Raw genomic sequence first — 144,179 nt, forward strand, 5'->3', positions numbered from 1 at the left:
AGTCCTAGGCCTCTACTCTTGCCCCACTCCATTTCTCTTCCTCCTTCCAGTGAGCTGGTGTTGGGGAAGGGCTTTGGTCCTGCTGGATCATCGCTTTGGTATATTTCCCTGTTCCATGGGGTCTGTTTTTTCTCCAGGTGTTTGCAGTCAGACTCAGCCTTCTTTCCGGTTGCTCTTGCAGGATTAGTTTTATTAACTATCTTTTCGTATTGTATGTGGTTTTTGGAGGAGGCCTCTGTCTCTCCTCTCATACTGCCATCTTTAATGAAAGATCTTGTTGAACACATATATGGTTATACTATATATGGGGCATTGCTTTTACACATTCAGAAGTTGTCAAAAATTCTCAAAGAAATGTGTCTTTCCCACTAAGCTGAAGTTTGAATTTTTTTTTGACTTTCTATAAGTGGATGAATAATTATATGAAAGGAAAATGTTTAAATATGTCATTCATTTAAAAATATCATTAATTATACTTAACATATTTATGAAAATCTGGAGAAAATACTTTTAATTCTTTCTTTTTCTGTTAATTAGGTGATATATTAATCCATACCTCTTCCTAAAGAGGGTAAAACAACATTGAAATACATACAAGGAAAAATGATGAAAGACTTTGCAGGGACCAAGGGCCAACTGCCCCTAACGGGCCACTTTGGATTAAAGAAACTGGAGAAATAGCAGGTGCTGGATGGAAGGACACTCTGACCCTCCTCTGTTGCCCCTGTGAAACCAGGAAATAAACCTTCCATGTGAAGTTTCCCTCCCTACTCAAGGAGGGTAGTAGACATCCTTATCACCATTGATGGGCATTTCATAGCCAAGAAGGTGGCATAAACAAATCTTGTTGCTTTTTCAGTAATTTTCTATCCCAGCCCAAACACTGTTGAGAATTCCTCACTAACTTCAACTCCCAAACATAAGGCTTTTTTTCCCCATCAATTCCACACAGATGTATTGTCTCTTTGCCTTAAATGTTTAAAAACTGCCACCCTTGAACATTTCTTTGTGTCTCAGTTTCATTACTGGGTTTCTATGTGCTCACAACTATACTTTGTTTATTTCTTCTGTTAATCTGTCACATGCCAATTTGATTCTTAGACCAACTGGAAGCACATTGAAGGGAACAGGAAAATTCTTCTTCAAACCTCCTGCAACCTTCCACTTCATAGTCAGCTCTCTTCAAATTCGACTTTCTTCTTATGAGAAAGCAACCTCCCCCTTCTACCTTTATTGCTAGCCTTTTAAAAAAATAGCAGTTTCAGTTTCACAGCAAAACTGAGTGGGACATATAGAAGATACCCTCTTTTGACAGTTTTTTCCCTTTTATTTGTCTGCAAGATATATTGTACTGTGATACCTTGCATGCAGTTACATTCCCCATAGTTAAATTGTCTTTCCTGAAGTGTCAAAAATCTAGAACAACAAATTTAAAAGCACCAAACCAATAAACAGTGTGTTAGAGAAACTTACTTACTGTGCATGTAAGAATAGTTACCAATTTGGAACTTTAAAATTTAAAACTTATCAGAAGCTCAGGAGCATGAAGAAGCTCAGGGTGGTCTACAAAATGAAATGAACAAGTTGTTTAATCTTTCCAATGATTGGTTACTAAAATGGGGGTTTCCAGAAAGCAGGAGACTGGTTGAAAATGATTATCTCATACCATTTCTAGGAAGATGACTTAAGTGTCTTTTATAACTACCAGCAGGTTTTACAACAAATAACCTAAATTAAATTTTACATGTGTTCATAAAATAAGCTAGATTTAGTTTTGCTTATGTGGTTTAAATAGTTTTATCTTCTCAGGGATTCTCAAGTCCCATCTTCATTTTGTGTTTAATTTTAACAGAAAGGAAATGTTTTGTCAGGAGGTTTCTGAGCATCCCTCAACTCTAAAAAGATATGCAATCAGCTGTAAGTCTATGAAAGAATGGCATGAAAATGTAGCTTAAAAAACCCCCTTTTGTGTTTACATATATAAAAATACTATTCATTATATTATGCATTATATTTCACTCATTCTCTTTACAAAGAAAGATGCTTGGGAGTAGTGATTTCAAAGTTAGTATCAAAAATAACAATTTTTTGGCCCACAATTTTGGTTGGTCTGCTTGACTTTTGGACACTATTAATAGTATATTTGGGCTGCTAGAAAGTTTTGATGACATTTTGGGTGTGCACAGAACATCTGAAAGGACTAGGCACTCGGTGGGTTGTATCCTTGCCTCCGTTTTATGCTTTGCCTTGTTTTTCCTTCTCATGTTTTTCTTAATTTATGCTATTTCCCTGTCTTATGCCTCACACTGAACACCTTTAATCTTTTTTCCTTAATTTTTGAAAGCATTGATATGCATATTTATGTATGTGTCCATTCACACTTATGTTTATTTTATATTTTAATAATAATGGTGGAAGAAAGAGAGAGATTAGGGAAGAAATGTCTCTTGTCCTTTCATTCCCAAATGCAATTTTGCAAACAAATCCAGGAATTTCCCAGGCTGTGTAAATCACATATTAAAGAAGGGGACATTTCTGCATGAGAACACATGAAGCTCTAGGGAGTCATAGCATAAGAGCAACTAGGAAGTCCTTGGAAGGTAATGTAAGTATATCTGCAGGAGAGATTACAGAGGTAAAGAAATCATGAAATCAAAGAAAATGAAATACATAGTTTTAACTTCTCATTTTCAAAGTACTCCATTACCTATGAGAACTCTTAGTCTTCTTGAAGAAAGGGAGGTGAGACAATAGAGCTTTGGAATTTATAACTCTATTTAAACTTGGCAGCAGCCAGCTAAGGTCGGAGCCCAGGTCTCCTCTTCTTGGTCTTATGCTGCTTCCAGGAATACACTTTGTTAAAAATGACCTTAGCACAGACAGCCTTGGAAATCTAAGGGAATTGAAAAAAGTCGTATATTTGAATCCTCTTCTGCTTATTTCGAAGAATTTCTACTTTGACAATAACTTTAACATGCATATTTGTTTTAAAAATTAAAGATTGTGAGTACATACCATCAAATAGACACAACTCCAGGAAAACAATTCCTTATGTTTCTAGCTCAGTTTTAGGTCTATGGCTCAGCATATAGACCAAGATTAAGATTTTTTCCCTCTAAGTAAAAAAATTTTAAAGTCTTAGATCTACTAGTAGAAGTTTCACATCTTCTGCAATGCAGAACCATGGCAATTAGAGTCTCTCTTATTTTTTTTGGATTAGGGGCCTTCTGGGTTGTAATACCAACAAACTGGAATGGTGCTTCTCCCATGCAGGCAAAAGCCCAGTCTCCTGCTTTTACCTCTAAAGGAAAAAAGATTCATAGAGGTCATGTTCCACAAATTCCTATATTGGGTTTCCATGGCTGCTGTAAGATATTTTCACACATTTGGCGGCTTAACACAATAAAAATATATTCTCTCCTAATTTTTGGAGTCCAAAGTCCAACCTCAATATAACTGGACCCAAATCAAAGTGTTGGCAGAGCCATACTTAGTCCAGAGGCTCCATTTTCTGCTTCTGGTTCTTGTGGCTGGAGTTTCTTGAGGTGTCATTGCTCCAGTATCTGCTTCTGTGGCCCTATTTTCTCCTCTCTGTGTCTGTAATCAAATATCCCTCTGCCTCCCTCATAAAGATCCTAGTGATTGTATTTGGGGGCAACCAGATAAACTTCTATCCCAAGTTCCTAATTTAATAACCCTTACCTTATATAAGGTAACATGTACAGTCTCCAGAAATTAGAGTCTTGATATCTTTATGGGCCATATTCAGTCTACTTTATTTTGTTTATCCAGTTTAGTTTTTTTTTTAACCCTTAATTGCATGGGAAATTCATCATACATTACAAGCACAATTATTCATTGATGAATATTTCCACTTGCCTTTTGGGAGCATTGGAGGGTCAAACATGTGGCTATTGTCTCAAATTAACGTTATTTAATAAGTAAACCTATCTTTTATTCAATTTACAGATTTTCTATCATGAAAATTTATGTTTTTGGCTTTGTGGATAAAAATTCGAATGAAATATAATTATTGCCTTCTAAGAAATTACTGTACAATGCATTTCCAAGGATATTCCAAAAAATATCTAGATTGATAAAGGTATGCTTCTTCATGTAATTATCAGGAAAAAAAGGAAAAGGATTCAAAGACCAAAAGAGAATCAAAGCATTTTTCAAACTCCCTCTTTCATGTCTTCTGCATGATACCCATTTATCCTAAGTACAAACAATAAAGAAGATACACAGATCAACCTCTTTCAAAAAGGAGAAAGGATTTGATTAAAAATTTATAGTGTTCTTATTTAAAAAATATCCTTACTTACACATATAATAAAATAGTCACAATGAAAGCAGAGATACCAATAAAACATGTGAGGTGACACACACTGGTATATGTATAATAACCGATCAGTCAACCAGCATAGAACTAATTTTTCAGTTATCCATGAGAATGAAACCAATTCATCAGCATAAACACGTCTCACAGGGAACAATGCATGTGCCTCAGCTGGGTTTTTCACTGGGCTAAAATGGCAAATGGTAAGGAGAGGCTGACATACTGATATCTTAAATCATGACATGTTTATTAATCTTTTCACAGAAAGGGACTAGAGAAACCCAAATCGATGGATGAGAAAAATTTCACCAAATTGAAGGAGTTTGTACTTTTAGGGTTCACAGCTGTCTTGCAGCTACAGAAAGTGCTCTTTGTCATCGTCTTCATCATCTATGTCATCAGTGTCTTAGGGAATGTGACCCTGATTTCTCTGTTCTGTGTTGATTCTTGGCTCCACATACCCATGTATTTCTTTCTCAGAAGTCTGTCATTACTGAATCTCTCATATTCTTCTGTCTATTCCCCCCAAATCCTAGTGACCTGCATCTCTGATAACGAAAGCATTTCCTTTGCTGGCTGCCTTGCTCAGTTCCTCTTCGCTGCAGGACTGGCCTATAGTGAGTGTGACCTGTTGGCCGCCATGGCTTATGACCGCTATGTGGCCATCTCCAGCCCCCTGCTCTACTCCCGTGGGAACAGTGTCATTGATGATTTCTTCTGTGATCTGCCCCCACTTGTGAAGTTGGCCTGTGATGTGAAGGAGAGCCTCCAGGCTGTGCTCTATTTCATACTTGCCTCCAACGTCATTGCTCCCTCTGTGCTCATCGTCGCCTCCTACCTCTTCATCATCGCTGCCATCCTGAGGATCTGCTCTGCTCAAGGCCGCCTGAAGGCCTTCTCCACCTGTGCCTCTCACCTGATGGCTGTCACCTTGTACTATGGCTCCATCCTGTACATTTACTCCCGGCCAAATACCAGCTACGCCCTGGAAAGGGATAAGGTGGTGTCGGTGTTCTATACTGTGGTGGTACCCATGTTGAATCCCTTGATCTATAGCTTAGGAAATAAAGATGTTAAAGATGCCGTGAGGAAAATGGTAGGTAGATTGTTTTCTTAAATGAAAACACCTAATAAACATGGTTGGGAGTTTCTGCTTTTGTTTTTCATTATCTCCATGTCATTAGTCTTAGCCTCAGTGCTTGGAAATAAACAACAAACAAATGAAATATCATTGCATATGTGCAAAAACCTGCCTGCATTTTTCTTTTTCAGTCAGCTCTAATGTACTTGAATGAGTTTTTTGAATAAATGATACTTGGCCGTTTGGAATAATTGCCACACTTTTGTTAGCTTTGAAATTGTGTGTATGAATGTGTTGGGACACTGAGAAGGTTGAAAGAGATCAGCTTTTTAAAAAAAATTCAACTTCATAGTTTATAAGTTGCCTGTACATAAATGTTTTAATCCACAAATGGGAAATACAGTCATTGTCAGATTTAGTAGATGATTTGACTTGCCTCAAATCATGTGGTTCAAAGATGAGAAACCAGGAATGCAAGCCCAGCACTTCTGACCCCAAGGTTCTTACCCCGTTTGTAGGCAAGAAAGTGATTCAGGAGATCCCAAGTAAAATGTCTATTGTAAGAAGCCCTTAGATGTTTCTAGTTAGAGTTTCTAAAATAGGAATTGAATTTGGTCATTCTTTTACAATAGACCCTAAACTTTCTGTGGTTCTCAGTGTTACCTGTAAAACACTGTTAAAGTAATTGCCTTTAGGTTATTCTTTTAATGTGCTTTTTATTACAAGCCTTTCAGGAAACGGGTGCCTGGTGAATATGCCAAGAATTGTAAAATACTTTAATGTATTTCATCTCTGAAACTATGACTACTTCTTTTATGAAATCGGCTATGGATCGATAAATATGCCCCAACCACAAATTACTAATGTCCAACAAGAAATAAGTACATTTTATTTATTTATTTATTTTTCTTTTCTTTTTTTTTTTTTGTAGATAATTATTTTTTATTGAAGGGTAGTTGACACACAGTATTACATTACATTAATTTCAGGTGTACAACATAGTGATTCAACATTTATATACATGACAATTCTAGGTACCAGCTATCACCATACCAAGCTGTTACAATATCTTGACTATATTCCTTATGCTATACATTACATCCCGGTTACTTATTTATTTTACCATTGGAAGTGTGTACTTTTTTTTTTTTTTTTTGTGAGGGCATCTCTCATATTTGTTGATCAAATGGTTGTTAACAACAATAAAATTCTGTATAGGGGAGTCAATGCTCAATAAAGTACATTTTAAACCAGAGAGAGTGAATGACTTGCTGATAAAGACAAATCAATGAACCCAGGGTTCACTGAGACAATGACACATCTATACATGTCAAATAAATTTTTCTTTTCTTATTTTCATTTTTTGCCCACCGTGATATAAAGATTTCCTTGGCAATAGAAACAAGAAAGAACATATATCTTTACTTACAGTCTCTGTGAGCTTTTAATAAAGGACTGTTTTCCCCAACAACTAAGGAATCAAGGACAAAGCACAGCAGCTATAGGAGGCAGAAATGGGGAAGAAGATAGAAATGGACAAACAAGTGAGAGAGAGACAGAGTTCAAAGAGCTTTACATTCAAGAGAATATTCAGAGTGAAAAATCTCAGTGAAGCTATGATTGATAACAACTAAGGTTTTATGAATGTTTGATAACAACTAAGATTTTATGAATGTTTGTATGTCTGCTTGTGTAGTTCTATGTATGAACAAGAGAAAAGTAGGAGAGCATTTCATTATGATGCATAACACTTCTCATTTAGTCTTCTTACCTATAAAACATGAGGTTGTACCAACATAAAAAGCCCTACTGTTGATAATCAAGTAGACACATTTGCTAGGGCTGCCATAACAAAATATCAGACTGGGTGGCTGAACAACACACCTTTATTTTTCTCATAGTTCTGGAGACTAAAAGGCCAAGATTAAGGTGCCATCAGGGTTGATTTATTCTGAGACCTCTTTCCTTTGCCTACAGATGGCCATCCTCTTCTTGCTTTCTCCGCACATGGCATCTCCTCTGTGCACAAACTTAGCTGGCATCTCCTTGTGGGCCCAGATTTCCATTTCTTCCAAGGCAGAATGGATTAGGGCTGCCCTTAATCATCATCTCATTTTAACTTAATCACTCCTATAAAAGCCCTATCTTCAAAGATTGTCACATTCTGAGTACTGTGAATTTGACTTCAACATGCAAATTATGGGTGGGTTCAGTTCAAACCATAATACCAAGGATTGATAGGAGTTTCCTGATGAATGAGACAAGGAAGAGTAGCCTGGGCAGAGAAAGGAGCATATGGCAAGGATACACTCTATGGACACATGATGACATTCTGAAAAGTGTATTTAATACCTATTGGAAAGTTTTCTATTATCTGACATAATGATTGTATTATGACATAGATACATTAACACAGTGTAGTCTTAATAACATACTCCTCGTGTCATCATATCCTAATTAATATATGATCCCCATACTCCAACAACTCTAATTGGTTCTTTGGAGACTGAGATCCATATTTCTGGGCTGCTCTGTGGAGGCAGTCCCAAAGCTGTCTTGAAGAAATACATAGCAGGTCCTACAAGCATGAAAAAACATCAGAAGAGAAGAAAAGAGTGTCAATTCCAATATTTCCTGATCAAGGGTGAGCAACCAGAATCAGGGGCATGTAAGAGGGCTTCTCTGTGACCTCAACTGCTGTTAGAATGAGAATGTGGAGTCTGGCTGGGCTCCCACAGGATCACTGTTATGCCAAACACACACTTCCAAAGAGGGATCCTAGTCATGATACATGTGACCTCCTAGAATTTGAAACTCAGTCTGGTAGTAATGAGGGGGCATCATATGTTCACTTACACAGCGGAGAAATCAAGAGGCCAAAACATTGTGACCTGGACATGCTTTCTGACTCTAGTGGCTGTGGTCCTCCCTGCTGTCCAAACTGTACGTGTGTGATGTTTTCACTTATTTCTACTCATTTTCAGGTGCTAGAGGAACAGATTCTCCCACAGAATTTTCAGTGAATTCTTAATTCACTGGAGGAGCTGGGGCAGAACGACCACACAGGAACATGCACCTTAGAAACCCCCCTCCATGAGAGGCTTCAGAACGATTGGCTCTGCCTTTTTCTGGGTCTTTTATCCTCACATTCATTTTATTGCAATTTATTCCAAATTCAAGATGGATTTGAGACATTAGTTATGATTCTATCTCTTTTATTTACTCTTCCTTCTTAGAGACACAGCACACTGAGCCAGAAAAGTTCTTTTGAGTGTAGATGTATCCTGAATAGTTTATGCTAGGTTAGAGGTAGACAATACTTTGGGTAAAGCCATTTCAAGATATAATTATTTGTCTATTCTAGAAATATTTATTAAGTGCTAATTAGTTGCTAAGAAGTATTCTGTATGCTGGGATACAGCAGTAAACAAGAGAGAGAAATCTTGCTTACCCATGTTGTTGCATTCCGGTGTGGAAAAATGGACACTTGACACAATAAAGAAAACCTAGAAGATGACATTAAGACTTGGGGAAAATAGAGCAGGGTCTGAGCAGAGTAAGAAGGATGGGTATTGTTGGTGGGAAGAGGGCATGGAATTTAAAGTGAAGTGATGAGAATGGGCCATAGTCAGAACTTAAAGTTAGTTAAAGGAGATGACGGTGCAAACCTTGCAAATGTCTGGGGCATAGTGTTTCAGGCCGAGGAATAGATAGTTCAAAATTAATGCAAGGAAAGGCTGGTGTTTTTGAGAAGCAGTGTGAGTGTCAGTAAGCCTGGAGCAGAATGAAGGAGGGTGAGTCTTAGGACATAAGGATGTGTAGATAATGGATGTTGTGCTTATGAAGGACCACTGGGCCATTGTATGGAATGTGATTTTAATTTAGAATAAATTGGCAGTGTATTTAGCTACATGAGTGTTATGAGATGTTTATTTTTTAAAGTGTTATACCAACTGATATACTGAAAATAGGTTATAGAGGTCCAGTGTGTAGACCAGTCAGAATGATACTGCAATAATCTTGGCAATGATGGTGGTGTCTTGGACTGGGTGACAGCAACGGGAGCAGTAAGAAGCGCTCTGATTCGGGATATGTTCTCCAAGTAGGGACATCAGGATTTCTCAGAAGCATGAAGAGGAAGGATGAGAGCAATAGAGCAGGCTGATTTGTAACATGTGGCTTGAGGAACAGAAAGCATACATTATATTACCTGATAGGAGAAATGAGCAGAGAGATCAGTTTTGTGAGTGAAGGTTAGGAGTTAAACTTTAAACATGTCATGTTTGGAGTATTTATTCCTCAACTCATAATTATAGAATGTTAGCACTAAAAATCCATTTCAGCATCTTTTTGTGGTAGAAGTTTTAACCTCAGAATCATAACTGCAAGATCTATGGCTGGATTTCTGGGAATTTGTCAACCCTCTAAAATTGTTGTGTTCATATGTATGTGCAGTTTTAGAAATTGGGGAAATAAATTATTGCTTTCATCAGGTCTTCAAAGATGTGCATGATTCAAAAATGTAAGAGCCATGAATTATTCCTTTATAAAGAAATTAAGGAAAGAACATAAGCTCGCATGCTTGATTTATAGTCAAACAAGTACGTGTATGCAAATCTTAGCATAGAAAGAATGCTGCTATCTTTGGTAAAATCCATGTCTCATTTCAACTAAGATTATGATAATGTCCTGTGTCTACCCCATACAAAAATTATATATACATTCATATGGATTGTTCATTTGTTCTACACATTGTATTGTTGCAGGTAAGTTATCTGTTCTTACGAGAAATTCTATAAAATAGTTCAACATATTGAAAATATAGAAGGTGGGTACTAGAAATACATCAACCAAATTTTTCATGTAGGTGAGCTTATTTTCCATCTGTGCTCTTAAAATCACACAGGTGATATCTCAGTTAAAATTACACAAGTGATTAGTGTCAGGCTCTGTCTATTACTGGACTGATCAATGAATTTTGTACATCTAAGCCTGCCACTCTTTTGTCCAATTGCATGTGAGTAGATAAAAAATATTAAGCAGTAGGATTTTACAAACATTCTGAAGGATGACATCATTCTGGCTTAAGTTATTGAGGAATCAATCAGATGAGCAATTTAGTTTGGTGGAAATCCTAAATAGATGAAGAGCAGTGGTGAGAGAGAGGGTTATAAGCATAAATTCAAGCCAGCTTAGGGAACATTGGATGTAAACATTGGGTGTGCTTTGTGTGCGAATGAGGAGAGCTCCGTTATCTACTGATAGAGAAATGGCATGATCTTTAGGACCCCGAGCTGCATTTACCATAGTCATCATTAAGTTATGGCCTCTCTGAACATCATTAGCTACATGTGAAGGACTCAGACACCCATACCTTGCTTCCTAGCAAACAGAAGCACTAGATCTCCAGGTAGATATCTCGGGTTTGCATCCTACCTGCATTATTGACTCTGGCTTAGCTCAAAGATAAATGCTTTAAAATTTGCAATAAATCACAATTTCCTCTTGGTTTTAGCCTTCTCTCACTGCCCTTACAGTCAGGGGCATATCAACGGTGAACCTCCTGGTGCAGCAGCCCTGATTTCAAGCATTTACATTAAATGCCTCCTTTTAGCGTCTCTCTGGGAGCCTTGGCTTCAAGATATGAACTTTGAAGGAATTCTTGATGCCAAAGTTAAGTTCTTCTAATGCTCAACATCCACTATATCAAAAAATGCCTCAATTATGTTTATAAACTCCCATCAACTGGAGAAGTAGAAAACAATGCATTTTTAAAGTAGATATTTTTAAAGTTCTTTTCAATAGGTAAAGAAATTGAGGTTGTCAGAGGATTATAACATTGCTTAGCAAGATCAAGAGGGAAACAATTCAGCTATAAAGCACATCAATGGCTGAGTGGTGGAGACCATAGGCAGCTGATAAAGAAAATTCTGGATGAAATGCCAGCTCTGCTATTGGACCAGTTCTGTAATCTTGGAATTTTTTCATAAACTCTCTGAAGATTATCATAGTACCTACCTTGTGAAGCTGTGGAAAGTATTGAGTTAAGATTCAGACTTATAATGCTTATTAACTCATGAATAATATATATACATTTAATATATATTTTAGTATATATTTAATAAATGTATATTTCTATTTGTTCCAATAGAAGTAGGAAGAGTTTAGTGTATTGCTATTTGTATTATACTATTAGTGCAATGACTGACAAAAAAACTCTCAGTAATATATGAAGGATACCAAAATTTTTTGAGGGCTCACTGTATACCCAACATTAGGATGGTGTTTTCATGCATATCTTAACTCCACCAGAGAATCTCTCAGGGGGTGTCATCTTTCTAACCCAGTTGGTGAGAATTAGGGTCATACCCTGCATTAAGCAATTAATACATGAAATCCCTAATTTCAAAAACAGAGTCCAACTCCCAAGGTACAGACTGAATTTCCAAAATTCTAGATAGAAAGGAAAAAGCCCACAAGCCTCCTAGAAACTGCTGACACAATTGATACTTTTATTTCTTTCAATAGAAAAATCACTAACTGATTGTTGTTTTTCTCATTAATGTTAATCAGGCTCTCTCCTCTTCGGGTATGGAAGTGGGAAATCTCACTATCCTGACTGAATTCATCTTGGTGGGCTTCTCAGCAGATCCCCGGTGGCAACTGATTCTATTTGGAATATTTCTGATGCTCTACTTGATAACCTTGTTGGGGAACATGACCCTGGTTATCTTAATCCGTATTGATTTTCGCTTGCACACACCCATGTATTTTTTCATTGGCAATCTGTCTTTCTTGGATTTTTGGTATACTTCTGTGTATACTCCCAAAATCCTGGCCATTTGTGTCTCAGAAGATAAGCGCATCTCCTTGGCAGGATGTGGGGCCCAGTTTTTCTTTTCTTGTGTTGTAGCCTACACTGAGTGTTACCTCCTAGCTGCCATGGCGTATGACCGCCACGCGGCCATCTGTAACCCACTACTTTATTCAAGTGCTATGTCCAGTTCTCTCTGTACTGCACTCGTTGCTGGCTCCTACGTAGGAGGGTTCTTGAATGCCATAGCCCATACTGCCAACACTTTCCGCCTGAGTTTCTGTGGTAAAAATATCATTGACCACTTCTTATGTGATGTAGCACCACTGGTAAAAATGTCTTGTACAGATACCCACATGTACGAAAAAGTCCTCCTGGGCATGGTGGGCTTCACAGTTCTCTCCAGCATTCTTGCCATCCTGATTTCCTATGTGAACATCCTTTGTGCTATCCTGTGGATCCGCTCGGCCTCAGGAAGACGCAAGGCCTTCTCTACCTGTGCTTCTCACCTCATCTCTGTCATGCTCTTCTATGGAGCCTTGCTCTTCACGTACTCAAGGCCAAGTTCCAGTTACTCCCTAGGAAGAGACAAATTAGCTTCCCTATTCTATACTGTGGTCAACCCATTTCTCAACCCTCTCATCTATAGCCTGAGAAACAAAGATGTCAAAGAGGCCTTACGGAAAGCAACACGGACCATAAGGGCACAGAGATGAATGTGATCTTTTTGTGGAATGCTCTGATTGCATTTTGCAAATTATTGGCTTATACTCCTGTTTGTATACATTACAATATTTAAGTGAATACAACTTACACATAATTCAATGACACATTGAGGAAATCACAGTTCAATTTTTTATTATTATTTTGTGGTGATTATACTATTTTAAACCTATCATATTGGGTGATTTGATTTTCCACAAGATTGTGTTTTGCTCTTTTGCTCTACTAGATTTTCATAAAATGTTTCCTCTTTATTATTTGGGGAGGCCAGAAAAAAAAAAGAGGAAATCGATGGTTTTATGCACATCATTTGACCTTGAATGTTGCTGAGCTACTTTGGATTGTATAGGGAAAAGATCTGGAATGGTTCAGCTGCTGTAAATTTATTTGAATTTTACAAATATTTATATTTAGAAAGACATTCCCTCTATATTCCTTCATAATGCTATAATGTGTATATACAAAATACCTTTGTAAACCCTGTGCCATCGACATCAGTATATTAGACAAAATGTTTGTGTAGATTACACAAACCAATCAATACCTTTCAAATTCTTGGAGAATAATGTGTTCCCAGAATTGTGTATCACCTTGAAAGAATGATCTGTCCATAGAGAGTAAGCACTCTGCCATTGTCTCCCTCATTTCATGCCACCACATATTCCCATGCAGGAAAATATCAGCACCAAGGGGAACAAACTGAAACGAACATACCAACCAGCAAAACTCACTATGTTCTAGAGCCAATGAAGGTACTTCGTTTTTTATTTTTCTGGAAGATTGGAAGGATGAAGAAATGTAAAGCTCAATATTCAGTACATAGCAGATTTACTTGTTATTTTTTCCAAAACGGAATAAAGCAGCTTCACAAATTAAGGATTAATGGTTGCATTTTATAAAGGATTAGCTTGTGCCTCAGAAGTCAATTTTGTTATTAAAGATCATAGCTATTGTAATGACCACATTAAAATGCATTTAAATTAAAATTTTAAAACATATTCTTGTAGCCACATGGCCATTTGTATTAACTTTGACATTCTGATCTTCCTTTTCATCTGCATTCATTAAATAACACATCATACCCTCTCTCTTTTCATCACAATATTCTAATGTGCCTTATTCTTCCATTTACATAGAAGTTCTGTAAGGACTGGACAAGAAGGATTAGGCATGCAGTCTACATATGTCCAGAACCTATATTACATTTTCTTTTTATTCCCATAAAGACCATAAGGTACTGGGGAAAAACTGATTCAATCTTAGGGGAGAGATAATAAAGTAACATTTAATCCTGTGGATTCAGAGGTAATACATACTCTTCTATTTTTCCATTAAACTGCAATAGTCTTTTTTAAGAACTTAATTAATGTTAAATTAAATCTGTCTTTTATAGTATAAATTATAGTTCCATTGCTGTAGCCAAAGAAACAAAATCTTTTACATTGGATTTCTTTTAGTTACAAAAAAACAGGTGTTTTTAAATTTAGGTTTCCAAACTTTTCTTGCAGTAAGCCATTTTTCCTGCTCACTGATTGGAGAAATTTATGTCAATTTAGACTTCAGATTGTCTGGCCTGTGTCCATGTAAGACTTCCTGGGGGACAGTACTCAGGCTCTGCCTGGGCCATCGCCCCCACAGGAGATCTATAGGGCATTGTGATGTGACTGAGGGGGGACGCGGTGGTACTGGAGGCCATATGTAGAATTAATAATTCACTGGTCGTGCATGTATGTACACATCTTGGCACTGGTGGAGACAGGAGCTGAATGTTCTCTGATTTATGGCAACTCTGAGCATTTTCTGGGGACCCCTGCTGTGATAGATGGCTCTGTGTGTAAGGCAATCAGAGTGAAGAAAGCCCAAATCCCACTGGGGATAGGGGGTTTTTCCCCAAAGGAGTATACTGTGCACATTTCTCCCATCCCTGAATAATATTTTGGGGGTAGATATTCTACAGGACCTGTGGTTGCAGACCACTGCAGGTGAGTTCAGACTGAGTGTACCTGTGGTAAAGGCAGTTCTGAGGGGACATGCTAAGCACCCTCCTGTAGCTCTGCTTGTACTTTGGTGGGTGACAAATACTAAGCAGTATAAATTGCCTGGAGGACACAAGGAAACTGGAAAACTCTACAGGAGTTGGAGAAGGTGGAAATCATAAAGTCCACTCATAGTGCTTTTAATTCCCCAGTGTGGCCAGTAAAAAAACCAGATGGCTCCTGGCGTATGACTGTGGACTACAGGGAATTGAATAAAGTCACACCCCCTTTGCATGTTGCTTCCCCTCTATAGCAGCCTCAGTTATGAACTAGGGACGTATCATTATGTTGTGGATCTTAATGCTGTCCTTTCTATTGACATAGCAGAGGAAAGTCAGGAACAGATTTCCTTCACATGGGAAGGCTGGCAGTGGACATTTACTTTCCTGCTACTGGGATCCTCCACAGCCCCACCACTTGTCATGGACCTGTAACCCAGGACTTGGCCACATGGAAGAAACCACAAATGGTGTGGCTGTGTCACTACATTGATGATATTATGCTCACATCTGATTTTCTTGCAGATTTAGAAGGGGCAGTTCCTAGACTGCTGAAACATTTATAGGAGAAAGGATGGGCTGTGAACAGTAAAAGGACCTGGTTTGTCAGTAAAGTTCTTGGGGATTTTCTGCTTGGGTAAAACTAAAGTTATCTGAGAAGCAGTCATAGAAAGGATCCAGGCTTTCCCCACCCCCACCACTGCAGCAGTATCACAAGACATTTGCGTCTTTTGGGCTACTGGAGAGTGTTTATCCCACACTGGGCACAAATTCTGAAGCCCTTATACCAGTTGGTATGAAAGGGCATCAGGCATGACTGGAATGAAATCTGTGCAGCTGCTTTTACTGCTGCTGAACCAGCAGTCAAGGATGTATAGGACTTGAGTGTAATGGACTCATCAAGGCCCTGTGAGCTAGATGTTCATGTAACCAAAGATGATTATGGATGGGGCCATTGGCAGCAGCTTGAATGAGCACACCAACCTATTAGATTCTTGTCACAACTATGGAAATGAGCAGAGGTCTGTTATACCTTAATAGAGAAGCAACTGGCTGCTGTGTACCACGACTTGCTGGCTACAGAGGCCATTGCTGGAACAGCTCTGACCAAGGTAATAATCACCTATCCCATTGTGGGCTGGGTGTGAGACTGGAACCAAAGGCCACAGAGTGGTGTGGCACAGATGCTTACACTGGCCAAATGGGGTACGTATTTACAGCACCCTCTCTACTAGCCCCTTAAGTAGAGAACTCCAACCGTTATTGAGCCAGTGACATATACCAGTGGAAAACGGGAAGAACTTGCTTTTGAGCCATTCGTCGCTGAGAGTCCTTATCAGGAGGGAAAAGCCCTTATACCTGAAGATGCTTGGTATACAGACGGCTCCAGTCATGGGCAGCTTCCGAAGTGGAGGGCTGTGACATTCCATCCTAAGACCGAGACAATATGGATGGAGGACAGAGTGGGGAAGAGCAGTCCATGGGCTCAGTCACAGGCAGTATGGCTCGTGATCACCAGGAGCCTTCCCCCATAGTTGGGTGCACTGTCTATCAGGGCTTGACCCTGTGGCTACCAACATGGTACCATGCCAACTGGATGGTTGGTCACTGGCCCCTTTGGGGGCAAGAACTGTGACAAGACCTATGGGCTTCTGGTCAGACTAAGACTGTTACCGTATATTGTGTAATGCCATTTGCCTTTGGCATCCCCAGGAAATGATGGAGCAGACACATTGGCCCAGGTGCACTGGCTGGAAGGAAAGCCTGCTTCTGATGTAGCTCAATAGTTACATCAGCATTTGTTGCACACAAGACAAAAGACAATGTGGGCTGTAGCCCATCAGTGGGGCTTGCTGTTGACCTTTGAAGAAGTCAACAGAGACAGGAAGGAGTGCCCTGTGTGCTTTAAGAGGGTCATATACTGAGTCTCTCAGCAACATGGGGCAGTTGTATGGTGTCTGATACCACTTGTTAAGTGGCAGATAGACTATATTGGGCCTCTACCCATATCAGAAGGATATCCATATACCATGACTTGTGTGGACACAGCTACTGGCCTGTTGGTTGCTTTTTCTGCACGTCATGAAGATCAGCAAACCGCCAAGAGGGGCCTAGAGCATCTCTCTGCAGCCTATGGCCGGCTGCTGGTGATTGAGAGCAATCAAGGCACCCACTTTACTAGACATGTATTACAAGAATGGGTGCAGCCTTTAGGGATAAAGTGTTCATGTACCGTATAGCCCCACTGGGGAAACCACGATAGAGAGGTACAATGGGTTGTTGAGATCTGACCTGAAGTCTGACACCAGTAGTCGTTGGGGTTGGTCAGTCAGCTTATGGGTAGGGAGTTCAGGGCAATCATCGCACAGCAGCTGCAGCCAGGAGGCAGTCTAGGCCACAAGAACTGAAGAAGAAAAGAACCTTAAGGGCAATAAGATACATGTGTGATGACTGCTGTGGACTCCCTACCCATTCAGCTACTGGCCACCTGTGGAATGGGTGGATCATGAACTTAGTGTGCCTAGGACTTTGAACCTAGCTAGACCCTCTGGCTTGAGGATTATCATGATATTATTTCTGTTGTTATTGTATGTTATTTGTCTGGTTACAGTGCTCCAGTTTTCTCACACAGGGGACACAGTGGAAAATGGGGAGTGAGTATATTGTGAGGCATTATTTGTGGAAGGGTGGGCTGTGGGTAAAATGGCAATATTTCCAGAATCTCTCACACGGCCTTAGTCCATCTCCACATCCATAGGTGATTACAAGGGAGATTCTGAGCGAGGGCACACCTGCACTGCTGAGGTTTGGTGGGGTCTTCTTTGCAGCCGGGTCATGAGAAACAGGTGAGCAGAAGCAGACAACTGCTTGAAAGCAATAAATGGGTTTCTTCCACTTCATTTCTCCCTTTGAATGATTTTGTCTTCAAAGGTTATTTGCTCCAAGGTGGGAACATATTTTCCCTCCAGAGCTACACCTCTGCAATCTCATCTACCATCATTCCAACAAATTCTCTGTACTGTACAGACAGATCTGACAAGCTGGGGACAGTCCCTCCACCCTTCACTCCATTTCCCGTCTCTGTGCCTCTACACTTAGAGTTTCTTTTCCTTTCCTAGAATGGCCTCCCTCCCACATGATAACTATCCAGGCATCTTCAGGTGCATGTACATGTGTCTCCCTCCTGTGTTAACCCTCTCAGAGCAGACACAGCGCTTCCCTCATGGCCCCTAACAAGCTCTCCCTGCTGGTCTACCTCCCACCAGCAAGTACATAGGGAATCCTATCATAAACTACTACATTGTTTATGAAGTTATGGTTTCTCCCAATAAATCATACCCTTCTTGAGGTCCGTCCCATGCCTTAGTTATCTCTCTTGTCCAAGGTGCCTGGAAGAATATCTAGAACATAGTAAATGTTAGATCAGTGTGCAGGTTGGAGGACAGATGATGAGCTCTGAGGGATCTGATTTTGAATCTTGTCCCCACAGGTCTCACAATTTAAGACCTTGAACAATACAAGTCTCAGCTCATTTGTAAATCATTTATATGATTCAGTTCATCTGTAAAATGGGTATAATAATCCCATTCACAAGATTATTGCAAAGGTTAAATTGGAATGACTCTTTAAGGCACTCAGAGAGTTTGCACACACTAAGTGCTCAATAAATATTATCACAATAAAGGAGAAGCTTGAAGAATTGCTTTTAGGGACATTAGCCAATATATCTTTCTTATTTAAAAATTGGGAAATGTGCTAAAAATGATTAAAGGGAGATGGAATATATTTGTGACAAAATCTACCTTCATAGATGCTAAAGTCAAGAGGAATGTACAATTTAAAGAATTATAATCAAAGTAAAATAGATACACAAGGATTGTGTCTCTCTGAAGTACACTTGGTGTAGGGGAAGGACAATGAATTTCACAATCAGAATGCTTTGAGTTTAATTCCTGACTGCAACTGCATCTGACTTTACCGTGAGCAAATTAATTATGTGCTCTGGGTTTGTTTTCTTTTCTATAATTAGAACTGCAGTATATATCCCACAGAGCTGTTTGACAATTAAATAAAATTTCTTGGAAAGTTGTTTTGTAAGAAGTACTTTTTCAAAATATAGTAATTGTTTTCATTACTTTTGAAGTCCACCTCTTTTACATTGAACAAAATTCCCTAAATAAAGTTAGCACAATTTTTGGTTAATTGCCTTTTTAGACACTTTCAAAGCTCTGAACCCCTGTGGTGCCCAAGTCATCAAATACCCTGGGGAGCCTGAGCTGGTATAAGTTGTCTGGATCCAAGGGGTGGCCCTTTGCTTCGAGGGACTGTGAGTTTCAGGTCAGTGTCATCCTGGGAGAGGTGAGTAATGTTTCTTCTCATCATCAGGGTTGGTTTTAAGACAAAGAAACACAAGACTCTGCCAGAAGATGATTTGGGTGCTACTTAGAAGCATTTATGTGGCCCTTTGTACAAGGTACTTATCTGGTAACACCGCCTGAATTTCTCAGGATTATTCCACTGGTTTTAGTGATGGTGTTATAACCAAAATGAGAGGCCCCATGGAGCCCACAAGTAATTGTTAATTTAATACCCAAAACAGAAGGAGGTGGTATAATGCTTAAGCACAGGTTCACTCGAGTGTGATAGTAGTACATTCAAATTATATAACCAGTAGTTACTTGTTAAAACTCAGTTTGGTCAAAATTATTGCTTTGAATCTTTAAAAATACCTATGATGGATGTTGTGGGAATGTATAACATGATGCCTGTAAACTACTAAGCACAGTGTTTGACTCAGAATAAAGTATTTAAAAATTTCAGGCATTTAAAAAAATAATCAAATTTTGGCATAATTATGAAAATCAGAATAATCAGACCAGAAGACAGTGAATTCAAGATTGAGGTCAGGATTTTTCAACTTTTTCTGACATGAAGCCCCTTGTAGTACTGCCAGGCAACCACATCTGAGGAGGTCTCTCCCTGCACACCAGGAGAATCCTCATCCAGGATGGGGGAAGGCTCTTGACTCAGATTGGGAAAAAATTTGTGATCAGGTCAAAATGTGCCACCCAGAAAGGAATTCATTAAACCAAGAGAAGAAGGAAATGTCAGCAGCTGTGCATGCAGTGGAAAAGAAGGAGGAACAGAGGGAGAAAAGGGAAGATCATTGAACTCCTAGCAACACTGGGCAAATCCTTTGCCAACTCATATAGCCAGCGACACCTGCCATCCAGTGTCTGCTTAAAATGCAGGGTGTGGGCATTCCACCCCTTCCACCCCAGAATTTGGGGGAGTCTGTGCATTGGATGAATGAGTTTCTGTCCATATCCCTACTGATCTGAAATAAAATGGGGAGAGAGAAAAGGACTGTGTTAAGACTAGAAAGCTGAATTTAATAACACAGTCACCGAGACATTTACCACCTAAGGAGGAGGTTGGAGAGTTCTTGTCTTTATTATGAAAAAGAGTTCAAAGGGTAGTAGGCTTATGCAGCATGATAATTATTTGATAAATTCTACAAACTCAGATGGGAGTTTGTGCAACTGCAGAGACATGGCATGCTAAATGACTTAGGTTTGGGGGTTTATAGGTCCTTTGGTGTAGGGGTCAGCAAAAGGCATGAGGTAAAGAGGTGATTAACATTCCTTTGAAGTTTTGTCTTAAGAATAGGGTTATTTAGGTGACTGTGTTGATATGGATCTCTGCATTCTTTACCCTAGGTTCATTTACACTTTGGAGGTCTGTCTCTTTCCCTGTGTACAAAGTTACTTAATTGATTTAGGGGTTGGAAGAACAGGAAGAACAGCATGTAGACTAAGTTAAACAATAAGCTGGGCCTTTTTTTGCAGGGTAAGTGGATTTTATAATATCATAACCCTTGTTTCATATCCCTGCTCTCTGTCTCAGTAGTTCTTATTGATCCCTGTTATCAGCAATTTTGCCCAGCACAAAATTGTTCTCAATTTGTATTGTTGGGGAGGAAGCAATATTCACTGCAACTAAGATTCTTCTGCTGGTTTAAGAATCAAATTGATGTGAGATTAATTATAAAAGAAAAAAATCAAAGTTAATTATGTACATATGGGAAACTCGTAGACAATTTCCAAAGACAGGGAGAATGAGATATATATGCCTACGTATATATTCTAACTAAGGAGAAGGAGGAAAGGCCTATGACTTCAAAGGAAAATGGGTGTCATTCTCAGGACTATGAAAAGGATAAAGTTTTGGTAAACACATGATGGGTCAGACAAAAACAATGGGGCACAGGCTTTGTGGCACCCTCCCTGTCTATTGCCCCTGGGTTGCAGTATAACAGAGCCATCTATGGTGAGAGTTCACCTACTGGACTGGCTCCTCCTTCTAAATTCTTTCTATACCTCATTGTCTGGGGAGGTCAAAGCATCTTCCTGGGTCTTTTGGCCCTTGATGGTTTTCACCTCAAAATACTGCATGTCACACACGACATATTGGGACAGGCTGCTCTTGGCCCTGACAGTGGGAAGTGATTCACTGAAAATAAACAGCCCACAATATCTCATAGTAACCAACACACTGAGATGAGATAAACATTGAACGATCCACGTGTTCCAGCAAAAGCAGATGGGAAAGAGCACAGTGATAAAAACAAAATTCAACCAGTACAACTGAGTTCTACTTTGTTTGTTAAGCTTTTCCCAAACCGGCAGTAGCTAATGAGCAAGTAGCCAGCTACCCAGAGATGCTGTACAGAATGGAAGGTGTGTGTAGACAAGAGAGGAGGACAAGGAAGTTATAAACAAAAGAAAAGAAAGGATTGGCAGAAGCCAGGGCATCTTCCTTTAGGGGGAGGGACCAGCAGGATGTTTATCCTGCAGATTCCCTCACCAGTGCCTATCGGGGATTTTCCAACTGACTACCAAAGGTCACCTTCCTGGGACAGCTTGAAACTGTAACTCTGTTTGTAGTCTTGGTTGGTGGCGGGCACAGTGTCTCCATTTTAGGCTAGCTGTTTCTTTTTTTAACCAATTATCTTGTGAACTTTATATTCCCATCACGGTATTCCATCCTTTTGTATATGTTTTTTTCCTAAAACTTGTTTATATCAAATCTATCAAGTCTTTTTCTTTACTCTCCTGAGTATTTTCTTATTTGTATAGATATTGCTATGAGGTATGAACTTATACTGTCTGTAGGGTTTACCAATATGTGGAAGAACTGAAGGAGAAATACTTGATCATTTAAAAATATATTAAAATAGCTAGATTTCAGTATTGCAGCTACAGACATATAACAATTTAAGCTGAGAAGAAACACACTTAGTAAAAAAAACAAATGAACATTAAGAAGTACACAAAAAAGGAAGGAGATAGAAATTGTAAATGTATACTTCCTTTAGATGACCAACCATTCCTAAAAAACAAAATAAATAACCAACCTGAAATTTGTAAATAACTCAATATTGTTAAGGTCATTAACAAGGACACTATTAGACCTGGATTTCATACTTTGGTACCTTTGTAAGCTAAACCAAACCTAAGCCAGAGTGAATGAATCCCAGAAAATAAAAGCTAAGAATTACCAATCAAACAGTCAACTAAGCTTTCCCAAATAAGGCGACCATTTAAGCTATTGATACTCAGATAATTACTTTGCATTGCTCCCATGTCTGTATACACAATTCTGCTATAGATCCTGTCTGTTTACAAGTCCTAGCCACCTCATTTTGGTTCTGCCTGATTTGACTTGATGTTTGCTCAGATAAACTCTTGGAAATTTTCTTGTGCCTCAGTATCATTTAACAATGTATCATTAAGGTCTAAATGGATTGCTGCAAAATGAAAACTCTTTCTAAAATGAGCACTTAGATTGTTGGATCCTAGACTTCAACATTTACTAGTGGAACAATGTTATTTATTGAGCAAATGTTCTATTTCTTCAGCACAGTGATTCAAGCTGAACTCTCCTCTTCTCCCCTCCCAGGTGACATTCCTTAGAGACATGGAGAGGAGCAACCACACGGTGACAGAGTTCATCCTGCTGGGCTTCAGCACAGACCCTGTGACACAGCGGGTTCTCTTTGTGGTATTCCTGGCCGTGTACTCTGTGACTGTGGTGGGAAATATTACCCTCATGGTGCTGATCTGCAGTGACTCCGGGCTGCACACACCCATGTACTTTTTCATTGGGAATCTGTCTTTTCTGGATCTCTGGTATTCCTCTGTCTACACACCTAAGATCCTAGTGATCTGCATCTCTGAGGACAAAAGCATCTCCTTTGCTGGCTGTATAGCTCAGTTATTTTTCTCTGGTGGGCTGGCGTATACTGAGTGTTACCTGCTGGCTGCTATGGCTTATGACCGCTATGTGGCCATCTCTAAGCCACTGCTTTATGCTCAGGCTATGTCCATAAAGCTGTGTGCATTTTTGGTAGTGGCCTCATACTTTGGTGGCTTTATTAACTGTTCCATCATTGCTAAAAAAATTTTTGTCTTGAATTTCTGCAGAGACAATGTCATTGATGACTTTTTCTGTGATTTGTTTCCATTAGTGAAGTTGGCCTGTGGCAGGAAAGATGGCTTCCAGGCTTTGCTGTTCTTTTCCCTGTCCTCCAATGTCATTACCCCCTGTGTGCTCATACTTGCCTCCTACCTCTTCATCATCACCACCATCCTGAGGATCCGCTCCACCCAGGGCCGCCTCAAAGCCTTCTCCACTTGCTCCTCCCACCTGACCTCTGTCACCTTGTACTATGGCTCCATTCTCTACATTTACACTCATTCCCGGTCTAGCAATACTTTGGAGAGGGACAAAATAGTTTCCACATTTTACACTGTGGTGTTCCCCATGCTGAATCCCATGATCTACAGCCTGAGGAATAAGGATGTGAAGCATGCTCTGATTAAACTCTTCAAATAAATCACAATTCTCTCCTTCTAAGGACATGCAGACAATTTTGTTCAGGTTATTATATTTCAAGAAGAGCTGCCCTTGTGCTCCATCATGATCAAGAGTTCTCACAGTGCTTGTTAAAGAATTTGCACTCTTGATACAGTATAATCCAAGAGATCTAAGATGACAAAATTAGAGCAATTTAAAGATGTAATTTGAACATAAAACATAAAGATTTCTTCTGAATGTCATGTTACTATAGATTAAAGACAAACCTTGAACTTGAAATCTTGCCCCTTCCTTCATAAACCAGCAGAGCCTTTCCTTATCGTAAGATTATTGTTAGCTTTCCAATATATATAAGAATAGTATTTATGTAGTTATTTCCTAGAAAAGGGAACAAACATTATGAATTAACTTTTAATATTTTCCTATGACAATTAACTAGTTGAAAGCATCACTTTCCATTCCCTTAACAGAATCTCTTAAGAATTTTTGTATGTTTTTGAAGCATTAGCACAAAGACCCAGATGCACCGACAAAATAACTCAGTACAATTAGACTCAGTAAGCATGATGTCCAACTCTGTCTCTTACGTATGTTCTCAATTACGGAAAAATCGGAGAAGTTCTCATAGATACAATTTTGTGAATCAGTGTTAACTCCCATGTTCTTTCATTTTATAGGAGTGAACCTATGGGTTATTCTGTATCCCTGTTGTGAGATTCCGAGCATCAAAATTTCATTATTGTGATAAAAAGTAATTACTATGGTGAGATTGAACAATTTGAGAATTAAAAATCTATGAGTTCACATTACTTGAAAGAGAAAAATCTATACAGCAAATATATACAGGTACTGAAAGAATGGTAATGAGTTGCATTTAATTTTGATATCAAAATGTGAAGCAATGTTAACATTATTTATGTTGATAAAATATGAATATGTCCAAGTGTCTATCAGTATAAACATTAATCCTAGAAGAAAGAAAACGAAATGGAAGGAAATAGTCCCCCAAAATGTAGAAGCTCCAAATAAAGAATAAAAGAAAAACAAAACAAAACAAAACAAAAAAGCAAAGAACAAAATGTAGGCACTCCAGGCAGAGCAGGAAAGCATGAACCTGAAACCAAGTGCACACACAGTACCAGGGGTGACTTGGAAACCTAGCAGACACAGGAAACAGGCACAGCTGATTAATTCCAAGATGCTTGATGTATACAATGTCATAGAGCAGAAAGCCATTTATGCCAGGGCAGACTCTCATTTTCTATATCTCTGTATTTCCCACTAATATTATTTCTATAAAATATTTTTATTAAGTAATGTTAACAGATCTAATTGGTGTACCTTAGTGACAGAAAATAAATTATTTAATGTGGTTAGGGAAACTAGAAAATACATTATTTCAGAGGGATACATCTGTTACTAGAAATAAATTTGGTATAATGAACATATACTTTAAACATCCTACTATCATAAATTGTGATATTTAATTACCAAGGCTATGTTCAGCCTAGTCAATAACTCCTCTTTTGATCCTTTTAAGAGAAACAACCAAATCTCATTCACCAAATAATTATCAGTATCTACCAGGTAGTTCAACTTTCAATGTCCTAAGTGTAGAATCCTAATATATTTTGTGTATGGAAAAGCTTTCTCAACTCCAGAATCAAGTCTAAATAACATTAACTAATCTGGTAAGAAGATAAAGCAAAGCTAATAATAATCTTTGGAGAACATAACACAATAAATTATAATTAAACATGTTTTAGAAATGTTTTGAATGCCCAAGTATAAGTTTGGCAGAAAATTCTACTCGTTGGAAATAAATCATCTGCAGTTTATGGGGGGGAAGGATTCAAAAGAATCTTCCATATTAATTTGAAATTGCAGTTTAAACTCCTGAGGGAATCTTACTACTCATATCACACCTGACATTTAAAGTCTTAAAAGGAAGTTGTTTCTAAGTTCTTTCTTTTAGACAAATTAATTCTAATAAACACTTTTTAAAAGTACACGTGTTCATGGGTGTGATCTTCCATGCAATAAATCTCTTGGACTTACAATTTTAGTTTTTAAAAAATGGACTCCTGGTGGTCTTCCACAGCAGAGAAGGTGAGCAGTGGGCATTTCCGGGTAGCAGGCCTCATGATATTCCCTAAGTTTAATGGCTCTTGTATTCACACTCAGCTTTGTGTCTACTTAACAAAAAGCCTGGGCAGGGGCAAGGGGTAGTAAGAAAGTTCTGTATAGTGGAAACTTTCAATGCTAACTACTGCTGTAACTTCCCACTGGATAAACACTCTACCCACCTCCTTGCACAACTCTGGTCCGTTCAGTCTTTCACAGCACCACGGTTGAGTGAGTTACCTGGTAAACTGTCCAAATTGTTTATTGTTAGATCTGAGTCTCTGATCTAATGTCTATGTGATCGCAGTACATTGAAAGAGAAGGCTAAGGGAATTTTCAGAGCTATACTGCTAAATCCTCTGGGTTCCAAAATATTTCTTGATTTCATTTTGTAGCACTAACTATCTCTCTAGTGATTGGGATTAATCGCCCTGCCCAGTGGAATGACCACTCTCAGATCAATGTGTGGGAACTCCCAAACAGTGAGGGTGCATCCAGATTCCAACTGATCAGAGCATTCAGGGTGTTCCTTTGGAGAAGCATTCTACCCTGTGCACATAGACTTCCAAATATACTGAATGTAGATGATGGGTAGGAGGATTAAGTTCTCGTAGGTTATTTCATGTAATAATAAAAGAGGCTGTCAGAGTCCTCCAAGAAGCAGACACCTAGGTGAAGCAACGCATCCATCTAAGACTTTTAGGAATGTGCAGTTCTACGTGACTCTGACAAAGCTGGAGTCTCCCAGGTGAGATCCCCAGCAGGTGTCGTGCCCTCAGAGTGCTCCTGACATTGTCGTGTAGTATCTATGCTGACAGCCCCTTCCTGGGACAGATCCTTCAGCTACATTACCTTAGTCAGTTAGGAGGGAGGCACAAAAGAAAAACTTCTTGGCTCTTCTGTTTCTTAAAAATAATCAGCCTGATATAGCAGCATCAACTCGTGTTCCTTATAGTGGTGGTGATGAGGGCTACGAACAATGGATCTTTCAGTGCTTTGCCCTCTGGCTGCATTTCATGCTATGACATTACTGGTGACAATTAAAATTATCAGGATGCCACTACATGTGGCATGGCTTACCAGTGTCCCCTTTCCAAGCAAGGAATATAGCTGAACATTCTTTAAATATGTGAGCAAACTAATCCCAGAGGCCAAGTTTAAAGTTTTGATTCTAGGGCTCTTCCTAATATTAATCACTATATCAAGCAGAGTCCTGTTAGGAAACAGATGCCCACTCAAATAGGGCAACTTGTGGAGAACTTAATACCGGAATTTTTACAAAGCTGTGAATCAATAATGGAAAAGCCCCAAAGGATAGCCCAGTCCTTTGGCACAGCATCTTACTACATCTAGGCCTAAAGAGAGAAGGAAAAAGGGCCATTATCAGAGCCATTGTGTGGTGAGGGAAAGCAGAGAAAAGCTGTGGGATTGGTGCAGGAATTAAGGTGGATGGGCGGTGCAGACTTAAGATTGTGGAATAAATGTTTTGACCACTGTCTTGTCTCTGCTTTTGGTTCCTCTGCCAATTAGCTAAATTCATTGGTACAATTCATACAGATTGGTCTTCTGGAGCAGAGCACAGGGAGGCCAAGGATGGCAGTCAATCCTGAGGGATAAATGGAAGAATTCTTAGCACTCTACAGAAATATCAGTACCTATGTGTCTATCATATTCAAATCTACACATGTGGGCACATATCAATTATACATATATATTTGAATTTCGTGCAATCCAGAACAAATTATGAAGGAAAATTATGTTTGCATACATCTATCACAAGAGAGTCACTGTCTGTAAATACAACCTTTCTGAGTCTTATTAAATGAGATTGACCTGATTTTGTCAGTGCTTAGTTCTGTTTAATTACCTTGTTTTCCATGCCCCCAAACTACAAAACCAGGAGGAATTCCATAGGTTTAAACCCTTGGGAGTGTCAAACAACAAAAATTCAACTGAGCAATATAACAGAATAAATTGGCTGTATGAAATAATTCATGAATGGGACAGCATCCTATCTAACAAGTAGAAAGGACTTTCAATGGGATGTAGGAAAAAAAAGGATTTTAAAGGTGGAAAGAGGGTAGAAAAAAGGAAATGATGAGCAAAGAATACATCAGCCTTCCTAAGGGGGGGTGGCAGGAACTATCAGGCTGATAATCTTACTAGTGCTGACACGTCATCCCACGCTGACTGGTTAAAGGTTACCTTCCGGGGGCTGAAACAGCAATTAGGTGATGTATGAAGTCTGGTTTTGCTGATGTGGAGCCTTAATTTAAGTGACTCCATTTGAGGCCTATGTTTTTCTTTTCAATGGATTCTATTACCTTTTATAAAAGATTCTGAAATTCAGATTGGAACATTAGAATGTTGGAAGAAGGTCTTGCTACAGATTTTGGTATATTGGATAATACAGGTATTACTGGTGGCACAGAAATTTAGTTTTACTCCCACAATGACTCAACTGCAGTTCACATTCTGTTACATGACAGGCACTAAAAGCCTCATTTTCATGCCTGCCATGATCCAGGGAAGTTTCTGAAACTGCAGAGAGTAAACAGGTAGACAGTTTTTCCAATTTGTGGTGAGAAAGCACGATTTACATAGGATGAAAGAACATAACATGAAATCATACAATTGACACAAAAAGTGAAAGAAAAATAGCCATTGAAAATCATTTACTAATCGAATAAGCTTTTGTGACTATCTTGAGGGCCCTCGAAGGAGGCTGACTAATGAGCAAAGGCTGTACTCAGGGTGAAAATAAATCATGATAAGTTTAATTTTTAAAAAATTTCTTTTTGTCCCAACAAGAAGTAAGATACACTTATAAAGAATGTTAGAGGACAGATTATTAATGCTCTTGGGCTGCCACAGTCCCTGGTAAGACTGGCCAGAAGAGAATTTCTTTCTTATGGAAATGCTTTCACCTGTTACTTGTAGTCCTTGTTTAAGCCTCAAGGGAAACACAACAAAAATGTGTGCACTATTTTGTTTGTGTTGTGGATTTGAACATTTTCAGGATCCACACAGTACAGGTTCCCTAGGTTTCAGTAATCCAAAAAAGTTCATAATTATTTTAAAATTAATGGTGCATAAGACAGAGAAATAAAGAAAGTCAGTGGAAGATGGGCTAAGGTTGACAATTCAAACTCATTAGGAGAGCTCTGTGCCAAAGAAGAGCGTGCTTGACTAGCAGAGGGAAGCAGTCCTGGTAAAAAGGGGTCCTTGTGGCCACCAATTTTATCATCCTCACTCTTTACCATAATAATAATGACTCCACCAACCACCCTACAATAAAATGTCATTAATAACCAACATAATATTAAATGTTCAAAATGTAATATCTATTGGATGTCAACTATACTTCCAATCTCCTTAAAAATGCATTGTCTCCAGTAAATGTACCCGCAATCCTATAAGATTATTTCATTATTTCAGATGAGAAGCATATTACATATGAGGAAATTGATTCTCAGGAGGGTTAAATAAATTTTCCATGATGATCAAGTCAGGAAGGGTTGGAATCAGAATTCAGTTCAGGTCTCTCTGACCCCACATCTCATGCTCAATAGCCTATATTGCTTCCCACAAGTATTGTATAAGTACATGCAAAATGCCTTTGGATATACACACACTAGTTCATTTCATCTTCATGTGCTGTAAAGTAGGACTGCTGTCATTGTGGTAAGTGTGGCATTCCAGGAAAGCTCCTTGGAACTCTGACTTGCTAAATTTGGTCTCTACAGGAAGAGGCCCAGTAAGCTTCAGTTTTAGCCATATGTCAAGTGGTGCTTATGCTCTCAGAGTTAGAGGGTTCCCTGATGTACTGAACTTTTCCATGTGTCAAGCCCTCCTCGGATTAGTTTACAAACATTATATTCCTTATCATTAAAAACAGCTCTGTCTAGGAAGTAAGAGAGTCAAGGCTTAATATAACTAAGTCATTTGTGTAAGGTCTTCTGACAGCTGAGAGGCAGTGAGAGGGAACTTGAGTCCATATCATTAGCCTGAAGGCCCAGTGCTGTCTCTAGTTGGTCTAACTTCTAATCAGGGCTACCTTTGATTCTGAAGTTATGGGACTCAACAGCTCTCCCACACTAAGCAATTTGCTGCTCAAATGGAAATTACCTCCCTCATTAATATACTGTATTTTGAAATATAATTTCTGTATTTTAGTGGTCAGACTGTGTATTCTGTGACTATGCTTGCCCTTGTATTTTCTTGCACGTGCCTGCAAATAGCACAGAATGGTCAAAGATTTCTAGTTACATAGTAAGTAATGTGGGATAATGACCAATTCCTTTGAGGCTTCATTGCCATCATCAGAATAGACCAGACTGTGCATTTGATTGATATGCTCCCTGAGAATTAGGGCAGTTTGTCTATTCACCCACTCAGCAAATGTCACGTGTGCCTGCTCTGTGCCAGAGTCCGTTTTAAGCATGCGCATCGTGCAGTGTAAAAAACAAACAAAACACGTCCTTATTATAAGCATGTCCTAGTGAGTGGGACAGGCAGCAAATGAAATGATTAAGTAAATTACATGGCAACCCCTAAGGTAAGTGTCCTGGAGAAGAATAAAGCAGGGAAAGAGGACAGACAGTGCTGTGGTGGGGGGCAAAAGTTTGAGAAGAGTGATGGCGAAGAGCTCCTTGAGATGGTGATACATTGTTGATGAACTAAAGTTAGTAAAAGGATGTTTTAAGCAGAATGAAAATCAAGTGCAAATATTTCAAATGTGAATGCCCTTTGAGCTACAAATAAAAACGTGTGTGTACATATGAGTGTGTGGTGTTCATGTGGAGAAATGTAGGCATTTGTAGCTAAAAGTTTCCCTGAGGAAGAAGAAATGTCCCCTTGTGTTGCAAAGCTGCTCATTTCTACTTATGTTCCCCTCTCAGCAGATTATCAAGCACCCACACATGATGACAGGTGGATTAGAGAGTGAGGCTCAGGAGGTCAAGGGTTATTTGAAGATGTGACTACCAGCAAGAATACCTACATGAAGGGGGATTTATGTCATGGCAGAAGAAGATGCATGAGGAATTTGCTGGAGTAGAAAGATCACACAATTTGGAATCAGAGACACCAAGGTTAGACTCAGCCATGCCTGCTGATTCGCTTTATAATCTCCAGTAGTCCCACTGCACTATTACGAGGGTCCCTCTTTCCTCATGTTTGATCACAGAGGAACGGGGAGGAGCATGTTCAGGTCTCATTACTCAGACCTGCAGTGAACAATTCATTCGGGCAGAGCCAGTTGCCTCCCTTGGCACCATGCTTTTTCCCACAGTCCCTGACCTTTCAAGCATGTTAACATTGGTCCGGGTTAAACCATTGTTTCTGAGAATATTCTGAGCATGGCATAAAATTCTTCTGCACTCTCACCTACCATTATTTCAACAAACACTCTACACTACAGACAGATGGACAAGCTTGGAACAGTCCCTCTGCCCTTCATTCCATTTCCCGCTCTGTGCCCCCACACTGGTAGTTTCTTTCCTTTGCTAGAAAGGCCCTCCACCCATGTGGTAACTATCCAGGCATCTTCAAGCCCACATGCCTGTGTCTCCCTCCTGTAAAAACCCTCTCAGACCAGACACAACACTTCCCTCATGGCCCCTAACAAGCTCTCCCCGCCTGCCTGCCTCCCACCAGCAAGTACATAGGTAATCCAGTCATAACCTATCACAGTGTTTACAAAGATTTGTTTTCTCCCAATAAATCACACCCTTCTTGAGGTCAGTCCCCATGCCTTAGTTGTCTCTCTTGTCCAAGGTGCCTGGCAGAGTATATAGAACACAGTAAATGTTAGATTGATAAGCAGGTTGGGGAACAAGATGTTGAGCTCTGAGAGATCTGCTTTTGAGTCTTGGCCCTAGAAATCTCACCACTTATGACTTTGAGCAGTGTAAGTCTCAGCTCATCTGCAAGTCATTTCTATGCTTTAGCTCATCTATAAAATGGGTATAATGATCATATTCACAAGATTGTTGTGAAGGTTAAAATGTGATATCTCTTTAAAACAGCAGAGAGCCTGGCAAATACTGTGTGCTCAATAAATATTATTATCATAATAAAGGAGAAGCTTGAAAAATTATTTTAAGAGACATTAGGCAATATGATGTCTTTCTTGTCATTTAAAAATTAGCAAATGAGCTGGAAATCATTGAAGGGAAATTGAATATGTTTGTTACAAAAATCTGTCTGCAGGGTGTTGCTGCTGCTTGAGCAGGAGAGAGAGATGGGCCAGACTGCAGTTTATACAGGGGTGAAAACAGGGCCCAGCATGCTCCTGGCAATATTCCCATCAGAACCACCAGCCAGAGGAGGATTAAAGATGGTGGTGTGAGAGGTGAGACAAAGTCTTCCTCCTAAAACTGCATATGATATGAAAATATAATTAATACAACTAATCCTGAAAGAGCAACAGGAAAGGTGACTGCACCAAACTGCATACACCTGGAGGAAAGAATAAACATCACAGAAAAGGGTAACGTACCAAAGTCATAGCCCTGTGGGACCCAAGCCCTTCCCTCACCCAAGTTCACCAGTGGGAAGAAGAGAAACAGAGTGGGGAGGGAGTGGAAGCCTGGGGCTGCTGAATACCTAACTCTGGAGATTTGCTCTGGGAGCAGAAACCTACATTTCATGGTGCATTGATGGTACTCTCGTGATTAGGGGGTTGGAAAGCTAAGACAGGCAGAATACCTGGAGAGACTGAGATTCCAGCTGCTTATGGAAAGCAGAGATCCATATCTGGCTGCTCTGGGATAAAAAAAGGTGGGCAGTTTGAGAGACTTCCTAAAACCAAGGGGCTACTAAAGGAGCAAGAATTGCACAGAGCTTACTGCTCAGGAGAAAGGACAGGTAGACAAAATTGTCTGGGTGCACTGTGCCCAACAGATTGGGAACTTTCATGATGCTCAGGTGCTCCTGCTCCCCGGCTGGCTACACAGCCCCAAGGACCCACTCCATGATACTCAGACTACTGTGACTTTTTCCTGGCCAGCCCCAACTAGTTTGCAAACTGGCAAACCCTACCCTGGTATTAGGCCAGTCAGAGGGAAGCCCCGTCTACAGCAACTACAAATGCAAAGCATAGAGGCTTATACCTGTGTGCTTGGCTCACTGGTTTTGGCAGTGGAGACAGGCATAGCAGCTGGGAAGCAGAAAACAGCTCTTTCCTCCCCCTAGCCACAAATACCGCTCCCCTACTGACCCCCAACATTGCTTCAGGGGCTGAGTAGCTCGAGAGAGTAGAGCTTCTGGGCACTAGAGGGTGCCATATTCAAATATGAAATGCCAAAGGAACCTGGATCAAAGTAAAATTATGAATACAATACCTGAGAAAGATTCAAATCAAATCGGCCTCAAATCGAATATTCCTGAAAGGGATTTCAAAATAAAAATCATTAACCTACTCATGAAGGTACAGAAAAATATTAAAGAACTGAGAAATGATTTCCGGTTGGAGATCCAATCATTATGGAACACAGTATCAGAAATGAAACAAACAATGGAAGGTTTTAAAAGCAGATTAGATACAGTGGAGAAGATGATAAATGTAATAGAAATTAGAGAAAAGAAATATAAAGAAGCTGAGGCAAAGAGAGAAAAAAGCATCTCTAAGAATGAAAGAATATTGAGAGAACTGTGTAACCAATCCAAATGGAACAGTATTCTCATAATTGGGGTACCAGAAGAAGAAGAGAGATAAAAAGGGATAAACAGTGTCTTTGAGGAAGAAATTGCTGAAAACTTCCCCTATCTGGGGAAGGAGATAGTCTCTCAGGCCATGGAGATCCACAGATCTCCCAACACAAAGGACACAGGAAGACAACACCAAGACATATGATAATTAAAATGGCAAAGATCAAGGATAAGGACAGACTATTAAAAGCAGCCAGAGAGAGAAATAAGATCACCTACAAAGGAAAACGCATCAGGCTATCATCAGAATTCTCAGCAGAATCCTTACAGGCCAGAAGGGAGTGGCATGATGTATTTAATGCAATGAAGCAGAAGGGCCTCACACGAAGAATACTTTATTGGGCAAGATAATCATTTAAATTTGAAGGGGGGATTAAACAATTTCCAAATAAGCAAAAGCTGAGAGAATTTACCTCCCACAAACTGTCTCATCTCTACAGTGTATTATGGAGTGAACGCTATAGATGGAAGTGTTCTTAAGGTTTAATAGCTGTCACCAGAGGTAATAAAATTACAGTAAAGAAAGTAGAACAATTAATTACTAAGCAAGAACTTAGAACAGTTAATTACTATCCCCAAAGTCAATCAAGGGATAAACAAAGAGTACAGAATATGATACCTAATATATAAAGAATGGAGGAGGAAGAAAAAGGAAGAGAAGAAAAACCTTTAGATTGTGTTTGTAGTAGCATATTAAGTGAGTTAAGTTAGACTCTTAGATAGTAAGGAAGTTAACCTTGAAATTGTGGTAACCGTGAATCTATAGCCTGCAATGGCAATAAGTACATACTTATTGATAATCACCCTAAATGTAAATGGTCTGAATGCTCCAATGAAAAGACATAGAGTCACTGAATGGATTAAAAAACAAGACCCATCTATATGCTGCCTATAAGAGACTCATTTTAAACACAAAGACATACACAGACTAAAAGTGAAGGGATGGAAAAAGATATTTCATGCAACTAATAGGGAGAAAAAAGCAGGAGTTGCAGTACATGTATCAGACAAAATAGACTTCAAAACAAAGAAAGTCACAAGAGACAAAGGACATTACATAACGATAAAGGGGTCAATCCAAGAAGAGGATATAACCATTACAAATATCTATGTACCCAACACTGGAGCACCTACATATGTAAAAACATACTAACAGAATTAAAAGGGGAAATAGATTGCAATGCATTCATTCTATGAGACTTCAACACTCCACTCACTCCAAAGGACAGATCAATCAGACAGAAAATAAATAGACAGGGGCGTGGAATAACACATTAGAACAGATGGACCTAACAGAGACCTACTGAACTCTACACCCAAAAGCAGCAGAATACACATTCTTCTCAAGTGCACATGGAATATTTTCAAGAATACATTATATACTAGGTCAAAAATAGAGTGTCAGTAAATTCTAAACATTGACATTGTACCAACCAGTTTCTCAGACCACAAAGATATGAAACTAGAAATAAATTATGCAAAGAAAATGAAAAATCCCACAAACACATGGAGGCTTCACAGCATGCTCCTAAATAACCAATGGTTCAATGACTAAATAAAAACAGAGATCAAGCAATATATGGAGAATAATGCCAAGAATAATTCAACACTGCAAAATCTGTGGGATGCAGCGAAGGTTGTGCTAAGAGGAAAGTATATTGCAATACAGGGCTTACCTCAGGAAAGAAGAACAATCCTATATGAACAGTCTAAACTCAAAATTAATGAAACTAATAAATGAAGAACAAATGAGGCCCAAAGTCAGTAGAAAGAGGGACATAATAAAGATTAATACATAAATAAATAAAATTGAGAAGAATAAAACAATAGAAAGAATCAATGAAAGCAAGAGCTGGTTCTTCAAGAAAATAAACAAAATAGATAAACCCCTAGGCAGACTTACCAAGAAAAAAAAAGCAAGTCTACACACATAAACAGAATCAGAAATGAGAAAGGAAAAATCACTACAGACACCACAGGAATACAAAGAATTATTAGAGAATACTATGAAAAATTATATGCTAACAAACTGGATAACCTAGAAGAAATGGACAACTTTCTAGAAAAATACAACCTTCCAAGGCTGACCCAAGAAGAAACAGAAAATCTGAGTAGACCAATTACCAGCAACGAAATTGAATTGGTAATCAAAAAGCTACCTAAGAACAAAATCCCTGGACCAGATGGCTTCACGGCTGAGTTTTATCAAACACTTAGTGAAGACTTAGTACCCATCTTCCTTAAAGTTTTCCAAAGAGTAGAAGAAGAAGGAACACTTCCAAACTCATTCTAGTACCAAAAACAGGCAAAGACACCACAAAAAAAGAAAATTATAGACCAATATCCCCGATGAACATAGATGCAAAAATATTCAACAAAATATTAGCAAACCAAATTCAAAAATACATCAAAAAGATCATCCATAATGATCAAGTAGGATTTATTCCAGGGATGCAAGGATGGTACAACATTTGAAAATCTATCAACATCAACCACCACATCAACAAAAAGAAGGACAAAAACCACATAATGAACTCTATAGATGCTGAAAAAGCATTAAACAAAATTCAACATCCAATCATGATAAAAACTCTCAACAAAACGGGTATAGAGGGCAAGTGCCTCAACATAATAAAGACCATATATAACAAACCCATATCCTACATTATACTTAACAGTGAGAAGCGGAAAGTTTTTCCTTTAAGATCAGGAACAAGACAAGAATGCCCACTCTCCCCACTTCTATTCAACATAGTACTGGAGGTCCTAACAATCAGACAACACAAAGAAATAAATGGCATCCAGATAGGCAAGGCAGAAGTCAAATTGTCCCTGTTTGCAAATCACATGATATTGTACATAAAAATCCCTAAAAAACCCACTCCAAAGCTACTAGACCTAATATCTGAATTCAGCAAAGTTGCAGGATACAAAATCAATACACAGAAATCTCTGGCATTCCTATATACTAACAATGAACTAGTAGATAGAGAAATCAGGAAAACAATTCCTTTTGCAGTTGTGTGTCAAAAAGAATAAAATATCTAGGAATAAACCTAATCAAGGAAGTGAAAGACCTGTACTATGAAAATTACAGGATACTCATGAGAGAAGTTAAAGAAGCTACCAATAAATGGAAACACATCCTGTGCTCATGAATAGGAAGAATTAATATTGTCAAATGGCCATCCTGCCTACAGCAATCTACAGATTCAATGCAATTTCTATCAAAATACCAATAGCATTCTTCAATAAACTAGAGCAAATCATTCTAAAATTTATACGGAACTGCAAAAGATCCCGAATAGCCAAAGCAATCCTGAGAAGGAAGAATAAAGCCTGGGGCTTATGCTCCCTAATTTTAAGCTCTACTACAAAGCCACAGTAATCAAGACAATTTGGTACTGGCACAAGAACAGACCCATAGACCAATGGAACAGACTAGAGAGCCCTGGTATAAACCCAAATAATATATGATAAAGGAGCCATGTACATACAATGGGGAAATAGCCTTTTCAACAGCTGGTGTTGGCAAAACTGGACAGCTACATGCAAGAGAATGAAACTGGATTATTGTTCAACTCCATATACAAAATAAACTCAAAATGGATCAAAGACCTGAATGTAAGTCATGAAACCATAAAACTCTTAGAAGACAACATAGGCAAACATCTCCTAAATATAAGCATGAGCAACTTCTTCCTGAACGCATCTCATCGAGCAAGGGAAACAAAAGTAAAAATGAACACATGGGACTACATCAAACTAAAAAGTTTATGTATGGCAAAGGACACCATCAACAGAACAAAAAGGCATCCTACAGTATGGGAGAATATATTTGTAAATGACATATCTGACAAGGGGTTAATATCCAAAATATATAAAGAACTCCCATGCCTCAACACCCAAAAAGCAAATAACCCGATTAAAAAATGGGCAGAGTATATGAACAGACAATTCTCCAAAGAAGAAATTCAGATGGCCAAGACACATGAAAAGATGCTCCACATCACTAATCATCAGGGAAATGCAAATTAAAACCACAATGAGATATTATCTCACACCAGTTAGGATGGCCAGCATCGAAAAGACTAAGAGCAACAAATGCTGGTGAGGATGTGGAGAAAGGGCAACCCTCCTACACTGCTGGTGGGAATGTAAACTAGTTCAACCATTGTGGAAAGCAATATGGAGGTTCCTCAAAAACTAAAAATAGAAATACCATTTGACCCAGTAATCCCACTCCTTAGAATTTACCTAAAAAATACTTCACAGATTCGAAAAGACATATGCACACCTATGTTTATCACAGCACTATTTACAATAGCCAAGGTATGGAAGCAACCTAAGTGTCCATCTGTAGATGAATGGATAAGGAAGATGGTACATATACACAATGGAATACTATTAAGCCATAAGAAAGAAACAAATCCTACCATTTGCAATACATAGATGGAGCTAGAGGATATTATGCTCGGTGAAATAAACCAAGTGGAGAAAGACAAGTGCCAAATGATTTCCCTCATTTGTGGAGTATAACAATGAAGCAAAACTGAAGGAACAAAATAGCAGTGGACTCACAGACTCCAAGAGGGGACTGGTGGTTGCCAAGGGGGAGAGGTGTGGGAAGGCGGGTGGGGAGGGAGGGAGAAGGGGATTGAGGGGTATTATGTTTGGTACACATAGTGTGGGGTGTCACAGGGAAAGCAGTGTAGCACAGAGAAGGCAAATAGTGAATCTGTGGCAACTTACTAACCTGATGGACAGTGACTGCATTGGGGTGTGGGTTGGGACTTGATATAGGCGAATGTAGTAACCACATTGTTTTTTCATGTGGAAACTTCATAAGAGTGTGTGTCAATAATACCTTAATAAAAAAATTTTAAAAAATCTATCTGCATAGACACTCAGGACAAGGGGAGTCTATGTTTAAAGACTTAAGAGTCTAAGTTGAACAGATACAGAGGGTTATGTGTCTTTGAAGTATACTTCGTATAGGGGAAAGAGTATGAATTTCATAATCAGAATACTTTAATTCCTGATTTGCTTACTTTTGAGCTTACATTGGGCAAATTAATTATGTGCTCTGGGCTTATTTTCTTCTCTATAATAACTGCAGTATATACTCCAGAGTTGTTTGACAATTAAAATTCTTGGGAGGTTGTTTTGTAAGGAGTAGGTTCTCAGAGTAATTATTCTCCTGTTTTGCATTGAGCAAGATTCTTGTGAATAAAGTTAACACAATATTTGGTTAATTGCCTTTTTAGACATTTTCAAAGCTATGAACCCCCGTGGTGCACAGTGCAGGAAATGCCCTGGGGAGCCTGAGCTGGTATAAGTTGTCTGGATCCAAGGGGTAGCTCTTTGCTTTGAGGGACTGTGAGTTCATGTCAGTGTCCTGGCCCTGGGTGAGGTGAGTAATATTTCTTCTCTTTGTCAGAGACTCTGCCAGAAGATGATTTAGGTGCTACTTAGAAGCATTTATGTGGCCCCATATGTACAAAGTACTTACCTGTAAACCATATGAATTTCTCAGTATTATTAAATTGGTTTTAGTTAAAGTGTTATAACCAAAAAGAGAGGCCCCATGGGGTCCACAAGCATTGGTTAACTTAATACCAAATATGAAAGGAGGTGATATAATGTGTAAGTACAGGTTCACTGGAATATGATAATACCACATACAAATTTTATAATCAGTACTTACTTGTTAAACCTCAGTTTGGTCATCAGCAAAATTATTGCTTTTAATCTTTAAAAAATATCTATGAAGGATGTTGTGGGAATGCATAATGATGCCTATAAAATACTAAGCACACTGCTTGAGTCAAAGTAAAGTATTTACAATTTTCAGGCATTATTTTTATAAATAATCAAATTCTAGAATAATTATGAGAATCAGAGACTAATCAGACTGGAAGATATTGAATTCAAGATTACGGTCAGGATTTTCAACTTTTTCCCACATGAAGCCCCTTGCGGTGTGCTTAGGCAGCCATGTCTGGGGAGACCACTCCCTGCACGCTGTGTGAACCCTCAGCCAGGAAGGGGAGGGCTCTGGACTCAGACTGGGAAAGAACTCATGAACAGGTTGAACAAGTGTCAGCTGGAAAGGAATTTGTTAAAGCAAGAATAGAAAAGTAATGTCAGCAGCTGTGCAGGCAGCACAGAGCTAGGAAGAGCAGAGGGAGAAATGGGAAGTTCATGGAACTCCTAACAGCATAGGGCAAATCCTTTACCAACTCATAAAGCCAGGGACATCTGATGTCCAGTGTCCCCTTGACCTTCAGTTTGTGGGAATCACGTCCTTACCACCCCAGAATAGGGGAGAGCTGTGGTGCACTGGAGAGTGAGATTCTGTCCGCATCCTTACTGGGCTGAAGTAAAACAGGAAGAGAGGATAAAACTGTGGTGAGGCTAGAAAGCTGAATGGGACAGATAATTGACAGAGACACTTACAGGAGAGGCGTAGGTTGGCCAATTTGGTCTTTTCCATGAAAAAAAATCAGAGACAAAGTGTAATAGGCTTATGCAGCAAGATAATTACTTGTAAACTGTACAAACTCAAAGAGCTCAGAGACACATAATTTAGGTTTGGGGTTTTATAGGGTCTTTGGGGTAGGGGTTGACATAAGGCATGAGGTATACAGGTGATGAAACAATTCCTTTGAAGTTTTGTCCGAAGAATTGGGTTATTTAGGTGACTGTATTTATAAAGGTATCAGCATTCTTTAGCCATGTACATTCATTTACACTGTGCAGGTCTGTCTCTTGTTCTGTGTACCGATTTACTTAGGTGATTATGTGGTAAAAGAAGGGCATACAGACTACGTTAAAGAATAAACTGAGCTTTTTCTCACAGGGTAAGTAGATTTTAAAACAGCTTGACCCTTGCCCCATTTGCCTGTCTATCTCAGTAGTCTCATGAATCCATTATCACCAATTTTTCCCAGCACAAAATTGTTCTCAGTTTGTGTTGCTGGGGAGGAAGCAATGTCCAGAACCCCTAAATATTCTTCTGCTGGTTTAAGAATAAAATTGACATGAGACTGATTACAGGAGAAAAAAAATCAAAGTTCGTTATCTACATATGGGGAATCCATAGACAGATTCCAAAGACAGGGAGAATGAGATATATACGTCATCCTAAACTAAGTAAGGAGAAGGGGGAGGGTCCTGAGGTTCACAGGAAAATGGATGTAATTCTCAGGAGTATGAAAAGAATAAAAATGTTTGGTAAACAAAATACTTGATAGGCCACAGAAAAAGAAGGGGCACAGGGAGAAATTTTAACAAACAGGCTTTGTGTCATCCCTCCCTGTCAATCACCCCTGGGTTACATTATGATATAGCTATTTATGGTGATTGCTCTTCTGCCAGAATAGTTCCTCCATCTAAATTCTTTTCATACAATGTGGTCGAGGGAGATCCAAGCATCTTTCTGCGTCTCCTGGCCCTTGATGGTTTTCACCACCACAATCTGCACGTTACAACACAACATACTGGGACAGCCTGTTCTTGGCCCTGACAGTGTGATGTGATTCACTGAAAATAAACAGCCCACAATATCTCATAATAACCAACACACTAAGATGAGATAAACATTGAACTGATCCATGTTTTCCAGCAAAAGCACATGGGAAAGAGCACAGTGGTAAAAAGCAAAATTCAACCAGTACACCTGAGTTCTACTTGGCTTGGTTAGGCTTTTCATGAAAGGACAGTATCTAATGAGCAAGCAGGCATACCCAAAGATGCTGTACAGAATGGAAGGTGTGTGTAGACAAGAGAGTAGGACACAGAAGTTATGAATAAAAGAAGAGAAAGAATTATTGCAAGCCAGGACATCTTCCTTTAGTGGGGAGGAAACAGCAGAGAGATTTATCATGCACATTACCTCACTTGTGTCTATCAGGAAATTTCCAAATGAACTACCAACAGGTCTCATCACTGGGATAGGTTGAAACTGTAATTTAATGTCTATACTTTTGCTGGGGGGGTGGTGGGAAGGTGCACAATGCATCATTTCAGGATTGTTGTTTCTTTTCTCAATAGTAATCTTGTGAATTTTGTATTCCCATTATTGTATTCCATCCTTTGGAATATTTTTTTTCCCTAAAACTTGTCTGTATCAAGTTTTTTTCTTCAATCTCCTGAGTATTTTTTACATGTATCGATATTTTCATGAAATACGAATTTACAATGGCTTTAGGGTGTCTCAATATATGGAAAAACTGAAGGAAAAATATTTGATCTGTAAAATGTATATTAAAATACATAAATTTCAATATTCCAGAAAAGCAATGATACAAGCTGGGAAGAAATACATAAAAAATAAATGGATATTATGAAGTAGACAGGAAATAAGAAAATATTAATCATAAAAAAGTCAATCATTCCTAAAAGAAAAAATAACCAACCTGAAATTTGTAATTCAATATTGCTATAGCCATTTATAGGACACCATTAGACTGAGTTGGATTTCATACTTTGGCACCTATGTAAGCTAACCAAAACCTGAGCCAGGGTAAATGAATCCCAGAAAATGAAACCTAAGAACTACCAATCAAAACAGACAACTAGACATTTCCTAATAAGGCAACCATTTAAGCTATTAATAATCAAATTCTTACTTTGCTTTGCTCCATCTTCTGTATACAAACTTCTCCCCTTCCTCCTGTCTGTAGACAGCTCCTAGCCACCTTCAGTTTGATCCTGCATGATTTGAATTGGTGTTTGCTAAAAGAAAGTCTTGGAAACTTTCATGTGCCTAAGTATCTTAAGAGCATATAGTTGGAAAATCTAAATGGACTGCTGCAAAATGAAATCTGTTTCTAAAACAAGCAATTACATTGCTGGATTTGGGACGTTAAGATTTACTAGTGGTACAATGTTATTTATTGAGCAAAATTCCATTTCTTCAGCACAGTGATTCAGGCTGAACTCTCCATTTCTCTCCTCCCATGTGACATTCCTTAGAGCCATGGAGAGGAGCAACCACACGGTGACAGAGTTCATCCTGCTGGGCTTCAGCACAGACCCCGTGACGCAGCGCGTCCTCTTTGTGGTATTCCTGGGTGTGTACTCTGTGACCATGGTAGGAAATATCACCCTCATGGTGCTGATCTTCAATGACTCCCGGCTGCACACGCCCATGTATTTTTTTATTGGGAATCTGTCTTTTCTGGATCTCTGGTATTCTTCTGTCTACACGCCTAAGATCATAGTGACATGCATCTCTGAGGACAGAAGCATCTCCTTTGCTGGCTGTGTAGCTCAGTTCTTCTTCTCTGCTGGGCTGGCGTACAGTGAGTGTTACCTGCTGGCTGCCATGGCTTATGACCGCTATGTGGCCATCTCTAAGCCGCTGCTTTATTCACAGGCTATGACCATAAAGCTATGTACATTTTTGGTAGCAGCCTCATACCTTGGTGGCTTTATCAACAGTTGCATCATCACTAAAAGAACTTTTGACTTGAAATTCTGCAGTGACAATGTCATTGATGACTTTTTCTGTGATTCGTTTCCATTACTCAAGTTGGCCTGTGGCAGGAAAGATGGCTATCAGACTGTGCTGTACTTCCTCCTGGCCTCCAATGTCATTATCCCTTCTGTGCTCATACTCGCCTCCTACCTCTTCATCATCACCACCATCCTGAGGATCCGCTCCACCCAGGGCCGCCTCAAAGCCTTCTCTACATGCTCCTCCCACCTGGTCTCTGTCACCTTGTACTATGGCTCCATTCTCTACATTTATGGTCGTCCCCGATCTACCTATTCTTTTGATTGGGACAAAATAGCTTCCACATTTTACACTGTGGTGTTCCCCATGGTCAATCCCATGATCTACAGCCTGAGGAATAAGGATGTGAAGGATGCTCTGATAAAAATCTTCAAATAAATCAAGATTCTCTCCTTCTGAGGACATGGAAAGACAGTTTTGGTCAGGTTTACATTTCAAGAAGAGCTTCCTTTGTTTTCCATCATGATCAAGAATTCTTAGGATGGCAGTTAAAGAATTTGCAACCTTTGAGACAATACAATCCAAAAGACCTAAAATGACAATATGAGGACAATTTAGGAGATGAGAAATTTAAGCATAAAAACTAAAGATTCTACTGAACTGCATGTTACTCCACATTGAAAACAATCTTTAAAACTCAAATTGTAACTCTGGAGGAAAATGTGTTCCCATCCCAGGGCAAATAAACCTTTAAGCCAAAATCAGTCAAAGGGAAAAGTAAAGTAGGAGAGATCCGTTTATTACCTACAAGAAGTCGTCTACTCCTGTTCACCTGTGTCTCTCCAGACCCAGCTGTGAAGGCCCTCCAAAAACGTCTCTGGTCCCTGCATGCACTCACCTCTCCACTCCCTTATAGTCCCCTATTTATATGGAAATGCACTCCTTCTCTTCACACCTTGGACACACCTTTTGATATGGAGGTACACTAAGTCCAGGGAAGAGATTCTGGAAATATTGCAATTTTAGCCACACAAAACTTGTCCCTTTTTCATAAACTGACAGAACCATTCCTTTATCATGAGAATATATTTGGCTGTCAGATATAAGTAAGAATAGTATTTATATAGATATTTCCTAGAAATAGGACCAAATATTCTGAAGTAACTTTTAATATTTTCCTATGACTACTAACTAATTGAAAAGATCACTGTCCATCCCCCTAACAGAATCTCTTAAGAATATTTGTGTACTTCTTTTTTTACCCAGAAGCATTTGTACAAGGACCCAGAAGCATCTGAAATAACTCAGTGCAATTAGACTCAGGAAGCATGATCTGTCCAATCTCTTATCTCTTACACAGGTTCTCAATTAAGGAAAAATCAGAATCAGGAAAGTTCTTACAGATATGCTTTTGTGCATCACTGTTTAATTCCCAGGTTCCTCTTTTATTTTATAGGGGTGAACCTATGAGGATTTTCCACCCAAGTTGTGAGATTCTGAGCATCAAAACACCATTATGTGATATAAAGAAATCCCTATAGTGAACTGAAGCAATTTGAGAAATAAAAGTCTATGATTTCACATTACTTAAAAGACAAAAGTCTATATAGAGAATATATACAGGTAGTGATAAAAAAATAATGACTGAGATGCATTAATTTTGTTTTTTAAAAAGAAGGCAGTGATAATGTAATTTATGTTGATAAAACATGAGTATGTCCTTGTTTCTGTTGGTAAAAGCAGTAATTACAAAATATGAAAGAAAATAAAATGGAAGGACATTGTCCTAAAAAATGTAGGCACTGCAGGCAGAGCAGGAAGCCTCATCAGCACCAGCAGTGGTTCACGTGAGCCTGAAAAGTAAATCCAAGGTGCACACTGAGCACTAGGGGTGACAGAGATCGCTACTGACACAGGCACAACTGTTTAATTCCTATATGCTAGATGTAGATAACACTGTAGAACAGAAAGCCATTTATGCCAGCGCACTCTCATTTCCTGAAAGAAATTTCTGTATTTCCCCTAATAATATTATTCCTTTAAAATTTATTTTTAAAGTAATCTTAACAGATCTAATTGGTGTACCTTAGTGGCAGAAAATCAGTTATTTAATGTCAGTTAAGAAAGACTAGAAAATACATTATTTCGGAGGGAAACATCTGTTACTAAAAGTAAATTTGGTATAATGAACCTATCTTAAAACATCTTACTACCATAAATACTAATACAGAACTACCAAGGAGATGATGATCAGCCTACTGGTCAAGAACTCCTGTTTTGATCATTTTTACAGAATCAACCAAACTCTTCACCAAATAATTATCAACATATACCAGATACTGTAACTTTCATTGGCTTAAGTGTAGAGTTCTATTATTTTCTGTATGGAAAAGCTATCTCAACTACAGATTCAAGTCTAGTCTAGTCAGAAGATAAAGTACAGCTAAAAGTAATTTGAGGAAGACAGAACAATCAATAAGAACATAATAAAATATAACTAAACATATTTTAGAAAAGGCTTTACAATGTTGAAATGTAAGTTTGGCAGTAAGTTTTACTCACTGTTGGAAATATTTCACCTGCAGTTTATGGTTGGGAAGGATTCAAAAGAAACTTCCATGTTAATTTGAAATTACAGTTTAAAGTTCTGAGGGAATTTTATTACTTGTATCATAATTGAAATTTGAAGTCTTAAAATAAAGGTTTTCTAAGGTGACTTTTAGACAAATGAATTCTAATAAACACTTTTTAAAAATACACGTGTTCTTGAGTGTTCTTGTTCATACAACAAATATCTTGGACTTACCAGTTTAATTTTAAAAAATGAACTCCTGGTGGTATTGCACAGCAGAGATGATGTGTAGTGGGCATTTCTGGGTTAGTAGTGCTTGTGATATGCCCCTATATTATTTTATACTATATATAAATTATACTATAAGGTACTTATATTTACATTCAGATTTGTGTCTAATAAAAGAATGGGGTGGGGATAAGGAATAAGGATCTATATAGCTGAAACTTACAAAATTAACTACTACTATAACTTCCCATTGGATAATCACAAACAACTCTCTACCCCCTTCCTTAGAAGACTGTGGTCTATTCACTCTTTCTTAGCACCACAGTTGAGTAAGTTACCTGGTAAGCTGTCCATTTTCTTATTGTTAGATCTGAGCCTTTGATCATTTTGTGTTTATATGGTTGCAGTAATTTTTCTCTGAAAGAGAAGGCTAAGGGAATTTTAAAAGCTATACTACTAAATCTTCTGGGTTCCAAACATAATTTTGATCTCATTTTGCATCACTGACTAATATCTCGCTGGTGATTGGGGTTAATCACCATGCCCAGCAGAATGACCTCTCTCAGATCAAAGCATGAGGAGCCTCAAATGTCCAGAGTATATCCAGATTCCAAATGACCAGAGCATTCGGGGTGTTCCCTTGGGGAAGCATTCCACTCTTGTACACATAGACTTCCAAATGAGATTTTATGGGAATACAAGCTTATGGTTAGGTGGATCAGTTTACAGTAGACTATTTCATGTAATAATGAGAGGCTGTCAGAGTTCTCCAAGTAACAGACACCGAGGTGAAACAAAATCTGCAAGGGTTTTGTTGCGGGAAACAGCTGTGCTGGAGCAAGAGAAAACAGAAAGGGAGCCAGAATAAGTAGCAGTACCATCAAATCATGATACAAGAATGACCACAGTGAACAGTAGAGAGAAGGAAGGATGGGCAAAAGCATACTAGACCATTGTTCAGTCTTAGATTACTTCAACAAGGTCATCACTGGGAGATGCTGGAGCCAACATTAGCAGTCAGGGGAGGCTAGTGTCTAACAGAAATGGTCCTGCCTTGATGTTCCTGGTGTAATTACTCATGAGTTGGGAATGGGGAAATGTGTTTCAGATATCAGCACCTAAGTCCTTTGCACAAATACACTCTCTGTATTTAAAACACTGAAAGGCTCATTTAGCTGGCTGCCACAGGGCCCAAGACCACATCATCTCCTTGGTTCATAGAGATACAGCTTCTTGATAGCAGGAAGATGGGCCATATTGGCTTCTGTTTTAAACAATGCAGTATACTTACTGGAAACCTGAGCAATCATGATTGAGTATTCATATAGCTATTCCTTGATTTTATTAGGATAATTAACTTGTGAATGATGAGGCAAATAACAGAAGCAATCATTTATGTGGATTGGAGGAGACTGTTATGATCCCTTTGCCATCTAATGTATTTTTTCACAGAGGTAATGTTTGGGGGGATACCATGTTCATGAAAAGGATATTATGTAGATCTACATCCACAGACACTAGCAGAACCAAGTTGCTGTGAAAATGCTATGTAAACAAAATAAATCCCACAAAACATGATTATTGCTGAGAGGAAAGTCAGTACCTCTGCTATTCTGGATTAATCAGAAGTACTCTCATTTCTTCAGTATATAACCCTCTTGTTAACAGTCCTCCAAGAAAGTTATGGGTTATCAGAGGCATAGAGGCAGCCTCCGCTATTGACATGCGGCACACTGACAGTAGAAGTAGCCGACTTGGTCTTGGTGAGAAGAAAACCATGCTGCTGAGCCCAGTCCACCTGCTTTCGTTGTTTGTAGAAAGGCCCATTGAACATGAGCTGGGTTTGTAGGGAAAGAGCCTGACTAGTATTTAGAGTATGTCACTTCAACCACCTGGTTAGTGAGAGCCCCTTAGTATATGTATGTGTGGACACAATTGTGCGCATATGTGCGCACATAAGGAGGTTAGACATCTTCTAAACAAAGTCTCACATTTTGAAGACTGAATAAAATGTAAGCCTTTCAGCCTCATCCACACAGCCAGTGACTTCAAAGTGGATTATCTATCCCTGAATGGCCATAATGTCTTCATTTATTGTGATCCTGCTCAATTATACAGTTTTTGAGGGTATAAATTTGTTTTGGCTCCAATCTGATTCTCTTTACTTAATTTTCCAACATGAAAGTTACTATTCCTGGATGCTTTCTCCAAGTTGCTTACTTGTTCACTCCTGACCTCCATCTTGAAGACCCTCAATTCCTTTCCCCTCAGACAAAGGAATGAGTGCAAGGTGAGGAATTGGGGTCCCCACCCTTGCATCTTTCAAGTCTTTAATGAAAACACCAATCTCTGCATATCTCCCCAGGGCTGTGATATTGCATTTTCTTTACTATCTCAGTTATGTTTAGGGGTAGCAGTTTAGCTTCTACTTGACCTTCTAACAATAATAGTCTTCCTTCCGAGGGTCAGGAATGGAAAATTAAAATCAATATTCTGTATTTCTTAACCCATGTGATTTCTGTCTGGGTAAATAATGAGCGGCTACAAAGCCAGTCCTACTGAAACCCACCGTGGCTAAAAATATCTTTCACATCGTTTCCATTAGCCTCACTGGAAAGTATGTACCTCTGGTGTTTTCTATCTCTGCAGTTTAATGTTGGCTCAGAGCCAGTATCCAAGAATTCACAGAAGATCTGGGTACTTCCCTTTTCCCAGTGTAGTTTAACCTCACAAATGTTTGCAAGCCAACTACAATAAGGATTGAAGGATGATGTACCTTCATTGAACCCCTTGGCTAACTTTCAGGATTCTTCCTCAAAGAGAGACTTTGGTCTCAGTGGCTATGAACTAACTTAGGTCAGAAAGTTATAAAGAGGTTGAATTTACAACATCTTTAGCTAGTTCACGTCTAAGAAAGGTGTTACTTTGGTTGGTTTCCCAACTACTTCATTCATAAGAACCAGCTAATGAATGAGATATTACCACAAATGTCTGGACAACAAAACACCTGGTAATATCTATAGTGTGTGGTATTTTGGGTAATTACTTCCATGCTGTCTCTGATAACTAGGCACTGCCATCTGTCTTTCTGGCTCTCTTTCAGTAGGGTAGTCCTGGTTCAAGTTTCAGTAGAAGCCAACTCACCGCATGATATTTAATATATTATTTGCATGCATCTGTGCCTCAGAAAATTGATCGCTCAATGCCTTCTCCTCCACCGGTCCTTCATTCCATAATATCACTGTTGATTCTTAGGTAAGTTTTATGCTGCTGGATGAAATGAATTACCAGTGTCCCATTTCCCAGTACAGTGGGTTTATGTGTCCAATCTTCAAATATGTAAACAATCTAATCCCACTTAAATAGTATTTCTTTGAACTACTTCTAGAACCAGTATCAGTTATGAACCTGGCAGATACCAGATGGCCACTTAAACAACTTAATTTGGTGAGGGTCTAATAAAGATAGTATTATGAAGGAATGTGACTGTTATAGACAACTCTAAAGAAATAGTGTAATAACTCTAGAACTAATAACTTCTGAGAATTATTAACTTGTCTATTCCTGAAAATGCTAGAAGTGAAAGAGGTTATGAGCAATGGAGAGCGAGCTTTGAAGTGGGTCACTTGGCAGGAGCTAAGGTCTAGGTCCAGGGTTGTATATAAGAACTGTTATTTAATAACAATAATGCAGTATTGTTATTAATAATAATAACACAGTATTGTGTGCTTTAATATGCAGATATGTATATATGAAAGTGTATATATAATATACATAACATATGTGCACAAATGTTTAGCTTCTATACAACTCAAGAGAGAATGTGAATGTAAATTATGAATGACTACATTTTCACCAGGGAATTGTGGTTAAAAATCTTTTTCTCTCCATTATGAATTACTACCCAACTTTGTCAACATTCAGTTTTGTTTAATTGTCTTGTTAGTCCCTAGCCTATGAAATCCCAGGAGATTTCAAGAATCTACAAACCCTGGGGATCCAGAAACAGTTACAAAAGATCCTGGTAAAGGCAGATTTGAATTCTGTTGATGGTGTTGCTGAGAATTTTAGGTAAGATACCTAATTCATCTATGAGAGGTAGGGTGAAAATTTCACTTGTTCCCTATAACCAGTACAAAGGTCATTAGCACACTAAGGTATTATAAGTGCTAAAGAAAAGACCTCTTGAAATATCTTCACCATCTTCCTATCACAGTTTTTAAAACTTCTGAGAGTTCACAGGAAGAAGTAGCATTTCTCATTATTAGATGTAAAGAAGAGCGATTAATATTGCAGACGAGGATGTAGGAGGAGAAAAACTGCACAAAGAAACAAGCAACTCTCAGGAAGCACTTACGGAAGAAACAGCGTTGTGAATATCCAAAAAGCAACTGGGGCAGCAGCAGAAGGGATTACTGGAGGTTACTAGTCTGGAGGCCAAAACACATCCAAAAGAGTTTAACTTTCTTTCAGTCTGATATTCTTTAGGAAAGCACAAAGGCAGATGATATTTTTGAGAAGAATTCCAGATGAGAGAAGCTTATCTCTAAATATAAAACATTATTTTTTTTCTAATTTGGGATGGGAAATGAATTCTTTGACTTAAAAAACAAAAATGCCACCTTAGTTAGGAAGCATAACACGGTAACTGATTAGCAGGCCCAGCCAGGTTGCCATCGTCTTCTGGCTCTGATGAACAAAACCAGAACTCAGTTCTTCAGGCCAGTCTCTGCCCAAGGATATGTGTGCCCTGTCGTTTCGGTGTTGGTGTTAGTATTCAAAGTAGATCTGTTCATAGCTCATCTTCATAATGTATTCACAGTATGCAACATATCCTTACATTTGTAAACTTGAGTTTTCACCACATTGTAATGCAGGCAAGATTCCTGTGATAAAGAATAAGAATACAACGGATGTATATTTCAGTATTTCTCATATGTGATCTATGGACAGCTTACCTCATAAGCACTCAGAATGCTTTAATGAAAGCAGGTTCCTGGGCCCCACCCACAGCCTGCTAAATTAGGAATTTGGGTATGGGTGGGTGATTCTAAGGTGCATGAATTTGAGAACAAAGGGTTGAATATTTATGATGTGCCTGATGTTGCCTTTAGTCCTTACTTAACTATCTCCTTACAACAACCCTAAGGAAAGGTAAGTTATTCCTGTCTTACATATGAAGAAAATGAGGCTTTACAATGTTGACTAGTGATGGAGTACTTGAAACCTTGTTAATTACCTGAATGTCAAATGCCTTTTCTATGACATCCTAGGTGTCTGGTTTGAGCAGTCAGCTGTGATTTGAATGGCATACTTCCTATCCATCATGACGTATAAGTGCAGAAAATGTGTCGCCGATGTGAAAAACAACTTCTTACAGACCCCCTCCATCTGAGCAAAGATTTGATAAGGCTGTTTTGTAGGCCGATTTCTTTATTTCTTCCTATTACTGTCTGCAAAGGATACAAATGTTCAGCGATTACTGGTGTCAGGAAGTGCGTGTGGGATATCAAACGTGCTGGTGGCTTAAGGGTAAACTGACATCATTAGAAGCCACACAGGAAATCGGTTCTACTGGTTTGTTTCCCTCCCATTGCAGGTAGAAAATGCATTCATTTATTCATGAAAGATTTATTGTGTGTCTTTTATATGTCAGGTACTATTCTTGGCACTGGGCATATAATAATGAATGAAAGAGATAAAAAATTCCTGCTCCATGGAGTTTACATCCTAATGAGCTCCCGTCTCTACTTGATTCCAGTGACCTAGTAGAGCCACAAACATGCGGATCGGATGCTCTATCACCACAGGTGGTTTTATCACTCAGGGATATTGTCTGATTATTTTCTATTCCTTCACATAATTCCTACAAGAATCCATAGAATCCCAGTGTAAAATACAAAGCTGTAGAGTTTCTTAACAGAGTGATAATATCCTTTAAGGAACATTTTTAAATTGTGTGTTCAGATTTTTTGACTGCCACAAATATCAGAGACCCTATTTCCATTTAATATGTAGTAGACAGTGATGAAATGTTTTGCATCCAAGGGACAATCCCAGAGAAAGGATAATGTCCCACCCTCTACATCCAGTGTCTTGATAGACATGTGTGCATTGAAAAAACATCTTTATAATTATGTGAGTTTGAAACCTACTCCACTTTACAAGTAAACACAAGGTATATTTTGCAAGGTTTTACTTTACATGAGCTTGCCTAGGAATTCAAAATTGGGGGAAGATTGTCATTTGTTTTGTTTAGAGCTTTATCAAGAATTATTCAGCTTGTCGGAAAAGTCTTCTTACAATGTAAATACCACTCAGTATTTATTTCCAACGCACTGGTCATGATTTTACATATGTAAGTATCCATTTCACTAAGTGTTCCAGCATTGATATTTGGAAATTCACATTATTTTACAAATAAATCCTGTGACTATTACCATGTAATGATTATATTGTGAAGTACTTTTTCTTGTATCACATTTACACTGGAATTAGGATGTTTTTGCTTACATATACATACACAGTTTTGCAGGTAGGTTATATTAACTTTAAATATCATGTTAGGACTATAATAATATAAAGTAGAAGTTTTGAATGTGATAGCATGGAGAACTATTACTACATTTGATATCAAATTGGGATAAGTGTCATTTTAAGCATTGTACATGGCTAGTTATAAAAACTGAAAAGTAATGCTAAGTCCAAGGTTTTTAGACCCCAAAAGGCATGCAATGATATCATACATTCTTAAACATGGCATAGCAAGATAATTTATTTAGGCTCCACTGTGAAATTTCATCCTGATTCTCAATTTGGAATTTGAAAAGAGATGCAAAAGAGTTCATACTTCTGAGGGATGTGTGACTGAGAAATAGTCATAGAGATACAATGATGCTGGTTTTGAAGATGAAGAAGACATGACAAGGAATGTGGGCAACCTCTAGAAGCTGGGAAAGACAAGGAAATGGATTCTTCTTTAGAGCCTTCAGAAATTAACACAACCCTGTCAGCATTTTTATTTCAGGACAACTGCACCCATGTCGTACTTCTAATCTACAGAACTGTAAAGTAATATATATGTGGTGTATTAAGCCACTGAGTATGAGTTAATTTGTTACTGCGGCAATAGAAAACTAAAAGAATGGTGAACTGATTTTTGACAAGGGTGCCAAGATAACTCAGTGGCAAAAGATTAGTTTTTCAACAAATGGTGTTGAGATAACTGGACATTCACCTGCAAATGAATGAAGTCAGACCCCCACCTGACACAATGTACAAAAACTCAAAATGGATCATAGGACCAAATGTAAGAACTAAAACTACAGAAATCTTAGAGGAAAACAGGGCAAATCTTTGTGTGCTTAGGTTAGGCAGTGGTATTTAAATAAGACACCTTTGAAAGCAAGAAAAGAATAAAAACAGAAATAGGATTTTATTAAATTAAAACCTTTGTATATGAAAGGAGACCATCAAGAAAGTAAAAAGATAATCTGGAGAATGGGAGTAAATATCTGCAAGTGATATACCTGATAAGGGACTTGTGTCCAGAGTATAGAAGAATTCTTAGAATTCAATAATAAAAAGACAAAAACAACTAATTAAAAGATGAGCCAAGGAAATGAATAAACATTTCTTCAAAGAAGGTAAATAAATAACCAATAAGCACATGAAAAGATGCCCAACATCATTTGTCATTAGAAGCTAAATCAAAGCCACAGTATTATATTACTGCATACCTACTAGAATTGCTAAAATAAAAAAGACAACTTGTGGTGATGATAAGGGAAAATTGGGATCTCCATACTTTGCTAGTTGGGCTGAAAAATGGCACAACTAATTTGAAAGACAGTTTGGCAGTTCCTCAATAGATGTACCATGTGACAGAACCATTCTTACTCAAGATCAGTGAAAAGATATGTCCATACATATCTTGTCCAAGAGCACTTAGAGCAACTTTGTTCATAACTTCCAGGAAATAGAAACAATGAAATGTCCATTGACTAATTAATGGGTAAAGAAATGGTATATCCACATAAATGAATGATATTTGGCAATAGAAGGGAATGAAGAAATGATGTAAGCTACAAAATGGATAAAAAGAGTATGTTAGCATGGTTTTTTTTGCACAGAGAAATATGGTCTCAACTTCCTGTCCTTGAAAATAAGAATGCTTCTTTTCTTCTGGCTTAGGAAGGGCAGCTCTTATATGAGACTTTTGTCTCCTGTTTTCAGGAAGAAAAGGGTACCTCAGAGTGTGCCTTTTTTATCTGCTGGGTTTTTTTTTAATGGCAAAGCTCAAAATAGTCCTAAGCCAAAAAGGCATCTTTTGGGGTGGGATATTGTGCCACCTTTCAAATGTCACCAACTTTTAACCCACAGGGAATTTCCCATTTCCCATGGGCTTTAAATAACTTGTCCACTTGTAGCTGGGAAATGGAGAAGAGATTTTTTCCCCTCAGTATCTAAATTTAATTCGCACCACTGCTATTTTTTTGAACACAATTATACAATTTTATTTTCCTAACATCATCTAACATTAACTGAAAATATTTTTGTGTTCATTTGCTCATTTATTATCTCTATATCCCTTCTAAATAAAATCTCCATAGAGTGTCAGCTGCACTGCTGTATTCCAGTACCTAGAAAGCACCTAGGGCTAAACATGTTTTCTTAAAAACTGAATAACTCACCATTAGCACTAAAGCTTTCCTATTAATAAATGCATTGTGTTGAAATGAGTATGTTGAGGCTCAGAAAATTCCCATAAGTTGCCCATGTCAGGCAAGATTTCTGCTCAGATCTCCCTTACTTTAATATCCATAGCCTTGAACACATCTCCTAGGCCAATCACAGAGAATGCCCTCATTTGGTGTTGTTTCCGTTTGTAGATGAGGTGTCTTTAAGCCATGGAGAGGAGCAACCACACGGTGACAGAGTTCATCCTGCTGGGCTTCAGCACAGACCCCGTGACACAGCGCGTCCTCTTTGTGGTATTCCTGGCTGTGTACTCTGTGACCGTGGTAGGAAATATCACCCTCATGGTGCTGATCTGCAGTGACTCCCGGCTGCACACGCCCATGTACTTTTTCATTGGGAATCTGTCTTTTCTGGATCTCTGGTATTCCTCTGTCTACACGCCTAAGATTCTAGTGATCTGCATCTCTGAGGACAGAAGCATCTCCTTTGCTGGCTGTGTAGCTCAGTTCTTCTTCTCTGCTGGGCTGGCGTACAGTGAGTGTTACCTGCTGGCTGCCATGGCTTATGACCGCTATGTGGCCATCTCTAAGCCGCTGCTTTATGCTCAGGCCATGTCAAAGAGACTGTGCATCTGTTTGGTTATATATTCCTTTATTGGAGGTTTTGTTAATGCAATAATACTCACCAGCAACACATTCACATTGGATTTTTGTGGTGACAATGTCATTGATGACTTTTTCTGCGATGTCCCACCCCTTGTAAAGTTGGCATGTGATGTGAGAGAGACCTACCAGGCTGTGCTCTTCTTCCTCCTGGCCTCCAATGTCATTACCCCCTGTGTGCTCATCCTCGCCTCGTACCTCTTCATCATAGCCGCCGTCTTGAGGATCCGCTCCACCCAGGGCCGCCTCAAAGCCTTCTCTACATGCTCCTCCCACCTGATCTCTGTCACCTTGTACTATGGCTCCATTCTCTACATCTACTCTCGCCCCAGTTCCAGCTATTCCCTTGGGAGGGACAAAATGGTGTCTACATTTTACACTGTGCTGTTCCCCATGGTGAATCCCATGATCTACAGCCTGAGGAATAAAGATGTGAAAGAAGCTTTGAAAAAAATCTTGAAGTTAGCAAAATCTGAAGTTTAAATTGACCTAAATTTCAGCAATCAGTGTGCAGGGAAAATGGCCTACTGCAAGAAACCCTTGGAAAACTGGATTTAAAAACACTTTTTTTTTATATTTAAAGGAAATCCAATGAAAAAGGTTTTGTTTCTTTGTATTAGTTTCTTTCGCTACAGTGATTGAACCATAATTTATATATAAAAGATGTATTTAATTTAATTTTTAAATAGTTCTTAGAAAGTAGTATCACAGTTTAATGGAAAGTAGACCAAGTATTACCTCTGGATACCACAGAATTAAATGTTACCTTACTATCTCTCCCCTGAGATTGAACCAGTTTTCCCCCCCCTACCTTATGGGCTTTATGGGAATATAAAGAAAATGTAATATAGACTCTGGACATATGTAGATTGCATGCCTAATCCTTCTTGTCCAGTCCTTACAGAACTTCTATGTAAATGGAAGAATAAGGCACATTAGAATATTGTGATGAAAAGAGAGGGGGTATGATGTGTTATTTAATGAATGCAGATGGAAAGGAAGATCAGAATGTCAAAGTTAATACAATGGCCAAGTGGCTACAACTATATGTTCTAAAATTTTAATTTAAATGTACTTTTTTAAGGTGCTCATTACTGTAGCTATAATCTTCAATAACAAATTTGACTTCTGAGGCACAAGCTACTCCTTCATAAATTGTACCTAATAATCCTTAATTTGTAGCGTTGCTGTAAACAGTTTTGTAAAAAATATCAAGTAAACCTGCCATGTACTAAGTATGTGATTAATGTTTCTTCATCCGTTAAATCTCCTGCTCAAAAAAAAGAGTGGTAGCTTTACTGGCTCCAGAACATAGTGGGTTTTGTTGGTTGGTATGTTCATTTCAGTTTGTTCCCCTTGGTGTTGATATTTTTCTTCATGAGAATAAGCGGTAGCATGAAATGATGGAGAGAATGGCAGAGTGCTCATTCTCTGTGGACAGATGGCTCTTTCAGGGTGATACACAATTCTGGAGACACATTTTTCTCCAAGAATTTAGAAAGATATTGGATTGTTTGTGTAATCCACACAGCTGAAGCCTTTTGTTTCCAGCACTGGAACCATTCCAGAATTCTTACATACTCAATAAAATTGGCTCACCAAACTTCAAAGTCAAACTATGTGCACAAAACTATCTGATTCTTCTATTGTTTTCAGGGCTTCCCAATGACAATCAAGAGGATACATAATATGAAACTCTAGTTCTGCAAAGAAGCCAAATACAATGTTGTGGATTATCAAAATACCCAATATTATGGTTTTAAAATAGTTTAATCACAACAAAATAATTTAAAAAATTAAGAGTGGTTTCTTCAATGTGTCATTATTTTAAGAGTAAATTGTATTTACTTAGAGTATAGAAATGTTTACAAACATGTGTATTAGTGAATAATTTGGATAATGCAATCAGAACATTCTGCAGAAAGATCACATTCATCTCCTTGCCCTTATGGTCTGCGTTGCTTTCCATAAGGCGTCCTTGACATCTTTGTTTCTCAGGCTATAGATGAGAGGGTTGAGCAATGGGTTCACAACAGTATAGAATAGGGACGCTAATTTGTCTCTTCCTAGGGAATAACTGGAACTTGGCCTTGAGTACGTGAAGAGCAAGGATCCATAGAAGAGCATGACAGAGATGAGGTGAGAAGCACAGGTAGAGAAGGCCTTGCGTCTTCCTGAGGCCGAGCGGATCCGCAGGATAGCACAAAGGATGTTCACATAGGAAATCAGGATGGCGAGAATGCTGGAGAGAACTGTGAAGCCCACCATACCCAGGAGGACTTTTTCATAGACATTAGTATCTGTACAGGACATTTTTACCAATGGTGGTACATCACAGAAGTAGTGATCAATGATATTCTTACCACAGAAACTCAGGCGGAAAGTGTTGGCAGTATGGGCTATGGCATTCAAGAACCCTCCTATGTAGGAGCCAGCAACGAGTGCAGTACAAAGAGAACTGGACATAGCACTTGAATAAAGTAGTGGGTTACAGATGGCCGCGTGGCGGTCATACGCCATGGCAGCTAGGAGGTAACACTCAGTGTAGGTTACAGCACAGGAGAAGAAAAACTGGGCCCCACATCCTGCCAAGGAAATGCGCTTATCATCTGAGACACAAATGGCCAGGATTTTGGGAGTATACACAGAGGTGTACCAAAAATCCAAGAAAGACAGATTGCCAATGAAAAAGTACATAGGTGTGTGCAGGTGGGAATCAATACGGATTAAGATAACCAGGGTCATGTTCCCCAACAAGGTTATCAAGTAGAGCACCAGAAATATTCCAAATAGAATCAGTTGCCACCGGGGATCTGCTGAGAAGCCCACCAAGATGAATTCAGTCAGGATAGTAAGATTTCCCACTTCCATATCCAAAGAGGAGAGAGCCTGATTAATGTTATGATAAAAACAACAATCAGTTAGTGATTTTTCTATTGAAAGAAATTAAGGGGTCTATTAAGTCAGCAGTTTCTAGGAGGCTTGTGGGCTTTTATCCTTGGTATCTAGAATTGTTGAACTTCAATCTGTGACTTGGGAACTACCTGAATCAGAGTTGGAATCTTTTTTTGAAATTAGGGATTTAACATATTAATTGCTTAATGCAGGGTATGACCCTAATTCTCACCAGCTGGATGAGAAAAATGACACCCCCTGAGAAGTTGTCTGGCTGATTTAAGATATTCATGAAAACACCATTCTAATGTTGGTATAGAGTGAGCTGTCAAAAATTTTGGTATCGTTCATATATTACTGAGAGTTTTTGTGTCCGGCATTGCACTAATAGTAGAGAACAAATAGTAATATACTAAACTCTTTGTACTTCTAATAGAACAAATAGAAATATACATTTATAAAATATATACTAAAATATGTATTATGTATTAAATGTATATATATTACTCATAAGCCAATAAGCATTATAAGTCTGAATCTTAACTCAACCCTTTTGAATGTCAACAACTTTGCAAGGTAGATACTATGATAATCTTCACAGAGATTAAGAAAAATTCCAAGTTTACAGAACTGGTCCAATAGCAGAGCTGGTATTTCATCCAGAATTTTCTTTATCAGCTGCCTATGGTCTCCACCACTCAGCCATTGATGTGCTTTATAGCTGAATTGTTTCCCTCTTGATCTTGCTAAGCAATGTTATAATCCTCTGACAACCTCCGTTTCTTTACCTATTTAAGAGAACTTTAAAAATATCTATTTTAAAAATGCATTGTTTTCTACTTTTCCAGTTGATGTGAGTTTATAAACATAATTGAGGCATTTTTTGATATAGTGGATGTTGAGCATTAGAAGAACTTAACTTTGGTATCAAGAATTCCTTCAAAGTTCATATCTTGAAGCCAAGGCTCCCAGAGAGAAGCTAAAAGGAGGCATTTAATGTAAATGCATGAAATCAGGGCTGCTGCACCAGGAGCTTCACCGCTGATATGCCCCTGACTGTAAGGGCAGTGAGAGAAGGCTAAAACCAAGAGGAAGTTGTGATTTATTGCGAAATTTAAAGCATTTATCTTTGAGCTGAGCCAGAGTCAATATTGCAGGTAGGATGCAAACCCGAGATGTCTACCTGGAGGTCTAGTGCTCCTGTTTGCTAGGAAGCAAGGTATGGGTGTCTGAGTCCTTCAGATGTAGCTAATGATGTTCAGAGAGGCCATCACTTGATTGGTGACTGTGGTAAACGCAGCTTGGAGTCCTAAAGATCATGCCATTTCTCTGTCAGTAGATAAGAGAGCTCTCCTCATTCACACACAAAGCACACCCAATAGTTATATCCAATGTTCCCTAAGCTGGCTTGAATTTATGCTTATAACCCTCTCTCTCACCACTGCTCTTCATCTATTTAGGATTTCCACCTAACTCAATTGTTTGTCTGATTGAATTCTCCTTAATAATTTAAGCCAGAATGATGTTATCCTTCAGAATGTTTATAAAATCCTACTGCTTAATATTTTTGTAATGTACTCACATGCAATAGGACAAAAGAGTGGCAGGCTTGGATGTGCAAAATGTGTTGATGAATCCTGTAATAGAGACAGAGCCTGACACTAATCATTTGTGTAGTTTTTTTGACTGAGAGATAAGTGACACATCACCTGTGTGATTTCAAGGGCACAGCTGGAACACAACTCCACCTACATGAAAAACTTGGTTGATATATTTCTAGACCCCATCTTTTATATTTACAATTTGTTAAACTATTTTATAGAATTTCTCATAAATATAAGAACAGATAACTTACCTGCAACAATACAACATGTAGAACAAATGAACAATCCATATATATATATATATATATATATGTATACATTTTTTATGGGGTTGACACAGGACATTATCATAATCTTGGTTGAAGTCATAGATGGGTTTCACCAAAGATAGCAGCATTCTTTCGATACTAAGATTTGCATACCCATACTTGTTTCATTACAAATCAAACATGCGAGCTTATGTTTTTTCCTTAATTTCTTTATAGTGGAATAATTCATGGCTCTTACATTTTTTGAATCATAGACATCTTTGAAGAGCTGATGAAAGCCATAACTTATTTCTCCAATTTCCAAAACTGCACATATGTATGAACACAACAATTTTAGAGGGTTGACAAATTCCCCAAAATCCAGCCATAAATCTTGCAGGTATGATTCTGAGGTTAAAACTTCTACCACAAAAAGATGCTGAAATGGATTTTTAGTGCTAACATTCTATAATTATGAGTTGAGGAATCAATACTCCAAACATGACATGTTTAAAGTTTAACTCCTAACCTTCACTCACAAAACTGATCTCTCTGCTCATTTCTCCTATCAGGTAATATAATGTATGCTTTCTGTTCCTCAAGCCACATGTTACAAATCAGCCTGCTCTATTGCTCTTGTACTTCCTCTTCATGCTTCTAAGAAATCCTGATGTCCCTACTTGCAGAACATATCCCGAAGCAGAGCTCTTCTCACTGCTCCCGTTGCTGTCACCCAGTCCAAGCCACCACCGTAGTTACCAAGATTATTGCAGTCTCATTCTGACTGGTCTACACACTTGACCTCTAGAATCTATTATCAGTATATCAAATTGGTATGGTACTTTAAAAAATAAGCATTTCATACCACTCCTGTACTTTAAACAATGCTAAACGTGTTGCCAACTTATTCCAAATTAATTTCAAATTCTATGTAATCACCCAGAGGTCTTTGATGAGCAAGACACCCATCACCTACAAGTTCTTATGTCCTAAGACTTATGCCCTCCTTTATTCTACTCCAGCCTAGCTGACATTTTCACTGTTTCTAAAAAATACCAGCATTTTTTAGCATTAATTTCAAACTTTCTATCTATTCATTTGCCTGAAACACTATTCCCCAGACATTTTCAAGGTTCACAGCATCATCTCCTTTAAGTCACTTTAAGTTCTAGCTATGGCCCATCCTCATCACTCCACTTTAAATTCCATGCCCTCTTCCCACCAACAATACCCATCCTTCTTATTCTGCTTAGACCCTGCTCTATTTTCCTTACATCTTAATGTCATCTAAGTTTTCTTTATTGTGTTGATTGTCCATTTTTCTCTACCAGAATGCAATAACATGGGTCAGCAAGATTTCTCTCTTTTGCTTACTGCTATATCCCAGTGTATAGAATACTTCCTAACAACTAAATATCACTTAATAAATATTTCTAGAATGAATAAATGAGTAATTATCTTTATATCTTAAAGCTGGCTTTCCCAAAGTATTGTCTATTTCTAGCCTTGCACAAACTATTCATGACAGATCTACACTGAGATGGACTTTCCTGGCTCAATGCGCTGTGCCACTAAGAAGGAGGAGTAAATAAAAGGGATAAACTCGTAACCAATGTCTAAAAGGCATCTTGAATTTGGAAGAAATTACAACAAGATGAATGTGCAGTAAAAGACCCAGAAAGACGCAGAGCCAATCACGCTGAAGTGTCCCTTGGAGAAGGGCTTCTAAGGTGTGTGTTCCTTGTGGCTGTTCTGCTCCCGGCCCCTGCACTGCATTAAGAATTCATTTAACATTCTGTGGAAGAATGTCTCCCTCTAGCACCTGAAAATGAGTAGCAAGAAGTGAAAATATCACACACTTACAGTCTGGATGGCAGGGAGGACCACAGCCACGAGAGTCAGAAAGTATGTGCAGGTCACGATGTTTTGGCCTCTTGATTTCTCCACTATGTGAGTGAACATAGGATGCCCCCTCATAACTACCAGAGTGAGTGACAAATTCTAGAAGGTTACATGTATCATGACTAGGATCCCTCTTTGGAAGTGCGTGTTTGGCATAACAGTGATCCTCTGGGAGCCCAGCCAGACTCTGTGTCCTCATTCTAACAGCAGTTGAGGTCAGAGAGAAGCCCTCTTACATGCCCCTGATTCTGGTTGCTCACCCTTGATCAGGAAATATTGGAACTGACACTCTTTTCTTCTCTTCTGATGTTTTGCATGCTGAGTTGGACCTGATATGTATTTCTTCAAGAGCCCTTTGGGACTGCCTCCAAAGAGCAGCCCAGAAATATGGATCTTAGTCTCCAAAGAACCAATTAGAGTTTTTGGAGTATGGGAATCATATATTAATTAAGATATGATGAAATAAGGAGTATTTCATTAACACTATGCTCTATGAAAAGATGTATGTAAAATTTTTCAGTGAGTCAGATAATAGAAACTGTCCAATTGGTATTAATTACACTTTTTCAGAATGTATCATTGTCCATACAGCGTGCCCTTGCCATATGCTCCTTTCTCTGCCCAGGCTACTCTTCCTTGTCTCATTCATCAGGAAACTCCTATCAGTCCTTGGTGTTATGGTTTGAACTGAACCCACCCAGAATTTGCATGTTGAAGCCTAACTTACTGTACTCAGAATGTGACCATATTTGGAGATAGGGCCTTTATAGAGGTGATTAAGTTAAAATGAGATGGTTAAGGGAGGCCCTAATTCAGTCTGTCTTGGAATAAATGGAACTCTGGGCCCACAGGGAGACCTGAGCTAAGTTTGTGCACAGAGGAGGCGCCATGTGTGGAGAAAGCAGGAGGGAGGCCATCTCAGGCAGAAAAAAGAGGCCTCAGAACAAATCAGCACTAACGGCACCTTGATCTTGGCCTTTTAGCCTCCAGAACTGTGAGAAAATAAACTTGTGTTGTTCAGCCACCCAGTCTGTGATATTTTGTTATGGCAGCCCTAGCAAATGAGTCCACTTGGTTATCAACAGCAGGGCTTTTTATATTAGTGCAACCTCATGTTTTATAGGTAAGAAGACTAAATTAGAAGTATGATACATCATTATGAAATGCTCTCTTAATTTTCTCTAATTCATATGTAGACCTAAATAAGCAGAAATGCAAACATTCATAAACCCTTAACTGTTATCAATCATAGCTTCACTGAGTAGATTTTCACTCTAAATCTTTTCTTGGATGTAAAGCTCTTTGAACTTTGTCTTCCTCTCTATTTGTTTGTCCATTTCTATCTTCTTCCCCATTTCTGCCTCCTATAGCTGCTGTGCTTTGTCCTTGATTCCTTAGTTGTTGGGGAAAATAGTCCTTTATTAAAAGCTCACAGAGACTGTAAGTAAAGATATATGTTCTTTCTTCTTTCTATTGCCAAGGAAATCTTTATATCATGGTGGGCAAAAAATGAAAATAAGAAAAGAAAAATCTATTTGACGTGTATAGATGTATCATTGTCTCAGCGAACCCTGGGTTCATGGACTTGTCTTTATCAGCAAGTCATTCACTCTCTCTGGTTTAAAATGTACTTTAATTTCTTGTTGGACATTAGTAATTTGTGGTTGGGGCATGTTTATAGATCCGTAGCTGATTTCATAAAAGAAGTAGTCATAATTTCAGAGCTGAAAAAGATAAACATTAAAGAATTTTACAGTTCTTAGTATATTCACCAGGCTCCCATTTCCTGAAAGGCTTGTAGTATAAAGCAGATTAAAAGAACAACCTTACGGCAATTATTTTAACAGTGTTTTACAGGTAACACTGAGAACCACAAAAAGTTTAGGTTCTATTGTAAAAGAATGACCAAATTCAATTCCTATTTTAGAAACTCTAATTAGAAACATCTAAGGGCTTTTTACAATAGACATTTTACTTGGGATCTCCTGAATCACTTTCTTGCCTACAAACTGGGTAAGAACCTTGGGGTCAGAAGTGCTGGGCTTGCATTCCTGGTTTCTCATCTTTGAACCACATGATTTGAGGCAAGTCAAATCATCTACTAAATCTAACAATTATTCCATAATCAATTTTGTATTTCCCATTTGGAGATTAAAATATTTATATACAGTCAATTTATAAACTATGAAGGTGAAATTAAAGAAAAAAAATCTGATCTCTTTTAACCTTCTCAGTGTCCAAATACATTTGTACATACAATTTTAAAGCTTACAAGTGTGGCAATTATTCCAAATGGCCAAGTGTCATTTATTTAAAAAACTCATTCAAGTACATTAGAGCCAACTGAAAATGAAAAATGCAAGCTAGTTTTTGCACACATGCAATGATATTTTGTCTGTTTGTTGTTTATTTCCAAGTACTGAGGCTAAGAATAATGACATGAATATAATGAAAAACAAAAACAAAAGAAACCAGCCATGTTTATTAGGTGTTTTCATTTAAGAAAACTCAATCTACTTATCATTTTCCTCACAGCATCTCTAACATCTTTATTTCCTAAGCTATAGATCAAGGGATTCAACATGGGTACCACCACAGTATAGAACACCAACACCACCTTATCCCTCTCCAGGGCGTAGCTGGTACTTGGCCGGGAGTAAATGTAGAGGATGGAGCCATAGTACAAGGTGATGGCTGTCAGGTAAGAGGCACAGGTGGAGAAGGCCTTCAGGCGGCCTTGAGCAGAGCGGATCCTCAGGATGGCAGCGATGATGAAGAGGTAGGAGGCGACAATGAGCACAGCAGGAGCGATGACGTTGGAGGCGAGTATGAAATAGAGCACAGCCTGGAGGCTCTCCTTCACGTCACAGGCCAACTTCACAAGTGGGGGCAGATCACAGAAGAAATCATCAATGACGTTGTTCCCACAGAAGCTCAGGGTAAATGTCTCACTGGTGATGATGGCTGAGCTCAGAAAGCCACCAAGGTATGAAGCTGCAACAAGGCTGGCACATGACCTTGGGGACACTGCCTGGGAGCAGAGCAGGGGACTGGAGATGGCCACATAGCGGTCATAAGCCATGGCGGCCAACAGGTCACACTCACTATAGGCCAGTCCTGCAGAGAAAAAGAACTGAGCCAGGCAGCCAGCAAAGGAGATGCTTTCGTTATCAGAGATAAAGGTCACTAGGATTTGGGGGGAATAGACAGAAGAATATGAGAGATTCAGTAATGACAGACTTCTGAGAAAGAAATACATGGGTGTGTGGAGCCGAGAATCAACACAGATCAGAGAAATCAGGGTCACGTTCCCTAAGACACTGATGACATAGATGATGGGGAAGATGACAAAGAGCACTTTCTGTAGCTGCAAGACAGCTGTGAACCCTAAAAGTACAAACTCCTTCAATTTGGTGAAATTTTTCTCATCCATCGATTTGGGTTTCTCTAGTCCCTTTCTGTGAAAAGATTAATAAACATGCCATGATTTAAGAGATCAGTATGTCAGCCTCTCCTTACCATTTGCCATTTTAGACCAGTGAAAAACCCAGCTGAGGCACATGCATTGTTCCCTGTGAGACGTGTTTATGCTGATGAATTGGTTTCTTTCTGGTGGATAGCTGAGAAATCAGTTCTATGCTGGTTGAGAAATCAGTTATTATACATATAGCAGTATGTGTCACCTTACATGTTTTATTGATATCTGTACTTTTATTATGAGTGTTTTATTATAGGTGTAAATAAGGATATTTTAAAAATAAAAACACCATATATTTTTAATGAAATCTTTTCTCCTTTTTGAGAGAGGTTGATTTGTGTATCTTCTCTACTGTCTGTACTTAGCATAAATAGGTACCATGCAGAAGATATGAAAGAGGGAGTTTGAAAAATGTTTTGATTCTCTTTAGGTCTTTGAATCCTTTTCCTTTTTCTCCTGATAATTACACGAAGAAGCATATCTTTATTATTCTAGCTATGTTTTGGAATATACTTGGAAATGCATTTTACAGAAATTTCTTGGAGGACAGTTATTATATTACATTCGATTTTTTATCCACAAAACCAAAAACACAGATTTTCATGATAGAAAATGTGTAACTTGAATAAAAGATAAGTTTACTTATTAAATAGTGATAATTTGAGGCAATATCCACATGTTTGATCCTCCAATGCTTCTGAAAGGCAAGTGGAAATATTCATCAATGAATAATTGTGCTTGTAATGTATGATGAATTTCCCATGCAATTAAGAGTTAAAAAAATGAAACTGTATTAAAAAAATAAGGTAGTCTGAATATGGCCCATAAAGATATCAAGACTCTAATTTCTGGAGACTGTACATGTTACCTTATATAAGGTAAGGGTTATTAAATTAGGAACTTGGGATAGAAGTTTATCTGGTTGCCCCCAAATACAATCACTAGGATCTTTATGAGGGAGGCAGAGGGATATTTGATTACAGACACAGAGGGGAGAAAATAGGGCCACAGAAGCAGATACTGGAGCAATGACACCTCAAGAAACTCCAGCCACAAGAACCAGAAGCAGAAAATGGAGCCTCTGGACTAAGTATGGCTCTGCCAACACTTTGATTTGGGTCCAGTTATATCGAGGTTGGACTTTGGACTTCAAAAATTAGGAGAGAATTTATTTTTATTGTGTTAGGCCACCAAATGTGTGAAAATATGTTACAGCAGCCATGGAAACCCAATACAGGAATTTGTGGAACATGACCTCTATGAATCTTCTTTCCTTTAGAGGTAAAAGCAGGGGACTGGAGTACTTTGAAAATGAGAAGTTAAAAAACTATGTATTGCATTCTCTTTGATTACATGATTTCTTCACCTCTGTAATCTGTCCTGCAGATATATTTACATTACCTTCCAAGGACTTCCTAGTTGCTCCTATGCTATGACTCCCTAGAGCTTCAGTTGTTCTCATGCAGAAATGTCCCCTTCTTTAATTTGTGACTTATACAGCCTGGGAAATGACTGGATTTGTTTGCAAAATTGCACTTGGGAATCAAAGTGACAAGAGATATTTCTTCCTTATTCTCTCTCACTGCAATTATTAAAATATAAAATAAAATATAAAATGAATATATGTGTGAATGGACACATACATGAATATATATATCAGTGTTTTTAAAAATTGAGAAAAAAAGACTGAAGTTATTCTGTGTGAGGCCGAAGACACAGGGAAATAGCACGAAGTAAGAAAAACATGAGAAGAAAAAACAAGGCCAAGCATAAAACGGATGCAAGGATATAACCCGCCACATATCTAGTCCTTTTAGCTGCTCTGTGCATACCACAAATGTCATCAAAACTTTCTAGCAGCCCATATATACTATTAGTAATGTCCAAAAGCCAAGCAGAGCAACCGAAATGGTCGGTCAAAAAATTACTATTTCTGATACTAATTTTGACATCACTGCTCCCAAGTGTCTTTCTTTGTAAAGAGAATGAGTGAAATATAATACATAATATCTTGAATAATGTTTTTATATACATAAAGAAAAAAGGAGGTTTTTAAGCTACATTTTCTTGTCATTCATTCACAGATTTATAGCTGGTTGCATATCTTTCTAGATAAATGATCAAGACGGACAGGTTTTATACATTTTAGGCAAAGAGACAATACGTCTGTGAGGGATTGACAGGAGAAAGAAGGCTTATGTTTGGGAGTTTCAGTTAGTGAGGAATTCTCAGCGGTGTTTGGGCTGGTGTAGTAAATTAGTGAAAAGGCAACAAGATGTGTTTATGCCACCTTCTCAGCTTTGCATTGTCCGTCTCTAGTGATAAGGGCATCTACTAGCTTCCCTGCGCAGGGAGGAAGCCCTTCACGTGGAAGGTTTATTTTCTGGTTTCAAAGGGGTGATAGAGGAGGGTCAGGGTCCTTCCTGCACCTGCTGTGCCCATGAGGGGCAGCGGCCCTCGGGCCCTGCAAACCTTCTCATCATTTTTCCTTCTATGTATTTCAATGTTGTTTGACCCTCTTTAGTAAGAGTTATGGATTAATATATAACCCATGTAAGAGAAAAACGATAGAATTAAAAGTAGTTTCTCCAGATATTAATAAATATGTTAAATATAATTAATGTTATTTGTAAATGAATGACATATTTAAAATTTTGCCTTTCATATAATTATTTATCCAATTACGGACAATCAAAAAAGAAATCCAACTTCAGCTTAGTGGGAAAGTCACTTTCCTTGGAGAATTTCTAACATCTTCTAATGTGTAAAAGCAATGTCCCGTATCTAGTATATGCATACATGTGTTGAACAAGATCTGTTTATTAGCCAGGCTCTGCTGTCCTAAATACTTGTATAGATTCACAGCCTTCAAATATCCATGACCAAGAATCCCTACTTTGCAGCATTTATTATGTTATAAATTTTACATATACTTGTGGTGATGCACTTCCCTGTCACTTCCTGTAGTATTGGAATTTATTTTAAAAAAGTGTATTTGTTCTTTGTCTCCATCCCAAGCACCAAGCTCCTGCAAGCACTTGGGATTTTCTAGGTGATGAGAGCTATGAAGGAGGCTTTTGTTCAGTCAGTGCGGTGACTTTTGGAGAGCCCTACATCACCTAAGGAAGGGGGCTGGTGGGCAGGGGAACCAGCCTGTGATTAGAGGGTTGGAACTTCCAAACTCCCTGACCTCCAGGGAAGGAAGAGGGGATGCAGATTGAACTCAATCACCAGTGAACAATGATTGAATCAATCATGCCTCCATAAAACTCATAAAGACAGGATTCTAAGAGCTTCCAGGATGGTAAACACCCTGGAGATCTGGCACACTCAGAGAGCCCGCAAGCTCGGCACCCTTTCCCCATACTTTGCTCTATGCATCTCGTCCCTTTGGCTATCCTTGAGTTATATCCTTTATAATAAAACACTAATCTAATAAGTAGTTTCTCTGAGTTCTTGAGCCACTTTTCTAGCAAATTAGTCAAACTGAAGAATCTCTGATTGGTAGCCAATTGGTTAGCACAGGTGACAACCTGGACGTGAGACAGTCTCGATTTTACTCTGTGCTGTTCCCCATGCTGTTCTGCAAGATCCACAGTCTGAGGAATAAAGATGTAAAAGAATCTCTGAAAAACTCTGTAGGTTAACACAATCTGAAGTCCAAATTGTAACAAATTTCTCCAATTAGTTCTCAGAGAAAATGGTTTGCTCCGGGGAAGCTGGAGGTCCTGGATTAAAAATACTTTATTTTAACTCAAAGAAATTCAGGGACAAGATTTTGTGTGTATGAATTGATTTGCTTTAGTGACAGGGTTATAATCCATATGAAAATACTTTGATTAATTGAATATCAGTATACTTTATAAAAAGCAGCATCAGAGTATAATGTAAAATAAAACAAGACGTATTGCTTCTTGATCTCAATGGATTAAATGTTAATGTAATAACTCTCCCCTGACACTGACCCATTTTTGTTTCCCCTACTTGATGAGTTTTATGGGAATATAAAGAAAATATTATATGGATTCTGGACATATATGGAATGCACCCCTATCTTCCTCTCCATTGTTTATAGAACTTCTGTGTAAATGGAAGAATAAGGAACATTAAGAATATTTGATGAAAAGAGAGAGTGTGTGATGTGTTATTTAATGAATGCAGACAAAAAAGAAGATCAGAATGTCAGAGCTAATACAAATGGCCAAGTTGCTACAACTGTATGTTCTAAAATTTTTATTTAAAGGCATTTTTTAAATGTGCTCATTACAATAATAGCTGTAATATTCAATCACAAAACTCTGACTTCTGAGGCACTAGCTCATCATTTATAAGATGAGCTAATAATCCTTAATTTACAGTGTTGTTATAGAAAGTATTGAAAAAGACATCAACTAAACCTGCCATGAACTGAATATTGAGTTATAAGTGTCTTTGTACTTGAAATCTTCTGGTGGAACAAAAGAAGAGCAGCAGCGCTGGCTCTAGGACATAGTGGGGTTGGGTCTGCAGTTTTGTTTAATTCAGTATGTTCTCCCTGGTGTTCATAGTTTCCTTCATGGGAACATGTGGTGGTGTGAAGTGATGGAGAGAATGGCAGAGTGTTCATTCCCTGTGAACAGATCTCTCCTTTAGGCTGATATACAGTTCTGGAGACACATATTTCTCCATTGATTTAGAGAGGTATTGGTTTATTGGCTTGTTTATATAATCCCAGTAACTCAGTAAATTGATGTAGAAGGCACAAGGTTTACAAAGATATTTTGTATATACTCATTAGAGCTTTATGAAGGAATGAGGGAATGCCTTACTAAAAATAAATATTTAAAAATCTCTAATAAATTTCCAGCAGTTGAACCAATACAGATCTTTTCCTCACATGATCAAGTTTGATCACTAAGCTTCTAAGTCAAACCATGTATACAGCCATCAAATTACACTTCTCATTCCAAAATTTCCCAAAGATATTCAAGAAGATAAATTTTGTGAAAATTTTCTCCTGCAGAGAAGTAAAATACAATTTTGTGGAACATCAAACCCACCAATATTACAGGCTTAAAATGATTTAGTCCCTCTCAAATAATCAACCATTAAAGAGTGGTTTGATCAATATATCATTGTTTTAAATATAACTTGAATTTACAGAAATATTGCAATGTTTAGAAACATGAATATAAGCTAATAACTTGGAGAATGCAATCAGAGCATTATGTAAAAGATCACATTCCTCTCTGTAACCTTATGGTCTATAATGCTTTCCAGAAGAACTCTTTGATATCTTTGTTTCTCAGGCTATAGATGAGATGGTTGAGCAATGGGTTGATCATGGTGGAGAACAAAGCAGCCACTTTGTCTCTTTCCAGAGGGTATGTGGAATTTGGCCTTGAGTACATGAAGAGCAAGGACCCATAGAAGAGCATGACAGAGATGAGGTGAGAAGCACAGGTAGAAAAGGACTTGCACCTTCCTGAGGCTGAGCAGATCCTCAGGATAGGCAGGAGGATGTGCACATAGGAAATTAAGATGGCAAGAATGCTGAAGAGGACCGTGAAGCCCACCACACCTAGGAGGACTTTTACATAGACATAGGTATCTGTACAAGACATTTTCCCCAATGGTGGTGCATCACATAAGAAATGGTCAATGATATTCTTACCACAGAAACTCAGGTGGAAAGTGTTGGCAGTATGGGCTATGACATTCAAAAACCCTCCTATGTAGGAGCCAGCAACGAATGCAGCACAGAGAGAACTGGAGATAGCACTTGAATAAAGTCCTGGGTTGCAGATGGCCACATGGCAGTTATATGCCATGGCTGCTAGGAGGTAACACTCAGTGAAGGCTACAACACAAGAAAAGAACAACTGAGCCCCACACCCGGCCAAGGAGATGCAGTTATATTCTGAGTCACAAATGGCCAGGATTCTGGGACTATACACAGAAGCGTACTGAAAATCCAAGATTGACAGATTGCTATTGGAAAAGTACATAGGTGCGTGCAGGCAGAAATCAATGTGGATTAAGAAAACCAGGGTCGTGTTCCCTGACAAAGTTATCAAGTAGAGCATCAGAAATATTCCAAATAGAATCAGCTGCCACCAGGGATCTGTTGGGAAGCCCACCAAGATGAATTCAGTCAGGATAGTGAGATTTCCCACTTCCATGTTTATAGAGGAGAGAGCCAGTTAATGACTTTGAAAAAAAAAAAAGCAGCATTTTGTGATTTTTCTATTGTAAGAAGTTAACAAAGGTATCAATTATATCACCAATTACTAGGTAGTTAAAGGCTTTTTAAATTTTTTATTTTTTTTACTGAAGTGGAGTTAATATACAATATGATATTGGTTTCAAGTATACAACAAAGCTGTCTTCATTATTAGATGCTCACCCTAACTATTGTAGTTGCTACGTGTAAACATAGTTGTTACCGATTTACTGTATTCTCTATGCTGTGCTTTCATCCCTGTGACTAATGACTCTCTAAATTAATAGAACTTCCACCTGTGACTTGGTAAGACCACAGGAATTGGTGTTAGAATCTGATTTTCGAATAAGGGCTTTCACTTATTCATTGTTTAGTGCAAGGCATGTCTCATAGTCTAACCAAACATTCAAGAAAAATGATGCCTCTTACAGGTTGGCTGATTGAGTAAGAGAGATATTCATAAAAACACCCAGGCCAGCTTGTCACACAGAGAGGAAAGCCTGTGTGAAGATACAGTCTGCAAGCCAGGAAGACAGCTCACACCAGGGGCTGTGTCAGTTGTCGACTTGATCATACACTTCCAGCATCCAGAACTGTAGGCAGCTGATCCAGAGCATCTCCCGAAGCAAATTCCATGAATACCACAAAAAGCCTATATAAGGACAATTCAATGCCAACATACATCCTTAGTTCATGAAGAGCTAGCCAATCTCATGTGAGACATGAAACTGCTGAGTTTTACAATTGTGGGGACAATCTATTCTGTCTGTGACAATTCCCTTACTGGGTTGATATTTCTTTGAAAGTCCAGGAGAGGAGGGATTAAAGATTGCTGCATGAGAGGTAAGAGAGAGACTACATATAATACAAAAATATAATGCATACAACTAATCCTGAAAAAGCAACAGGAAAGAAGGCTGTGCCAGACTGTATACACCTGGAGTAAAGAAGAGACCTCACAAAATAGGGTAACATACCAAAGCTGTGATCTGGTGGGACAAATACCCTTCCATCACACCAGCTCATGGGCAGGAGGAAGAACAATGGAGCTGGGAGGGGGTGGAAGCCTGGGACTGCTGAACACCTAGCCCTGAAGATCTGCTCTGGGAGCACAAACCTACATTGCATGGTGCTCTGGTGATTAGTGGGGTTGGAAAGCTAAGACAGGTGGAGTACCTGGAGAGACTGAGATTACAGCTGCTTGTGGAAAACAGGGATCTATATCTGGATGATTTGGATGGGCAGTCTGGGAAACTTCCTAAAAGCGAGAGAGCTGCTAAAGGGGCAAGGATTGCATAGAGCTTAATGCTCAGGAGAAAGGACAGGTAAAAAAAATTGTCCTGGTACACTGTGCCCAGCAGGTTGGGAACTTTCATGATCTTCAGGCACTCCATCCCCCTGACTGGCTATGCAGCTCCAAGGCACCCTACTGTGATATGCAGCCTTCTGTGCCTTCCTCCCAGCCAGTCCACACTTGGCTCTCAAACTGGCAAATCCTGCCCTGGTGTCAGGCCAGCCAGAGGGAAGCCCTGCCTATAGCAGCTACAAGCACAAAGCACAGAGGCTTATACCTGTATGTTTCGCCCACTGATTCTGGCAGTGGAGACAGGCATAGTAGCCAGGAAGCAGGAAACAGCTCTTTCCTTCCCCCAGGCACCAGCACCACTCCTCTGTGACCTACAATATTGCTCCAGAGCCTGAGCAGCTCCAGAGAGTAGAGCTTGTGGGCACTAGAGGGCACCACATACAAATATGAAACATCAAAAGAACCTTGTTCAAAGCAAAATCTCAACACCACCAGAAAAAGGATCAAGTGAGACTGAAGTAATAAATATTCCTGAAAGAGATTTCAGAATAAAAATCAGAAACATGCTCCTGGAGGTACAGAAAAATTTTCAAGAACTCAGGAATGAACTTAGGACTGAGATCCAATTGTTAAGGAATAAAATGGATGGTATTAAAAGCAGGTTAGATATGGTGAAGCAGACAATGAATGAAATAGAAATTAGAGAAGTGAAATACAAAGAAGTTGAGGTACACAGAGAAAAAAGAATCTCTAGGAATGAAAGAATACTGAGAGAACTCTGTGACCAATTCAAATGGAACAATATTCATATTATAGAGGTACCAGAAGAAGAGAGAAATAAAGGGATACAAAGTGTTTTTGAGGAAGCAATTGGTTAAAACTTCCTCAGTCTGGGGAAGGAGATAGTCTCTAAGGCAAAGAAAGTGTACAGACAAGGGACCTAAGGAAGACAACACCAAGACTTATGATAATTAAAATGGTAAAAATCAAGGATAAGGATAGACTATTAAAACAGCCAGAGAGAAATAAGATCACCTACAAAGGAAAACCCATCAGACTATCGTCAGACTTCTCAGCAGAAAACTTACAGGCCAGAAGGGACTGGTATGATGTATTTAATGCAATGAAGCAGAAGGGCCTCAAACCAAGAATACTTTATTGGGCAAGATTATCATTTAAATTTGAAGGAGGGTTTAAGCAATTTCCAGATAAGCAAAAGCTGAGAGAATTTACCTCCCACAAAGCATCTCTACAGTGTGTTTTGGAGGGACTGTTATAGATGGAAGTGTTCTTAAGGTTTAATAGCTGTCACCAGAGGTAATAAAACCAGAGAAAAGAAAGTAGAACAGTTGATTACTAAGCAAGAACTAAGAACAGTTAATTACTATCCTCAAAGTCAATCAAGGGATAAACAAAGAGTACAGAGTATGATACCTAATATATAAAGAATGGAAGAGGAAGAAAAGGAAGAGAAAAAAAGAACTTTTAGATTGTGTTTGTAGTAGCATATTAAGTGAATTAAGTCAGACTTTTAAATAGTAAAGAAGTTAACCTTGAAACTTTGGTAACCACGAATCTAAAGCCTGCAATGGCAATAAATATATACCTATTCATAAACAAACTAAATGTAAATGGTCTGAATGCTCCAATCAAAAAACATAAAGTCACTGAATGGATAAAAAAACAAGACCCATCTATATGCTACCTACAAGAAACTCACTTTAAACCTAAAGACATACACAGACTAAAATTGAAGGGATGGAAAAAGATATTTCATGCGAACAATAGGGAGAAAAATGCAGGTGATGCAGTACTAGTATCAGATAAAATAGACTTCAAAACAAAGAAAGTCACAAGAGACAAAGAAGGACATTACATAATGATAAAGGGGTCAATCCAACAGGACTACATAACCATTATTAATATCTATGCACCCAACACAAGAGCACCTAAATATGTGAAACAAATAATAACATAATTAAAAGGGGAAATAGATTGCAATGCATTCATTCTAGGAGACTTCAACACTCCACTTACTCCAAAGGACAGATCAACCAGACAGAAAATAAATAAAGAGACAGAGGCATGGGAAAACACATTAGAACAGATGGACCTAACAAAGACCTACTGAGCTCTACACCCAAAAGCAGCAGAATACACATTCTTCTGAAATGCACATGGAATATTTTGAAGAATACATTATATACTAGGCCAAAAATAGAGCCTCAGTAAATTCTAAACATTGACATTGTACTACCCAGTTTCTCAGAACACAAAGATATGAAACTAGATATAAATAATGTAAAGAAAATGGAAAATCCCACAAACACATGGAGGCTTCACCACATGCTCCTAAATAATCAATGGATCAATGACCAAATAAAAACAGAGATCAAGTAGTATATGGAGACAAATGACAACAATAATTCAACACTGCAAAATCTGCAGGATGCAGTGAAGACCATGCTAAAAGGAAAGTATATTGCAATACAGGCCTACCTCAGGAAAGAACAATTCCATTTGAATGGTCTAACTTCACAATTAAAAAAACAAGAAAAAGAAAAAAAAATGAGGCCCAAAGTCAGTAGAAGGAAGAACATAATAAAGATTAGAGCAGAAATAAATAAAATTGAGAAGAATAAAACAATAGAAAGAATCGATGAAAGCAAGAGCTGTTTCTATGAGAAAATAAACAAAATAGATGAACCCTTAGGCAGACTTACCAAGAAAAAAAGAGAGTCTGCACACATAAACAGAATCAAAAATGAGAAAGGAAAAATCACTAGACACCACGGAAATACAAAGAATTATTAGAGAATACTATGAAAAATTATATGCTAACAAACTGGATAACCTAGAAGAAATAGACAACTTTCTAGAAAAATACAACCTTCCAAGGCTGACAAGGGAGAAACAGAAAATCTGAGTAGACCATTTACCAGCAAGGAAATCCAACTGGTAATCAAAAACCTATGTAAGAACAAAAATTCTGAACCAGATGGCTTCACCGCTGAATTTTATCAACATTTAGTGAAGACCTAATACCATCCTCCTTAAAGTTTTCCAAAGAGTGGAAGAAGAGGGAATACTTCCAAACTCATTCTATGAGGCCAGCATCACTCTAATATCCAAACCAGGCAAAGATACCACACACACAAAAAGATTACAGACCAATATCCCTGGTAAAAATAGACACAAAAATACCCAACAAAATATTGGCAAACGGAATTCAAAAATATATCAAAAAGGTCACCCATAATGATCAAGTAGGATTTATTCCAGGGATGCAAGGATGGTACAACATTCGAAAATCCATCAACATCATCCACCACATCAACAAAAAGAAGGACGAAAACCACATGATCATCTCCATAGATGCTGTAAAACATTTGACAAAATTCAACATCCATTCATGATAAAAACTCAACAAAATAGGTATAGAGGGCAAGTACCTCAACATAATAATGGCTATATATGACAAGTCCACAGCCAACATCATACTTAACAGCGAGAAGCTGAAAGCTTTTCCTTTAAGATCAGGAACAAGACAAGGATTCCCACTCTCCCCACTTTTATTCAACATAGTTCTGGAGGTCCTAGCCACAGCAGTCAGACAACACAAAGAAATAAACGGTATCCAGATTGGCAAGGAAGAAGTTAAACTGTCCCTGTTTGCAGATGACATTATATCATACATAAAAAACCCTAAAGAATCCACTCCAAAACTACTAGATCTAACATCTGAATTCAGCAAAGTTGCAGGATAAAAAATTAATACACAGAAATCTAATGCATTCCTATATACTAACAATGAACTAGTAGATAGAACAATCAGGAAAATAATTCCATTCACAGTTGCATCAAAAAGAGTAAAATACCAAGGAATAAACCTAACCAAGGAAATGAAAGAACCTATACCCTGAAAACTACAAGACACTCATGAGAGAAATTAAAGAAGATACCAATAAATGGAAACACATCCCGTGCTCATGGATAGGAAGAATTAATATTGTCAAAATGGCCATTATGCCAAAAGCAATCTACAGATTCAAAGCAATTTCTATCAAAATACCAACAGCATTCTTCAATGAACTAGAGAAAATCGTTCTAAAATTCATATGGAACCACAAAAAACCCTGAATAGCCAAAGCAATCCTGAGAAGGAAGAATAAAGCTGGGGGCATTATGCTCCCCAACTTCAAGCTCTACTACAAAGCCACAGTAATTAAGATAATTTAGTGCTGGCACAAGAACACACCCAAAGACCAGTGGAACAGACTAGAGAGTCCTGATAGAAACCCAACCATATATGGTCAATTAATATATGATAAAGGAGCCATGGACATACAATGGGGAAATGGCAGCCTTTTCAACAGCTGGTGTTGGCAAAACTGAACAGGTACATGCAAGAGAATGAAACTGTATTATTGTTTAACCCCATACATAAAATAAACTCGAAATGGATCAAAGACTTGAATGTAAGTCATGAAACCAAAGACTCTTAGAAGACAACGTAGGCAAGAATCTCTTGAATATAAGCATGAGCAACTTCTTCCTGAAAGCACTTCTCAGGCAAGGGAAACAAAAGCAAATATGAACTCACGGGACTACATCAAACTAAAACGTTTCTGTATGGCAAAGGACACCATCAACAGAACAAAAAGGCATCCTACAGTATGGGAGAATATATCTGTAAATGACATATCTGATAAGGGGTTAACATCCAAAATATATAAAGAACTCCCATGCCTCAACACCCAAAAAGCAAATAACCCGATTAAAAAATGGGCAGAGTATATGAACAGACAATTCTCCAAAGAAGAAATTCAGGTGGTCAACAGGCACATGAAAAGATGCTCCAGATCACTAATCATCAGGGAAACGCAAATTAAAACCACAATGAGCTATCACCTCACACCAGTAAGGATGGACAGCATTGCAAAGATTAAGAACAACAAATGCTGGCAAGGATGCGGAGAAAGGGCAACCCTCCTACACTACTGGTGGGAATGTAAGCCAGTTCAACCATTGTGGAAAGCAATATGGCGGTTCCTCAAAATACTAAAAATAGAAATACCATTTGACCCAGTAATCTCACTCCTTGGAATTTATCCAAAGAATACAACTGCTCAGATTCAAAAAGACATATTCTCACCTATGTTTATCGCAGCACTATTTACAATAGCCAAGATATGGAAGCAACCTAAGTGTCCATCAGTAGATGAACGGATAAGGAAGATGTGGTACATATACACAGTGGAATACTATTTAGCCATAAGGAAGAAATAAATCCTACCATTTGCAATACATGGATGGAGCTAGAGGATATTATGCTCAATGAAATAAACCAGGTGGAGAAAGAGAAGTGCCAAATGATTTCCCTCATTTGTGGAGTATAACAGTGTAACAAAACTGAAGGATCAAAATAGCAGCAGACTCACAGACTTCAAAAAGGGATTGGTGGTTGCCAATGGGGAGGGGTGTGAGGGCAGCTGGGGAGGGAGGGAGAAGGGGATTAGGGGATATTATGTTTGGTACACATGGTGTGGGCATTCACAGGGAAAGAAGTGTAGCCCAGAGAAGGCAAACAGTGATTCTGTGCCATCTTACTACACTGATGGACAGTGACTGCGTTGGGGTGTGGGTGGGGATTTGATGATATGGGTAAATGTAGTAACCACATTGTTTTTTCATGTGAATCCTTCATAAGAGTGTGTGTCAATAATATCTTAATAAAAAATAAGAAAGAAAATCTATCTGTATAGACACTCAGGACGTAGAGTCTAAGTTGGACAGATACAGAGATTATGTGTCTCTGAAGTGTACTTGGTGTAGGGAAAAGAGTATGAATTTCATAATCAGAATACTTAAATTCCCGACTGTGCTTACTTTTGAGCTTACCTTGGGTAAATTAATTATGTGCTCTGGGCTTATGTTCTTCTCTATAATAACTGCAGTATATACTCCATAGAGTTGTTTGACAATTAAAATTCCTGGGAAGGTTGTTTTGTAAGGAGTAGTTTCTCAGAGTAATTATTCTCCTGTTTTTCATTGAGAAAGATTCTCGTGAATAAAGTTAACACAATATTTTGTTAATTGCCTTTTTAGACATTTTCAAAGCTATGAACCCCCATGGTGCACAGTGCAGGAAATGCCCTGGGGAGCCTGAGCTGGTATAAGTTGTCTGGATCCAAGGGGTGGCCCTTTGCTGGGAGAGACTGTGAGTTCATGTCAGTGTCCTGGCCCTGGGTGAGGTGAGTAATATTCCTTCTCTTTGTCAGAGACTCTGCCAGAAGATGATTTAGGTGCTACTTAGAAGCATTTATGTGGCCCCATATGTACAAAGTACTTACCTGTAAACCATATGAATTTCTCAGTATTATTAAGTTGGTTTTAGTTAAAGTGTTATAACCAAAAAGAGAGGCTCCATGGAGCCCACAAGCATTGGTTAACTGAATACGAAATATGAAAGGAGGTGATATAATGCATGAATACAGGTTCACTGGAATATAATACCACATACAAATTTTATAATCAGTACTTACTTGTTAAACCTCAATTTGGTCATCAGCAAAATTATTGCTTTTAATCTTTAAAAAATATCTGTGAACGATGTTGTGGGAATGCATAACATGATGCCTGTAAAATACTAAGCACAGTGCTTGAGTCAAAGTAAAGTATTCACAATTTTCCGGCATTATTTTTATAAATAATCAAATTCTAGATTAATTATGAGAATCAGAGACTAATCAGACTGGAAAATATTGAATTCAAGATTGTGGTCAGGATTTTCAACTTTTTCCCACGTGAAGCCCCTTGCGGTGTGCTTAGGCAGCCATGTCTGGGGAGACCACTCCCTGCACACTCAGTGAACCCTCAGCCAGGAAGAGGAGGGCTCTGGACTCAGACTGGGAAAGAAATCATGAACAGGTCGAACAAGTGTCAGCTGGAAAGGAATTCATTAAAGCAAGAGTAGAAAGTAATGTCACCAGCTGTGCAGGCAGCACAGAGCTAGGAAGAGCAGAGGGAGAAACGAGAAGTTCCTGGAACTCCTAACAGCATAGGGCAAATCCTTTACCAACTCGTAAAGCCAGGGACCCCTGATATCAGGTGTCCCCTTGACCTTCAGTTTGTGGGAATCACATCCTTACCACCCCAGAATAGGGGGGAGCTGTGGTGCACTGGAGAGTGAGATTCTGTCCACATCCTTACTGGGCTGAAGTAAAACAGGAAGAGAGAATAAAATTGTGGTTAGACTAGAAAGCTGAATGGGACAGATAATTGACAGAGACACTTACAAGAGAGGCGAAGGTTGGCCAATTTGGTCTTTTTCATGAAACAAAAAACTCAGACAAAATGTAATAGGCTTATGTAGCAAGATAATTATTTGGTAAACTGTACAAATTCAAAGAGCTCAGAGACACATAATTTAGGTTTGGGGTTTTATAGGGTCCTTGGGGTAGGAGTTGACATAAGGCATGAGGAAAACTGGTGATTAACAATTCCTTTGAAGTTTTCTCTGAAGAGTTGGGTTATTTAGGTGACTGTATTTATACAGGTATCAGCATTCTTTTCCCATGTACATTGATTTACACTGTGCAGGTGTGTCTCTTGTTCTGTGTACCAATTTCCTTAGTTGATTAAGTGGTAAAAGAAGGGCATACAGACTATGTTAAAGAATAAGCTGAGCTTTTTTTCACAGGGTAAGTAGATTTCAAAATGGTTTGCCCCTTGCCCCATTTGCCTGTCTATCTCAGTAGTCTCATGAATCCGTTATCACCATTTTTGCCCAGCACAAAATTGTTCTCAGTTTGTGTTGCTGTGGAGGAAGCAACTTTCAGTGCCCCTAAATATTCTTCTGCCAGTTTAAGAATCAAATTGACATGAGACTGATTACAGGAGAAAAAAATCAAAGCTTGTTACATACATATGGGGAATCCATAGACAGATTCCAAAGACAGGGAGAATGAGATATATACGTCATCATAAACTAAGGAGAAGAGGGAGGGGTCTGAGGTTCACAGGAAAATGGATGTGAGTCTCAGGTGTATGAAAAGAAAAAAAATGTTTAGTAAAGAAAATACTTGATAGGCCACAGAAAAACAAGGGGGCACAGGGAGAAATTTTAACAAACAGGCTTTGTGGCATCCCTGCCTGTCAATAACCCCTGGGTTACATTATGATATAGCTATTTATGGTGATTGCTCTCCTGCCAGAATAGTTCTTCCATCTGAATTCTTTTCATACATTGTGGTCGAGGGAGGTCGAAGCATCTTTCTGCGTCTCCTGGCCCTTGATGATTTTCACCACCACAATCTGCACGTTACAACACAACATACTGGGACAGCCTGTTCTTGGCCCTGACAGTGTGATGTGATTCACTGAAAATAAACAGCCCACAATATCTCATAATAACCAACACACTAAGATGAGATAAACATTGAACTGATCCATGTTTTCCAGCAAAAGCACATGGGAAAGAGCACAGTGATAAAAAACAAAATTCAACTGAGTTCTACTTGGCTTGGTTAGGCTTTTCATGAAAGGAGAGTATCTAATGAGCAAGCAGGCATACCCAAAGATGCTGTACAGAATGGAAGGTGTGTGTAGACAAGAGAGTAGGACACAGAAGTTATGAATAAAAGAAAAGAAAGAAGTATTGCAAGCCAGGACATCTTCCTTTAGGGGGGAGGAAACAGCAGAGAGATTTATCATGCACATTACCTCACTTGTGCCTTTCAGAAAATTTCCAAATAAACTACCAATGGGTCTCATTCCTCAAACTGTAATTCAGTGTCTGCACTTTTGTTGGGGAGGAAGGTGCACAATGCATCATTTCAGGATTGTTGTTTCTTTTCTCAACAGTAATCTTGTGAATTTTGTATTCCCATTATTGTATTCCATTCTTTGGTATATTTTTTTTCCTAAAACTTGACTGTATCAAGTTTTTTTCTTTAATCTCCTGAGTATTTTTTATATGTATTGATATTTTCATGAAATATGAATTTACAATGGCTGTAGGGTGTCTCAATGTATGGAAAAACTGAAGTAAAATATTTGATCTCTAAAAAAGTATATTAAAATACATAAATTTTAATATTCCAGATACACACAAGCAACACTACAAACTGAGAAGAAACACCTTCAACAAAAAAATAAATGGATATTACAAAGTAGACAAAAAAACAAGAAAATATTAATTATAAAAAAATCAACCATACCTAAAAGAAATAATAAATAACCAACCTGAAATTTATAATTCAACATTGCTATAGCCATTAACAGGAGACCATTAGACTGAGTTGGATTTCATACTTTGGCACCTATGTAAGCTAACCAAAACCTGAGCTAGAGTCAATGAATCCCAGAAAATGAAACCTAAGAACTATCAATCAAAACAGACAACTAGACATTCCCTAATAAGGCAACCATTTAAGCTATTAATAATCAAATTCTTACTTTGCTTTGCTCCATCTTCTGTACACAAACTTCTCCCCTTCCTCCTGTCTGTAGACAGCTCCTAGCCACCTTCAGTTTGATCCTGCATGATTTGAATTGGTGTTTGCTAAAAGAAAGTCTTGGAAACTTTCATGTGCCTAAGTATCTTTTAAGAGCATATAACTAAAAATCTAAATGTATTCCTGCAAAATGAAATTTGTTTCTAAAACAAGCAATTACATTGCTGGATCATGGACTTTAAGATTTACTAGTGGTACAATGTTATTTATTGAGCAAAATTCCATTTCTTCAGAACAGAAATTCAAGCTGAACTCTCCTTTTTTTCTCCTCCCAGGTGACATTCCTTAGAGCCATGGAGAGCAGCAACCACACGGTGACAGAGTTCATCCTGCTGGGCTTCAGCACAGACCCCGTGACGCAGCGGGTCCTCTTTGTGGTATTCCTTGGCATGTACTCTGTGACCATGGTAGGAAATATCACCCTCATGGTGCTGATATTCAATGACTCCCGGCTGCACACACCCATGTACTTTTTCATTGGGAATCTGTCTTTTCTGGATCTCTGGTATTCCTCTGTGTACACTCCTAAGATCATAGTGACATGCATGTCTGAGGACAAAAGCATCTCCTTTGCTGGCTGTGTAGCTCAGTTCTTCTTCTCTGCTGGGCTGACATACAGTGAGTGTTACCTGTTGGCAGCCATGGCTTATGACCGCTATATGGCCATCTCTAAGCCACTGCTTTATTCACAGGCTATGCCCATAAAGCTATGTACATTTTTGGTAGCAGCCTCATACCTCGGTGGCTTTACCAACAGTTGCATCATCACTAAAAGAACTTTTGACTTGAACTTCTGCAGTGATAATATCATTGATGACTTTTTCTGTGATTCGTTTCCATTACTCAAGTTGGCCTGTGGCAGGAAAGATGGCTACCAGACTGTGCTGTACTTCCTCCTGGCCTCCAATGTCATTATCCCTTCTGTGCTCATACTCGCCTCCTACCTCTTCATCATCACCACCATCCTGAGGATCCGCTCCACCCAGGGCCGCCTCAAAGCCTTCTCTACATGCTCCTCCCACCTGGTCTCTGTCACCTTGTACTATGGCTCCATTCTCTACATTTATGGTCGTCCCCGATCTACCTATTCTTTTGACTGGGACAAAATAGCTTCCACATTTTACACTGTGGTGTTCCCCATGCTGAATCCCATGATCTACAGCCTGAGGAACAAGGATGTGAAGGATGCTGCGACGAAACTCTTCAAATAAATAGAGATTCTCTCCTTCTGAGGACATGGAAAGACAGTTTTGGTCAGGTTTACATTTCAAGAAGAGCTTCCTTTGTTTTTCATCATGATCAAGAATTCTTATGATACCAGTTAAAGAATTTGCAAATTTTGAGATGATAAAATCCAAAAGATCTAAAATGAAAAATTTAAGCATAAAAAGTAAAGATTCTACTGAACTGCATGTTACTCTACATTACAAACAAACTTTAAAATGCAAATTTTAACTCTGGGGCAAAATGTGTTCCCTTCTCAAAGCAAATAAACCTTTAAGCCAAAATCAGTCAAAGAGAAAAGTAAAGTAGGAGAGATCCGTTTATTACCTATAAGAAGTCGTCTACTCCTGTTCACCTGTGTCTCTCCAGACCCAGCTGTGAAGGACCCCCAAAAACCTCTTTGGTCCCTGCATACACTCACCTCTCCACCCCGTTATAATCCCCTATTTATATGGAGATGCATTCCTTCTCTTCACCCCTTGGACACACCTTTTGATATGGAGGTGCACTAAGGCCAGGGAAGAGATTCTGGAAATATTGCAATTTTACCCACACAAAACTTGCCCCTTTTTCATAAACTGACAGGACCACTCTTTTATCATAAGAAAATATTTGGCTGTCAGATATATGTAAGAATAGTATTTATATAGTTATTTCCTAGAAATAGGACCAAATATTCTGAAGTAACTTTTAATATTTTCCTATGACTACTAATTGAAAACATCACTGTCCATCCCCCTAACAGAATCTCTTAAGAATTTTTTTGTGTTTTCTTTTTTACCCAGAAGCATTTGCACAAAGACCCAGAAGCACCTGAAATAAGTCAGTACAATTAGACTCAGTAAGCATGATCTGTCCAATTTCTATCTCTTACACAGGTTCTCAATTAAGGAAAAATCAAAAAAGTTCTTACAGATATGCTTTTGTGAATCACTGTTTAACTCCCAGGTTCCTATTTTCTTTCATAGGGGTGAACCTATGAGGATTTCAACACCCGAGTTGTGAGATTCTGAGCATCAAAACATCATTATGTGATATAAAGTAATACCTATAGTGAGATGAAGCAATTTAAGAAATAAAAGTCTATGAGTTCACATTGCTTAAAAGAGAAAAGTCTATACAGTAAATATATACAGGCAGTGATAAAAAAAAATGAATGAGATGCATTAATTTTGATCTTTAAAAGTAAGGCAATGATAATATAATTTATGTTGATAAAACATGAGTATGTCCATATTTCTGCTGGTAAAAGCAGTAATTACAAAATACGAAAGAAAATAAAATGGAAGGACATTGTCCTAAAAAATGTAGGCACTCCAGACAGAGCAGGAAGCCTCATCAGCACCAGCAGTGGTTCACATGAACCTGAAAAGTAAATCCCAGGTGCACACTCAGCACTAGGGGTGACATAGATCGCTACTGACACAGGCACAACTGTTTAATTCCTGTATGCTAGATGTAGACAATGTTGTAGAACAGAAAGCCATTTATGCCAGCGCACTCTCATTTCCTAAAAGAAATTTCTGTATTTCCCCTAATAATATTATTCCTACAAAATTTATTTTTTAAGTAATATTAACAGATCTAATTGGTCTACATTAGTAGTAGAAAATCAGTTATTTAATATCAGTTAGGAAAGACTAGAAAATACATTATTTCAGAGGGAAACATCCGTAACTAAAGTAAATTTGGTATAATAAACCTATCTTAAAATATCTTACTACCATAAATCCTAATACAGAACTACCAAGGAGATGATCAGCCTACTGGTCAAGAACTCCTGATTTGATCGTTTTTTAGAGAATCAGCCAAATCTCATTCACCAAATAATTATCAGTGTATACCAGATACTGTAACTTTCATTGGCTTAAGTGTAGAGTCCTATTATTTTCTGTATGGAAAAGCTAACTCAACTCTAGACTCAAGTCTAATCTAGTAAGAAGATAAAGTATAGCTAATAATAATTTCAGGAAGACAGAACAATCAATAAGAACATAATAAAGTCTAACTAAACATATTTTAGAAAAGACTTTACAATGTTGAAATGTAAGTTTGGCGGTTAGTTTTACTCACCATTGGAAATATTTCACCTGCAGTTGGGAGGGGTTCAGCAGAATCTACCATATTATTTTGAAATTACACTTTAAAGTCCTGAGGGAATTTTATTACTCATATCATAATTGAAATTTAAAGTCTTAAAAGAAAGGTTTTTCTAAGGTGCCTTTTAGACAAATGAATTCTAATAAACATTTTTTAAAAATACATGTGTTCTTGAGTGTTCTTGTTCATGCAACAAATCTCTTGGACTTACGTGTTTAATTAAAGAAAAATAAACTCCTGGTGGTATTACACAGCATAGAGGATGTGTAGTGGGCATTGCTGGGTTAGCAGGGCTTGTGATATGCCCCACATAATACTATTAGGGTGTTTATATTTAAGTTCGGCTTTGTGTCTATTAAAAAAAAAGGGGCAGGAGGAGGAATAAGGATCTATATCGCTGAAACTTACAAAATTACTACAATAACTTCCCATTGGATAATTACAAACAACTCTCTACCCACTTCCCTAAAAGACTGTGGTCCACTCACTCTTTCTTAGCACCATATTTGAATAAGTTACCTGGTAAGCTCTACATTTTCTTATTGTTAGATTGGAGTCTCTGATCATCTTGTGTTTATGTGGTTGCAGTAATTTTTCTTTGAAAGAGAATGCTAAGGGAATTTTAAAAGTTATACTACTAAATCCTCTGGGTTCCAAACATAACTTTGATTTCATTTTGTGTCACTGACTAATATCTCTCTGGTGATTGGGGTTAATCACCATACCCAGTAGAATGACCTCTCTCAGATCAAAGCATGAGGAGCCTCAAATGTCCAGAGTATATCCAGATTCCAAATGACCAGAGCATTCGGGGTGTTCCCTTGGGGAAGCATTCCACTCTTGTACACATAGACTTCAAAATAAGATTTTATGGGAATATAAGCTTATGGTTAGGTGGATCAGTTTACAGTAGACTATTTCATGTAATAATGAGAGGCTGTCAGAGTTGTCCAAGAAACAGACACCAAGGTGAAACAAAATCTGCAAGGGTTTTGTTGTGGGAAACAGCTGTGCTGGAGGAAGAGAAAACAGAAAGGGAGCCAGAATAAGTAGCAGTACCACCAAATCATGATACAAGAATGACCACAGTGAACAGTAGAGAGAAGGAAGGATGGGCAAAAACATACTAGACCATTGTTCAGTCTTAGATTGCTTCAACAAGGTCATCACTGGGAGATGCTGGAGCCAACATTAGCAGTCAGGGGAGGCTAGTGTCTAACAGAAATGGTCCTGCCTTGATGTTCCTGGTGTAATTACTCATTAGTTGGGAATGGGGAAATGTGTTTCAGATATCACCACCTAAGTTCTTTGCACAAATACACTCTCTGTATTTAAAACACTGAAAGGCTCATTTAGCTGGCTGCCACAGGGCCCAAGACCACATCATCCCCTTGGTTCATAGAGATGTAGCTTCTTGATAGCAGGAAGATGGGCCATATTGGCTGCTGTTTTAAACAATGCAGTATACTTACTGGAAACCTGAGCAATCACGATTGAGTATTCATATAGCTATTCCTTGATTTTATTAGGATAATTAACTTGTGAATGATGGGGCAAATAACAGAAGCAATCATTTATGTAGGTTGGAGGAGACTGTTATGATCCCTTTGCCATCTAATGTATTTCTTCATAGAGGTAATGTTTGGGGGGATACCATGTTCATGAAAAGGATATTATGTAGATCTACATCCACAGACACTAGCAGAACCAAGTTGCTGTGAAAATGCTATGTAAACAAAATAAATCCCAGAAAACGTGATTATTGCTGAGAGGAAAGTCAGTACCTCTGCTATTCTGGATTAATCAGAAGTACTCTCATTTCATCACTATATAACCCTCTTGTTCATAGTAATCCCAGAGAGTTATGGGTTATCAGAGGCATAGAGGCAGCCTCCGCTATTGACATGCGGCACACTGACAGTAGAAGTAGCCGACTTGGTCTTGGTGAGAAGAAAACCATGCTGCTGAGCCCAGTCCACCTGCTTTCATTGTTTGTAGAAAGGCCCATTGAACATGAGCTGGGTTTGTAGGGAAAGAGCCTGACTAGTATTTAGAGTATGTCACTTCAACCACCTGGTTAGTAAGAGCCCCTTAGTATATGTATGTGTGGACAGAATTGTGTGCATATGTGCGCACATAAGGAGGTTAGACATCTTCTAAACAAAGTCTCAGATTTTGAAGACTGAATAAAATGTAAGCCTTTCAGCCTCAATCACACAGCCAGTGACTTCAACGTGGATTATCTATCCCTGAATGGCCACAATGTCTTCATTTATTGTGATCCTGCTCAATTACACAGTTCTTGAGGGTATAAATTTCTTTTGGCTCCAATCTGATTCTCTCTACTTCATTTCCCAACATGAAAGTTACTATTCCTGGATGCTTTCTCCAAGTTGCTTACCTGTAATACTTGTTCACTCCTGACCTCCGTCTTGAAGACCCTCAATTCCTTTCCCCTCAGACAAAGGAATGAGTGCAAGGTGAGGAATTGGGGTCCCCACCCTTGCATCTTTCAAGTCTTTAAAGAAAACACCAATCTCTGCATATCTCCCCAGGGCTATGATATTGCATTTTCTTTACTCTCTCAGTTATGTTTAGGGGTAGCAGTTTAGCTTCTACTTGACCTTCTTACAATAATAATCTTCCTTCCAAGGGTCAGGAATGGATAATTAAAATCAATATTCTGTATTTTTAACCCATGTGATTTCTGTCTGGGTAAATAATGAGTGGTTAGAAAGCCAGTCCTGTGAACCCACTATGGCCAAAAATACCTTTCACATCATTTCCATTAGCCTCACTGGAAAGTATGTACCTCTGCTGTTTTCTATCTCTGCAGTTTAATATTGGCTCAGAGCCAGTATTCAAGAATTCACAAAAGATCTGGGTACTTCCCTTTTCACAGTGTAGTTTAACCTCACAAATATTTGCAAGCCAACCACAAGAAGGTTTGAAGGCTGATGTACCTTCAGTGTCCCCCTTGGCTAACTTTCAGGATTCTTCCTCAAAGAGAGACTTTGCTTCACCATCAGTCTATGGTCTCAATGGCTATGAACTAACTTAGGTCAGAAAATTATGTAAGAAGTTGAATTCACAACATCTTTAGCTAGTTCATGTCCAAGAAAGATGTTACCCTGGTTGGTTTCCCAACTACTTCATTCGTAAGAACCAGCTAATGAATGAGACATTGCCACAAATGTCTGGACAACAAAATACCTGGTAATATCTATAGTGTGTGGTATTTTGGGTAATTACTTCCATGCTGTCTCTGATAACTAGGCACTGCCATCTGTCTTTCTGGCTCTCTTTCAGTAGGGTAGTCCGGGTTCAAGTTTCAGTAGAAGCCAACTCACCGCATGATATTTAATATATTATTTGCATGCCTCTGTGCCGCAGAAAATTTATCACTCAGTGCCTTCTCCTCCACTGGTCCTTCATTCCATAATGTCACTGTTGATCCTTAGGTAAGTTTCACGCTGCTGGATGACATGAATTACCAGTGTCCCATTTCCAAGTGCAGTTGGTTTATGTGTTCAATCTTCAAATATGTAAACCATCCAATCCCACTTAAATAGTATTTCTTTCGACTGCTTCTAGAACCAGCATCAGTTATGAACTTGACAGATACCAGATGGCCACTTAAACAAGGCAATTCTGGAGAGGGTGTAATAAAGATAGTATTATGAAAGAATGTGCCTGGTATAGGCAACTCCCAAGAAATAGTGTACTAACTCTAGAACTAATAACTTCAGAGAATTATTAACTCATCTATTCCTGAAAATGCTAGAAGTGAAAGAGGTTATGAGCAATGGAGAGAGAGCTTTGAAGTGGGTCACTTGGCAGGAGCTAAGGTCTAGGTCCAGGGTAGTATTTCAGTACTGTTATTTAATAACAATAACACAGTATTGGTTGCTTTAATATGCAGATATATGCATATGAATGTGTATATATAATATACATAATGTATGTGCACAAATGTTTACTCTAGCTTCTATAAAACTCAAGAGAGAATGCGAATGCAAATTGTGAATGATTACATTTTCACCAGAGAATTGTAGATAAAAATCTTTTTCTCTCCATTATGAATTACTACCCGACTTTGTCAACATTCAGTTTTGTTTAATTGTCTTGTTAGTCATTTCCCCAGCCTATGAAATCCCACGAGATTTCAAGAATCTACAAACCTGGGTGTCCAGAAGCAGATACAAAAGATCCTGGTAAAGGCAGATTTGAATTCTGTTGATGCTGTTGCTGAGAATTTTAGGTAAGATACCTAATTCATATATGAGAGGTAGGGTGAAAATTTCACTTGTTCCTTATAACCAGTACAGAGGTCATTAGCACACTAAGGTATTATAAGTGCTGAAGAAAAGACCTCTTGAAATATCTTCACCATCTTCCTATCACAGTGTTTAAACTTCTGAGAGTTCAGAGGAAGAAGTAGCATTTCTCATTATTAGATGTGAAGAAGAGCGATTAATATTGCAGACGAGGATGTAGGAGGAGAAAAACTGCACAAAGAAACAAGCAACTCTCAGGAAGCACTTACGGAAGAAACAGCGTTGTGAATATCCAAAAAGCAACTGGGGCAGCAGCAGAAGGGATTACTGGAGGTTACTAGTCTGGAGGCCAAAACACATCCAAAAGAGTTTAACTTTCTTTCAGTTTGATATTCTTCAGGAAAGCACAAAGGCAGATGATATTTTTGAGAAGAATTCCAGACGAGAGAAGCTTATCTCTAAATACAGAACATTATATTTTTTTCTAATTTTGGATGGGAAATGAATTCTTTGACCTAAAAAATAAAAAATGCTACCTTAGTTAGGAAGCATAACACGGTAACTGATTAGCAGGCCCAGCCAGGTTGCCATCATCTTCTGGCTCTGATGAACAAAAACAGAACTCAGTTCTTCAAGCCAGTCTCTGCCCAAGGATATGTGTGCCCTGTCGTTTCGGTGTTGGTGTTAGTATTCAAAGTAGATCTGTTCATAGCTCATCTTCATAATGTATTCACAGTATGCAACATATCCTTACATTTGTAAACTTGAGTTTTCACCACATTGTAATGCAGGCAAGATTCCTGTGATAAAGAATAAGAATACAACGGATGTATATTTCAGTATTTCTCATATGTGATCTATGGACAGCTTACCTCATAAGCACTCAGAATGCTTTAATGAAAGCAGGTTCCTGGGCCCCACCCACAGCCTGCTAAATTAGGAATTTGGGTATGGGTGGGTGATTCTAAGGTGCATGAATTTGAGAAAAAAGGGTTGAATGTTTATGATGTGCCTGGTGTTGCCTTTAGTCCTTACTTAACTATCTCCTTAAAACAACGCTAAGGAGAGGTAAGTTATTCCTGTCTTACATATGAAGAAAATGAGGCTTTACAATGTTGACTAGTGATGGAGAACTTGAAACCTTGTTAATCACCTGAATGTCAAATGCCTTTTCTATGACATCCTAGGTGTCTGGTTTGAGCAGTCAGCTGTGATTTGAATGGCATACTTCCTATCCATCATGACGTATAAAGGCAGAAAATGTGTCACTAATGTGAAAAACAACTTCTTACAGACCCCCTCCATTTGGGCAAAGATTTGGTAAGGCTCTTTTGTAGGCCGATTTCTTTATTTCTTCTTATTACTGTCTGCAAAGGATACAAATGTTCAGCGATTACTGGTGTCAGGAAGTGCGTGTGGGATATCAAACCTGCTGGTGGCTTAAGGGTAAACTGACATCATTAGAAGCCACACAGGAAATCGGTTCTACTGGTTTATTTCCCTCCCATTGCAGGTAGAAAATGCATTCATTTATTCATGAAAGATTTATTGTGTGTCTTTTATATGCCAGTTACTATTCTTGGCACTGGGCATATAATAATGAACGAAAGAGATTAGAAAATTCCTGCTCCATGGAGTTTACATCCTAATGAGCTCCCATCTCTGCTTGATTCCAGTGACCTAGTAGACCCACAAACATGCAGTTGGGATGCTCTATCACCACAGGTGGTTTTATCATTCAGGGTATTGTCCAGTTATTTTCTATTCCTCCACACAATTCCTACAAGAATCCATAGAATCCCAGTGTAAAATACAAAGCTGTAGAGTTTCTTAACAGGGTGATAATATCCTTTAAGGAGCATATTTAAATTGCCTGTTTGGATTTTTTGTCTGCCACAAATATCAGAGACCCTATTTCCATTTAATATGTAGTAGACAGTGATGAAATGTTTTGCATCCAAGGGATAATCCCAGAGAAAGAAAAATGTCCCACCCTCTACATCCGGTGTCCTGATAGACATGTGTGCATTGAGGAAACACCTTTACAATTATGTGAGTTTGAAACCTACTCCACTCTACAAGTAAACACAAAGTATATTTTGCAAGGTTTTACTTTACATGAGCTTGCCTAGGAATTCAAAATTGGGGGAAGATTGTAATTTGTTTTGTTTAGAGCTTTATCAAGAATTATTCACCTTGTCGGAAAAGTCTTCTTACAATGTAAATACCACTCAGTATTAATTTCCAACACACTGGTCATGATTTTACATATGTAAGTATCCATTTCCATTTCACTAAGTGTTCCAGCATTGATATTTGGAAATTCACATTATTTTACAAATAAATCCTGTGACTATTACCATGTAATGATTATATTGTGAAGTACTTTTTCTTGTATCACCTTTACACTGGAATTAGGATGTTTTTGCTTACATATACATACACACTTTTATAGGTAGGTTATATTAACTTTAAATATCATGTTAGGACTATAATAGTATAAAGTGGAAATTCTGAATGTGATAGCATGGAGAACTATTACTACATTTGATATCAAATTGGAATAAGTGTCATTTTAAGCATTGTACATGGCTAGTTATAAAAACTGAAAAGTAATGCTAAGTCCAAGGTTCTTAGACCCCAAAAGGAATGCAATGATATCATACATTCTTCAACATGGCATAACAAGATAATTTATTTAGGCTCCACTGTGAAATTTCTTCGTGATTCTCAATTTGGAATTTGAAAAGAGATGCAAAAGAGTTCATGGTTCTGAGGGAGGTGTGACTGAGAAATAGTCATAGAGATACAATGATGCTGGTTTTGAAGATGGAGAAGACATGACAAGGAATGTGGGCAACCTCTAGAAGCTGGGAAAGACAAGGAAATGGATTCTTCTTTAGAGCCTCCAGAAATTAACACAACCCTGTCAGCATCTTTATTTCAGGACGACTGCACCCATGTTGTACTTCTGATCTACAGAACTGTAAAATAATATATCTGTGGTGTCTTAAGCCACTGAGTATGAGTTAATTTGTTACTGGGGCAATAGAAAACTAAAAGAATTGTGAACTGATTTTTGACAAAGGTGCCAAGATAACTCAGTGGCAAAAGATTAGTTTTTCAACAAATGGTGTTGAGATAACTGGACATTCACCTGCAAATGAATGAAGTCAGACCCCCACCTGACACAATGTACAAAAACTCAAAATGGATCACAGGACCAAATGTAAGAACTAAAACTACAGAAATCTTAGAAGAAAACAGGGCAAATTTTTATGTGCTTAGGTTAGGCAGTTGTATTTAAATAAGACACCTTTGAAAGCAAGAAAAGAATAAAAACAGAAATAGGATTTTATTAAATTAAAAACTTTGTATATCAAAGGAGACCATCAAGAAAGTAAAAAGGTAACCCAGAGAATGGGAGAAAATATCTGCAAGTGATATACCTGATAAGGGACTTGTGTCCAGATATAGAAGAATTCTTAAAATTCAATAATAAAAAGACAAAAACAACTAATTAAAAGATGAGTCAAGGACATGAATAAACATTTCTTCAAAGAAGGTAAATAAATAACCAATAAGCACATGAAAAGATGCTCAACATCATTGCTCACTAGAAGCTAAATCAAAGCCACAGTATTATATTACTGCATACCTACTAGAATTGCTAAAATAAAAAAGACAATAACTTATGGTGATGATAAGGAAAAATTGGGATCTCCACACTTTGCTAGTTGGGCTGAAAAATGGCACAACTAATTTGAAAGACACTTTGGCAGTTCCTCAATAGATGTACCATGTGACAGAACAATTCTTACTCAAGATCAGTTAAAAGATATATCCATACAAAACTTGTACAAGAGCACTTAGAGCAACTTTGTTCATAACTTTCAGGAAATAGAAACAATGAAATGTCCATTGACTGATTAATGGGTAAAGAAATAATGGTATATCCACATAAAGGAATGTTATTTGGCTATAGAAGGGAATGAAGAAATGATGCAAGCTACAACATGGATAAAAAGAGTATTTTAGCAAGGTGTTTTTGTACAGAGAAATATGATCTCAACTTCCTGTCCTTGAAAATAAGAATGCTTCTTTTCTTCTGGCATAGGAAGGGCAGCTCTTATATGAGAGTTTTGTCTCCTCTTTTCAGGAAGAAAAGGGTACCTCAGAGTGTGCCTTTTTTATCTGCTGGTTTTTTTTTTTTAATGGAAAAGCTCAAAATAATCCTAAGGCAAAAAGGCATATTTTGGGGTGGGATATTGTGCCACCTTTCAAAGGTCACCAACTTCTAACCCACAGGGAATTTCCCATTTCCCATTGGCTTTGAACAACTTGTCCACTTGTAGCTGGGAAATTGGGAAGAAATTTTTTCCCCTCAGTATCTAAATTTAATTAGCACCACTCCTGTTTTGTTGCACACAATTATACAATTTTATTTTCTTAACATCATCTAACATTAACTGAAAATATTTATGTGTTCATTTGCTCATTTATTATCTATATCTCCCTTCTAAATAAAATCTCCATAGAGTGTCAGCTGCACTGCTGTATTCCAGTATCTAGAAAGCACCTAAGGCTGAAAAATGTTTTCTTAAAATCTGAATAACCCAACATTAGCACTAAAGCTTTCCTATTAATAAATGCATTTTGTTGAAATGAGTATGTTGAGGCTCAGAAAATTCCGAGAAGCTGCCCCTGTCATGCAAGATTTCTGCCCAGCTCTCCCTTAATTTAATATCCATAGCCTCGAACACATCTTCCAGGCCAATAACAGAGAATGCCCTCATTTGGTGTTGTTTGAGGGAATTAAACTCTTCACTCTTGCTTTTGTAGCTGAGGTGTCTTTAGGCCATGGAGAGGAGCAACCACACGGTGACAGAGTTCATCCTGCTGGGCTTCAGCACAGACCCCGTGATGCAGCACATCCTCTTTGTGGTATTCCTGGCCGTGTACTCTGTGACCATGGTAGGAAATATCACCCTCATGGTGCTGATCTGCAGTGACTCCCGGCTGCACACACCCATGTATTTTTTCATTGGGAATCTCTCTTTTCTGGATCTCTGGTATTCCTCTGTCTACACGCCTAAGATCCTAGTGATCTGCATCTCTGAGGACAGAAGCATCTCCTTTGCTGGCTGTGTAGCTCAGTTCTTCTTCTCTGCTGGGCTGGGGTACAGTGAGTGTTACCTGCTGGCTGCCATGGCTTATGACCGCTATGTGGCCATCTCTAAGGCATTGCTTTATGCTCAGGCCATGTCAAAGAGACTGTGCATCTGTTTGGTCATATATTCCTTTATTGGAGGTGTTGTTAACTCAATCATACTCACCAGCAACACATTCACATTGGATTTTTGTGGTGACAATGTCATTGATGACTTTTTCTGCGATGTCCCACCCCTTGTAAAGTTGGCATGTGGTGTGAGAGAGACCTACCAGGCTGTGCTCTTCTTCCTCCTGGCCTCCAATGTCATTACCCCTTCTGTGCTCATCCTCGCCTCCTACCTCTTCATCATAGCCGCCGTCTTGAGGATCCGCTCCACCCAGGGCCGCCTCAAAGCCTTCTCCACATGCTCCTCCCACCTGATCTCTGTCACCTTGTACTACGGCTCCATTCTCTACATCTACTCTCACCCCGGTTCCAGCTATTCCCTTGGGAGGGAAAAAATAGTGTCTACATTTTACACTGTGTTGTTCCCCATGCTGAACCCCATGATCTACAGCCTGAGGAATAAAGATGTGAAAGAAGCTCTGAAAAAACTCTTGAGTTAGCAAAATCTGAAGTCTAAATTGACCTACATTCCTGAATCAGTGAGCTGGGAAAATGGCCTACTGTGAGAAAACCTTGGAAACCTGGAGTGAAAAACACCTTTTTTCTTGTGATTAAAGGAATTCTAATGAAAAAGAGTTTGTTTCTTTGTATTAGTTTCTTTTCCTACAGCGATTGAACCATAATTTATATATAAAAGATACATTTAATATAACTTTAATATAGTTCTTAAAAAGTAGTATCGCAGTTTAGTGGAAAACAAGAGTACATATTACCTCTGGATATCACATTAAATTTTACTTTACTATCTCTTCCCTGAGATTGAACCAGTTTTCTTCCCCTCTTCCTGATGGGCATTCTGGAATATAAATAAAATGTAATATAGACTCTGGACATAGGTAGACTGCATGCCTAATTCTTCTTGTCCAGTCCTTACAGAACTTCTATGTAAATGGAAGAATAAGGCACATTAGAATATTGTGATGAAAAGAGAGAGGATAGCATGTGTTATTTAATGTATGCGGATGGAAAGGAAGATCAGAATATCAATGTTAATACAAATGGCCAAGTGGCTACAATGATATGTTCTAAAATTTTTATTTAAATTCACTTTTTTAATGTGCTCATTACAGTCGCTATAATCTTCAATAACAAAATTGACATCTGAGGTACAAGCTACTCCTTCATAAAATGTCACAAAATCTTAATAATCCTTAATTTGTAGGGCTGCTGTAAAGAGTTTTGTAAAAAATATCAAGTAAACCTGTCATGTGCTGAGTATTGAGTTTTACGTTTCTTCATCCTTCAAATCTCCTGCTCGAAAAATAAGAAGTAGCTTTACTGGCTCTAGAACATAGTGGGTGTTGCTGGTTGGTATGTTCATTTCAGTTTGTTCCCCTTGGTGCTGATATTGTTCTTCATGGGAATATATAGTGGCATGAAATGAGGGAAAGAATGGCAGAATGTTCATTCTCTGTGGACAGATGGCTCTTTCAGGGTGACACCCAATTATGGAGACACATTTTTCTCTAAGAATTTAGAAAGATATTGGATTGTTTGTGTAATTCACACATCTGAAGCCTTTTGTTTCAGGCACTTGAACCATTCCAGATCTCTTACATACTCAATAAAATTGGATCACCAAACTTCAAAGTCAAACAGTGTGTGAAAAACCATCTGATTCCTCTATTCTTTTCAGAGCTTCCCCAGGGCAATCTAGAGGATGCATTGTATGAAACTCTAGTTCTGCAAAGAAGCCGAATACAATCTTGTGGTTTATCAATCCAGCCAATATTATGGGTTAAAAATAATTTAATCACAACAAAATTATTTTAAAAATTAAGAGTGGTTTCTTCAATGTGTCATTGTTTTAAGACTAAGTTGTATTTACTTAAAATACAGCAACGTTTATAAACAGGTGTATAAGCCAATAATTTGGATAGTGCAGTCAGAACATTCTGCAGAAAGATCACATTCATCTCCTTGCCCTTATGGTCTGTGTTTCTTTCCATAAGGCGTTCTTGACATCTTTGTTTCTCAGGCTATAGATGAGAGGGTTGTGCAATGGGTTGACAACAGTATAGAAGAGGGACGCTAATTTGTCTCTTCCAAGGCAGTAAGTGGAACTTGGCCTTGAGTACGTGAAGAGCAAGGTTCCATAGAAGAGCATGACAGATGAGGTGAGAAGCACAGGTAGAGAAGGCCTTGTGTCTTCCTGAGGCTGAGCGGATCCACAGGAAAGCCAGAAGGATGTTTACATAGGAAATCAGGATGTCAAGAAAGCTGGAGAGGACCGTGAAGCCCACCATACCAAGGAGGACATTTTCGTAGACATGGGTATCAGTACAAGACATTTTTACCAATGGTGCTACGTCACAAAAGTAGTGGTCAATGATATTCTTACCACAGAAACTCAGGCAGAAAGTATTGGCAGTATGGGCTATGACATTCAAGAACCCCCCCATGTAGGAGCCAGCAATGAGTGCAATACAGAGAGAACTGGACATAGCACTTGAATAATGTAGTGGGTTACAGATGGCTGCATGGCGGTCATATGCCATGGCCGCTAAGAGGTAACACTCAGTGTAGGTTACAGCACAGGAGAAGAAAAACTGGGCCCCACATCCTGCCAAGGAAATGCCCTTATCTTCTGAGACACAAATTGGCAGGATTTTGGGAGTATACACAGAGGTGTACCAAAAATCCAAGAAAGACAGATTGTCAATGAAAAAGTACATGGGTGTGTGCAGGCGGGAATCAATATGGATTAAGATAACCAGGGTCATGTTCCCTGACAAGGTTATCAAGTAGAGCATCAGAAATATTCCAAATAGAATCAGCTGCCATCATGGATCTTCTGAGAAGCACACCAAGATGAATTCATTCAGGATAGTGAGATTTCCCACTACCATGTCCATAAAGGAGAGAGCCTGATAAAGACTTCAAAAAAAACCAAAAAGTAATTTTCATGATTTTTCTATTGTACGAAATGAACAAATGTATCAATTACATCACCAATTACTAGGTAAAGGCTTTTTAAACTTTTATTTATTTCCCCTACGTGTAGTTAATATACAATATGATATTGGTTTCAAGTATACAACAAATCTATCTTCATTATTAGATGCTCACCCTAACTACTGTAGTTGCTATGTGTGAACATAGTTGTTACAGATTTATTGTATTCTCTCTGCTGTGCTTCCATCCCCATGACTAAGGACTCTCTAAATTGATAGAAGTTAAGCCTGTGACTTGGTAAGACCACAGGAATTGGTATTAGAATCTGATTTTTGAATTAGGGCTTTCACTTTGTCATTGTTTAGTGCAGGCATGTCTCATAGTCTAACCAAACAGTCAAGAAAAATGATGCCCCTCACAGCTTGGCTGATTGAATAAAAAAGATATTCATAAAAACACCCAGGCCAGCTTGCCACACAGAGAGGAAAGCCCGTGTGAATATGCTGTATGCAAGCCAGGAAAACAGTCATTACCAGGAGGTGTGTCAGTTGTCAACTTGATCATACACTTCCAGCATCCAGAAATGTAGGCAGATGATCCAGAGCATCTCCCAAAGCAAATACCATGAATACCACAAAATGCCTGTATAAGGACAATTCAATGCCAATATGCATCCTTAATTTGTGAAACCTAGCCAATGTCATGTGAAACATGAAACTGCTGTGTTTTACAATTCTGGGGAAAATCTATTCTGTCTGTGACAATTCCCTTACCAGGTTGATGTTTTTATGAAAGTCCAGGAGAGGAGGGATTAAAGATGGTGGCATGAGAGGTGAGACAGAGACCACGTATAATATGAAAATATAATTATTACAACTAATCCTGAAAGAGCAACAGGAAAGAAGGCTGTGCCAGACTGCATACACCTGGAGGAAAAAACAGACCTCACAGAACAGGGTAACATACCAAATCTGTGATCTGGTGGGTGGGACCCATACCCTTCCATCACAACAGCTCATGGGCAGGAGGAGGAAAAATGGAGCTGGGAGGGGGTGGAAGCCTGGGACTGCTGAACACTTAGCCCTGGAGATCTGCTCTGGGAGCACAAACATCCATTGCATGGTGCTCTGGTGATTAGTGGGGTTGGAAAGCCAAGACAGGTGGAGTACCTGGAGAGACTGAGATTACAGCTGCTTGTGGAAAACAGAGATCCATATCTGGATGATCTGGATGGGCAGAGACTTCCTAAAAGCGAGAGGGCTGCTAAAGAGGCAAGGATTGCACAGAGCTTACTGTTCAGGAGAAAGGACAGGTAAACAAAATTGCCCTGGTGCACTGTGCCTAACAGGTTGGGAACTTTCATGATCTCCAGGAACTCCATCCCCATGGCTGGCTATGCAGCTCCAAGGCACCCTACTATGATATGCAGCCTTCTGTGCCTTCCTCCCAGCCAGTCCACACTTGGCTCGCAAACTGGCAAACCCTGCCCTGGTGTCAGGCCAGCCAGAGGGAAGCCTATAGCAGCTACAAACACAAAGCATAGAGGCTTATACCTGTGTGTTTGGCCCACTGATTCTGGTAGTGGAGACAGGCATAGTAGCCAGGAAGCAGGAAACAGCTCTTTCCTTCCCCCAGGCACAAGTACCACTCCCCTGTGACCCCTGACATTGCTGCAGGGCCTGAGCAGCTCCAGAACGTAGAGCTTCTGGGCACTAGAGGGTACCACATAAAAATATGAAACATCAAAAGAACCTGGTTCAAAGCAAAATCTTAACACCACCAGAAAAAGGATCAAGTGAGACTGAAGTAATAAATATTCCTGAGAGAGATTTCAAAATAAAAATCATAAACATGCTCCTGGAGGTACAGGAAAAATTTTCAAGAACTCAGGAATGAACATAGGACTGAGATCCAATTGTTGAGGAACAAAATGGATGGTATTAAAAGCAGATTAGATATGGTGAAGGAGAAAATGAATGAAATAGAAATTAGAGAAGTGAAATACAAAGAAGTTGAGATACACAGAGAAAAAAGAATCTCAAGGAATGGAAGAATACTGAGAGAACTCTGTGAGCAATTCAAATGGAACAATATTCGTATTATAGGGGTACCACAAGAATAATAGAGAAATAAAGGGATAGAAATTGTCTTTGAGGAAGTAACTGCTGACAACTTCCCCAATCTGGGGAAGGAGATAGTCTACCAGGCCACCGAGGTGCACATGTCTCTGAACGCAAGGGACCCAAGGAGGACAGTACCAAGACACATAATAATTAAAATAGCAAAGATCAAGGATAAGGACAGACTATTAAAAGCAGCCAGAGGAGAAGGAAGATCACATACAAAGTAAAACCCATCAGGCTATCATCAAAGTTCTCAGCAGGAACTTTACAGGCCAGAAGGGAGTGGCATGATGTATTTAATGCAATGAAGCAGAAGGGTCTCAAACCAAGAATACTCTATCCGGCAAGATTATTTAAATTTGAAGGAGGGATTAAACAATTTCCTGATAAGCAAAAAGTGAGAGAACTTACCTCCCACAAACCATCTTTCCAGTGTATTTTGGAGGGACTGCTATAGATGGAAGTGTCCCTAAGGTTAAATAGCTGTCATCAGAGGTAATAAAATGGGATAGACAAAGAGTACAGAATATGATACCTAATATATAAAGAATGGAGGAGGAAGAAAAGGAGGGGAAAAAAGAAGAACCTTTAGATTATGTTTGTAATAGTATACTAAGTTAGTTAAGTTAGACTTTTAGATAGTAAGGAAGTTACCCTTGAACATTTGGTAACCACGAATCTAAAGCCTGCAGTGGCAATAAGAACATGCCTATTGATAATTACCTGAAATGGAAATGGCCTGAATGCACCATCAAAAGACATAGAGTCACTGAAGGGATAAAAAAACAAGACCCATCTATATGCTGCCTACAAGGGACTCACTTCAACCCCGAAGACATACACAGAGTAAAAGTGACGGGATGGAAAAAGATATTTCATGCAACTAATAGGGAGGAAAAAGCACGTGTTGCAGTACTTGTATCAGACAAAATAGACTTTAAAAGAAAGAAAGAAACAAGAGAAAAAGAAGGATATTACATAATGATAAAGGGGTCAATCCAACAAGAGGATATAACCATTATAAATATCTACGCACCCAACACTGGAGCAGCTACATATTTGAAACATATACTAACAGAATTGAAAGGGGAAATAGAATGTAATGCATTCATTCTAGGAGACTTCAACATTCCACTCACTCCAAAGGACAGATCAACCAGACAGAAAATAATTAAGGAGGCAGAGTCACTGAACAACATATTAGAACAGATGGACCTAACAGACATCTACAGAACTCTTCCCCAAAAGCAAAAGATTGCACTTTCTTCTGAAGTGTACAAAGAAAACTTTCAAGAATAGATCATACACTAGGCCACAAAAAGAGCTTCAGTAAATTCAGAAAGGTTGAAACTGTACCAACCAGCTACTCAGATCACAGTTATAAAACTAGAAATAAATTATGCAAAGAAAACAAAAAAGCCCACAAACACATGGAGGCTTGACAGCATGCTCCTAAATCACTAATGTATCAATGAACAAATAAAAACAAAGATCAAGCAATATATGGAGACAAATGACAACAATAATTCAACACCACAAAATCTGTGGGACACAGAAAAGGCCATGCTAAGAGGGAATTATTTTGCAATACAAGCCTACCTCAAGAAAGAACAATCCTATATGAAAAGTCTAAATTCACAATTAATGAAATAAGAAAAAGAAGAATAAATGATGCCCAAAGCCAGTAGAAGGGGTATGTAATAAATATTAAAGAGAAATAAATAAAATAAAAAATAATATACAATAGAAAGAATCCTAAACAAAATAGATAAACCCCTAGCCAGATTTATCAAGAAAAAAGAGAGTCTACACACATAAACAGAATCAGAAATGAGAAAGGAAAAATCACTATGGAATCACAGAAATGCAAGAATTATTAGAGAGAACTATGAAAAATTATATATTAACAAACTGGATAACGTAGAAGAAATGGGCAACTTTCTAGAAAAATACAGCCTTCCAAGGTTGACCCAGGAAGAAACAGAGAATCTGAACAGACCAATTATCAGCAACGAAATTGAATTGGTAATCAAAAGACTACCTTAGAATAAATCACCTGGACCAGACAGCTTCACCACTGAATTTTAACAAACATTTAGTGAAGACCAAATACCCATTCTCCTTAAAGTTTTCCAAAAAGTAGAAGAAGAGAGAATGCTTCCAAACTCATTCTATGAGGCCAGCATCACTCTAATACTAAAACAAGGCAAAGACACCTTAAAAAAAGAAAATTATAGACCAACATCACTGATGAATATAGATACAAAAATATTCAACAAAATATTAGAAAACTGAATTCAAAAATACATCAGAAAGATCATCCATCATGATCAAGTAGGATTTATTCCAGGGATGCAAGGATGGTACAACATTCGAAAATGCATCAACATCATCCACCACATAAACAAAAAGAAGGATAAAAACCACATGATCATTTCCATCGATGCTAAAAAAGCATTCAACAAAATTCAACATCCATTCATGATAAAAACTCTCAAAATGGGTATAGAGGACATACCTCAACATAATAAAGGCCATATATGAGAAACCCACAGCCAATGTCATACTTAACAGGGAGAAACTGAAAGCTTTTCCTTTAAGATTGGCAACAACACAAGGATGCCCATTCTCTGCAATTTTATTCAACATAATTCTGGAGGTCCTAGCCATGGCAAGCAGACAACACAAAGAAATAAAAGACACCTAGATTGGTAAAGAAGAAGTTAAACTGTCATTGTTTGCAGATGACATGATATTGTACATAATAAATCCTAAATAATCCACTCCAAAACGACCAGATATAGTATCTGAGTTAAGCCAAGTTGCAGGATACAAAATTAATACATAGAAATCTATTGTATTCCTATATACTAACAATGAACTAGTAGATAGAGAAATCAGGAAAACAATTCCATTCACAGTTACATCAAAAAGAATAAAATACCTAGGAATAAACCTAATCAAGGAAGTAAAATACCTATACTCTGAAAACTACAAGACACTCATGAGAGAAATTAAAGAGGTCAGTAACAAATGGAAACTCATCCCATGCTCCTGGCTGGAAAGAATTAATATAGTCAAAATGGCCATCCTGCCCCAAGCAATATACAGATTCAGTACAGTCCCTATCAAAATACCAATGGCATTCTTCAACAAACTAGAGCAAATAGTTCTAAAATTCATATGGAACTACAGAAGACCCAAATAGACAAAGCAATCCTGAGAAGGAAGAATAAAGTGCGGGGGGGATACACTCACCAACTTCAAGCTCTACTACAAAGCCACAGTAATCAAGACAATTTGGTACTGGCACAAGAACAGAACCACAGATCAATGGAACAGACTAGAGAGCCCTGATTTAAAGCCAACCATATATGGTAAATTAATATATGATAAAGGAACCATGGATATACAATGGGGAAATGGCAACCTCTTCAACAACTGGTGTTGGCAAAACTGGACAGCCACATGCAAGAGAATTAAACTGGATTGTTGTCTAAACCCATACACCAAAGTAAACTCGAAATGGATCAAAGATCTGAATGTAAGTCATGAAACGATAAAATTCTTAGAAGAAAACATAGGCAAAAATCTCTTGAATATAAACATAAGCAACTTTTTCCTGAATGCATCTCCTCAGGCAAGGAAAACAAAATAAAACTGAACAAATGGGACTACATCATGCTTAAAAGCTTCTGTACAGCAAAGGACACTATCAGAAGAACAAAAAGGCATCCTACAGTATGGGAGAATATATTTGTAAATGACATATCTGACAAGGGGTTGAAATTCAAAATATATAAAGAACTTGTATGCCTCAACAGCCAAAAAGCAAATGACCCTATTAAAAAATGGGTGGAGGATATGAACAGACAATTCTCCAAAGAAGAAATTCAGATGGCCAACAGGCACATGAAAAGATGCTCCACATCGCTACTTATCATAGAAATGCAAATTAAAACCACAATGAGATATCACCTCACACCAGTTAGGATAGCCAATAAAGAAAAGAATAGGAACAAGTGCTGGTGAGGATGCAGAGATAGGGAAACCCTCCTACACTGCTGGTGGTACTGTAAGCTAGTTCAACCATTATGCAAAGCAGTATGGAGGTTCCTCAAAAAACTAAGAATAGAAATACCATTTGACCCAGGAATTCCACTCCTAGGAATTTGCCCTAAGAATGCAGTTTCCCTGTCTCAAAAAGACATATGCACTCTTATGTTTACTGCAGCACTATTTACAATAGCCAAGAAATTATAGCAATCTAAGTGTCCATCAGTAGATGAATGGATAAAGAAATTGTGGTACATATACACAATGGAATATTATTCAGCCATAAGAAGAAAACAAATCCTACCATTTATAACAACATGGATGGAGCTAGAGGGCATTATGCTCAGTGAAATAAGCCAGGCAGGGAAAGACAAGTACCAAATGATTTCAGTCATCTGTGACGTATAAGAACAAACAAAAACTGAAGGAACAAAACAGCAGCAGACTCACAGAACCCAAGACTGGACTAACAGTTGCCAAAGGGAAAGGGACTGGGGGTGGATGGGTGGAAAGGGAGTGCGAAGGGTAATAAAGGGCATTACATTTAGCACACATAATATAGTTGGGGTCACAGGGAAGGCAGTATAGCACAGAGAATGGAAGTTGTGAATCTATAGCATTTTACTATGCTGATGTACAGTGACTGTAATGGGGTGTGTGGTGTGGACTTGATAATGGAGGGAATTTAGTAACCACAATGTTGCTCATGTAATTGTATATTAATGAAACCATAATTTAAAAAATGCATCACAGGGATAAATCTAAGAACTAAAACTATAGAAGTCTTAGAAGAAAACTGAGCAAATCTTCATGTGTTTATGATAGGAAGTGATATTTCAAATAAGATGCCAAAGGAAAGGAAGAAAAAAAGAAACAGAAGTTGGACTTTACTAAATTAAAAACTTTTGTACATCAAAAGAGACCATCAAGAAAGTAAGAAGATAACTCAGAGAATGGAAGAAAGTATTTGCAAGTCATATATCTGATAAGAGACATGTATCCAGAATATAAATGATTTCTTATAATTCAATAATACAAAGACAAAAATGACTAATTAAGAGATGAATCAGAACTTGAATGAGTATTTCTGCAAAGAAGATAAATAAATAGCCAATAATCACTTGAAAAGATGCCCAACATCATTAGTCATTAGGAAAAGATAAAGTAAAACAGCAGTATTATACCACTGCATACCTACTAGGAATGCTAAAATAAAAAAGACAGACAGTAACTTGTGGTGCTGATGACAAGGAAAAATTGGAATCCTCATACTTGGCTGGTGGGGTTGAAAAATATCACAGCTAATTTGGAAGACAGTTTGGCAGTTCCTCAATGGATCCACCATGTGACCTAACAATCTTACGTATGATTGATGAAACGATACGTGCATACACAACGTGAACAAGAATGGTCATAGCAGATTTGTTCATAACTGCCAAAAAGTAGAAACAATGAAATGTCCATCAGTTGATGAAAGGGTAAACAAATAATGTTACATCCATATAAAGGAATATTATTTCACAATACAAAGGAATGAAGTAATGATGTGTGTTACAACATGGATAAAAAAGTTTATTTTAGCAAGGTTTTTTGTACAGAATTATTTTGGTCTCAACTTCCTGTCTCAGCTTCTTTTCTTCTGGCACAGGGAGGGCAGCTCTCATATGGGAGTTTTATCTTCTGTTTGAGGAAGAAAAGGGTACTTCAGAGTGTTCTTTTCTTTTGATTTTTATACTTGATTTATATGTGAATCCCACATTTCTCCCTTATTATTATTATTATTATTATTATTATTATTTTTTAAATAAAATGCTGAAGTGGTAGGTAGATGCAAGATAAAGGTAGAAAACATAATTTACTGCTGTAAGAGGACAAATGTAGATGATCGGGTCTGTGCCTATAGAATAATTATTAATCCAAGCTAGACAAGGGTAACAAAACATCCACGGATGCAGAAGATTTCTCTCAAAACAGGGGGGTGAGATTCTAAGCCTCACCTCTGTTGATCCCCAATTTCTCACCTGATGGTCCCCCTGCGACTGTGCCTGTCTTAGGTTGTTCCTCCCTTGAGGAATCTTACCCGTCTCTGGCTAACCAGCCATCTTCCGGGGCCATACAGGGAAATGTAAAGTTGGTAAGTGAGAGAGAAGCAATATTCTTCAAAAAGGTTAGCTTTTTACTTCTTTGGAGATTTATGCCCTGTGGCTTCTATGCCCAGTATTTGTCCTGAGGTATCTTTACCACTTGGAAGAATTATGATACTTGGTAATTTTTGATATGAGGCACGAATTCTACTAAAGGGTCATAATCAGGAAGGAAGAAGAAAAGCTATAGAAGTAGCAGACGGAAGAAAACATGGGAAGATTGATTATTTCTTTGACATATCTTCTTGTAGAGTAACATAAGCATGTATAGGTTTTAAAATACTAATTAAATTGTGTACACACATTAACATAATAGGAATACAGCTACATAACAAAAGCAGACCTACAATTACCAGCCATCTCCAGTGAAACCAAGAAAACCAGTTAGGCACCCTAGGCATTTGTGAAAACTTAACAATGATATGATGGATATTGTGTAACTGAATTTGAATAGTTGGAGAAAAATCAGACAAATTAAAACTACACATTCCTGGGAACTGTTCGCATCCCATGTGTTCTTTTAAGAGTAGATAGTCTGTAGTCGCAAAATTTTGGAGCGCTGCAACTTGCACTTCTCCTAATTCTTGGTTGAGTTCCGACAGTATAGATCCAGTCAAATTTGTTGTTTTACTGTATGCACAGGCCAGCTTAGATATCTCCTTCTTCATTCCAATGGCAAGTCCAGGAACCAGTGGGATGAATGCAGCTACAACTGCAGCAGCACCAGGATCTTTGTTGAAGTTTTTTGATGATCATCTTCTGGAATGACTCTTCCAGAGGATGTTGGTGTGGGAAGTTCTTCTTCATATCGTATCTTAATTCATTTTCTGGGTTGCCAAATTAGGCTTTGATCCTCTGTATAAACACAAACATACCCTTTGCCCCAGGATGGCCAATTTGACGATATTAATTCTTCCTAGCCAAGAGCATGGGATGAGTTTCCATTTGTTAGTGTCCCATTTAATTTCTCTTAAGAGTGTCTTGTAGTTTTCAGGGTATAGATCTTTCACTTCTTTGGTTAGGTTTATTCCTAGGTATTTTATTCTTTTTTATGCAATTGTGAATGGAGTTGTTTTCCTGATTTCTCTTTGGTTCATTGTTAGTGTATAGGAAAGCCACAGATTTCTGTGTGTTAGTTTTGTATCCTGCAACTTTGCTGTATTCTGATATCAGTTCTAGTAGTTTTGGAGTGGAGTCTTTAGGGTTTTTTATGTGCAATATCATGTCATCTGCAAATAGTGACAGTTTAACTTCTTCTTTACCAATCTGGATTCCTTGTATTTCTTTGCTTTGTCTAATTGCCATGGCTAGGACCTCCAGTACTATGTTGAATAACAGTGGGGAGAGTGGGCATCCCTGTCTTGTTTCCAATCTCAGAGGTAAACCTTTCAGCTTTTCGCTGTTCAGTATGATGTTGGCTGTGGGTTTATCATATATGGCCTTTATTATGTTGAGATACTTGCCCTCTATACCCATTTTGCTGAGAGTTTTTATCATGAATGAATGTTGAATTTTGTCAAGTGCTTTTTCAGCATCTATGGAGATGATCATGTGGTTTTTGTCCTTCTTTTTGTTGATGTGGTGGACGATGTTGATGAATTTTCAAATGTTGTACCATCCTTGCATCCCTGGGATGAATCCCACTTGGTCATGGTGTATGATCCTTTTGATATATTTTTGAATTCGGTTTGCTAATATTTTATTGAGTACTTTTGCATCCACATTCATCAGGGATATTAGTCTGCGATTTTCTTTTATGGTGGGGTCTTTGCCTGGTTTTGGTATTAGGGTGATGTTGGTTTCATAGAATGAGTTTGGGAGTATTCCCTTCTCTTCTATTTTTTGTAAAACTTTAAGGAGAGGTGGTATTATGTCTTCTCTGTATGTCTGATAAAATTCCGAGGTAAATCCGTCTGGCCCGGGGGTTTTGTACTTGGGTAGTTTTTTGATTACCATTTCAATTTCTTTGCTCATAATTGGTTTGTTTAACTTTTGTGTTTCTTCCTTGGTCAGTCTTGGAAGGTTGTATTTTTCTAGGAAGTTGTCCATTTCTCCTAGGTTTTCCAGCTTGTTAGCATATCGGTTTTCATAGTAGTCTTTAATAATTCTTTGTATTTCTGTAGAGTCTGTTGTGATTTTTCCATTCCCATTTCTGATTCTGTTGATTTGTGTTGATTCTCTTTTTCTCTTAATAAGTTTGGCTAGAGGCTTATCTATTTTGTTTATTTTCTCAAAGAACCAGCTCTTGGTTTCATTGATTTTTACTATTGTTTTATTCTTCTTAATTTTGTTTATTTCTTCTCTGATCTTTATTATGTCCCTCCTTCTGCTTACTTTAGACCTCATTTGTTCTTCTTTTTCCAGTTTTGATAATTGTGATTTTAGACTATTCATTTGGGATTGTTCTTCCTTCTTCAAGTATGCCTGGATTTCTATACACTTTCCTCTTAAGACTGCTTTCGCTGCATCCCGCAAGTTGGGGCTTTGTGTTGTTGTTGTCATTTCTTTCCATATAATCCTTGATCACTATTTTAATTTGTTCATTGATCCATTGATTATTTAGTAGCATGTTGTTAAGCCTCTATGTGTTTGTGAGAATTTTTGTTTTCTTTGTAGAATTTATTTCTAGTTTTATACCTTTATGGTCTGAAAAGTTGGTTGGTAGAATTCAATCTTTTGGAATTTACTGAGGCTCTTTTTGTGATCTAGTATGTGGTCTATTCTGGAGAATGTTCCATGTGCACTTGAGAAGAATGTGTATCCTGTTGCTTTTGGATGTAGAGTTCTATAGATGTGTATTATGTCCATCTATTCTAGTGTGTTGTTCAGTGCCTCCGTGTCCTTACTTATTTTCTGTCCAGTGGATGTATCCTTTGGAGTGAGTGGCGTGTTGAAGCCTCCTAGAATGAATGCATTGCAGTCTATTTCCCCCTTTAGTTCTGTTAGTATTTGTTTCACATATGTTGGTGCTCCTGTATTGGATGCATATATATTTATAATGGTTATATGCTCTTGTTGGACTGAGCCCCTTATCATTATGTAATGTCCTTCTTTATATCTTTTTACTTTCTTTGTTTTGAAGTCCATTTTGTCTGATACTAGTACTGCAACCCCTGCTTTCTTTTCTCTGTTGTTTGCATGAAACATGTTTTTCAATCCCTTGACTTTTAGTCTGTGCATGTCTTTGGGTTTGAGGTGAGTCTCTTGTAAGCAGCATATAGATGGGTCTTGCTTTTTTATCCATTCTATTACTCTGTGTCTTTTGATTGGTGCATTAAGTCCATTTACATTTAGGGTGACTATTGAGAGATATGTACTTATTGCTATTGCAGGCTTTACATTCGTGGTTACCAAAGGTTCAAGGTTAGCTTCTTTAGTATCTTCTTGCCTAACTTAGCTCACTTATTGAGCTGTTATATACACTGTCTGGAAATTCTTTTCTTCTCTCCCTTCTTATTCCTCCTCCTCCATTCTTTATATGTTGGTTGTTTTATTCTGTGCTCTTTCATGTTTCCTTTAACTGCTTTTAGTGGGTAGTTGATTTTATTTTTTGCCTTTAGTTAGTATTTGGTTTGTCTGCTTTCTTTGCTGTGATTTTATTTTCTCTGGTGACATCTGTTTAGTCTTAGGAATGCTCCCATCCAGAATCGTCCCTCTAGGATACCCTGTAGAGGTGGTTTGTGGGAGGCAAATTCCCTCAACGTTTGCTTGTCTGGGAATTGTTTATTCCCTCCTTCATATTTAAATGATAATAGTGCTGGATACAGTATCCTTGGTTCAAGTCTGTTCTGTTTCATTGCATGAAATATATCATGCCATTCTCTTCTGGCCTGTAAGGTTTCTGTCGAGAAGTTTGATGATAACCTGATGGGTTTTCGTTTATAGGAGACCTTTTTCTCTCCAACTGCCTTTAAAACTCTGTCCTTGTCCTTGATCTTTGACATTTTAATTATTATGTGTCTTGGTGTTGTCCTCCTTGGGTCCTTTCTGTTGGGAGTTCTGTGTATTTCTGTGGTCTGTTCGAATATTTCCTCCCCCATTTTGGGTAAGTTTTTAGCAATTATTTCTTCAAAGACACTTTCTATCCCCTTTTCTCTCTTCTTCTTCTTCTGGTACCCCTATAATACGGATATTGTTCCTTCTGTATTGGTCACACAGTTCTCTTAATATTGTTTTGTTCCTGGAGATCCTTTTATCTCTCTCTGTGTCAGCTTCTATGTGTTCCTGTTCTCTGGTTTCTATTCCATCAATGGCCTCTTGAATCTTATTCATTCTGCTCATAAAGCCTTCCAGAGTTTGTTTCACTTCTGTAATCTTCTTCCAGACTTCTGTAATCTCCCTCCGGACGTCTGTAATCTCCCTCCGGACTTCATCCCTTAGCTCTTGCATATTTCTCTGCATCTCCGTCAGCATGTTTATTATTTTTATTTAGAATTCTTTTTCAGGAAGACTGGTTGGGTCTTTCTCCTTCTCTGGTGTTGTCTCTGTGATCTTTGTCTGCCTCAAATTTTGCCTTTTCATGGTGATAGAGATATTTTGCAGAGCTGGCACAAGTGACGGCTGGAAGAATTTCCCTTCTTGTGGTTTTGTGGCCTTCCTCTCCTGGGAGAACAGCGACCTCTAGTGGCTTGTGCTGGGCAGCTGCACGCAGATGGGTCTTCTGATTCTTGCCTGGCTGCTATTTCCGCTATGGAGTTTATCTCTGCTGTTGCTGTGGGCGTGGCCTGCCTCGGGCTGCTGCTCCGATATGGTGAAGCTGTTTTGGATGGGGAATGGCCTGGAGGCTGTTTATCACCGTGAGGGGCCTCTGAGCTGCCCTGCTGTCCAGGGGTTTAGGATCCCCAGAGTTCCCTGCTTCTGGACTAAGTGTCTCAGGATGCTTCTGTCTGGCTGTGGGGTCCCTGTCCCTTTAAGACTTCCAACAAGCACTCACTTTTCTTTGTCCCTGGGCCGCCTGCTGCAGGGACCTGCTCACAGGTCTTACTGTCCTGTTTCCCTAGATTCCAGCACCCCACGCATGCACTGTGTCTGTGCTCTGGTGCGGATGGCTGGGGCTGGCTATTTAGCAGTCTTGGGCTCCCTCTCCCTCCCTGCTCCGATTCCTCTCCTCCTGCCCAGAGCTGGAGTGTGGGGCGCTCGGGTCCCGCTGGGCCGTGGCTTGTATCTTACCCCCTTTGCGAGGCACTAGGTTCTCGCAGGTGTGGATGTAGTCTGGCTGTTTTTTTCCTGTGTCTTCTGGTCTCTCTTTTAGGAAGAGTTGTCTTTGTTGTATTTTCAAAAATATATGTGGTTTTGGAAGGAGATTTCCACTGCTCTACTCATGCCTTGATCTTGGCTCCACCTCCAGAGTGTACTTTTTTTTATTTGGTGGGGATATTTTTAATGCCAGAGGTCAAAATAATCCTAAGCAAAAAAGGGCATATTTTGGGGTGGTGTATTGGGCCACTGTTCAAATGTCACAATCTTCTACCCACAGGGAATTCCTCATTTCTCATGGGCTTTGAACAACCTGTCCAATTGTAACTGGGAAGTGGGGAAGAGAGTTTCTCCTCTTACTGTCTACTTTTAATTAACACCACTTCTATTTTGTTTCACCATGTAACTCAGGTGGAAAAATATGTACCCAGTCAGGGGCAAATAAACCTTGAAAGCCAAAATTAGTTAAAAGGAGAAATAAAGTGGGAGATACCCATTTATTGCCTACTAGCAGTCATCTACTTCTGCTTGCCTGTGTATCTTGTAGCGACCCAACTACAAAATGTCCCACCAAACCTCTCTGGTCCGGGTGCACACTCACTCCCCACCTTGCTTGTAATCACCTACTGAAATGGAGATGGACTATTACTCTCCACCCCTTGGAAAAAATTATTGATATGGTGATGCACTAAGGCCAGGTGAGAAATTCTGGAAATATTTGCAATTTTATCCACAGTGATCAATGTTTCCAATTGTGTCCTGTTATAAAAAGAATTGATTTTTTAAATTCAATTTATGTAAATATAATGATTGTCATAAAGTTATAAAAAATAATGACTGAGAGTTTATAAAAGTTCTGAAGGGATCAGGTAGAGAGAAAAATAAATGTTTCATGTTTGTTTTACTCTTGCAAAAATTTTTTTATTGCAATAGGTATTTTCACTCACATTGTGGAAGGCATTAGAAAATGCAGCAGTTTTGGACTGATTTAAAGAATTATCATATTTCACATTAATAAATAGCTTTTACACAAAATTAAAGGATGAAGATCTTTTTTTTGTACTTAAAAGAAGTTTATCTTCTCACCGTTTACAAAGGTATATTTTACCAAATTGTTGTAAGTCTTAGAAAGCTTAAGAAAAAGCTTCTTAAATCTGGAAAAGCAAACATTAGAGAACCAGGAGTCATAAAAATTATAATCTTTTCTCTCTATTCATCCAGTCCCATGTTAATAATTCTTGCGCTGCCTGAATACAGACTTCCACTAATTCCAGAAATTCTTACCCAGGTGAGTCTTATGATCATAAGGTTATCAGAAACCTGTATTTGTCAAAAGTCCTTTCCATGAATCTCTATGAAGATATGTGGGATTAATATAGAAATCAAATGTATAATCATATATGACTTGATTATTTTTCCTGTAATTCCTGATAAGTGATCAGGAACAGAACAAAGAAGACCAAAACAGCTTCTGTGACCTAATTGCCCTTGCTATTATTTCAATCCCTTGTGAGGCGTCATGCCCCTGGAGAGTGGAGACTCTGAGGATTAAGTTTAGAGTTAGTTAATGGTTGTCTATTAAGTCACCCACACCGAATTCTATCTTTGTTATCTTGCATTTGCTCAATAAATACGAAGGGTGCCCTCTCAGCCCCACTCTTGCGCTGTTACACCTTGAGTCCCCTGGCTGGTCTTTTCAGGTCTTCGATATCTCATCGTGTCTCTTCCCTTATCTGCGGGTCAGAGGCAGGGAGGGACCGACATACATGAAGCTCTTTTACAGTGATATTATTGTAAAAGTATCTGAGTGAAACTATAACTGCGTATAAATGACAAAAAAGACTTAAATGGTTTAAGTCATAACCATTAAAAAAATGGCAATGGTTTAAGATCAGATGAGAGTTCATTATAATGCAAAAGATGTGGTTATTTCTATGGCACAGAATACTTTAAGTTAATAATATACTAGGGCATATCAGATTTCTAGAAATTTTATACAATTTTTAGAACATTTTTAATAACCTATACCTTCACAAATATAATAAAAAACTTAGCATTACTTATTTGACAATGCTTCCCTTGTGGTTTACCGTATCAAATAGGTCTATTTAAATGAATTCTGTGTTCCAGGAGCCTTCTGCAAAATCTCAGAGTTTAGAAGTTGATTTTGGGAGTTGTCAAATATATCAAAAGGTTTGAACATTTGATTAAATAGGACCACAGATCATTATGAATCAATACTTAAATTATCCATTTAACCAAAGTGACCCTTAATGATTTCAAAGACAAATACAGATGGTTGCATGGTTGTTAGCAAACCTTAGATCTTTTAATATTGAGATTTGCTATTCTTTAGTAATCAAAGAGCTGGATGAGACAACATGAAACATAAGAAATTATTCTGATAAAAGAATTAAAGAACAAAGACAAACCCTTCACAGTCAGTTAATATCAAGAGCAGACAGTAATTGTTCAGTGTACTTGGTATTCAGCCTCATTCACCTCAATATCGGGCAGCATGACCACCCAATAAATTCCTTGTTTAGAGACTTCCTTTCCACAAAACTTTCACAATTTTCTTTTTACATCCTGATCTCATCCTATGGTTCTTTCTTCCTGAAATAAATAGCCTCTCACCTTTCTCATCTTTATGATAAAATTATATTCTTTTCCTTCCAACAGAAATGCCCTTCCATTCCTCATATCTTCTTTTTCATATCTTTCAAGCCTTGGGCCTTCTCAGAAGCCAAACTAGTGCCTAGAGGGACCCGCTGCTGGGTTGGGGACTGAGTGGAGTTTTACAGTGAACCTCAATGTGTGGAAAGTTTTTTGAGGTTGGTGGGTCACCTAGTGTCCATCCAACCCATTCCATGACCATAGATGGTGAGTGCTCTCCAGCCTTTACCTGGACCACACATGCCCACCAAAGATGTGGCTCTGTCTTCGAAGTTGCCCCAGAGCAGCAGCCTTAACCTCGTGTGCACATTTACCAACAACACAGAAGATACATACACAGAAAACAAAAGCCATGTCTAGGAGGAAATGAGTCAGCAAAAACCAAAAGAACTCAACCAAATTTACCAAGAATCACCAAGCCCAAGGAACCAGTTCCACCAGTGTTTCCTCATGTTGATCTGAATTTAGAAAGAGAGAAAAACCACTCACCATTCTTGCTCCACCAGACCTGCAGGAACAGATTCCAGGAGGCTGACAGGGAAAGAAATTCTGCCTTCTGCCAGCTGTCTTCTGTTGTCTGAGGATGTCTCAGCTGCAGCAGCCTTCTAGGGAAAAGTCCAGTGAGTTTGAGGCTCTGCTAGCTACCCCAACTGTGGAGGAGGAAGGAATTTTTCCGACCCCTCGAGGTTCCTCTGGCTACTCTAAATATCAAATGATATGAGACATATTAGCAGGAAAAACAAAGTTTAATTATGTGTGTACCTAGGCCCAGTGATGAAAATGAAACCCAAAGAAATGACCAGGACCTGCAGCTTTTATGCATTTTAGATGGAAAAACATATATCTATGAGGAGTTGACTGGACCAAAAAAACTTAGGTTAGTAACTTCAATTAGTAAGAACTCTAAGCAGCATTTAGCCTAGGGTAGTAAATAGGTAAAGAAGAAACAGGAATTGTTTCTTCTTTACTAATTTACTTTTTCACTAATTTTTTACTAGCAGCACCTCTTGAAATATTATAACCTGACCAAAATTGTCCTTGCATATCCTTAAAAGGAGAGAAACTTGATTTATTTGAAGAGTTTCACGAGAGCATCCTTCACATCCTTATTCCTCAAGCTGTATATCATGGGGTTCAGCATGGGGAACACCACAGTGTAAAATGTGGAAACGATTTTGTCCCTCTCTAAAGCATTGCTGGATCGGGGATGGGTGTAAATGTAGAGAATGGAGCCATAGTACAAGGTGACAGAGGTCAGGTGGGAGGAGCATGTAGAGAAGGCTTTGAGGCGGCCCTGGGTGGAGCGGATCCTCAGGATGGTGGTGATGATGAAGAGGTAGGACGCGAGTATGAGCACACAGGGGGTAATGACATTGGAGGCCAGTGTGAAGAAAAGCACAGCCTGGAAGCCATCTTTCCTGCCACAGGCCAAGTTCACTACTGGAAACAAATCACAGAAAAAGTCATCAATGACATTGTCTCTACAGAAGTTCAAGGAAAATATTCTTTCAGCACCAATGGAACAGTTAATAAAGGCACCAAGGTATGAGGCCACTACCAAAAATGCACACAGCTTTATGGACATGGCCTGTGAGTAAAGCAGCGGCTTAGAGATGGCCACATAGCGGTCATAAGCCATGGCAGCCAGCAGGTAACACTCAGTATACGCCAGCCCACCTGAGAAGAGGAACTGAGCCACACAGCCAGCAAAGGAGATGCTTCTGTCCTCAGAGATGCAGATCACTAGGATCTTAGGTGTGTAGACAGAGGAATACCAGAGATCCAGAAAAGACGGATTCCCAATGAAAAAGTACATGGGCGTGTGCAGCCGGGAGTCACTGCAGATCAGCACCATGAGGGTGATATTTCCTACCACGGTCACAGAGTACACGGCCAGGAATACCACAAAGAGGACGCGCTGCGTCACGGGGTCTGTGCTGAAGCCCAGCAGGATGAACTCTGTCACCGTGTGGTTGCTCCTCTCCATGGCTCTAAGGAATGTCACCTGGGAGGGGAGAAGAGAGTTCAGTCTGAATCACTGTGCTGAAGAGAGAAATATGGCTCAATAATTAACATTGTACCAGTAGTAAACTTTCAAGTCCAGGATCCAACAACTAAGTGCTCATTTTAGAAACATTTTAATTTGCAGAAATTCATTTAGACCTTGCAATTAGATATTGTTAAAAGATATTTATGTGGTAGGAAGCCAAGCCAAGACAAGGGACAATGTTTCTTTAAAGTTTTAGGAACTTGGAGGAATCCCAGGGTGCTTGAGTCCGAAGCTGCGTAACAACGTACCCCTCACCGGGACCCAGTGATATGGAACAGCTTGTTGATCATAGTCACGCAGGCACATTTAGTTTACAATAGGGCATCCGGTAATCTTTACTGAGATAGGTTAGAACATAACAAGCATGCTGGCTGAACCTATAGTACAGTAACAGCTCCCACCGCAACATTCCTGGGGGCTGACTCTCCTTTACCCTTGTAGTGAATGTGTAAAAGGCACGGCCCCGCTGTGCTCAGGGCTCAGCCTTTGGGTATGAGTCTGCTGAGCCACTGCTGGCACTAATAACTGCTTCTCGCCGAACGTCTAGGTGTCCTGACTCCTTGTTTGTAGTTTGCCCGGTTCCTGCAACACTTAGGCACATGAAAGTTTCCAAGAGTTTCTTTGAGCAAGCATCAGTTCAAATCAGGAGCACCAAACTTAAGGTGGCTAAGAGCTGTCTACTAAAAGGAGCAAGGGGAGAAGTTTGTAAACAGAAGTAGGAGCAAAGCAAACAAATCATTTGATTTTCACTAGTTTAAATGGTTGTCTTAGTTGGGAACGACTAGTTAGCTATTTTGATTGGTAGTTCTTCGGTTTCATTTTCTGGGATTCAATGATTCTGCCTTAGGTTTTGGCTAGCTTACAAAGGTTCCGAAGTATGAGATCCAGCTCAGTCTAATGGTCTCCTCTTAATGACTATTGGTATTTGAATTACTAATTTCAGATTGGTTATTTATTTTCTATTGTAGGAATGATTGTTCATCTTGAGAAAGTATAGATTTACAATTTCTATTTTCTTCTTCTTTTGTCTACTTCACAATGTCCATTTCTTCTTTGCTAAATGTGTCTCTTCTCAGCTTAAACTGTTACTTGCTGGCATCTGGAATACCAAAATTTACCTATTTGAATATAGTTTTTAATGATCAAGTGTTTTTCCTTTAGTTCTTCCACATATTGGGACATCCTACAGCCAGTATAAATTCATATGTCATAACAGAATCTGTACACGTAAGAAAATACTCAGGAGAGTAAACAAAAAGACTTGATATACTTGATATAGAAAAGTTTTAGGAAAAACATATACCAAAGGATGGAATACAATGATGGGAACTAAAGTTCACAAGATTATGTTTTTTAAAAAAAGAACTAGACTAAAACGGAGTCATAGTGCCTTCCCCACTCAAGACTGTAAACAGAGTCTGAATTACAGTTTCAACCTGTCCCAGGAAGGTGGCCTTTGGTAGTCAATTGGAAATTTCCAGATAGGAATCTGCATGATAAACATCCTGCTGTTCCCTCCCCCTAAAGGAAGATGCCCTGGCCTCCGCCAATCCTTTCTTTTCTTTTGTTCATAACTTCCTTGTCCTCCTCTCTTGTCTACACACACCTTCCATTCCATACAGCATCTCTGGGTAGCTGGCTAATTGGTCATTAGATACTGCCCATTCCTGAAAAGCTTAACAAAGCCAAGTAGAACTCAGCTTTACTGGTTGAGCTTTGTTTTTTATCACTGTGCACTTTCCCATCTGCTTTTGCTGGAAAGAATGGATCAGTTCAATGTTTATCTCATCTCAGTGTGTTGGTTACTATGAGATATTGTGGGCTGTTTATTTTCAGTGAATCACTTCCCACTGTCAGGGCCAAGAGCAGGCTGTCCCTATATGTCATGTGTGACATGTGGTATTTTGAGGTGAAAACCATCAAGGGCCAAAAGACCCGGGAAGATGCTTTGACCTCCCCAGACAATGAGGTATAGAAAGAATTTAGATGGAGGAACTAGGCCAATAGGAGGGCTATGACCGCAGATGGCTCTGTTATAATGTAACACAGGGCAATAGACTGGCAGGGATGCCACAAAGCCTGTTTTTTAAATTTTTTTCTGTGCACCATTGTTTTTGTGTGACCCATTATTTTTTTTTTTTTAACCAAAGGTTTATTTTTTTCATATTCCTGAGAATGACACCCATTTTTCTTTCAAGTCTCTGGCCTTTCCTCCTTCTCCTTAGTTTAGAATGACTTATAAATCTCATTCTCCCTGTCTTTGGAATTTGTCTATGGATTCTCCATATGTACAGATTTAACTTTGTTTTCTCTTCTGTAATCAGTCTCATGTCAATTTGATGCTCAAACTAGCAGAAGAATCTTGAAGGGTAGTGGATATTTTCCCTCCCCAACAACATCAACTGAGAACAATTTTGTGCTGGGCAAAATTGTTGATAACAGAGAGCCATGAGAACTACCGAGAGCAGGGACATGGGACAAAGGTTATGACATTATACAACCTACTTACCCTGAGAAAAAGGCCCAGCTTCTTCTTAAACTTAGTCTATATGCTGTTCTTTCTCTTCTTCCAACCCCTAAATCAATTAAGTTACTGTACACAGGGCAAGAGACAGACGTCCAGCATGCAAAAGAATCTACATGGGTAAAGAAGGCAGAGATCCATATCAATACAGTCACCTAAATAACCTTATTCTTAGGACAAAACTTTAAAGGAAATGTTAATCACCTGTATGGCTCATGCCTTATGCTGACCTCTACCCTAAAGGCCCTATAAAACTCCAAACCAAAACCGTTAAGGTGCCATGTCTCTGAGGTTGCCCACTCTCCCACCTGAGTTTGTACAATTTACCAAATAATTATTATGCTGTATAAGCCTATTACACTCTGAATTCTCATAATGAAGAGGAAAACTTGCCAACCTCCTCCTCAGGTGGTACATGTCACTTTGCTATTTCATTCAGCTTTATAATCTTAACAAAATCCTCTTCTCTCTCTCCATTTTATTTCAGACCAGTAGGGATGTGCACAGAATCTCACTCATCCAGTGCCCCATGGCACCCCCAAATTCTGGGATGGAAGGGATGTAATTCCCATACCCTGCATTTCAAGCAGACACTGGATGTCAGGTGTCCTTGGCTATGTGAGTTGGCAAAGGATTTGCCCAGTGCTGCCAGGAGCTCAACATTCTTCCTTTTTCTCTGCCTCTGTTCCTCATTCTTATGCAATACATGCTTGGCTGCTGACATTACCTTCTACTCTTGATTTAACGAATTCCTTTCTGGTTGGCACATTTTGACCTGATCACATTTTTTCCCCCAATCTGAGTCAAGATCGTTTCCCCATCCTGCTTGAGGTTTCTTCTAGTGTGCAGGGAGAGACCTCCTCAGATGTGGCTGCCTGGCAATACTATGAGGGGTTTCCTGTGGGAAAAAGTTGCAAAACCCTGACCGCAATCTTGAACTCAGTATCTTCTGGTCTGAATATTGTCTGATTTTCATAATTATTCCAGAATTTGATTATCTATGAAAATAGGACCTGAACATTTTAAGTACTTTTTTCTGAGTTAAACACTGTGCTTAGTATTTTACAGGCATCTTGTTATGCATTCCCACAATATCCATTGCAGATATTTTTAAAGACTAAAAGCAATAATTCTGCTGAAAAACAAATTGTGTTTTAACAAGTATTTGCTGATTATAAAATTTGTATGTGGTATTATCATACTCCAGTGAACCTCTACTTACACATTATATCACCTCCTTTCATATTTTGAATTTAGTTAACAGTTGTCTGTGGGCTCCATGGGACCTCTCTTTTTGGTTAAAACACTTCAACTAAAACCAATTTAATAATACTGAGAAATTCACATGGTTTACAGGTTAAGTACTTTGTACATATGGGGCCACATAAATGCTTCTAAGTAGCACCTAAATCACCTTCTGGCAGAGTCTTGGGTTTATTAGTCTTACAAGCAACCCTGATGATGAGAAGAAACATTGCTCACCTCTCCCAGGACCAGGACACTGACCTGAAACTCAAGTCACTCCCAGCAAAGGGCCACCCCTTGGATCCAGACAACTTATATCTGCTCAGGCTCCCCAGGGCATTCGGTGCTTGGGCACCACAGGGGTTCATAGCTTTGAAAGTGTCTAAAAAGGCAATTAACCAAATATTGGTTTAGCTTTATTCAGTTCAATGTAAAAGAGGAAGATCACTTCAAAATTAATAAAAACAATTACTATACTTTGAAAAAGTACTTCTTGCAAAACAACCTTCCTGGGAAATTTATTTAATTGTCAAAAACTCTATGGAGTATATACTGCAGTTCTTATTACAGAGAAAAAATAAACCCAGAGCACATAATTAATTTGCCCAAGGTAAAGTCAGAAGTAAGTGCAGACAGGAATTAAACTCAAAGCAATGGGATTATAAAATTCCTGGTCTTTCCCTTATGCCAAGTGTACTTCAGGGAGACACAATCGTTCTGTATCTAACTTCGTTAATAATTTTTTAAACTGTAGATTCCAATTGTCTTTAACATCTATAAAGGTGGATTTTGTCACAAACATATTCCATCTCGGTTTAATCATTTTCAGCACATTTCCCAATTTTTAAATGACAAGAAAGGCATCATATTGGGAATGTTCCTAAAAGCAATTCTTCAAGCTTCTTCTTTATTATCATAATAATATTATTGAGCACTTAGTATATGTCAGGCTCTCTGCTGAGTTCTTTAAAGAGTCATCCCAGTTTAACCTTTGCAAAAATCTTGTGTGTGATTATCATGCCCATTTTACAGATGAGCTGAAGCATAGAAATGATTTACTGATGATCTGAGACTTACATTGTTCAAGGTCATAAGTTGTGAGGTTTGTAAGGCCAAGATCAAAAGCAAATCTCTTACTGCTCATCATCTGTCTCCCAACCTGCACACTGATCTAACATTTACTGTGTCCTAGAGTCTTTACCAGGCACCTTGGACAAGAGAGACAGACCTCAAGAAAGATGTGGTTTATTGGGAGAAACCAAACCTTTATAAACACTGTGATAGGTTATGACAGGATTCCCTATGTACTTGCTGGTGGGAGGCAGGCCAGCGGGGAGAGCTTGTTAGGGGCCATCAGGGAAGCGCTGTGTCTGCTCTGAGAGGGCTTACACAGGAGGGAGACACATGTACGTGTGCCTGAAGGTGCCTGGTAGTTACCACGTGGGAGGAGGGCCTTTCTGGCAAAGGAAAATAAACTACCAGTGTGGGGGCACAGAGGGGGTAATGGAATGAAGGGCGGACTGTCCCCAGCTTGTCCGTCTGTCTGTAGTATAGAGAGTGTTTGTTGAAATGATGGTAGGTGAGACTGCAGAGGGATTTCATGCCATACTCAGAATATTCTCAGAGATGATGGCTTAACCTGGACCAATGTTAACATGCTTGAAAGGTCAGGGACTGTGGCAAAAAGTGTTGTGGTGCTGATGAAAGCAACTGGCTCTGCCCGAATCAATTGTCCACTGCAGGCTTGACTAATGAGCCCTGAAAACGTTACTCCCCTTTCCTCTGGGATCAAAAAATAATGAGGAAAGAGGGACCCTCCTAATAGTGCAGCAGGACTACTGGCGATTGTAAAGCGAATCATCAGGCATGGCTGAGTCTAACCTCAGTGTCTCTGACTCCAGATTCTGTGCTCTTTCTACTCCAGCAAATTCATCCTGCACCTTCTTCTACCATGACATAAATCCCCCTTCGTTTAGGTGTTTTTGCTGGTAGTCACATCTTGAAATCACCTTTGACGTTCTGAGCCTCATGCTCTATTCCACCTCCCCTCGTCTAAGGGTGGTTGAAATCTGGGGAGGGGGGAACATCAGTAGAAGTCAAACAGCTTTGCAGTTCAATGGGACATTTCTCTCTCAAGGAACCTCTTTGCCAGAAATGCCTCCATTTCTACACACTAATTCTACACACTCACATGTATGCATACATTTTGGTTGTGCTCAAAGGAGGTTCACATTTGAACATTTGCATTTGGTTTTCATTCTGCTTAGAACATCCTTTTACTACTTTTAGTTGCTCAAAAAGGTACCACCAGCTCAAAGAGGTCAACCCCTATCACCGTGTTCAAATTTGTGCCCTGAACACCTGCCCTCATTATTCTCTATTCTCTTCCCAGCTTTATTCTTTTCTGGGTTACCATATAATTGATTTAATTATTTTATTGGCTGTGTGTCCCCATCACTAAGACATGCTTATGATAAGGACATGTCTTTTGTTTGATTTTACCCTGCTGGATGTCTGTGCTTAAAACAGACTCTGGCTCAGAGGAAGCGCACGTGTCATTTGCTGAGTGGGTGAACTGACAGATTGCCCTAATTCTCAAGAAGCATATCAATCAAATGCACAGTCTGGTCTCCTCTGACAGTGGTACTAAAGCCTTAAAGGAACTGGCGTTATCCCACATTGCTTACCGCACCTTGAAATCCCTGACTGTTCTGTGCTACTCGCAGACACATACAAGAAAATCCAAGGGCAAACATAGTCACAGAACATACAGTCTGACCACTGAAATATACAGACAAGTCGTATTTCAAAATAGAGTATATTAATGAGGGAGGTAGTTTCCATTTCAGCAGCAAAATTCTTCATATGGAAGAGCTATCAGGCACCATCTCTTGGGAATTAAAGGAAGCCCTGATTAGACGTTAGACAAACTAGAGGCAGCACTGGGCCTTCAGGCTGAGGACATGGACTCCAGTTCCCTCTCACTGCTTCTCAGCTGCCAGAAGACCTTACACAAATGACTTAGTTATGTTAAGCCTCAACTCTTTTACTTGAAAAACAAGCATAAGAATTGTAACTACTAGACAGGGCTGTTGTAAAGATCAGGAATATAATGTTTGTAAATTAATGAGGGGAGGGCTTGACACATGGAAAAGTTCAGTACATCAAGGGCCCTCTAACCCCAAGGACATAAACACCACCTGACATATGGCTAAAGCTGCAGCTTCCTGGACCTCATCCTGTAGAGACCAAATTTAGCGCATCAGACTTCCAAGGAGCCCTCTTAGAATGTCACACTTACCAGGATGACGGCAGCCCTACTTTACAGCACATGAAGATGAAATGAACTAGTGTGAGTATATCCAAAGGTGCTTTGCGTGTACCCATACAATACTTGTGCAAATCAATATGGGCTATTCACCATGAGATGTGGGGTCAGAGACACCTGTACTGATCTGGTTACAACCCTCTCCGACTTTGTCATCTTAGAAAACTTATTTAATCTTTCTGAGGATCAATTTCCTCATCTGTAATATATTTCTTGTTTGAAATAATGTGTTGTGATAGTCTTATAGGATTGTGGGTATCTATTTTTAAGGAGATTAGAAGTATATTTGATATCCAATACAAATTACTTGTTGAACATTTAATATTATGTTGGTTATTAATGTGCTTTAATTATGGAGTGGTGGAGTTGTTATTATTATACAAAGGAGTGAGGATGGTAAAATTGGTGGCCGTAGGGCCCTTTTTACTGGGGCTGCTTTCTTCTGCTAGTCAATCATGCCTTCCTTTGGCGCAAGCTCTCTTGATGAGTCCGAATCATCCATTATGGTGCCCCAGCCCATCTTCTGCCGGCTCCTTTATATCTCTGTCTGATGCACCATTAATTTAAAAATAATTATGAACTTTTTTGGGTTACTGATATCTATGGAAACTGAATAATGTGTATCTTGAAAATGTTCAAATGCCAAACACAAACAAAATAGTGTACAAATTATCACTGTGTTTCCCTTGAGGCTTAAACATGGACTACAAGTCACTGGTGAAAGTTTTACTTTCAGAAAGGAATTCTATTCTGGCCAGTCTTACCAGGGACTATGGCAGTTCAACAGGAAAGATAATCTGTCATTTAACATTTTATAAATGTAACTTTCATCTTGTTCTTTGTTGGTACAAAAAGAAGTTAGAGTATAGCCTTTGCTCATTAGTCTGCTTCCTTCTAGGGCCCTTGAGGTAGTCACACAAGCTTATTCCTTTGGTAAATGGCTCTCAATGACTACTTTTCTTTTGTTCTTGTGACAATTGTATAATTTCATTTTCCATTCCATCTTTAAATGTAAATAGACCATTCTCACCACAAATTGGGATAACCGTCCCCTTGTTTACTCTCAGCAGTTTCAGAAACTTCCCTGGATCATGGTGGGAAATGAAAATGAGGCTTTGTAGTGCCTGTCATATAACAGAATATGAACTACTGTTGAGTCACCATGGGAGTAAAACTAAATTTCCATGCCAACAGTAATACCTAAATTGTCCAATTTACCAAAATCTGTAACAAGACCTCCTTCTAGCAGTCTACTATTCAAATCTGTGAGTTTCAGAATCTTTAATACAACTTAATAGAGTCTATTGAAAAGAAAACTGCAGGCCCCAGATGGAGTCACTTAGGTTAAGGCCCCACATCAGCAAACCAAGACTTCAAACATCACCTGACTGATGTTTCAGGCCCCCAGGAAGGTAAGCTTTAACCAGTCAGAATGGTATAACATGTCAGCATTAATAAGATGAACAGGCTGATAGACTCCTGACATCCCTGTTAGGAAGGCTGATGTATTCTTTTCTAATAATTTCCTTTTCCAACCCTTTCCACCTTTAAAATCCTTTTCTTTCCTACAGCCCAGTGGAGCTCCTTTCCATTTGTTAGATGGAATGCTGCCCAACTCATGAATGATTTTGTATAGCCAATTTGGTCTGTTAAATTACTCAGCTGAATTTTTGTTGTTTAACACTCCCAAGAGCTTTATACCTATGGAATTCCTCCTGGTTTTGTAGTTTGGGGGCATAGCCAAGAAAGTAATTAAACAGAACTAAGCACTGACAGAGTCAGGTCAATCTCATATAATAAGACACAGACAGGTTTTGTTTACAGACTGTGACTCCCCTGCAATAGATGTATGCAATCAATTTTCTTCACATTCTATTCTGAAATTTCCTTAATTCACACACACACACACACACACACACACACACACACACACACACATATATATATATATATATATAAAACCAATATGTATCCACATTTGATAGACACATAGGCACTGATATTTCTGTAGAGTACTTGGAATTCTTCAAGATTCACTGCCATCCTTGGCCTCCCTGTGCTCGGCCCCAGGAGACCAACCTGTATGAACGGTGTCAGTGAATTTGGCCAATTGGTAGAGGAACCAAATGGAGAGACAAGACTGGGTTCAGAAGATTTATTCCACACTCTAAGTCTGCACAGTCATAGGAAAATATTAAAATTTAATTCAGAATATTTGTTCTTTTTACCAAGAAATAAATTTATAAATACTATTCTTATATATATATTGGGAAGCTAAAATTATTCTTATGGTAATGAATGGATCTGTTGGCTTATGAAGCAAGGGGCAAGATTTAAGTTTTATTTTAAATCTAGAGTAACATGAAATTCAGAAGAAATGCTATGTTTTACATTTATATTTCACCTCCTAAATTTCCCTAATTTTATATTCTTGGGTCCATGGAGATTGTATTGTATCAAGATGCAAATTCTTTAACTGGCATCGTGAGAACTTTTGATCATGAAGGAGCACAATGGCAGCTCTTCTTGAAATATAATAACTTGATCAAAATTGTCCTTGCATATCCTTAGAAGGAGAGAAACTTGATTTATTTGAAGAGTTTCATGAGAGCATCCTTCACATCCTTATTCCTCAGGCTGTAGATCATGGGATTCAGCATGGGGAACACCACAGTGTAAAATGTGGAAACGATTTTGTCCCTCTCTAAAGCACTGCTGGATCGGGGATGGGTGTAAATGTAGAGAATGGAGCCATAGTATAAGGTGACAGAGGTCAGGTGGGAGGAGCATGTGGAGAAGGCTTTGAGGCGGCCCTGGGTAGAGTGGATCCTCAGGATGGTGGTGATGATGAAGAGGTAGGAGGCGAGGATGAGCACACAGGGGGTAATGACATTGGAGGCCAGGCATAAGAAAAGCACAGCCTGGAAGCCATCTTTCCTGCCACAGGCCAACTTCACTAATGGAAACAAATCACAGAAAAAGTCATCAATAACATTGTCTCCACAGAAGTTTAAGGAAAATGTTCTTTCAGTGGCAATGGAACAGTTGATAAAGGCACCAAAGTATGAGGCCACCACCAAAAATGCACACAGCTTTATGGACATGGCCTGTGAGTAAAGCAGCGGCTTAGAGATGGCCACATAGCGGTCATAAGCCATGGCAGCCAGCAGGTAACACTCACTGTACGCCAGCCCAGCAGAGAAGAAGAACTGAGCTACACAGCCAGCAAAGGAGATGCTTCTGTCCTCAGAGATGCAGATCACTAGGATCTTAGGCGTGTAGACAGAGGAATACCAGAGATCCAGAAAAGACAGATTCCCAATGAAAAAATACATGGGTGTGTGCAGCCGGGAGTCACTGCAGATCAGCACCATGAGGGTGATATTTCCCACCACAGTCACAGAGTACACGGCCAGGAATACCACAAAGAGGACGCGCTGCGTCACGGGGTCTGTGCTGAAGCCCAGCAGGATGAACTCTGTCACCGTGTGGTTGCTCCTCTCCATGGCTCTAGGGAATGTCACCTGGGAGGGGAGAAGAGGAGAGTTCAGCCTGAATCACTGTGCTGAAGAAACAGAATATTTGCTTAATAAATAACATTGTAGCACTGATAAGGAAAATATTCAACACAGCCGTCAAGGTCTTAAAACCGCTTTTTCCCTCCAGTTGGCAAAGCCCTCCCAGCTCCCCCCTCCCCTCCTCCAGGCTCCTCTTCTGCCCTGCACATGCCAAAATGCCACATATCAAAATAATATAAATTGCTCCCCTTGCTTGTGCTCAGGGCTCAGACCTTGGGAGATGACTCCCCTCTGAGCCCGCTGGTGTAATTAAAACTTCAACTCTCCAATATCTCCGAGTGCCGCTTGGTTTTTCCGTCAGTGATCCAGTCCAGGTTTTCCAGTATTTTCTGTAACATTTGGTTCCCTGTCCAGGAAACCCAACTGCGCTGGTCCATTGTTGCCACTGGTTTGGGGCAACGGCGGGGTGGTGATTGAACAGGAGATTTCAATGGAGAAGGCGCGCCCTGCCTGATCTTTCGGCAGTCTCCCACCCAGTCGCTCTGGACCAGCCCCGCTCCGCTGTTCCCGCTGGACTCAAGGAGGCTTGACAGGTGAGGACCAGGTTCTGACATTGAATCCAGTAAGGCCCCGGGGCACCTGACCCAGCCAGTCCCACCTGTTGGGGTGGAAGGGGAGCCTGATCAGTTCCGGAGACTTCTTATAAGTCTCACAGGTAGACATTCCTGGTGGGCGGGGATGTTTAAACTCTGGTCTGAGTGTGTGAGTGAGTGTGCAGAGCTGCTGCCATTCAGTCTGCACTGAATCTGTGATTCCATGGCCTGCGCTAGGGAATCTGTGTGGGCCCTCATCCTCATTCGCGGTCAGCCACCACGACATAATGGTGACTCAGCTTCGGCTGACCTGGCCTGGGGCTTATATGGGTGCAACTTAGTCAAGGCTGACCAAATTCTCCACAACGAGAGTGAACAGACGGGTGTCTGACTGGTCTCTTCTCTAAAGGAGGCACCCTTCCTCGTCTTTTGCCATGGTACCGTTACACAGACACATCATGGGGTCAGGGCACAGCAAACCCACAGTTCTCAACACCATGATAAAAAATTTCAGGAAGGTATTTTCAGAAGACTACAGAGTAAAATTAACTCCTGGCAGGTTGAAAATCCTGTGTGAATCTGAAAGCCCACCTTTAGTGTAGGATGGCCTCCAGAAGGAACCCTAGATGTCCCAACAATCCATTGAGTCTGGTGGGTCATCACTAAAGATCCAGGTCATCCTCATCAGTTCCATAATTTAACTCCTGGTTAGAAGTTGCCCAGACCCTTCCCCCTTGGGTGTGATTCGCTTACAGCAGGCAGGGACAAAGTAGGGTCTTAGTTGCCTCAACAAAGTAGCCCACAAAGAATCAACAGAAGCCAAAGCCTCTGCAAATTCTTGCTGGTAATCCAGAGGAAGAGCCAATAGTTTCCCCATCTATGCACCCCCAAACACCGTTAGCACCCAGCCCCCAGTCCTGGACACCCTGCTGCCGTCAGCCTTCCCGCCAACTCCAGAACTAGTGGACCCACTCTCTCCCAGACCAGCAACCAGATTGCACCCTCAGCCAGGAGCAGGCACCCTTCAGATGCCAGTGCAAGAGACTTGGGAGCCTGAAAGCTGTAATAAAGATGAGACCATCCATCCTGGCCTGTCCATGGTTTACTATCAACCCTTCTCCATGACTAACCTCCTCAATTAAAAACACAACACGGTGTTGGAAAAGCCACAAGCCCTGGTTGATCTCATGAAATCCCTATTCCAAACCCACCAGCCAACCTAAAAAAACTGTCAATAGTTTCTCTGCATCCTGTTCAGAACAGAAGGGAGGAGGCAGCCAGGGTCCTTGATATGGTGCATAGGCTGAAATCACTGTCCCTGAGGAGTGCCCTGAGTGGGACTTCACCACCCCTGAGGGACAGCACCAGATCTGCTGATATCAGGATGCCCTCCTCCAGGGGATCAAAGCCAGGTCCCAAAAGCCTATGAACATAACCAAAGTATCTTCAGTCACTCAACAACCATGAGAGTCTCCCAGGGACTATTATGAAAGACTGTGTGAAGCTTATCACATCTACACCCCCTTCAATCCCGAGTCACCAGGGAGCCCACAAATGGTCAACACCTCATTCATAGCTCAAGCTGCCTCAGACATCAGACAAAAGCTCCAAAAACTTGAAGGCTTTGCAGGGCTAAATATCACTCAACTGATTAAAATTGCCAACAAAGTATATCTACACAGAGAAGATCCAAATGGATCTGCACTGCACGGGGCCAGCCCCTACCACCCTTGGATTTGGGAAAAGCACAGGATGGAGTGAGATTGTGTTCTGAGAACTTTCCAAAGAAAGAAGATTTTCAAGCAGGCTCCTGCAGTTGCAGTTGCATCCAGGTCACCCAGGTGATGGGAACTTGCAGGCCCAAATCTGAGCTCTCAGGAGCTCCCCTCTACTTATCAGGAGTAAAGCAGAGACTAAATGAAGACTTATAAATTGAATGAAATAACAAAGAAACAAGATGCTTACCACTGGAAAAATGCATAGAGACAAAATGCAATGAAGTTGAGCAGTGAGAAAGCTTTATTTAAAGTGATGCACTTACAGAGAGAAAAAGTGCTGGTGTCCTTAGAGAGGAGGCAAGCTAAAAGGTTGGGGGTTCTCTCTCTTAAGGATTTTTCAAAGGGTATAAACTTGTAAAGTGGTCCCAAAATGCTTCCCTCCATGAGAGACAGTAAGTCTCTCTTCTTCTGTTATCAGTCTTCCAGGTAGTTCTGAAAAATTAATTTAACACAAGAAATGGACTGATCTGGTTCCTCCCCAGGATAGCAACTTCCCTCTGGGAACATATCAATCAAGACCACCTGCCCTGCCCCCATGGTGGGCTGAGTTATTGTCTGTTTTCTAAAAAATATGTTAGGAATCTTACTTCTTAACTTCCTATCTTTAAAAATGGAATCTTAGCTTTAAGATGGACTGTTTCCTGCTTTTACTCTACTGTTTATATCTCAAAATTTTTCATCTTAGGCAGTAAAAGTTAACTATGATGCTTGTCCCAGGTCCCTGCCTTATCTCATTCAGTTTGTTTTTCTCCAATTTATGACTCTGGCTTAGGTTTTGGTTTGCTTACATAGTCTACCAAAGTATGAAAACCAGCTCAGTCTGAAGGACTCCTTGCTAATGACTTTAACAATAGTGAATTTCAAATTTCTGGGTTGTTTGTTATTTTTCCTTGAAGGATAACTGTTCAACTACAGGAGGTATAGACTTATAATTTCTATCTTCTGGACTTTGGTCTTCTTCATAATATCACATTGTTTTTTTGATAAATCACTCCTCAGCTTAAATTGTTACTTATCTATATCTGAAATATTGAACTCCATTTGTTTTTAATGGTTTTAGAGAATCAAGTATTTTCTTTTCAGTGCTTCCATATTCCTGGACACGGTACAGCCATTACAAATTCCTATATCCTAACAGTATCTGTACACATAAGAAAATACTCAGGAAATTATAAGAAAAAACAGGATAGAGACAGTTTTAGGAATAATATGTAAAAAAGGATGAAATAAAACGATAAGATTATAAAGTTCACAGAGCTATTGCTAAAACAAAAGAGCCCCACATGGAGTCCTTGTGCCCCCTCCCACCCCGCCACACACAATCACAGGATCCAGGATCTGGAAGGGAGGGCTGCCGGTTTGAATAAGCCCACCCACCGTCTCAGAGAGACCTGGGTGTCATCTTACTTAGGCTACAAGCATTCTCCAGAGGACACCTCAGCAAGCCACAGGCCCACCTTTCCCCTGACCTCTCCCTTCAAAAAACCTGCCAAAAAACCTGGCCATGAAAAGCTTCTTAGCCTGTAAAAGACACCTTCTTTGTTCTGCGGCCAGAAAAGAGGGGTCCCTATCAGGTTTAGTAATAAACCTGCTTGGACTGTTGAGATCGCATCCCTTTCACACAAGACTGCAGAGACTGAATTACAGTTTCAACCTATCCCAGGAAAGTGACCTCTCAAGTGTCAATTTGAAATTTCCTGATAGTCACTAGTGAGGTATCTACATGACAAAAACCCTGCTTCTCTCTTCCCCAAAAGAAGGTGTCCTTGCCTGAAACAATCCTTTCTTTGGTTTTGTTAATACCTTCCTTGTTCCATCCTCTTTTGTTATAAAGACTCTCTATTCTTTAAAGTATCTCAGGCATCTGTGTCCTTCCTAGTGGGATACTGCCATTCATGAACTGACAAAGCCAATGAGATCTTTAAATTTACTCAGATGAATTTCGTTTTAACACCATACTCTTTCCCATCTGTTTTTTCTGGGAAACATGGACCCCTTCAATGTTTATCTTATCTTAGCTTGTTGGTTCTTATGAGATATTGTGGGCTGTTTATTTTCAATGAAAGACTTCATACTTTAGGGTCGGAAGCAGGCTACCCCAACATATTGTGCTGTGACATGCAGATATTTGGAGGTGAAAACCATTAAGGCTCAAAAGACTCAGGAAGATGATTCAGCCTCTCCCGCTACAAATGCATAAAAGGAATTCAGATGGAGGACCGACTCCAGGAGCAGAGCTGTCCCTGCACATGGCTGGACTATAGTGTGACCCGGGAGTGACTAACAAGAAGGGATGCACAGAGCCTGTTTGTTAAAAGTTCCCTGTACCCCATTGTTTCTGTTACCCATTAAGTATTTTCTTTATCAAACATTTATTCTCTTCATATTTCTGTGAATTACTTTCATTTTCCTTTGAAGTCTAAGAACCTTTCTCCTTGGTTCAAGGTGACATTTATACCTCATTCTCCCTGAATGACGTTGTAATCTATGTCTATAAATTCCCTATATTTAAAGAAATAAAGTTTGTTTTTTTCTACTTTAATTGGTCTCCTGTCAATTTGAGTCATAAGCCAGATAGAAGAACTTCAAGGCGAAGAGGAAATTTCTTGCTCACCAACAATACAAACTGAGAAAAATTTTCTATTGGGCAAAATTATGTGACTGGGACCATGGGTAGACAGAGTAGGGTGAGGGCCTGCAGAATAAGACCCCTATCAAAACTCCATATTAAACAATTAAGCAAAGTAATTTACTTCTCTAAAGTAAAATATCAAACTAGGAATATAAGCATTCTTCAGTGAGCTTAGTTAAAACTAAAGACCCAGGAGTAACTTGGCCTGAATGTTTAAATATCCCCCAGATAACAAAACACCTCAGCATAGTCCATGTCTTCATTGTGTCAATTAAATCAGGCTATTGTTAAGGTTTACTTTAGCCTGCTAAAAGGTCCAGTTTATTTTCTTTAACTTTACCCAAATGCTGCTTTTCTTCCTCCAGCCCTAAATCAAAGAATTTGCAGCATGGGCAAGTAATAATGGCAAGCAAGCCTAGTTATAAACAACATAGTAAAACAGGAAGCACTTCATCTTAAAGACAAGATTGCATTTAAAAACCCAAGAAGTCAAAAAATAAGTTCCTTAACATAACAGACAATAACTCAGCCCACCTTGGAAACAGGTCAGGCAGTCTTGATTGACATGCTCCCAGACCAAGAAGCTGCTATTCTGGGAAAGAATCAAAGCAGTATATTTCTTGTGTTAAGTTAACTGCAAAATAACCCAGAAGACTGATAAGAAACTTACTGTCTCTTCAAAAATAAACATGTAGGGACTTTTTAGTGGGTCTGCATCCCTAGCCCGTTGTCTCTCAACCGCCTATAAAACCCCTAGACAAAGCACAACTACAATCTTGCTTGTCACACCAGGAGCTCTGCCCTCACTTTATCTCTAAATAAAACCTCTCACTTTCTCTCCTACTTTGAGTGTTTGCAAAGTTCATTCTTCAACTCCATGAACAAGAACCCTGGTGTCAATTATTGATAAAAAAGTGATTCTTGAGAAATAAAAGGAGCTTCCAGTGGGAAAACATTGAAAACTCCTGGACTCCATCTTAGTATCTTCTGGTCTGATTATTCTCTGATTCCCATAATTCTTCTGGAGTTTGATTATTTATAAAAATAATGGCTGAAAATTTTACATACTTTACTCTGAGCCAAACACTGTGCTTAGTATTTCAGAGGCACCATTTTATGCATTCCCACAACATCCATCATAGCTATGTTTAAAGATTAAAAGCAATAATTTTGAAAACGACCAAATTGAATTTTAACAAGTAGCTTGTAATAATATAATTCATAGGTGGTGTTTTCTTATTCCAGAGTCCTGGTACTTAACCAGTATACCACCTTCTTTCATATTTGATGTTAAATTAACCATTGCCAGTGGGCCCCATGGGTCCCTCTCTTTTTGGTTATAACACTTTCACTCAAAACCAATAGAATAATGTTGAGAAATTCAGTGATGTTACAGGTAAGTACTATGTACACGTGGGGCCACATAAATGCTTCTAAGTAATACCTAAATCATCTTTTGGAAGAGTTTTGTGTTTCTTAGTCTTACAACCAACCCTGATGATGACAGCAGAAACATTGCTTACCTCTCCCAGGACCAGGACACTGACTGAAACTCAAGTCCCTCCCAGCAAAGGGCTGCCCAGTGGATCCAGAAAACTTATACCAGCTCAGGCTCCCCAGAGCATTTGGCGCCTTGGGCATCACAGTAGTTCATAGCTTTGAAAGTGTCTAAAAAGATAATTAACCAAAAATTGGTTTAAGTTTATTCAGGAGAATCTTGCTCAAAGAAAAAGAGGAGATCGATTATTTTGAGAACCTATTCCTTGCAAAACAACCTTTCTGGGAACTTTATTCAATTGTCAAACAACTCTATGGAGTATATATCATGCAGGTCTTATTATAGACAAGAAAATAAGCCCAGAGCACATAATTAATGGGCCCATAAACTCAAAAGTAAACACAGCCAAGAATTAAACTAAGAGCAATCTAATTAAGGAATTCGTACTCTTTCCTCTACACCAAGTGTAGAGACATAACCCTTGTGTATCTGTTTAACTTAGACTATAATTCTTTAAACATACACACACCTATACAGATAGATTTTTGTAACAAACATATTCATTCTCCCTTGAATAATTTTCAGCTCATTTCCCAATCTTTAAATGACAAGAATATGTGATATTTGCTGTCACTGAAAGGAATTCCTCAAGCTTCTCCTTTATGACGATAATAATATTTATTGAGTGCTTATTATGTTACAGGCTCTCTGGTGAGTGCTTTAAAAGAGTCACCCCATCTTAACCTTTACAGCAATCTTGTGAATGTGATTATTATATCTATTTTAAAGATGAGCTGTATCATAGAAATGATTTACAGAGGTGCTGAGACGTAGATTGTTCAAGGTCATAAATTGTGAGGCCTGTGGAGCCAAGATTCAAAAGCAGATCTCTCAGTGCTCATCTTTATCCCCCAAACTGCATATCGATCTAACATTTACTGTATTCTAGATACTCTGCAAGGCACTATGGACAAGAGAGACAGCTAAGGCATGGAGACTGACCTCAAGAAGGTAAAAGTTTATTGGGAGAAACCAAACCTTTGTAAAAAATACAACAGCTTATGATAGTGTCGGGGAAGAATTTGGTTTGGAAATGCAGGAAGTCAGAGTGGAAGGAACTCACTAAAGTGAGACTAGCAGGGAATGGCAGCTGGCTTGTAGGAAGCAGAAAGCAAGGAAGAACAGAGGGAGGAAGGGAAGCTCACTGAACTCCTGATTGGCATTGGGCAAATCCTTTGCCAACTCCTAAAGCCAGGGTAACCTGGCATCCAGTGTCCTCTTGAATCTACACAGTGAGGCAACTAAATTCCTACCACCCCAGGATTTGGGGGAGCCGCAGAACACTGGATTGAGTGAGATTATGTTCTGAGAACTTCCCAACTGTAAAGAAAGGAGTTTTACAGGCAGGTATTAAAAAGCATGATTGCACAGCTGCAGTCACCCAGGTGATGGGAACTTGCAAAGCCAAATCAGAGCTGTGAGTAGCCCCTCCCTACTTATCTAGAGTAGAACAAAGACAAGAGTGAAAACTTGTAACACACTAAAAGAAAGAGGAATGCAGGCAACCTCAGAGAGGAGGTGCACTTAAGGGTTTGGGGATTTAGAGCTCCTTTTGGGTAGGGGTCAGCATAAGGCATGATGTATACAGGTGATTCATAATTCCTTTGAAGGTTTGTCTTAAGAATAGGGTTATTTAGGTGATTGTGTTGGTCCAGATCTTGGCATTCTTTATCCACGTAGGTTTGTTTATATTTTGGTAGTCCATCTCCTGTCCTGGTTATTTAGTTACTTACTTAAGGGGCTGAAAGAAGAGGTACAACATATGGCTTAAGTTGATGGTTAAGATGAGCCATTTTCGTAGGCTAAGTATAGTGTAAAATGGCATGACCCTTGTCCTATTTCACTGCCACTTGAAACGTCAACTAATTAACTAATTAACTCGACACCTTTCTAGCTCTCTGAATTTATCTGCTTAACTCTTTGAGCCCATTTTAGTGAGCTTTACTGGCTTTATTCTCTCTCCACCTGCTCATGTCTCTATTTCTATGTAACAATAGAATTACCTATGTCCTTACTTGTGGGAGGCAGGCCAGTGGGGAGAGCTCACTAGAGGCAATGATGGAAGCTTTGTGTCTGTTCTGAGAGGTTTTACACAAGCGGGAGAAACATGTACCTGTGCTTGAAGATGAATGGAGAGCTACCATGTGGGAAGAAGGCATTTCTGACAAAGGAAAAGAAACTGAGCATTTAGGCATAGAAGCAGGAAATGGAATGAAGGCTGGAAGAACTCTCCAAAGCTTATTGATCTTTCTGTAGTAAAGGGATTTCTTCGAATGATGGTAGATGTGATTGCAGAGGGATTTTACCCACACTCAAAATATTCTCAGAAACAGTGGCTTAACCTGGACCAATGTTAACATGCTTGAAAGGGCAGGGGCTGTGGCAAAAAGCATGGTGCTGAGGGAAGCAACTGGCTCTGCCTGAATTAATTGTGTGCTGCAGGCCTGAGTAGTGAGCCCTTAACACGCTACTCCCTACTCCTATGGGATCTGAAAATGAGGAAAGAGGGATGCTCCTTATAGTGCAATGGGACTACTGGGGATTGTACCAATAATCAGTAGGCATGGCTGAGTCTAAAACTCAGTGCCTCTGACTCCATATTCTGTGCTCTTTCTGCTCCAGCAAATCCCTCCTCTGTCTTCTTATGCCAAGACATAAATCCCCCTTCATTCAGGTGTTTTTGCTGGTAGTCTTGAAATAACTCTTGACTTCCAGAGCCTCATGCTTTTATTCAACTGTCCTCATGAAAGGGTGTTTGATAATCTCGTTAGACAGCTGTGCAACACAATGGGTCATTTCATTCTCATGGAACCTCTTGGCCAGAAATGCTTGCAGTTCTCCAACTGAATTCTACACACTCATGTTGACACATACGTTTTATTTGTAGCTCAAAGGGCATTCTTACTTGAACATTTGCACTTGCTTTTCCTTTTCCTTAGAACATTCTCAAGTTGCTCAAAAATGTATCGTCATCTCAGAGAGGTCTTGGACAATCTCCCCGCTCAAATCTGGGCTCCCTATCCCCGCCCCCATCACTCTCTATTCTCTTTCTCTGCTTTATTCTTCTTCTGGTTAGCATATTATTGACTTAATTATTTAATTTGATGCCTGTCACCCTCACTAGGACATTTTTATAATAAGTATGTGTTTTGTTGTTTGTTTTCTGCACTGCTGGATGCCTGTGCTTAGAACAGACTGGCTCAGAGGAGGCACACGTGCTATTTGCTGAGTTGACTCAGCACCTCTACCAGGATTTAGTACTGATATTTCTCTCTCTGGTTTGCTGGAGCAGCAGGCAGTCTCTAAGCATTTTTTCGGTCCTCTGGGTGTTTATGGCTTAGTCTGTTCCTTGTCACCTGTCCTCTTCAAGTTACTTTCACCGCCATCCCATCACGGAGTCGTCACACAGAGAAGAAGCCGGAAGATGGCATCATTCCTTCTGCCACTCAGCCTTTCTCTGTGTCAGCTTCTTTTATGCTGGGTTTTATAACTCTGAACAGGGAGATGAGATGTGATATTTGGTTATTCTCAGGCATGTAGGTTCTGTATAATAAGTGGGAGTCATACACAGTGACCATATTCCCCAGGATGCCTTGGACATTTGTACAAACTCCCCTATAAAAAAAAAACAAACCCTCATGACAGAGTCAAATCGAGTCAGAGTGAATGGAGATGGATTTGGTCATTTCTAAGTTCCCTTAGATTCCTAAGATACAATGCTTTTATGACTCTAAGTACAGAAGCAAATAGAGGTTGTTTTGAAAAATTTATCTATGGAAGTTTGACTTCCTTGTTTCTCAGACTGTAGATGAGGATTTAACACAGGGATGACCGCTATATACAATACAGATAACACTTTCCTTGGACCACTGAGAAGCTGGAGCTGGGGTGCAGACACATGAACAGGACGGTGCCAGAGAAGATTGTGACCAACATTAAGTGGGAAGACCAGGTAGAGAAGGCTTTGTGCCTCCCCTCAGGAGAATGGATCCTCAAGAAGGCAGCAAGGCTGGAGTGGTAAGAAATGAGAACTGCCAGGAGGCAACGCAGTTCATGAAAACAGGCAAAAGCAAAAATAGCAACCTCATTGACGTATGTGTCAGAATAAGAGAGTTGCCGGAGGGGTGGAGTGTCAGAAAAAGTAGTTGAGGACATTTCAGAGGAAGAAAGGCAGTTGGAAAGTAGAGCCAGTGTGAACGGCAGCATTCAGAAAACCTACAAGGTGTGTGGCCAACACCAGTAGGACGTTAAGGTGGTGGGAACATAGTGACTGTGGAAGGGAGAGGCCTGCAGATGATCACAAAACCATCACAGGCCATCACGGCCAACAGGAAGCTCTCGATGCCAGCAAAAGAACCAAAACAGAATTGAGTGACACATTCATTAAGTGAAATGACTGGGTTCTTCACCCAGAAATTTACCAGCATAATATTAGGGACAATGACAGAAGAATAACAAAAGGCAAGTAGGGGCAAGTTACTGAGGAAAAGTACATTGGAGTGTGGAGACACGAGACAATCTTGATTAATAGGATCATGCCGAGATTTCCAAACAGTGAACTTATAAATGACTAGAAACTCCATAATTTACTGTGATAAATGTTCATTGAAATCGATGTGAAACCTTGGGAGAAGTAGAGATTAAAAAGTTAAGGCAAATTCGTTACTACTGTCAAAATAATGCACAGTCAATAAAATAGTCCTGCATTATTGCTGTGGTACCCATATTATTATAATACCTGGTGAGATGTTCTCTTGTATATAGCTTGGTACTTTTGACAACCATGTGAGTGGAATAGTGTTGTCATTTTTAATGGATGCGAGTATTCCATCCAGATTCACCCTTTAGGCTTGAAGTATTTATTTCCCCAGTTTCCAAGTGTATTGGCAACTGACACTTCACAGCTGAGCTGCACTGTTGGAATTCCCTTGCTGAAAGGAATTTCCATGCCCAAGATTATACCCTTTCCAATGGGTGACCCATATTAAAACTGGTCATTATGGAGATACAAACACCTGGGCCATTTTCAGAATTTGGAATATTTCTGCAAGATCGTCTCGATCCCAGGGCTCCATGTGGAAAAGGCTGAGTACTCTCTTGCAACTTCATCACAATTCAACTTCTACACAATCCTGCTTCCCTCACTCCCTTATAGGTATTATTTTCAGTAAACTTCCTGCATACAGATATTTATCTCAGAGTCTGTTGCCTAGATCCCAGTCAAAGACACCAATGTGTACATAATAAAATTGAGATTAAGAAAAACTACATATTAAAATTGGAACTTAAGTCCAGCTCAGCCAATTCCAAATAGTTTGATACTTTACCAGATACCACCATTCCACATTATGCTGATTTATCATAGAAGCCCATGGATAAACAAATAAGCCCCTGAGGGATTAAGAAGTATACCTCATTGTAAACATCAAGTTTAATACAGAAAAAGAACATACACAATCAGACAATAAAATTAATGTGAAAACATTTTCTTCTACATAACAAGATGATAGGTAATATGGCTTTACAGTATGTATTTTTGTAAGATCTTCTTTAGGGCCTCTTTCACATCCTTATTTTTCAAACTGTAGATGAGGGGATTTAGCATAGGGATCACAACTGTATAAAAGATAGAGACAATCTTGTCCTGCTCCATTGAGTAGCTAGATGTAGGACGCAAGTACATAAAGAGAATTGTCCCAAAGAATATGGTGACAGCCATGAGGTGGGAAGCACAGGTGGAGAATGCTTTGTGTCTTCCCTCTAATGAAGGGATTCTCAAGATGGCAATGAGTATACACAGATAAGAAATGAAGACAATCATAACACAGCTGATGACATTAAAACTGGAGAAAGCCATGATCACCATGCCATTGATGTAGGTGTCAGAGCACGAGAGTTTGAGCAGGGGTGGGGTGTCACAGTAGAAATGGTTGATCCTATTAGAGTCACAAAAGGACAATCTGAAAGTCATTCCTGTGTGTATGGCTGCATTCCCAAAGCCTGCTAAAAACGAGGTAGCTACTAGAAAGAAGCAAATTCTCCCTGACATGAGAACCGGGTATAACAGAGGGTTCCAAATGGCTGCGTAGCGGTCGTATGCCATCATGGCCAACAGGAAGCATTCAGTCCCTAAGAAGGAGCCAAAGAAGTAAAACTGGGCAGCACATCCATGGAAAGAAATGGCTTTATTCTCAGCCACAAGGTTCACCAGCATCTTAGGAGTGACAGAAGAAGAGTAAGAGGCGTCAACAAAGGAGAGGCTGCTGAGAAAGAAGTACATGGGAGTGTGAAGATGGGGATCCATCTTAATCAATATCATCATCCCCAAGTTACCCACCATGGTTGCCATGTAGATGAACAGAAACAATCCAAAGAGGCCAACTTGTAAATCTGAATTGTCCGAGAGTCCTAAGAGGATAAATTCTGTCACTGCTGTTCGATTCCTGACTTGGACCTCTTTCATAGAGCTGATCATTTGAGCTGCAATTTGAGAGAAGATGGAACATGGCATTTGGTTGGATAAATACATGACAAAACTATAAACATCTTTTACCTGACATATGCACACATAAAATCTAACGGAGGAATACAAAGTGCAAAACATAGTAAAAAGTGTGTTGGACTTGATGTAAAGTCAAGGAAGAAAGGAAAGAAGGAATGAAGAAAGGGAGGGAGGGAGGGAGGGTGGAAGGAAGGAAGGAAGGAAAGAAAGAAAAGAAAGAAAGAAACTCAAAACAGATGTCCAGCTAGAATCTTCCAAGGAAATGTTTAGGCAACAGTTCCAGTGGAATTCTTCTCCACTTTCACTCCAATTCTTTACCCCTTCCATGACCTTAGGTTATTTAACAATACATAAAACTGTACTGGGCTAGCTGTCAAATCATAGCTTAGCCAAAGTTTTAAATCTTTTATCAGTCACATCAGGAACTTTTCTGACTGTCTAAAATTAAGATCTGGGGCCAAAGTAAACCAGTACCTGTGCTAACTTGGAGATAATGGGTCTTCTGAGCCCAGTTGGGGAGAAGAGGGCAAGAATGGCTCTGTTCTCACAGACACTGCTGCACACAGATGTGCCTATCCATGCTTTTCGCCACCTAGTTTCCATTGGGATAGGGGCTCAGTACCCTAACCAATAATAAAACCTGGCAGTTTTATGTGGTATTATAATGCTTTCATAGTGTTGCACCCATTATCTAATCTGAGCCTCACCATAAATAAATGAAGGAGAGATTGCAGTATTATTTCAAGAGTAAGATAAGATTATCTTTCATTAGATGAGGTTAGTGAAGTGCAAGCTTTCTCAGCTAATAGGTGGTATGGTGAATCATGGGCTAGAAAAATCCTGTACTTAATGCCAAATTATTTGGTATCCCACAACATTACACCACTTCTCTCCCTATCATGCTGAACATATGTACAGCCCAGGTTTTCTTCCTTGGAATAATGTTGCTATTTGAACTTCAAGGAATATCTCCAGAGGAAATTAAAAATAAGGAAGGAAGATTTTTCTCCCATCTTCAACTAAGAAGTTTCCCTGAGAATATTATTCTATCAAAAATAGTGAAAAAAATAAAATCCCGCAGACATTTTTGTGTATGTGCTAGACACACAAAGAAAGATAATGATGAGCAAAAACAAGTACTGAAGTGTGCTAAAATATACTGAGCATTATCTATGCTCTACAGGCACTGCGTTAAGTATTTTTCCTGCAATATTTTATTTGAATCCTATGAGTTAGTCAGTATTATAATCCTCTTTTTGCTCCCAGGAAATGGGAGGTACAAAAGATTTGTGGCTCTTCTCCACTTCACAGTTAGCCTAATTTATATCCAGCCAATATAACCTTATTTTTTTAACATCTGAGGTTATTGAGAATGACTTTCTTAAAAGATGTGAGAACTAGTACACAGAGCAACTGATATCGTAACTCTCAAAACTTCATTAATATGCTAGAATGCATTTAGTTACATTAAAAAAAATCCATGTATTTCCTGAAGAGAAAATATCATTACAGTTGCCAAAAAATTTTTTAGAACTTGGGTTCATTAATTTGAGTTACAAGCATAATACTATTTGTTTTACTTGTGGTGCTGTGAATTACATGCCTCCATCTCTTCTCTACTCTGACAAATGTATTTTCTACCTCTCTGTAATGTTCTCCCTCCCCCTGCTGATATTTTGTAGTAAACCCTCTACTTCAGAGATTCTTGATCTGCTAAGAGTTTGTAAAAATGGTGAGATTTCCTGAGAACTGCTGGTGTTTCATGAGGTCTTAAAATCATATTATTTATTGCTGCTTACATTTCTTCTAATGACTTACAAATCTTGTAACAACAAAAATGGACAGAGCATTTATTTGACATATTTCTTAGCCACTCAGTGCTCTTGGAACTTTGGATTTATGGGTGACTAGAGAAAGTAACAGGATTGTGAAGTTTTCTTCCACTCAGTAAGTTACATGGGCAGAACAGAACCCTTTATATCTTTTCCTTACCTTTACCACTGTTGTCTTCTATTTAATCCGTTTGCTTGTTCCTGTCCAATGCTTGCGTTTACCAAACACACACACACAAAGACAAACAAATAAAAACCATAGACCCTTCTTCTTGGAAGAGGCATCCACTCTAATTCTCTCAGTTTAAGCAGCAGGCACAGCTGGAATGGACTTCAGACACCATCCATTATAGAGACAGGAAAACCGAACTGCTGTACACCTTCCCTGTCATGAGAGAGTTCCTCTGCATTCTGCAGAAATTGCCTCCTTCTTTCTTTTACTTTTCCTTAAAGATAAGCCTCCGAATTGTTTTATTAGGGTAAAATAAATTTGAAGATGTGGGATATATCGCTGCAGTGTAAAATTGTTGGCAGTTATTTCCAATTGTAGAGTCTCTAGAGCAGACTTGGGTAAGCATTCTGACTTCTTTTAAATAGGATATATTTCTTGGTTCTTTAGTCTCTAGGGACCACATCCCTCATGTCACCTCATCTTAATCTACTTAGTTTTGCCCTCTGAAACTAAGAAAATCATATGTCCCTTTCACATTCCCTTCCTTTGCTCTTGGGACACCTGGGCCCAGTGGAGGATGAAATTTCAGTGCCATTTTCCTAACTTCCACTAAACATCTTTTGCCTGTCTCCCTTGATAGTTGGTGTCTGGTTTTCCTGGGAGATTTTAAAGAATCCACCAAATAACAGGTTATATCTCCCTGTGATCCTGCCTTCCTTAGGGGCTTTGTGTGCAGTTACACTAGATCATCGTGAGGGGCTGGTTGGAGGAGGCACAGGGAGGCAGCAAGAATAAGGGCTGTCTTGGCTTTCAGTCTTGGCTCTGTGTCTTTCTGGTTGTATGGCTTTGGGTATCGCACTGTTTCTCTTTATGCCTTGGTGTTTTTCATTTCTAAATGTGAATATGAAAGCTCACTCCATAGGGTGACTCTGTAGATAAATTAATGAATCTGAGTTGCTGCATCAAATGCATGTATATAGATTATTAATAAATAAGAGCCTCCCTTACTATGGTACTCTTCCTTACCATCCAGAGTGAAAAATAGTCATCAGCCTAGGTAGCCTGTATTGAGACTTACCAAGTTTTCCATTTTCTCAAATATATCTTCCATATAAAAGACACAGTCTGAAACAGATTGATCAATACCTGATGATCATTTACATTAACTATGCCACTTTAAGAAGATACTCTAATTAATTTTTCTTTCAGCACCATAAGTATAAGTATAAGGAATAACAGATCATAGGGAGCAGCCACTACCTCTGGTAGAACAGAGGAACTTGAAATAGGCACCCCACCTCCAAGGCTCCTTTGGACATAGTTATACCCCGTGTGGCTGTTGCTCGCTTTATGGAGAGACATTCCTTGGCCAGGTCTGCTGAGCAGAAACACACTCAGTAGGGTTCCACTGCAACTCACTAGGCAGCTATCCCCCTGGGGTGCTGGTGGAACTGCTTATGGGACTGCTGGTAACATTTATGAAAGGTGAGCACCACTGGGTATCCACATTTTGCTGGCTGCCACCTACCATCAAACCACAAGGGAAGAGCCCACAGATGTCAGAAAGAGAGTCTTTTCCTCCTGCAGCATCCTTCCAGCATTCTCTGGAAAAGAGGAAATGTTCCCCATGTCCAGGTCTAATATCACCAAAGCAAGACAAAGATGGATGAATCTGGGGCTGAGAGACCAAAATTTACAACTGGACTGACGTTATTTCTAATACAAAAAAATACAAATTATGAGCACCTTCAGTGAACATTTCCCAACTTTTAGATTGGCAAATTAAGACAATGAGAGCAAGGATGAGAGAAAGAGAAAATAGATACATTTAGATGAGAAATACAAACATTTGACAACAGACTTCATTGGAAAAGACTGTGGGAAAACAGGCACTCACATATTGCTAGGGGGAAATTGGAAACTTGAGCGTG

General features: G+C 39.0%; 13 protein-coding genes and 1 pseudogene across 13 annotated transcripts; 7 read left to right on the forward strand and 7 right to left on the reverse strand.

Annotated features, from left to right (window-relative positions):
• Nucleotides 1–4,628: 4,628 nt before the first annotated feature.
• On the forward strand, nucleotides 4,629–5,456 carry LOC118908023 (olfactory receptor 1013-like). Its single transcript, XM_036877088.2, has one exon. It carries the CDS (start codon nucleotides 4,629–4,631, stop codon nucleotides 5,454–5,456), a length of 828 nt encoding a protein of 275 aa, XP_036732983.2.
• A 6,516-nt stretch (nucleotides 5,457–11,972) lies between these two features.
• LOC118908022 (olfactory receptor 9G4-like) lies at nucleotides 11,973–12,950 on the forward strand. The gene has a single exon (XM_036877087.2). It carries the CDS (start codon nucleotides 12,012–12,014, stop codon nucleotides 12,948–12,950), a length of 939 nt encoding a protein of 312 aa, XP_036732982.2. The 5' UTR covers nucleotides 11,973–12,011.
• Nucleotides 12,951–22,972: 10,022 nt separating this feature from the next.
• Nucleotides 22,973–23,890, forward strand: LOC118908095 (olfactory receptor 9G1-like). The gene has a single exon (XM_036877153.2). The coding sequence runs from the start codon at nucleotides 22,973–22,975 to the stop codon at nucleotides 23,888–23,890; it is 918 nt and encodes a 305-aa protein (XP_036733048.2).
• Nucleotides 23,891–42,692: 18,802 nt separating this feature from the next.
• Nucleotides 42,693–43,737, forward strand: LOC118908081 (olfactory receptor 9G1-like). Its single transcript, XM_036877142.2, has one exon. The coding sequence runs from the start codon at nucleotides 42,693–42,695 to the stop codon at nucleotides 43,608–43,610; it is 918 nt and encodes a 305-aa protein (XP_036733037.2). The 3' UTR covers nucleotides 43,611–43,737.
• An 11,144-nt stretch (nucleotides 43,738–54,881) lies between these two features.
• Nucleotides 54,882–55,843, forward strand: LOC118908071 (olfactory receptor 1013-like). Its single transcript, XM_036877134.2, has one exon. The coding sequence runs from the start codon at nucleotides 54,882–54,884 to the stop codon at nucleotides 55,815–55,817; it is 936 nt and encodes a 311-aa protein (XP_036733029.2). The 3' UTR covers nucleotides 55,818–55,843.
• A 1,423-nt stretch (nucleotides 55,844–57,266) lies between these two features.
• Nucleotides 57,267–58,223, reverse strand: LOC118908021 (olfactory receptor 9G4-like). Its single transcript, XM_036877086.2, has one exon. It carries the CDS (start codon nucleotides 58,203–58,205, stop codon nucleotides 57,267–57,269), a length of 939 nt encoding a protein of 312 aa, XP_036732981.2. The 5' UTR covers nucleotides 58,206–58,223.
• A 6,254-nt stretch (nucleotides 58,224–64,477) lies between these two features.
• On the reverse strand, nucleotides 64,478–65,504 carry LOC118908020 (olfactory receptor 1013-like). The gene has a single exon (XM_036877085.2). The coding sequence runs from the start codon at nucleotides 65,414–65,416 to the stop codon at nucleotides 64,478–64,480; it is 939 nt and encodes a 312-aa protein (XP_036732980.2). The 5' UTR covers nucleotides 65,417–65,504.
• A 5,200-nt stretch (nucleotides 65,505–70,704) lies between these two features.
• LOC118907981 (olfactory receptor 9G4-like) lies at nucleotides 70,705–71,622 on the reverse strand. The gene has a single exon (XM_036877057.2). The coding sequence runs from the start codon at nucleotides 71,620–71,622 to the stop codon at nucleotides 70,705–70,707; it is 918 nt and encodes a 305-aa protein (XP_036732952.2).
• An 11,158-nt stretch (nucleotides 71,623–82,780) lies between these two features.
• On the forward strand, nucleotides 82,781–83,698 carry LOC118908080 (olfactory receptor 1013-like). The gene has a single exon (XM_057507071.1). It carries the CDS (start codon nucleotides 82,781–82,783, stop codon nucleotides 83,696–83,698), a length of 918 nt encoding a protein of 305 aa, XP_057363054.1.
• Nucleotides 83,699–94,948: 11,250 nt separating this feature from the next.
• On the forward strand, nucleotides 94,949–95,866 carry LOC118908077 (olfactory receptor 1013-like). Its single transcript, XM_036877139.2, has one exon. It carries the CDS (start codon nucleotides 94,949–94,951, stop codon nucleotides 95,864–95,866), a length of 918 nt encoding a protein of 305 aa, XP_036733034.2.
• Nucleotides 95,867–97,338: 1,472 nt separating this feature from the next.
• Nucleotides 97,339–98,281, reverse strand: LOC118908019 (olfactory receptor 9G4-like; annotated as a pseudogene).
• A 17,304-nt stretch (nucleotides 98,282–115,585) lies between these two features.
• LOC118908099 (olfactory receptor 9G1-like) lies at nucleotides 115,586–116,503 on the reverse strand. The gene has a single exon (XM_036877156.2). The coding sequence runs from the start codon at nucleotides 116,501–116,503 to the stop codon at nucleotides 115,586–115,588; it is 918 nt and encodes a 305-aa protein (XP_036733051.2).
• A 9,748-nt stretch (nucleotides 116,504–126,251) lies between these two features.
• On the reverse strand, nucleotides 126,252–127,181 carry LOC118908084 (olfactory receptor 9G9-like). Its single transcript, XM_036877144.2, has one exon. It carries the CDS (start codon nucleotides 127,167–127,169, stop codon nucleotides 126,252–126,254), a length of 918 nt encoding a protein of 305 aa, XP_036733039.2. The 5' UTR covers nucleotides 127,170–127,181.
• Nucleotides 127,182–139,263: 12,082 nt separating this feature from the next.
• On the reverse strand, nucleotides 139,264–140,217 carry LOC118908089 (olfactory receptor 5AP2). The gene has a single exon (XM_036877148.2). It carries the CDS (start codon nucleotides 140,215–140,217, stop codon nucleotides 139,264–139,266), a length of 954 nt encoding a protein of 317 aa, XP_036733043.2.
• Between the last annotated feature and the right edge of the window lie 3,962 nt (nucleotides 140,218–144,179).

This window comes from Manis pentadactyla, chromosome 9, assembly GCF_030020395.1.
Source record: "Manis pentadactyla isolate mManPen7 chromosome 9, mManPen7.hap1, whole genome shotgun sequence".
Lineage (NCBI taxonomy): Eukaryota > Metazoa > Chordata > Mammalia > Pholidota > Manidae > Manis > Manis pentadactyla.

What these genes read in the sequence shown, in the direction of transcription:
- LOC118908023 (XM_036877088.2), top strand. Translation starts at nt 4,629, where the DNA reads ATGGATGAGAAAAATTTCACCAAATTGAAGGAGTTTGTACTTTTAGGG.
- LOC118908099 (XM_036877156.2), bottom strand. Translation starts at nt 116,503, where the DNA reads ATGGAGAGGAGCAACCACACGGTGACAGAGTTCATCCTGCTGGGCTTC.
- LOC118907981 (XM_036877057.2), bottom strand. Translation starts at nt 71,622, where the DNA reads ATGGAAGTGGGAAATCTCACTATCCTGACTGAATTCATCTTGGTGGGC.
- LOC118908080 (XM_057507071.1), top strand. Translation starts at nt 82,781, where the DNA reads ATGGAGAGCAGCAACCACACGGTGACAGAGTTCATCCTGCTGGGCTTC.
- LOC118908089 (XM_036877148.2), bottom strand. Translation starts at nt 140,217, where the DNA reads ATGATCAGCTCTATGAAAGAGGTCCAAGTCAGGAATCGAACAGCAGTG.
- LOC118908084 (XM_036877144.2), bottom strand. Translation starts at nt 127,169, where the DNA reads ATGGAGAGGAGCAACCACACGGTGACAGAGTTCATCCTGCTGGGCTTC.
- LOC118908021 (XM_036877086.2), bottom strand. Translation starts at nt 58,205, where the DNA reads ATGGAAGTGGGAAATCTTACTATCCTGACTGAATTCATCTTGGTGGGC.
- LOC118908020 (XM_036877085.2), bottom strand. Translation starts at nt 65,416, where the DNA reads ATGGATGAGAAAAATTTCACCAAATTGAAGGAGTTTGTACTTTTAGGG.
- LOC118908077 (XM_036877139.2), top strand. Translation starts at nt 94,949, where the DNA reads ATGGAGAGGAGCAACCACACGGTGACAGAGTTCATCCTGCTGGGCTTC.
- LOC118908022 (XM_036877087.2), top strand. Translation starts at nt 12,012, where the DNA reads ATGGAAGTGGGAAATCTCACTATCCTGACTGAATTCATCTTGGTGGGC.
- LOC118908081 (XM_036877142.2), top strand. Translation starts at nt 42,693, where the DNA reads ATGGAGAGGAGCAACCACACGGTGACAGAGTTCATCCTGCTGGGCTTC.
- LOC118908071 (XM_036877134.2), top strand. Translation starts at nt 54,882, where the DNA reads ATGGAGAGGAGCAACCACACGGTGACAGAGTTCATCCTGCTGGGCTTC.
- LOC118908095 (XM_036877153.2), top strand. Translation starts at nt 22,973, where the DNA reads ATGGAGAGGAGCAACCACACGGTGACAGAGTTCATCCTGCTGGGCTTC.